The sequence below is a fragment of the Vipera ursinii genome, assembly GCF_947247035.1.
Source record: "Vipera ursinii genome assembly, chromosome: 5".
In the NCBI taxonomy this organism is placed as follows: Eukaryota; Metazoa; Chordata; class Lepidosauria; order Squamata; family Viperidae; genus Vipera; species Vipera ursinii.
The window spans coordinates 18351084-18495262 of NC_139518.1; the positions used below are offsets into that span (position 1 = coordinate 18351084).

At 39.0% G+C, this 144179-nt stretch overlaps 1 protein-coding gene across 1 annotated transcript; it reads left to right on the forward strand.

The window, feature by feature from the left end:
* Nucleotides 1–5370: 5370 nt before the first annotated feature.
* On the forward strand, nucleotides 5371–49777 carry ZBBX (zinc finger B-box domain containing; the record flags this gene model as incomplete). Its single annotated transcript, XM_083364933.1, has 19 exons — nucleotides 5371–5397; nucleotides 6827–6948; nucleotides 7380–7493; nucleotides 16210–16297; nucleotides 18048–18096; nucleotides 20027–20142; nucleotides 21613–21708; nucleotides 29764–29943; nucleotides 30696–30876; nucleotides 32256–32376; nucleotides 34135–34234; nucleotides 37206–37285; nucleotides 38826–38962; nucleotides 40066–40316; nucleotides 42787–42949; nucleotides 45052–45204; nucleotides 46923–47171; nucleotides 48870–48990; nucleotides 49705–49777. The coding sequence occupies exons 2-19, from the start codon at nucleotides 6881–6883 to the stop codon at nucleotides 49775–49777; spliced, it is 2340 nt and encodes a 779-aa protein (XP_083221059.1). The 5' UTR covers nucleotides 5371–5397; nucleotides 6827–6880.
* Nucleotides 49778–144179: the final 94402 nt, after the last annotated feature.

Here is a 144179-nt window from a genome sequence, read left to right on the forward strand (position 1 = left end):
GTCCCAGCTTCTGCCAACCTAGCAGTTCGAAAGCACGTAAAAATGCAAGTAGAAAAATAGGGACCACTATGGTGGGAAGGTAACAGCGTTCCGTGCGCCTTTGGCATCTAGTCATGCCGGCCACATGACCACGGACACGTCCTCGGACAAGCGCTGGCTCTTCGGCTTTGAAACGGAGATGAGCACCGGCCCCTAGAGTTGGAAACGACTAGCACGCATGTGTGGGGGAACCTTTACCTTTACCTTTTACTCATGTCAACTAAGATATGTTTCATTTAATATGATTGGACATCTCAGCAACTGGGCAGTGAACTGCAGTGTAAATCTCTCTGGGTTTCTTTCAACTGCAGAAATGCTCTGGGAAAGCTATCTGCTTGTATTGTTCGGTATGAAAGAATGTAGCTATTGCTGCTACAGTTCATAGGGTTTTTATTCATGCTTTCATTCTCAAGCTCAAGGTGTTTAGCAAAGATATAAACAGAGAGCTTTAAACAAAACCTTTTCTTTTGTACAGTGTATATCATATCAGATACATTGCTATTTTTTGCATGACATGTCCACAAGCTGGAGCTAAAGAAGAAGATTGCCAAGCTTTTCTGTTTCAGAAGGAAGAAGAAGAAGAAGAAGAAGAAGAAGAAGAAGAAGAAGAAGAAGAAGAAGAAGAAGAAGAAGAAGAAGAAGAAGAAGAAGAAGAAGAAGAAGATGATGATGATGATGATTATTATTATTATTATTATTATTATTATTATTATTATTATTATTATTATTATTATTATTATTATTATTATTATTCTAACAAGTACTACCATGTTGTCCCAAATAGCTTATAGTCTAAAATGTGATACATAGCATGGGAAGGAAGCTGAAACCAGAAAAAAAAATCATTAGCCCAGGGTAATGTTCATTATATAATATAATGTGAACTACAGATTTCAGCCAAAGAAAATATATTTATTTGTAAATTTTATATGTTAACAGATTTGATGTGAAACCTACTGTAAAGCTTTGCTTTGGCCTACTGTCTAAATATTCTCCAGATGTCTTCTATTGTGGCTTGTTCCAGATTACCCAAGAATGCAATTCCCATGCTTCAGCCTATATTGATTATTTTTGCATATAGTGGACATATTACTTGCTGAATAAAAAAGTATCCAGCTGCTTCCATGCATCCAGCCAAGTAATTACCAGACACAAAATAAATGAGTCAAGTAGACCTTTGTTCAGACTAGAATCTGTTCATGAAAACAAATATATACAGCTAGCACTGTCAAGTTTTAGTCTTCTTAAAAGATGTTCCTTCATGCAGAATATTGCAGAAAGCAGAGGAAACAAGATCCTACAATATGAATTTCAGTGAACAGCCTTATCTAAGAATGAACAATTTGTTTTTCTGATATGAAGTCTATTTCTTATTTTAAAATAAAATGAAAGATACCTTGAATGTTATTTAGCTTGACTTAGACAGAAGGAGTGCTGCAGGGATAATCCTTCTCGGAAATAGTCTTCCTTATAGCCAACAACTTAAAGACACTCTGAGATTATATTAAAAAGCAAATAAAAGTTTTTAAAATGATAGATAACTTTTCCTGGGGGGGGAGAAGAGAAGGCAGCTGATAGGTAAGTGAATATATTGGTGCATTCACATGCTACAGTCATTTATTAAACTGTGATTTTCTGAACAAGCGTAGGGGGCTGATCCACACAAACTCCTCAGCTATAGTGGATGGGTTCACTGTTAAGTCAAAAATAAATCACATTTTATTTTAGTGCAATATGCAGAGATGAATTACAAACATTATGAAATAAATAAATGGGCATGTATAACAAAGGTGAGGATGGGGAGGATTTGCCTTCCACATTTTTTTCCTTTGGCAAGGCAATTTCTGCTTCATTACAAAAGAGTTTGGATAGTATGAAAACTGACAATTGGTTAGGATCAGAAATAGGAGCAAATTTATTCTACTTTAATTGATTTGTATTCTTCTACCCAAGCATGCATTGGCAGGCCTTCTGTTTGTGAAATATAAACACCGAATTTCCCAGTTGAACAACAACAAGATATTTACACCAACTTCCAGAATTTTCAGCAATAACTACGGTATGTGGTTGGAAATTTTGGGAGTTGAGTGGCTGCATCTGGAACTTGCTCAATTTGAGAAATATTGCCTTAAAAGGGACAGACCTCTTAGAAGAATATATAGTGATTAATAGGTACTCAAGTGGCATTTTGAACCTAGTTCTACGAAGAACTAGGTCTTCCAATTGCAGGATATATTTCTTGCAAAGATTGTCACTCATGTGTAGTGTATATGGATATTATAATGAAACTGAAAAGTACATGTTGTTCCTTTTCTGGGTGATTTTTACAAGCCCCTAGCTTCTGCACAATATAACAAAATAAAAATTAGTTGGGTTGTGTAGCGGGTTTTTTGGCGCAGGAATGAAGACGAGGCAAGTGAGTTCAGAAAAACTCATGGTTTATTGCTTGCAAGATCTGAACTGAGAATTGGGCTGTAACTAGCCGCAATATATAGTCTAGCCCCTAGGCGGCAGCCAATAGGTTTGAAGCAACCATTGCCACCTACGGACAGCCAATAGCAGCACTGGAGACTTGTAGTCTGTGTTGCTGGAGAGCCGTTAGCTGCTCCAGCAACCCATGTGGTATTACCATTGAGCCCAATACATAACAAGTTGCATTGTGTTTTTGTTTGGATTCTTATTTGAACACAGTGCAGCAATCACATTTATTGATAAGAAAATAAAACTCTACCTCAGAAATGCTTTGAACTAAAACAATAAACAGGTTTTGACAATCAAAACCTTATTCTCTTACAAAGAACCCCTGCACTGGAGCAATAAACTGCTACTGGAATAACACCACTACCTTTTATATTGACAACTTATATAGCAGAGCAATCATAAGCTTCAGAAAATGAAATAATATTGATCAAAAGCCCTTAACTTTACAGTTTCCTCTCTCCAACCACCAGCAAACTCCACAGCCCATCCTCTATGTGACCAGCATTCCTATAAAACACACCCTTTCACAAAGGCTGTTTTTGGGTCTCACCCCACCCTTAATACCCCTTTGAAAATCTCCCTAGATTACTCAAGGGTAATTATTCCTGAGAATGGTCTCAAGAAAATGGTTCTAAGACTCAACTAGCCAACCCAAATATTTTTTTCTGAGGTATGACTATCCCAGCCAAAACAGTTGGTGGCTATGCATTCTGCATGTTGCCCTTTATAACCATGCCTACATTGAGAGAAAAGTAGCCAGTACACACTCCATTCTCTGTCTCGGGTTTCCTAGCATTTGGTAATATTAAAGGTGATCTATATCTATATATCTGTGTCTTTAAGTCAGTGTTGACTCTTGGTGACTATCTAGACACCTTCCAGCAGTTTTCTGGCAAAGTTCTTCAGCCATGGTCAGCCACTGCTTTCTTCCTAGGGTTGAGTGCGTTTACTGGCTCAAGTAACCTAGCTAACTTTGTGTCTAATGTGGGAACAGCTAGCTTCTTTTGGTGGGAGCAGCTTCCAAAATACCAGTTTCTAGCCTGGTGCTTTAACCACTGCACAAAACTGGTTCTCAATTAGAGGGATTTTGCTGGTTTTAAATTGGTAGGAAAATGCACTGTTTGTATCATCATATCAATAGTAATGTTTATTAATAGTACTAACATTCTAATTCAGGTTCAGAGATCTTAGTTTGTGGCTGGTATTTGTGAAAGACAGTCAGACAATTTGTTTAGTCCTTTGGCTATATTCCTTTCAGCAACCAGGACTGCAATTAGGGATACCAGATTTATAGCTGTACTCAAGCCTCTCCCATCCTGGTACCCTACTGATTTTGTTAGAATTGCTTTGCTCAGAATTTCCATATAGTGTGGTTTATGGGAACTGCTTCCTTGGAATCTAGGAACTGAAGCCTCAGCACATCTGGAGGGCATCTGGTTGGAGAAAGTTACAATATTATACGTACAGGTATTTACAAACTATGTGTATTGAAAATAACATTTATCTCTCTGTCTTGACCCTCTTCTTTTAAGAAAGAAATACACATGACTCTATTCCTTTATTTTGTGCTGTAGGGCAATGAAGCCAAAGTCTCCCAACTGAAGGCTGAGTAGAAACATAAGACTCTGCCAGCATCCTGTGTTTTGAACTCTTTAATTATTATTCTTGATTTGCTATATAAAAGAAGCCTTTATCCTTCATCCCTCTTTATTGCTTTCTTTGTTAAGTTGCTATTAGGGGAAAAAATGAGCTGTAATTTGCTTCACTTTAATGGAGCTTCTGAAAAACATTGCTATTTAATCAGATGCAGAAACATCTATAAAGGTAAAGGTAAAGGTTCCCCCGCACATGCGTGCTAGTCGTTTCCGACTCTAGGGGCCGGTGCTCATCTCCGTTTCATAGCCGAAGAGCCAGCGTTTGTCCGAGGACGTCTCCGTGGTCATGTGGCCGGCATGACTAGACGCCAAAGGCGCACGGAACGCTGTTACCTTCCCACCGTAGTGGTCCCTATTTTTCTACTTGCATTTTTTACGTGCTTTCGAACTGCTAGGTGGGCAGAAGCTGGGACGAGTAACAGGCGCTCACTCTGTTACACGGCACTCGGGATTCGACCCGCCAAACTGCCGACCTTCTGATCGACAAGCTCAGTGTCCTAACCCACTGAGCCACCACATCCCTCTTAGAAACATCTATACATTTCCCCAATTTCTTCAGTCTGATTCCTTCCAGCTCAGCTGGCCCGCAATCTCAAGCATTCTAATACACTAGTCCAGGGGTAGGCAACCTCGGCTCTTTTATGACTCATGGACTTCAACTCCCAAAATTCCTCGGAGTTGAAGTCCATGAGTCATAGGTTGCCTACCCCTGCACTAGTTTAAAGTAAAGGTATCCAACCTTGGCAACTTTAAGACTGGTGGACTTCAACTCCCAGAATTTCCCAGCCTGCCAGTTCCCAACTTTATGAAATTCTGTATTCTGAGCTGCCATCTAGTGATCATGTGGACATGGTACATATTGTTGCGACCAGGTCTTGAAACAGTTCCGTGTCTGCTGGGCTCGAAAAAGGAGCAGTTGCTCCATTTTAAATAAGCAAGCCCTGAGAATTTAAAACAAACAAACAAACAAACAAAACAAAAAACCCCGCGGTCAGACCCAGCCTGCATGCCGCCACCCCCACCCTTCGGTCTCGTAGAATGGAATCTTCCGAAATGGAACGCTCCTGGCGCCGCCCACCTCCTCGCTTTTGAAGATGGAAGAGGCCCAAGCGACCGGTTGCCGTGGGAACGGCTAGCTTGTTTCGGCCGGAGCGGCTTCGGAAGGCAGAAGGAAGCCGGCCCGGGAAGCCTGGAGTGGGCTGCGCCCTTCTCTGGCCGCCAGGTTCTCGCAGTCCTCGGAATAATTAAGCCCGGGGTGGGGGTGGGGGGAGAGGATGAGTAGCAGTAGCTGCTCGGGGATTGGCGAGGAAGGTGTTAATTTAAAGGGCTCTTAGGTAGAGGAGTAAGACCCCCCCCTATTTACCGACAGTCGCCCATCTACACAGACTGGCCCCTGGATCTGTAATAAAACAGATAATAATAAAACTCCAGCGTGAGGTTTGATGCCTAGGTCCTTGAGGACTAGGAGCAGGTCCTGGATTATTTCCAGTACACTTCCAAGGGGCATAATACTTTTTTGTTTTGCGGGGAAGGGATCTGTGTCCCAATATCCTCGGTCCTTTTGTATGCAGGGGCTGCTAACGAAGCACATATCCAGGGGGTTGAAAATTGCCATCTCACTTCTTTGTATCTCTTATTTATTTTAATTTAAAAAAAAAAAACAGGTTTCCCTGTTGAATGCATGCCTGTCAGAAAGTCCCCAGCTGCTAGTTTTAGTGGTAAAAGTTTGCTTGGGTTGAATTAAAGAGCAGGGAGTTGTAGGTTTTAGACTGATTCAGGACTGGGTTGGCATTGCATTTATCAAAGAGCTTTAATGAAAACTTACCACAATGCTTGTTATCAGAGTAAGTTTTACAGGAAACTTCAAATATTGATGGTAATATTTAGTGTGTGGATTAGAATCAAGGTCAGATTTTAGGCATGGTGCGGGTTAAAATATCCATCCCACGGCTGGCCAATTTGATATTCACTCACTGCACTGCAGAGTTTCAACCTTAATCTGCATCCATGATTACTACCACCAAATATTTTATATTCTTCCTGAATCCAACCCATAGAGGAAAGTTTTACCATAACCATCACAAAACTATAACCTTAGCCTAAGTTTCCCAAAAGTCCAATACAAATGCTAACAGAGTCATCTCAAACTTGAATTCCAGGTGTAATCTAAGTCAAGATTGCTGTTAAACATAAGAACTAATATTGATTCTAGCCCATAAGCATAGTATTTCCATTGAATACTTTTAACTTCCAAGTTGCTAATACAATTACAGTGACCATCATGATCCATTCCATCTGAACATAAATAGTTGATTAAATTGTTTTCTAAACATCAGCAGTCTGCTCTTTTCTAACACATTGCTTGCATCTAGACTTTGCTATGCTTAAAGTAAGCTACTTGAAATTAAAAGAACTTAGCCAAGATCTAATTAAGCCTCACTGATTTAGCTTAGGTAAGCTAAGCTCAAGCCTTTATTTCCAAGCCTTTTACACATAACTTGTGTAAAGGAGATTATTCAGTATTGTTAGATCCACTGTCTAATTAATTGGTGAAACTTAACAGTACCTTTAGCTTTCCTTCTTCAGTACTTATTTTCTCCCATTTATACATATAAATGGAATTGTTAAACTTTTTTTTCTCTTGTAAACAGATTTCAAAACTCTATGATTTGAATACGTCTTTAAGCTTTTCTGAATTTGCAATCATGAACATCAATGATTTTGTGATACTCCCTGGTTCAAAAACTGGAGTTTCTGTAAAACTGAAGGAAAAGTAAGTTTCTTTCCCTAATTGATTTGAAGTGCTTGGATAATCTTTTGCCTTTTTATACGCATCATTAAATACAGACTATTTCTAACCATTAAAGCTACAATCCTAAAATCACTTATTTGAAGTTAATTTTATTGAAACAAATGAGAGCTGCCACCATGTAAATGTGTTTAGAATTGGCGTGCTTTCTGGTGTCCTTTTTCTGTTTTTTGTTCCAAATTGGTGGCCTGTTCTTAAATAATTCCTTTATCTGCAATGGCACAAAAAGAACATTCTTTTTTTAATTAAAAAGCCAAGCCGCAAATGTATAGTCTGGTTTCAAAAAACCCCTTCAAAACACCAATCTGCCATTTTCTGCTGCACTGCATATAATTTAAATAGAGAAAGAAAGTGCAATTTGATGCCAGTTTTAGAGCTGAATTTAATCTCTCTAGAAGTGTACAGGAGCTGCAATTGGAAAAGGTTCAACTGGAACTTGAAAATAAGGAAATGGAGAAGAAACTGAAGCAACTACAATCAAACATGAGCCGAGAGAAACAAGAAAGAGGGTAGGTAGAACTTCAGTGGTTATTATTATTTGGAGAGTAAAAGAGGAAACTTTTACCCAACCATGGAAAAGTAATATTCATTCAGAGTTCTGTTGAACTTTGTATTATTTTTGTATATAGTTACGTGTTACATACATATATAAAACACACACACACAACTTATACAGGCACCGAGTATATCTCATCATCATATCTCAAGCATGCTTTCTCAATATTCAATCATCCTTTCCCATATTCTCTAGCATACTTTCTCAGTATACATATATACTTAACATACTTGAAGTAATGTACGTTTATTGTCCCCTCCTTGTCTGCAGCCATAATAGCTAAGAGCAATATGCAGTAAATATGGATAGAAAAATACCATCACTATCATACTGAAACTTGCATAATTTATTTTTTTAAAATACATGAAAGGTGTGGCGGTACATATGAGGATTTATGACTGTACTCGGAGTTCTACCTTTCCCTGTGATCATGTGATTGTAATCTGGGTATCTGGCAGTTGGCCTGTGATTATGATGTTTCAGTGAACTGCACAATCGTAGGACTGTGATTTCTGACATTCTGTTCTGGCTTTGGGACTAGAGACTTGAAGGGAATCATATCATGGCTTCTATCATCAGCGATAAGAGTTCCTATCTGTTAGCCGGAGGGACAGAAGTAATGTATGATAAAATGCCATCTACAGAAAGGGAATATCAACCTTTCATTAGTCACAAATTCTCTGAAGTGGGTGTAAAGATACAGGGAATTAATAAATGATATGCATGGACAGGAATGTCTATAAATGGATAGAAAATTCATAAAAGCATATTTGCCTTAAAAGCAGGAAGGGTTTGAATATTTTAAGAATGGCAGAATAAGAAAATCTCATGTTACTGGACTTGATATAATGGACTTTAAATGCAAAGGACTACATTTCTTCAGTAATTTATATAATTTGTAGTAATATTACAGAAATGAGACAAATTATGCTGTTTCACATCAAGTGACAGGAATGACACAATTTGTGCCACTTTCATGTTGATGGCTTACAAATAATGACAGAAATTGTTGCAGAATTATGTGATTTTCATTTGCATAATGTCTTGCTTAATGAAATGTCATCAGTGATGTCAATTAATACAAATAATGTGAATCACTGCAATTTTGTAACGATTTCTTGTGAATTTGTAACGATTTTATTTGCTGTGAATTTATTGAATATTTGCAAATAACAGACAATTTCTTACATTAGTCTGTTAAAATGAATTTTTGCTATCTTGTAGCAAATTTTGCATTAGACAAAAAACTGAATTTAATGATATCTGAAGTACCTGCCAGCTTTTTAATTAACCATAAAATAGTACAAAGAATAATGAAACTGTTTAAAATGACTAGTTGTGAGAAAGTGACATTTTCCTCCAGTCAGAATAATAAAAGTTTCTAGCGTTATATTTATGAACAACCTCTTTCAGAGTAATCTTCACTTTCTATAAATGAGTTCATAGCAATAGCTCTGTCTAACCACAGTTGGAAAATAATTGTATATTTTCATTCTGTGTCAAAAAAAAACCTTTTCTGTACTCCAACAGATATTTTTTATTGTTTTTCCATCCCTTGTTGTTGTTAGTTGTGAAGTCGTGTCCGACCCATCACGACCCCATGGACAACGTTCCTCCAGGCCTTCCTGTCCTCTACCATCTTCTGGAGTCCATTTAGGCTCACGCCTACTACTTCAGTGACTCCATCTGGCCACCTCGTTCTCTGTCATCCCCTTCTTCTATTGCCCTCGATCTTTCCCACCATTAGGCTCTTCTCCAGTGAGCCTTCTCATTAGGTGGCCAAAGTATTTGAGTTTTAGCTTCAGGATCTGGCCTTCTAAAGAGCAGTCAGGGTTGATCTCCTCTAGGACTGATCGATTTGATTGCCTTGCAGTCCAAGGGACTCGCAGGAGTCTTCCACCATAGTTCAAAGGCCTCAATTCTTTCTTTGGCTCTCAGCCTTTCTTATGGTCCAACTTTCACACCCATACATTGCAACTGGGAAGACCATCCCTACTCCTATTTAAATTAGCGGAAAGCAGCAATGTATGAGCCACCTGTCCCTACCCTTCCTTATCCTACTATACCATACCAGCCCAATTCAACCCAATCTACTGTATCTGGAGTATTATGCCAGCAACTGCAGGAGAAGGTTCAATACATTTCTGGCTTAGTATATACTGTAGCTTTGCACTAGACCAAAATATCTAAAAAGGTTAAATCATAAGAACTGGACCAACGTTTAAGAAATGTCTTCATTTACATTTAGACATACACTCTAGGCCAGGGGTGTCAAACTCGCAATGTCACGTGACATGTGACGTATTGCAACTTTTTTGCCATTGCCGACAATGGGGTGGGTGCGGTTTCGCTATGATGCATTTGGCATGCAGGCTGGCAGTTTGACACTGGCAGTCTAGGCCAAAACTTTCTGTAGTATTGGAGACTTCTTTGTTTGTTTTGTTTTTCTTCCATTGGGCTTTTTTTTTACCAGAAGTGCTGTCAGCTCCTCAAATTCACTTTTCATTCTTCGAGAGTGCTTCATTATTTATAAAGTTCTTATATTGTAATAGAAATCCAGTCCTTATGAGCTTTAAGTGCTCATAGCTGCATTATAAAAAAACCCAATTGTAATCAAGTTCCCTTCGTCCAGTGCGCTCCCACAGGGAGGGTCTCCTCAGGGTGCCACCGGTTAAAGACTGCCGTTGGGTAACACCCAGGGGTAGGGCCTTCTCAGTGGGTGCGCCTGCCCTGTGGAACCAGCTGCCTGAGGAGCTTAGGACTGCTCCCACCCTCCGTTCTTTCCACCGGGACCTGAAGACCTGGCTCTTCGAGCTCTCTGGCCCAGGCTGAGAATATTTTTAATTTTAATTTTAACTGGGTTTTAATTTTCTCAGGGTTCTATTTAATCTCTTTTAATTTGTTTTAATGTTTGTATTGACTGTTTTTTAAATGCCCTGTAAACCGCCCTGAGTCCTTCGGGAAAGGGCGGTATATAAATCTAAATTAAATAAATAAATAAATAAATAAATAAATAAATAAATAAATAAATAAATAATCATTCTTTATTTGAGAGAATCCATTTCAAACATTGAAATATTCTGTAGACAAAGCACAACCCTTATATCTGTAACTTTTTCCTGTATAAATTTGAGAACTACTTTATTAGCCTCTTTGTATTTGTTTCCCTTTTTCAGCGATGAGAGTAATAATGTTAACTTTCTTTCCCAGGATCAGCTTTTTAAGGATATGTGGTCATTAGTGTTCCAGTGTACTTAACAAGATATATAGTTCTGTTTAAGTTTTAAGTGTTACTAATGATCTTGGACCATAGTCATGTATTTTTGTTTTTTCTCACAGCCTTTAATACCACATTCTAGTTTCGAACAAGTTTCTCCCTCCCTTTCTTTTACAGTAAATGATGGCTCTTCGGTTTGTTTGTTTGTTTTGCTGTTTGCTTGCAAAAGAGTGAAGTTGCACTAGAACTGGAAGCAATTATTATTTCTTATGGTGCACTTTGCCTGTACTTGTCTGAAAGTCAAGATGATGTTGTGGGTTTGGTCTATCTAACCTTTGCTTGGTAACATTTAATCTGTGTTTTTTTAAACAAACTGCAAGTAAGAAATATCAAATATTTGTTCCAGAAAAGAAGCTTAATCTAAGCCTTTAAATTGGGATCAAAGTGCTGTTGCTGTTTTTTTTAATCCTGGGTTACAAAACAAGCAAGAACTAAGTGGCCTATTGGCAATTATTTTTGCATGTACTAAACACAACAGGAGCAAAGGGCAGGCCCTATTCCTTCTGATTCCCAAACAGTGAGAAGATGATAAGTAACAAAATAGACAGTTAGAGGTATTTTGTTCTAGGACATAGAATACAAAATCATAGGGCTGGAAGGTACCCCAAAGGTCTTCTAGTCCAACCTTCTGCTCAAGGGAAGAGAATTTATACTATCCGGTCAAATGGTTGTCCAGTCTATTTTTGAAAACCTCCAGTGATGGAGCACCCACAGCTCCAGGAGCAAACTATTCCATTGATCAATTATTTCACTGTCAGAAAGTTTATCCTTACTTCTAAGTTGGATCTCCCTTCAAGCTTCCATCCATTATTGCTTGTCCTGACCCTGGTGCTTTGGAGAATAAGTTCCCTCTTCTCTATGACAGCCCCTCAAGTACTGGAAGACAGTTATCATGTCCTCCCTAATCCTTCTCTTCAATAAGCTAGGCGTGAGCTTAAATGGACTCCAGAAGATGGTAGAGGACAGGAAGGCCTGGAGGAACGTTGTCCATAGGGTCGCGATGGGTCGGACACGACTTCGCAACTAACAACAATATATTCTACTCTTCTGCCTGAATATATAATTTTGTCTGCCTCCCCCTCTCCCCTTTGGATTTGGTCGGTCCTGGGTATCAGCCATGGTGGGAGAGTGGCTGACTTTTACATCTGCAGCCCCATAGAGGTGGGAGCTCTATGGGGCATGCCTACCCAGAGTATATCTTTGACCATCCCCAGGTACAGAGTTGCAACTTGCCGTGAGAGGGCGGGGGTGACCTGTTTACTGGGGCACCCAGCTAAGTGGCAGTGCAGCTGGGTGTGGATCCAGATATTTTCTTTTCCGGCCTTCGACCCTCCTATGGACTTGATCATCTCCAGGACTACCTATTCTGGACTTGCTGGACTAACATGCGACAATATACTAGCACGGACTTGCTCGCCCTCAGGGGTGCCCCCCTCGCCTGGGTGCGACCCGCCTCTTTAAATTCTAACCTCGATGAAGGGCCCGAGTTCTGGGTCTCTGAGAGATGGCTGGGTAGGGGTAGGGGCCGTCAACATAAATGTAACAAGAGGCCCCTGATTTTGTTTTTATCAAAATTTTTTACGGGGTTGGGGAGGGGGGTGGGTGATAGGGGTTGTTTGGTTTTGGGGGGCGGCCAATCAACCATAGTTCAGGCCAGACTTGGGTCTGACCGCGCGGGGGGAGAACGAGGGGTCGTTGTCTCCGGGGCTTATGAGCGGGTCGTGGGATTACCAATTCCCACGACGGGGAATGGCAGCAGGCGGATAGACAGGGGGCCATATCGTTACCGGGAGCGCCGTCTCCGCTATTTGCAAGCGGTGGGGCGCTCCGACCCTCTGCTTCTTTCCCGAGGTTCCGGGAGCGAGGATGTGCAGCCTCCTGAGCTCCGGCTGGTGTACCTGAATGCCAGGTCCGTGGTCAACAAAGCTCCCCTTATTAGGGATTTAGTTGAGGGTGAGCATGCGGACCTGGCTTGCATCACGGAGACTTGGTTGGGGCCAGAGGGTGGGGTCCCTTTGGTTGATCTTTGCCCACCAGGCTTCCGGGTGCTACACCAGCCTCGAGCTCAGGGTAGGGGTGGGGGAGTGGCGGTGATCGTTAGGGAGACCTTATGTCCGCGGGAGACCACCGTTCCTCAGATAGTCGGGTGTGAGTCTCTCTTTATGAGATTTGGCTCTGGGGCGCAGTTGGGCTTGCTGCTCGTGTACATTTCGCCTAGTCGCGTAGCGGCAGCCCTGCCCGAGCTGCTCGATGTCCTCTCAGGATTGGTGGTTGAGTTCCCCAAACTTATAGTTTTGGGAGACGTCAACCTACCATCCCTGGGAGGTTCATCTGAGCTTGCTCGGGAGTTCATGGCTTCCATGACGGCCATGGACCTGACGCAGGTAATTTCTGAGCCAACTCATGAGGGAGGCCACACCCTTGACCTGATTTTCTTATCTGGACGGTGGTTGGATGATCTTGGTGGGGGCTTTCCACTTACTATGCCCCTGTCATGGACCGATCATCACCTCCTGCGGCTGGTCTTCCATTTTGCCACCCCTCGCCGTGGAGGTACGGAGCCAACTAGATGGTACCGCCCCAGACGCCTAATGGATCCTGAGAGATTCCAAGCGGCGCTGGGGTCTCCACCTGCCTCCATTGCTCACAGCTCGGCGGATGCCTTAGTGGAAGCCTGGGAAAGGGCAGCCACTGAGGCACTCGACCGGGTTGTACCCTTGCGGCCCCTGACCCGGCGCAGATCCCAGCGAGCTCCATGGTTCTCCGCGGAGCTCCGGGAGATGAAGCGGCGGAAACGGGGCCTAGAGAGCTGCTGGAGGTCCAGCCGATCTGAACCCGACCGATTGCGGTTAAGAACCTATATTAGGTCTTATCTCGCTGCGATGAGGGAGGCGAGGTGTAATTACTTCTCTACCCTCATCGCGTCCGCAGACAATCGCCCGGCCGCCTTGTTTAGGGTGACTCGCTCCCTTCTTAATCAGGAGGTGAGGGAGGATCCCTTGCAGGGTCGTGCCGAGGAGTTTGGTCAACATCTGTTGGATAAAATCGCTCGGATTCGGACCGGTTTGGACTCCAGCTGGGCAGAGTCTGACGATCAGGACACGGGCGGTCTTGTCAATGTTATCTGGGATGAGTTCGATTCTGTGACCCCTGATGAAGTGGACAGGATTATGGGGAAGCTGAGTTCCACCACATGCTTATTGGACCCGTGCCCTTCTTGGCTGGTTTACGCAGCTAGGGAGAGGACACGAGGCTGGCTCCAGGCGGTTATATCTGCTTCTTTGAGTGAGGGTTATTTCCCCACCGTCTTGAAGGAGGCGGTGGTGAGACCTCTCCTCAAGAAGCCTGCCTTGGACCCAGCTGTATTGAACAACTTCCGTCCAGTCTCCAACCTTCGCTTTCTTGCGAAGGTTGTTGAGAGTGTGGTGGCGCATCAGCTCCCTCTGGTCCTGGATGAAGCGGATTATCTGGACCCTTACCAATCGGGTTTCAGGCCCGGGCACAGCACGGAGACGGCATTGGTCGCTCTGGTGAATGATCTCTGGAGGGCTCGGGATAGGGGGTATTCCTCTGTCCTAGTCCTATTAGACCTCTCGGCGGCTTTTGATACCATCGACCATGGTATCCTGCTGCAGCGTCTCAGGGGATTGGGAGTGGGAGGCACGGTTTTTCAGTGGTTCTCCTCCTATCTCCTGGGACGCTCGCAGTCGGTGTTGGCAGGGGGGCAGAGGTCGACCCCTAGGACTCTCGCTTGTGGAGTTCCTCAGGGGTCGGTCCTCTCGCCTCTCCTGTTCAACATCTATATGAAGCCACTGGGTGAGATCATTCGTGGTTTTGGAGTTGGGTATCATCAATATGCTGATGATACCCAACTTTTTATTTCGACCCCAAACCACCCCAGTGATGCCCTCGCTGTGATGTCCCGTTGCCTGGAGGCGGTTCGGGTCTGGATGGGGAGGAACAGACTTCAACTCAACCCTGACAAGACTGAGTGGCTGTACATTCCGGCTTCCCGAGACACCTGGGATGTTCCACCTCTTTCTATGGGGGGTGAGTTTTTACCCCCTGTGGATAGGGCTCGCAACTTGGGAGTCCTCCTAGATTCACGACTCACTTTGGAGGATCACATAGTGGCCGTGACTAGGGGGGCTTTTGCCCAGGTTCGCCTGGTGCGCCAGTTGCGGCCCTATCTGGATCGGGAGGCCTTGTGTACGGTCACTCATGCGCTCGTGACCTCTCGCCTAGACTACTGTAACGCTCTCTACATGGGACTTCCCTTGAAGACTACTCGGAGGCTCCAACTGGTACAGAATGCGGCCGCGAGAGTTGTCTTGGGAGTTTCCCGGTACTCCCATGTTACACCTTTGCTCCGTGAGCTGCATTGGTTACCAGTTGTCTTCCGGGTAAGGTTCAAGGTTTTGGTTATGATCTTTAAGTCCCTACATGGCATGGGTCCGCGATACCTCGAGGACCACCTGCTGCCGGCGTCGACTCCCCTCCGCCCTGTGCGCGCCCACAGAGAGGGCCTCCTCAGGGTGCCTCCTGTCAAGGAATGTCGACTGGTGGCCCCCAGGGGGAGGGCCTTCTCTGTGGGTGCTCCGGCGTTATGGAATCAACTGCCGGTCGAGCTCCGGATGGCATCAGACCTCCGATCCTTCCGTCGCGGGTTGAAGACCCATTTATTTGAACTAGCGGGTCTGGCCTGATGGGGGTACTTGGGTTTTTTATTGGTTTGTTTTAGTATTCTGGTTTTAACTTGGGCATTAATTTAATTATTTTTTAATGTTTGTATTGGTGTTTATATTTATGCCCTGTGAACCGCCCTGAGTCCCTTTGGGAGAAGGGCGGTATAAAAATCTCAATAAATTAAATTAAAATTAAATTAAATTAAATTAAATTAAATTAACAACCTAGCTTCCTCAACCATTCATCATACGTTAACCTCCAGACCCTTTATCATCTTTGTGGCTCTATTTTCCCCAAAGCACCTGAAAATAGAACAAGAAGCAATGGATGGAAACTAATCAAAGAGAGAAGCAACCTAGAAATAAGGAGAAATTTCTTGACAGATAGAACAATTAATCAGTGGAATGGCTTGCCTTAGAAGTTTTAGATGCTCCATCATTGGAGGCTTTTAAAAAGAGATTATTTGAAATAGCGTGCAGTCTCCTGCTTCAGCAGGTGATTGGATTAGTTCATCATACTGCCCCTTCATACTGTGTTAGTCTGTTATATTTCTGGGTTTGCAGAGATGCCCTGACAATTCTGGGGAAAGGCATTGTACTTAAAGCGTTGCAAACAGATGTTATATTCATGATCTTGTATGCTCTGAAGCACCTTCTAAGTGAGGGAATCAGAATGCTCAAAAAACAATTTTTGGATCTTTCTTTAGGGGAGCAAATGGGTATCGATGGAAATCAGGTCAAGCTAATCTATACACACAACCTTCAATCTTACAAAACAAAGAAAATGCTGTAAAGGTAAGACAGCTAGGATGTTTAAATAAGTTTTATTCAAACGTCTGCAGTAAAGAAGGTTTTTTGTAGGACAGCACTGTGGTCAGATTCTTGAAAGTGATTAATTGAAACTTTTTTTCTGACATTTTATTTATTTATTTATTTATTTATTTATTTATTTATTTATTTATTTATTTATTTATTTATTTATTTATTTATTTATTTGATTTATATACCGCCCTTCTCCCGAAGGACTCAGGGCGGTGTACAGGGCAACAATTTTTTTTGCTAGTACTGGACCTGAATGGCAGATCTTTTGCCCGTATAGAAAGGCTTGTTTTGGATGAATGTGGCATACCAACTGTCTTTCAGCTATCTAGAGGGAAATTGTCACAAAATCTAAATCATAGCAGATTCCCATTTGAGATTTTTTTAGAAATTCCACCCATTAATTCTGCCCATTGATTCCATTAACGTGTTTATTTTCTTCAGAAACATAGAAACAGAAAAGTGATGGCAGAAAAAGAAAAAGTGATCCATTGAGTTCGCCCTTTGAGGATTTCTTTCTTTATTTTTTTGTTAGATGATAGACATGTGTTTATCTCAAGCATGTTTAAACTCAGTTACTGATAATTGACCCACTACCTCTGCTGGAAATTGGTTCCAAGGTTCCTATCCTCTTTCTGTGAAGGAATACTTTATATGAACTTCCCTCCTGTCAGTTGGAAGTTATATCCTTGTGTCCTTGATTTTTGCTTAATAGTGAAAACACTGCCTTCTAGAACCTTATTCATAGCCTTAAATGTATTTAAAGGTTTTAATCATGTTCCTTCTTCCCCTTCTGTCCCCCAGGCTGTACAGATTCTTTTCTTCCTATTTCTCTTGATATGTTTTGTCCCAAAGAGCTTTCATCATTTTTGTTGCCCACCTCTGGACATTTACTCAGTAAAAGTGTATTTGCCACAATTCTCCAGGTTTGTGAAAAGACAAATTCTGGCATAGATATATGATTTTAACTAGGCAAAGTGACAGACAAAAGAATTTTAATTTTCCCTTTAGCAACTCATGCCTCCAGACCCCTGACATGTTTACAGATTTTTGAAATGTTATTTTAAGTGTTAGTAGAGATGTGTTTCACAATCCCGGAGAATCTTTCATTTCTGTGTGTGAATTTGATCGTTTCATTGTCATTGATCATTTCCTAAAAGAACCCTTTATCTTGAAAAAGCTTCCTTCACATTGCTTCTTATTATTCTTGATGATTTGCAGCTTTTTCTCATCTGTGGTGATTCTCATGTTTTAGCACAGCAGTTTTAAAGACCACAGAGTATCAAATACCGGGTTTTTTTTAATGAGGAACCCTTATGATTTTCATTTTAAAAAGAAGAAAAATAAGATAAATATGAAATAAAAAGTTTAATTAATTAACTGTGTTAATTTAATACTGTTGTCTGCAACGCCTTAAACTGATTTTTCTGGGTAGCACATTGTACCTTAGCATGGCAGCCACAAAATCCTGGGAGAAAGTGCAGTTGATTTAAGAAGTTGCTAAAAAAAGACTAGGTCTTTGCATTCCCACATGATCTAAAACACTTGCCTTCAAAATAGAAGTATGGCACAGCCCCATGAAGGCTAGTGTTGGGAAACAAAGGGAAGTTATAGAACAATTGGAGAAATCACAGTTTAATTTACTTTTTCCTTCCTTCCTTCCTTCCTTCCTTCCTTCCTTCCTTCCTTCCTTCCTTCCTTCCTTCCTTCCTTCCTTCCTTATCAGGTTCCTTCAGGCAGAGTAAAACTGAGGCTACTTAAAGAACATATTCCAGGTAACAAGGTATTAGCAATGTTGAGATTTGAAAAATAATGCAATAATCCAAATGTGGTTACAAGTATGGCTATTTCTTCATTGAGGAAATCTTACAGAAGATTTAAGTAGGTTAAAAGAATTAACTGGTGACATTGCCTTACCAGATTGTTTTTTCAAAATGAGAAAAATAAATCACCCAATTAACCAGTCTACCAAAATTCTTTCCAGTCTGTATTCCATGAATAACTGATAATCCATGAGAACAGTGCAGATTGTACTCCTGCAAATGGAAGTGCAATGACTGTGGCAAAAGAAAGCAAAGATAATACCAATAGTAATAGGCACCTTGGGTGCAATCCCAAAACAATTTGAGCACACTTGAACACCTTTGGCATTAATAAAATCTCCAACAGTCAATTGGCAAAGACAGCTTTTCTTGGAATAGCTTATATCCTTTTGACAATACACTTAACACCATCAAACAACATCTGCCAATCCCGGTTCCTTGGAAAATATGTGATAGGTGGAGAAAAATACCAAATACAGTCTAACCCTTTGGCTGACTACATGATCAGTCATAATAACAGCTTTATTTTTTTAAAAAAAATGTTTGGTGCCTTTTTCAAGATCTAATGAGATTTCAGATGATAACATAAACATCTTGTGAAAATTGGTAACTTAACAAGATTCTATCAATTTAATTACATAATAAATTTTGGGTGTGCATAACATTGCAGATGGTCCTCCTCTTAGGACCACAACTGAGCCTGGAATTGGTCATTGAGCAAAGCAATCATTAAGCAAGATGCCATGCTTTACTCAACAAGTGCAATTCCCACTCTCCCCATTGAAGTCTTTTAGCAACCTTGCAAGTTGTTAAGCAGAGAGCTGGAAAGCCAAGGGAAATGATTGTAAGAATAATTGACTTGCTAGAAGTTTTGCCAGATTTAAGGTCTGTTCCATCAATTCCCCTTCGGAGCAGAAATCTCTTGGTATACTGGAGGAACAGACCTCAATCTGGCAAAAATGCTCGCAACACCATCATTCTGGAATGCTTAGAATGCTGGCATTTGCTAGTATTTTCTGTTCTGAAGGAAAGGCTCAGGATGATGGTGTTCCGTAGTATTTTCCCCTGTGGGAAGGGCACAAACAATGACATCTGGTTAAACTTTAGCAAATGGCAGCATTCTGAAAACCTCAAAATGGTGGAATCCACTAGGCTTTTCACATCAGGTCTGTTCCTTGAGTATGTGGGAGGATTTCCCCTTCCTTCAAGAGGAGGGAAAGTCCTTCAGCATGATGGGGGAAAGGACCTCAAATCCAGCATCCCTCTGTTTGCATCCTTCCCTTCCAGCTTCCCCCTTTTCTGGGGGGGAAGATTGCAAATGACAATCACATGATTGCAAGGCACTTGGCAACTGGTCGTAAATGCAAACAGATTGTCATGCACCTGAAATGCAAGCATATGCATTGTGCTGGTGTAACATTTTACAATAGCTGGCAGTAGTTTACGGTCCTCCAAGACCATTGCAACTGTGAACATTCATTAAACAACTGATTATAAGTCAAGGGCCACCTGTAACTAATGTTGTAAAGATCTGCATAAAGGAGAACTTGAGATCCATTGATCAAACAAGTAACGTATGCCTTGAGAAACAATCTGAAAATATTTATTATACTATAAGGTTGCCAAGATTACTTTTAGAATTTCAATTACTTTGATTTAATAGTTTATTTATTGCTGTGACATGTAGGCTACTTAATTCTAAATAATTTTGAGTAGCTTATATCAAAGAACAAATGCACGAAGGACAAATTCATGATACTGAAAACAGCTACAGCACCACCAGGGGGAATACGTTAGTCCTGTTTACTGCCAAATTACTTATTAGTGCAGTGCATTTATCTATGTTTCTTTCTTGCTCTAAAAACAAATCTACATTTTGCAGCTCCGGATCCAGCCAAGCACCCTTTTGTACTTAAAACAGCAAATGAAGCAGCCACTGAAAGACCTAAAGTGAAGGGCAAGGCCTGTGGTCAATGTGAGATGAAGACTGCATTGCTAGTAAGTAGGTGGGATCACTATTTGGCTGACTTTGGACAGAAAAATGTATTAAAAAAATAAGATGTATCAAGTTTATTTTGTATTTGATAAAATCCTGCTCTTACTGCTCTTATTTTTGTCTCATAATGGCTTATGTTAAAAAAAAATAAATTTAGAAGCTAAAAATTCTCTTTGCTAAAATGCTTTTGAAATTAATATAATTAATTTATATTAATATAAATTGATATATCATATATTATAAATATTAATATAATTTATATAATGACATCATAATTAATATACTGTAAGCTTTGCTGACCTTAAAATTGTTTGACTTCTTTTTAAAAAAAACAAGTGCTCAGATCTAGTATAATAAATTTTCTTAAATTATTGGCCTATTCTTTAGCTAAATGTCAAAAGTCCCAGCACGGCCAGTTTGCATGGCTTTAGAATGCCTAAAATTGATTAACCTAGTTGATAACTATAAGGACCTGGTCAGTGGTGGGATTCAAATATGTGAACAACTGGTTCTCTGTGTGGATGCCGCTTCTGGAAGTCCATTCTGGGCCTGTGCAACAAAAAATTAGCTACCGGTTCTGGTAAAGTGGTGAGAACTGGCTGAATTCCACTACTGGACCTAGTACTTTAGGACAAAATATTATGAATGAAACTACTGCTGAAATTATTGTGCATTGCATCCTCTTGTTTGTGAAAATGGCCTATGAAATGTATTTTAAAAAAATCAAACCTGATTCATGCTGTATTTGTGAGAATTTTTCTTCAGAAAAATTGTATTATTTTTTTCAAACCAAAAAAGGTTATAATTTCAAATAGTGACATGGAATAATTACTTCATTTTGAGAAGTTCATACATAATAAACTAGAATGCAGTAAGTTTTTTAGAATCTTAGATAGAATAATGTCTTTATAATTCTCTTCTCTGGCAATTATATTACATTAAATCAAGTCCACCTTAGGCATGAAAGCAGGGCTGGATATCTTTGGGCCATTCAGCTGCTCAGCCCAAACTCACCTCAAAGGGTTGTTGTTGTGAGGAAAATAGGAGGAGGAAGGAGTATTATGTATTTTTATTGCCTTGAGTTACTTAAATAAAAAATATTCTGTGAATTACTTAAATAAAAATTACTCTGTTAGCATCTGTATAGTACATGAATTTCATAAGCTACTGGAGGGCTTCATTGTCTTGGTGCAAATTTTGTTTATTTATTATTCAGGTGATTGCAAAAGGATATAGTTCTCTTGTACAAAAAGAGAAAGATTAGTGCCTCACAATGTAACTCCTCCCTACTTCAACTAGCTCAGTGGCTTCATAAATACCCTAGTACCAGGCTTTTACTTATATTTCTTTGGATCTATTTTCTTATTTAGTGTAGGGAGCTATAAGTACAATCAGGTAAACTGCAAAGTATTTTAGGATCACAAAGGTATGGAAGATATTTATATCTTAATTTCCTTTTTTTCCCCCACAAGGTGTGTTTAGAATGTGGCGAAAATTATTGTCCTAGTTGCTTTGCCAGAATACACCAGAAGGGAGCACTGAAACTCCACAGAACAACTTCTTTGCAGGTATATTTCTTTGCAAACTCTTCTTAGAAGGCATATTACCACTAAATACATGCACAAACAACCACCAAGGCAAATTTAGGAGCACTTTTATCTGTGATATGTAGAAATCCTTTTGGCAGCTTGACAGTCTTACTCTCTATTTACTCTTGCCAATGTTATTATATAGAAACAGCCCTAAATGAATACGAAACCCAGAATACATACTTGAAACTCTGTGTAGAGAATTATGTTTAAAGTCCATAACTCTGTTCAGCTAATGCAAATAATTATCATTATCTACTGATAGCTTGTAATGGGTATGACATTTTTGCAGGATAAGTGCATTTATGCAGTAATCTGGTCACATGAGCACTTTGGCCCAGCAAGCAGCTTTCCAGACTGAAAGCAATTAAAATATACTCTCATTAGGAATATATCACTTTATATATAAAAGAGGTAGAGATCACACCCATCTTTTCTAACGAAACCATTCATTTTGTGTAACTGAACATCTCTTGCTATTCAGTTTGTTCCAGCTGGACTTGCCTTTCAGAGAAAATATCCTTGATCTGTTTTTGAACTGTACAGAGTTTTCCCTCCACCATCTCTTATGCCTCTATTTTCTGTTGTCATGATGACATGGGAAATGCGTTTCCCCCACAATGTGTAGTAACATTTGGAACACAGAGCTACGGGAAGAAAGTCAAGTCATTTGAGTCCTTCTCACTTAATTGTCTCCACCATTCATCTTAGTGGAATGGTTATCTGCTTGTTACATGTTAGCCATTTGCATATGGTTCCAAATATTATCACCTCCGAGTAGCCTTTTTGTATGACTGATGCAATATAGGTAATGTAAAGTGAGTGGAGACACATTTTGTGTATTAATCAAAACTAGCCACGTTAAAGTGCCTCTCAAGTCCTGCTGTGCTAACTCATCATGACTGGAGTGGGCAGGGCTGTTCTTGGGCGGGGGAGTGAAGAACATTGGAAGAAAATGCCAGGAATATAGTTTCCCAGCAGGGTCACCTAGGGGGCAAAGATTTCCTAACTGTCCAGCTAAAGCAAAGATATATTGGGCAGCAGCGATATAGGAAGATGTCAGAGACAGATGATCACTTTAGTGATAAAGGCATCAACTTTATCACTTGGTGGAGCAGTGGGCTAATGCCTCCTTAAGTAACACCAGCTGCCTGCAATTAGTGCAGGTTCGCATCCCACCAGGCTCAAGGTTGACTCAGCCTTCCATCCTTCCGAGGTAGGTAAAATGAGGACCCAGATTGTTGGGGGCAATAAGCTGACTTTGTAATAATGCCGCTTGAGATGGGGCTGAAAGCCCTAATAAGCAGGCATATACATAGAATGAAGGCTATTGCTAAGCACATTGATTTGTGCTTTAAATTGTAAGCCGCCCTGAGTCTTCGGAGAAGGGTGGGATATAAATTGGATTAAAATAAATAAATAAATAAAACTTATGCTTCATGGGAGAAGGCAATAACAAACCATTCCTATATTTTTACAAAGAAAATCACATAAATAGAAAATATGAAAGGATTGACAATAATGATGCCTTCAGGTTGTTTAGTACTCAGCATGCTTCTGAGGAATTGCTGACGATAATGGTGTTTAGGATGTGGCTAGATTAAAGCTTTTGGAATGTCTATTTGCTGATGAAGCCATACAGGAAAAGAAAAATTCTAAGTTTCAAAGATAAAATTGCAGCAGGGACATGGAATGTAAGAAGAATAAACAAAGGAAAGCTTAGCCCAATGAAAGATGAAATGAACTGGCTACAAATTGACATCTTAGGCATCATCAAATTGAGAGGGACTGGGACTGAACACTTTTAGTCAGAAGATCACTTGGCTTATTAACTCAGGACATGAAAAACAAGGAATAATATTGCTTTTATAGCTAGACTCGATATAGCTACAACAGTTCTTGGATACAATGCAACCAATAACTCAGTAATATTAGACTTCACAGACAACTTTTTAATATGACAATCCTTCAAGTTTATGCTGCCTCTACCAGTGTAGAAGAAGAGAAGGTTGATGAATTTTATGATTATCTTCAATTGGAAAGCAAGCAAGAAGTTCTATTTGTGATTCAAGATTGAAATGCTGAAGTTGGAAACATTAAAGAGGAAAATGTAGTTGGATAGCTTAGGAAACCAAAATGAAGCAGGAGATCAACTTTTCAATTGTCCCATTCCAATGGTTTCTTCATAGCTAACACTGTCTTCAAAGAACCAAATGGTTGCCCTATACGTGCTGTTGTCAGATGGAATATATAGAAATCAAGTTGAGTATATTATTACTTAAAAAAGATGAAAGATCTCAATTATAGCATCAAAGACATGGCCAAGTGCCAGCTGGAACAGATCATGAACTTTTCATATGCAAGTTCTGAGTTAAACTAAAGAAGAAGATATCCAACCAGCCTCCACAGTATTATCTTGAGCATATACCCATCATTTTCAAGGAGAACATCAGAAATTGCTTTGAAGTCCTGAACAAGAACTGTGGGATCAACTAAAAAGAAATTGTTTGGGAAGAATGTAAAAAGAGTCTCCCAGAAATAAGGAAGAGAAGATGAGGACAGCCAGCAGCAAGGTTGATGGACTCAGTGGTTGCACTATTGGAAGATCTGAAAGATTAGGGACAGATCATTATAGAAAAAAATCTACACATGTGGTCACTGAGACTTGACACAGTTGATGACATGATAAATTAATCAAAATGGCTGGTGATAGTTTCTGGACAAATGGAAAAAAGGGTACCTCTTCATATAACTCATGGTTGACTTTCTCATCTTATAGTATTTTGTAAAATTGAATTATTAAAGAAGACATTTGAAATAATAAAATAAACTGGGCTTGTCTTAATTTGCCTATAACTGGTCAGATATGGAGGGTTATTTTGGAGTTATAATAGGGCCAATACTACAAAATTCAATAAAATTTAAATAGATTGAATTTCTAATGAAGACATTTTGGAAGCTAGAACAGTATGAATTGGGGGTTAGTTTCTTCTAAGAAAGAATTAACATTTATAGATAAACAAGAAAAAGATGAAAAAGGTAAGGCTATAATTGTGAGCTCAGAGCAAGCAATTAATGTGGCTTCATTCATATATATTGCTAAAGCAATTTAAAAAAAAACACATGAAAAGGACTTACTAGCTTGCTTTACCCATTATACAAAGCCATATTAGATTTATAAAAGGCACTGACTAAAAGCAAGAGACATTATGGCTTAATGTTATATCTTAGACTAGCTGTGTTTTTTGTAACGAAAAAAAAGTACCGGTATATGTCAGAATAAATAATATTTTTGGAACCAGAATTATTGTTTTTGTTATAATAATTTATTTATTTTCATTTTGCCCGAACTCAAATCCTTTTTTTTCCACAGACTTCTTTCTTTTGCTATCTGCCAACTGGCAGCTTTAAAAATGCTTTGTTCCCAAATGAAATACGTTTTGTAACTGATCCTTTCTCTTTGACAGACTTCACAATAAAGTTGGCCATTCTTTGATGAAAAGTGATGTTCCTGATATTTTTCTTTTTATTGTAATAACAGTGACTTGGAACAAGTTTATCCAGGAGCCACACTTTCATGACTTCAGACTGACATTCAGTCACCTGCTCTTTATTGCCAAAACCATACTCAAAAGAGCAGTTAACGGGGCTGTTATGTATTGGGCTCAATGGTAATACCACATGGGTTGCTGGAGCAGCTAACGGCTCTCCAGCAACCCAGACTGCAAGTCTCCAGTGCTGCTATTGGCTCTCTAGGTGGCAATGGTTGCTTCAAACCTATTGGCTGCACCTAGGGGCTAGACTATATATTGCGGCTAGTTACAGCCCAATTCTCAGTTCAGATCTTGCAAGCAATAAACCATGAGCTTTCCTGAACTCACTTGCCTCGTCTTCATTCCTGCGCCAAAGAACCTGCTAGACAACACTGGCCACGAAGGTGGGATCCTGCTTCCCTGAAAAAGAGCTGAAGACTTAGAGGGGAAGGCAGAGCATGCCAGAGGGAAAAGGCATTCCCCCCCCCCAAGGTCATCTAGCAAGTTACGCTAGCGACCTCGAGCTCAACAGACTCATTCCCTGAGCCTGGGAAGCAGGATTGGAAGAAATCACAGGAACCAGCAAGAAACAGAATGCCGAAGGTCGGAAGACTTCGAGAATTTGATGTGAAGCATCAAGAAGAATGGCCATCGTATTTGTTCCAGGTAGAAAACTATCTCTGGGCAAACCAAATCGCGGAAGAAGGCCTCAAGGCCGTAACGCTACTCGAGCAGCTTCAGCAGATACAGTCTAGTGAAGATGACTCATGGCTAGACCCCCAAGAAAGACGCAGGGCCAAGCGTTTACAGCAGCGTAGGAAGAGTAGGAGGGCCAGGGATTAGCTGAGTCATTGAGCCACACCCCACTAGGTACAAAAGGGGGTGTGGCTGCTCTCAGAACTTTGTGACGAACAATAGTTTAAACAACTTCTGGTCACATCTTCGGAACTCTGCTTCTTGTTTGAAACCCTGGTCTGAATTTTTGGCAACGCTTCTGTACATCTGCTTCTGAACTGTTTGTTTGGTCGTTATCTCATTCCAGCGGACTCTTGAGGACGAGCCTATTTTGCTGCCAAGGCCTTATCTGAAGGCAATTAACTACAGCCTGTAGAATTAACTCTTGCTAGTCGTGCCTGCTTGTCTGTTTGTTTATACTCCAGAGGGGGGAACAGAACAGAGTCAGTGTTGCCCCAGGCATTTTCCAGGGAATAATGGAACGCACACTTAAGGGCATTCAGGGTGTCTGCCCTTATTTTGATGATGTTCTTATTGCTGGATCCCCAGAAGTGTTAGCCAGCAGGCTCAGAGCTGTTTTACAGAGGCTTCATGAAGCAGGCCTCAAATTAAAAAAGAGCAAGTGTAGTATTGGGGTTCCTTCAACAGAATTCTTGGGATTCAGAATTGATGCTAACGGCATTCACCCTGCTGAATCTAAAGTGAAGGCCATTAAAATAGCTCCTAGGCCCAAATCCAAAGGTGAGCTACAAGCATTCTTGGGTCTCCTTAACTTCTATCACACCTTTCTACCTCATAAGGCAGCATTAGCAGAGCCTTTGCACAGGCTTTTAGATAAGAAAGCTCCATGGAAATGGACTAATTTACATGAAAAAAGTTTCCAGGACTTAAAAGCACTATTGTCAGAAAAGTCCACTGTAACTCATTACAAAGAGTCTAAGCCAGTATGTCTTGCATGTGATGCATCTCCCTATGGAGTGGGGGCAGTTTTAAGTCACTTAGAAAAGAATGCAACACAGGTTCCTATAGCATTCTACTCAAACCCATTAGACCAGGCCGGCTTGTTCAAATAGGTAAGTTTTCAGATCACGGTGGAAAGAGCGAAGGTCAGGAGCCATCCGGAGCTCAACCGGTAATTGATTCCAAAGGGCTGGTGCGCCCACAGAGAATGCTCTCCCCCTGGGGGCCGCCAGCCGGCACTCTCTGACTGGTGGCACCCTGAGGAGGCCCTCTCTGTGGGAGCGCACAGGACGAAGGGAAGTTGACGCCGGCAGCAGGTGCTCCCGTAAGTAATCCGGACCCATGCCATTTAGGGCTTTATAGGTAATCACCAGCACCTTGAATCTCACCCGGAGGGCAACTGGAAGCCAATGCAGCTCGCGGAGTAGAGGTGTTACATGGGAGTATCAGGAGACCCCCATCACAACTTGTGCAGCTGCATTCTGCACCAGTTGAAGCCTCCGAGTGGTCCTCAAGGGCAGCCCCATGTACAGAGCATTGCAGTAGTCTATACGAGAGGACACGAGCGCATGAGTGACTGTACGCAGGGCATCCCGGTCCAGATAGGGTCGCAACTGGCGCACCAGGCGAACCTGGGCAAAAGCCCCCCAGGTCACAGCTCCTATGTGATCTTCCAGATTGAGCTGTGAATCCAGGAGGACACCCAAGTGTCACCTATTCACCTATTCATTCAGTTGCTATGATGTTAACTGTCTAGTGTGCTGTCAATGAAGCCTATTCATTCAGATGCTATAAGTTAACCTTGTAACCTATATGGGTTTATTTTCTATTACTATTATTCAGGATTGTTTTGATAATGAATCTTGGTAACTGTATTAAGACTAAATTGTGTTACAATATTGTCTGATCTAAGAGGGGAGGGGTGTTATGTATTGGGCTCAATGGAAATACTATGTGGGTTGCTGGAGCAGCTAATGGCTCTCCAGCAACCCAGACTACAAGTCTCCAGTGCTGCTACTGGCTGTCCCTAGGCGGCAATGGTTGCTTCAAACCTATTGGCTGCCACCTAGGGGCTAGACTATATATTGCGGCTAGTTACAGCCCAATTATCAGTTCAGATCTTGCAAGCAATAAACCATGAGCTTTCCTGAATTCACTTGCCTCGTCTTCATTCCTGTGCCAAAGAACCCGCTACACAACAGGGGCCTCCTTGTATCTAGCAAAAAATGAGAATAAATATACAGAGAGAGACAGACTCCAAACACCACAGAGTTGAGAAAGTCTAATGTTGAATGTAAAAAGCAATGCAATTAGACTGTTGTTTATAATATTAAAATATCTTCATTAACCCTTACAGATATCTTAGTGAATTTATATATTGTGTTATTTAGTCTCTTGATTCTGTTGGAGTAATTGTTTGAAGAACTTGTTCAAAACATGGAAGAAAAAATTCTAATGGTTCAGATATGTAATTTGCAAGGGGTATGCTGTAAAATCTTGTTTGTAAAAATGTAGTGTCACTAGCAGTGCCTTAAATATTCTCCAATTTTACAGTAAAACATTAGCAATTTTTATAATTAGATTTTCCCCCTAAAATGTTTAATGCTTTAAGATAATCGTGCTTGTGTTGCTGGCTGCTTTCTGTGTATTCATGTTTCTGACCTTTGGTTTTATAGAGTAAAGGCCATTTATGCTCTCACTTTCCCTTGCATATTAAATTCAATTAGTTACTTCTTGATTAAGCAGAGCAAATTGTATTATTTTCTTGGAATAAAAAGCCCAAAACCACAGATTGCCAGAGCTGATACATAACATATGTAGTTCTTTAATACAGGAATGTTTATTTATAATGATGTATTTTGGGATAAACACTAACTTGAATCTTTATTTGTTTTGTACAACAATTTTAATTATACTATCTATTTCTATTATATAGAATAATCTGTGTAATATTAAAATGAGTAGTACCTTTTAATTCTTAATATTTAAATTACCTGCTTTTTATTGATAGATTTGTGTTTTTCTTTGCTTAATCTTAATTAAGAATTTGCTATACTGTTGTGAATTTAGGCAGCCTAGGCTAACCGATATCTTATTATTTTTTTTCTTTTAACAACCCTATAATCTCTTGCACTGGGGTGGAGTCAGTGACTGAATGGAGCTGAGCATTTATGGGCTGGATGCTCTTCCTGATGCCCACATGGAGTTCATAGAAGATATTTTCTCTTTGCTCCAAGACAGAAAAATATCTGCCACTACCTAGGATTGAACTCACAACCTCCTCAATGTAAGGCAAGAGCTCCACCTCTAGGCCACCACACCACTTAGCTTCATGGTGGAATCGGGGAGGCTAAATGGAGCTGAACATTTACTGGCCGGATGCCATTCCTGACACCTACGCAGAGTTCACAGCAGATATTTTCTGTCTGAGCCCAGAGACAGAAATACTGCCTCCTGAATGTGAGGCGAGAGCTAACAATCTTACATATACCCTAGTTAATTGTGTCAATGAGCATAGACAGCCATCTTAATGTGTTAAGAAAGGAAAGAATGGAATTTTTTGGAAATGGCTGAAATCCTGGAAAATAACTGAATAACAAAGCTGGTTATCTAGAAAGGAGCCAGAGAGAGAAAGGAATGAATGCAGGAAAATTAAATGAGAACTGCCAAATATTAATCTCTAAACTGTTTGCTTCTTTGCCTGATGTCATCAGAATAGGATGTCTACAGTCATCTGTTGATTATATAGGGATGCAAAGTTTTTTTGTATTTGTTTTGAGTTTCATATATGACTTTTTTTCCTTAGGGAAAAGCACGTATCTCAGTTGGAAAACTGGAAGCTGCACAGCAGTTCCTGAAAACTGTCAATCCAACAGAGAATAATAACTTCATAAATAATGGACAGGGGAAAAATGTGACCACTAGAGTAGAGGATATAGTTGCTGTTCCTCCATTTTCACCAAAAACACCAACAAATAATACTGAGGTAGTGTATGATGTTTTCAACCAGAAGGTTGGGATCTTAAAAACAGAGACACTTCTATAACATAATCATAACCAAAATTCACTTGCTTAGGATGTAGTCTAATCAAAGCAGCTCGGGGAAAATTCTTGAAAGAAAATAATTTGCTTTTCTATTTGTTGTTGGACAGTTGAATAATATTAGGTATTTGAGTTAATACCTAATATTTTATTAATTTTAATCCATACTTCACGACTATCCTGAGGCTAATAATGCATTTTTAAAAAAAATTAAAAAAATATATTTGTATTGCATTATAACAAAATCATAAAATGGAGCATGACTCACTTAACAACGGCCTGGCTTAGCAACAAAAATTCTAGTAATAAGGACTACCTGTAGTACCTTACATATTATTTGTATGTATGTTGTTAAGGATGAGAGTAATGGCACAATATTATAGCTATGCCAAGCATTAATGAAATACATTGGCTTTAGTGACCCATCCCTCTTTGAACACAGTAGGTTTGCCCTTTGAAAGATATCTCTGGTTATCTGTGCATTCAAAAACAATAGTTTTCCTGGAAAAGCAGCTGTGTTTATGTATGTAGTTAGAGATAATTTGGAAAACTCCTTGAAGCAGCTGGGAATTTTATTTGTGCCAGTGTGCTCTGCAAAAGCATACTTTTAAAAGCTGCCCACAACCTATTTTATATCTGGGTGATGTACTCAAAAACAACAACTTCATTTAACTCAGGTTAATTCTTTTAATTCAGAAACATTCTATAGTACCTTCTACCGAGGACTGGGCTGAGATTCAAAATGGTGGATTTTTTCTGCATGGTACCTTTGATGAAAAAGAATCTGCAAAGTCTTTTCAAGAAGCTCTAAATCAGTGGAGAAGTGGAAATTGTTCCCAGAAAAGTAAAGAAGAACGTTCCTGCCAGGTTGAGTCAGGTACTGGATATGTTTGTTTTTTTAATGCAAAAAATTTGAAAAACCAGCATAAAAGTTTAACTTTATTTTCACTCTAAAAGTAGGAGATGGTTGCTTCTTTTCCTGGACATCAAAACAGTAACAAGTTGCCCCATGTTCTTCAAGTGGTATGCTTGTCTTTCTGTCTCTGTCTCTTTTTGTTTGCAATGCAAAATTACCATTCACATATTTAATCAGACATTATACTCTTTCACCATGTTTGTTTTAATCTGTACTTCTGTGCTGATTTTGTTCCCGGGGTAAGGGGGAGCTTATTTATCACGACTTAATGGAATTTCAGTGCAAAGAGCTTATGATTGTGGCAGTATTGATTTTATGAATTGCATGTTATTCTAGTGAATATTAATACTGTATTCTGGATTATGTTTAAGGATTTTTTTAAAAAAAATATTCCACAGATTCTGTTAGCATTCTACAGTGAATATTAACAATCAGATAAACATGAATGAACATTCTATCATGTTTAGAAGGTGTGTAATAAAACCAGAAAAAATGGATAGAACTGCATATACTAATTCAGAAGACTTTTAAAGACTAAAGTATAATTGAAACCAGAGCCTTTTCTTTTGGATCTCATGGACAGAAAAGCTAGGGAAAAAGTCATTTGTTGCTAAGTGAGTTAGATGTTCACTGAATCACTGCAGTTGTTCAGTTAGGAATACGGCTGTTAAGTGAATTTGGCTTCTGCATTGACTTTGCTTGTCAGGTTACAAAAAGTGATCACATGACCTTGGGATACGGCAACTGTCGTAAATATGAACCAGTTGCCAAGCAACTGAATTTTGATCACATGACCATGGGGATGCTGCAATGGTTGTAAGTGTGAAAAGTGGTCATAAATCAACTTTTTCTGTAACTTCAGTCATTAAATGAAATGTTGTAAGTTGAGGATGACACTAACAATGGAGGAATGGTTAGTGAAGATGATAGAACTTGCAGAGATGATTAGAGAAAAGACACTAACTTTATTTATGGATGATTGGAAACCCCTTACATACTTTTTTGCGTGTACTAGGAAATCATCTAATTTGATGATTAGAAAAAAAACCTAGATAATAGAAGAAATGAGCTTTTGTTTTTGTCAACATAGAGTAAGAAATAACCTTGTACTCATATTTGCTTCAGAGAAATTGGAGGCCTCTTCTATTTCTTTTTATCCTTTTTCCCAGGATCTTGTGTCTTTGTCTTTTTGTCTTTTTTTCTTTCTTTACATTAGTTTTTGCTAGTTTTTATCTTCTCTTTAAAACTTTTAATACTTTTTTTTATAAAATTACAATCAGGCAAAATTTGTACCTTCATGTGCTAAAATAATAGCTAACAATTTTCTCTTATTGTTATAGAAAATTCAGGTACATGTCAGGTGCAGACGAGCCCTCCAATTATGAAAAAGTCTATTGAAATTGAATTCAAAGAAGATAGCTTGAACTATATGGAAAGATTATTAATTAAGAAGCATAGAAGGTATTGACTGGATTGCTGCAATATGTGAGGGAAACTGCATTTTAAAATGAATGAAACTATATAATAATATTAGAAAACATTGCTTTGCAGAAGGATAGCTTATTCTAAATGCTGATTAGGAATGAAGTACAGTAATAAATACCCAAGGTGGTTTTTTTGTTACCAGTTATATACCAGCAAGCAATTGCAATAGGTTTCAGATTCTTCATCAATAAAAGAAAATAATTGGAATGAATGTTAGCATTGTAAACTGTTATTGTTTGCTGTTGAACTTGAATTATTGAGTTGCTTGTGAGCAAATGCTGATGAGAGTACAGAGAAGATGGATTAGATGACCTCCAAGGTCCCTTCCAACATTATTATTATTATTATTATTATTATTATTATTATTATTATTATTATTATTATTATTATTATTATTATTATTATTGTTATTGTTGAAAAACAGTGGACCATTCTTCAGTATAGCTCAGTTGTAGATGGTTTGAACCAAATGTTTACTACAATTTATTTATTATTACAGTTTTTAATACAGATATTTGTATCCTTCTCAAAACATTCTAGGGGCTTACGACAGTATATTAAAAATACCCAACCTTTAAAAAAATGCTGCTGTCTTCACTTTCCCCAAAAAAATTAATGGAAGAGAATCATAGGACTGGAAAGGACCTTGAAGGTCTTCTAGTCCAAACCCCTGGCCAAAGCAGAAGACCTTATTCTCTCCTGACAAATGAATATCCAGTCTTTTCTTGAAAATCACTAGCGATGGAGCTCCCTCAACTCTGGGAGGCAAGATGTTCCATTGACTAATTGTTCTCACTGTCAGGAAGTTTCTCCTTAATTCCAGGTTGGATGATTCTCAAACTAGTTTTCACCCATTGCTTCCTGTCCTGTCCTCAGGTGCTTGGACAACAAATCAACCCCTTTTCTCTGTTAAAGCCCTTCAGGTATTTGAAGACGGCTATCATGTCACCCTAAGCCTTCTCTTTGTTAGGCTAAATATACCTTGTTCCCTTAACCATTCATTGTACCATTTAGCCTCCAGATCCCTTATTATCTCTATTCTTCTCTGCACTCTTTTTAAGGCTTCATAATCTTTTTTGGTATCATGATGCAGTAGGCCAGGCGTGGCCTTACTTGTGCAGTATAGAGTGATACTATCATTTCTTGTGTTCTTGATGCTATCCCTGTGTTGATGCATCCTAGAATTGCATTGGATCTCCTTCCTAAAGGATAAAAGCAGGAGACTTAACTAGCTCCACAAGAAAAGTTGTTCCAAAGTAAAGGAACTACTGCTGTGAATGCCATTTCCACTTCTCTATACCTTCGATTTCACTAAAATGAGTATCATAGCATCCTCTCCTGACTGTATCATATCAGGTGGGCAGATTCTACCTGGAGAAGACAATAGGCTTTTATAAGCAACAAACTAGCATCTTGAATTGGGCTTGGAAACTTCTTGGCAACTGGTAGAATGCTTTCAGATTAGGTGTGATTCTGCTGAGACTGGTCAGCAAGTAAGCAACTGCATTTTGTGCAACCTGCGACTTCAAAGTCATATTCATGGGCAACTCCACATGCACCTTGATCAGCTGCTGAAATTAGTTATAGTTTCCTGGCCACAACATCTACCAGTATTCCAGCAGGTATTATTGAGTCCACCAACAGATTATGCACTTGATTTTTCTTGCAGTGTATAATCCTATTAAGATTATTTTAAAATTTTTAAAGCACTTTCTTCCTTATGTTTGTTTCTAGAACTCCAGTTGATCAATTGTCATATGATGTTATAATGGATGAATTAAAACTCGAATCATTATCAAGTGACATTCCTGATACTTGCAGCAGAGAAGTGGAAGTACAAGAGGCAGAAGAGGAGAAGGAGGAGGAGGAGGAGGAGGAGGAGGAGGAGGAGGAGGAAGACATAACAAATGCTCGTGATATAGGTTAGTTGGCTTTTCATACATCATAGTATGTCTAAGACAAAACCACTACAAGAATTCAGTTAGTAAATTAGCTTTGGGGGAAGTGAAATGAGATATTAGTTAACACCAACATGTGCCAGGGGAATGTTTAAATACAACCAGATATTGCTGCACTAAACCCAAAACAAAGATTTGCAGTAGTGTAGAAAACAGAAAGATTTTTGAGAAAAAGGAAACTATAATCATTGAACCCATTCTCATTATTTAAAAATCTGATCTGAGTGAAACCCACATGGTACAATTATAGGGAAAACTATAGTTAGGATTCCTAGGTATTGGTTTGGCTTATTATACAGGGTCTTTGTTTTTCTTTGCCCCTTAGCAAGTGTAGAGACAAAGGCAGAATCTTTCTTCATTTGGGAGCCTAGATAAAGAAGGAATCAGCAGAAAATATAGCTGATATATTTTTTCATCCCAACTCCTTTCAATTAAGAGAAAGCTGTAATACTTTACTGCACTTTACTGCCCTGTGCTGAATGGAGAACTAGGAATCTAGTCAAGTTACATATATGCTTAGATAAGGACAGAAAATGTGGGAAAATACCTTTCTCCTCCTTTAGCATAATCAAAAACCTGCTAGACTCTTGGGAATCCATCTCACCAGAAGGTAAAGTATCTTTAGAAAGCAGAGAGACAGAATTTTGGATGTCTAGCAAAATATTGTTCTTTAGACACTGGCACAATTTAGTATGATTCCTACTCTTTTGACAAAGAACCCCCCCCCCCGTTATTAATTTACTATTAACAGTTGGCATTTGACCTAGAAAATGTTTTATTTATTAAAATTATGTCCTTCCTTTTTTCTGTACCAGAACTCAAAAGCTCCATGCACTGGAATATTGGTTTGTCTCCTAGTTAGTGTGTTTTCATAGCAAGATGCACATTTAATCCATATAATTTCTTTAGTTCTATTATTTATATCCCACCTTTGTTATTTTTACAGATAAGGTGATGAATATGTCCAACCCACTTCCTTGTGACTCATGTCAATTTTCATTATAAATGGATCTGCCTTCTTTAGAAATAAGCAGGAATGATTAAAGTTCTTATTCAGCTAAATAATTTTTACATAATTGTATATATATTTAAAATTGCTAATAAGATTACTTTCATTAAAATCAGCAGAATATATTCTAAACATAGAAAAAATCATAGAAGAATTGTCATTTTACTTATGTGGTTTTCCATATTCTTTTATTATTCATATGTCCATGGGATTCATATAGTGCAAACTATCATTTTCAATAAAGATACATCTTCTAATTTTAAGTACTATGCTAAATGTCTAAAACATTCATTCCTAGAATATAAGGCAAGAAAACCATATTCTTTCAACAAGCATGTATTGTTATTCTAGTCATGCAGAAATATTTATTACCAATCTTAAAAACTGGTTGATGACATTTTTTTTATTTCCAGCAATAGAAATGAAAAAGTATTGGGCAGATGTTTTGGAACAAGAAGAGCTTGAGATTGTTCCTACAAGTTCTGAGCCTTCTTTTAAAATCAAGATCCTTGATGATGTAAGTAATATAATGCCTAGTTAGTTCTCTTTTAATTGGGTCACTTATATATTACAAAAGTATATAATGTTTTATCTTCATATGTGTAGCTTTATGTTAATTATTTGACAACCTATTTAACTAAGTCACATCTGTGTGCTATGGCCAGAGCAATATTGAATGGGACATGTATAGTAAGTTTTGGTTTTCTTGTTGTTCAGTTGTGTCTGGCTTTTCATGACCCCAAGGACCATGGCATGCCAGGCCATCCTGTCTCCATGGTCTCCTGGAGTTTTTCCAAATTCAAGTTCATTGCATCCATGACACTATCTAACCACCTCATCCTTTGCTGTCCCCCTCTCCTTTTGCCCTCAATCTTTCAAACTATTTTTTTTTGTTAGTGAAGGAAAAAGATTATTTAGGCAGAACAAAATCAATCTAGCATTATTTAAACTTAAGCAAAACACAGAATCAACAGTTTAATAAAGTTAATTGTACTACAGGTAGTCCTTGCTTAGTGATAGCAATTATGACCCAAATTTCCATTGCTAAGTAGTGTGATTGTAAAGCTCATTGCATCACCATGCTACTTAGCGATGGCCATTCCAGCAGTTCTCACATCATTAGGTGAATCAGTGTGTGTCATTAAGCAACAACCTCATGTGACCACAACTTTTGACTTTCTGTCAGCTTCCCTGTTGACTTTGCTTGTGGGAAGCCATCAGGGAAGGTTGCAAATTGCAATCATGTGACTGTGGAAAGCTGAGATTGTTGGAAATTCAGACCCGTTGACCAGCAACAAGATCACAATCATATGACCACTGGGGTGCTGTTCTAGCTGGAACTTTGAGGATTGATTTAAGGATAAAAATGTGCAGCATAACTAAGACATCATTTGGATACATCATCAAATTTTACACCAAATTGTTACCTCCATGGTGGATAATAGAAGACAGAATCACCTGGTATTCTATTTTCCAGTTTAGTCCACACTCTAAAGGGTTATCTGAAAAGTTTTGTGCTTTTTGGTATATAAAGGTAAATAATATAGAACATTTTATTAAATTCTCCACACTCTTCATCCTTTATATATTGTTGGTGGGGTTTTTTGCTTTACTTTTGTTTGCTTTTTTCCTCATTTTTGCCAGCTGTTTTAAATGTTCGCTAATGTTTGATAAGTAAACCTCAAACTATATTTTTTTAACTTTAGTGAATAGAATCTGTGCTTCGTGCAATCTAATAATTTACCTATCACAATTTTCCTACAAATACAAAGTCCATTATGTTGTAAAGATAAAATGTAATATAAAATATAAAACCCATGTATTTATTTTTTTATAAGGCTTGTAAAGAGGAGACAGAAGAAGAGTCCACTAGTTTTATAGTAATGGAAGCTGGGTCTGATGAGCTGATATATTATGGGTAATTATTTCAACCTAATTATGAGTTGTGCATTGTGAAAGAGCCAGATTGCACCTTAAACTTGATAAATATTTCGAGAATACCAACAGATCTTGAATGAGTCTCCAGAACAAGATGGGTTGCATTCTATGATATTGAAGAAACTGCTGAAGATGTGGCCAAAAGTCTTTGAGAAATCCTGAAGACTAGATGAGCTACTGGATTACTGGAGAAAGGCAAATGTCTCAGTTTTTGAAAAAGGAAGGAAGGAGGATCTAGGGAACCACAGACCGATCAACCTAGCAACGATACCTTGGAAGATCGTAGGGTAGCTCATAAAGCAATCAGTCTGTAAGCATCTTGGAAACAGTGCAGTGATTACTAGAACATGGGTTAGTCAAAAAAACAAGTGTGGTCTGAGTTACAGCCCCCCCCTTTTTAAAAAGGTAATTTATTGGATTATAGGAATGCAATGAATAGTGTATTTCTTGACTTGAGAACACATTTGACATAGTATTGACAAGATTCTGCTAAGAAGGCAATAGAAATGAATGGCATATTAAATGGATTCACAGCTGTTGTAAAGAGAACAAGTATACTTTTTTTTATTAATGAGTTAAATAAAGGTCGGAAAGACTACTACCAGATTTGCAGATTTCACAAATTAAATGGGCTAGCTAATACTCTAGGTCAGTGGCCCCCAACCTTTTGAGCACAAGGGACTGGTTTCATGGAGAAAGGTTTTTCCATGGACTGGAGGGGGTGTGGTTTTGCGTGCTGCCTGCATACCGCAGATGGGGCTTCCCTTGTTTCCACAGCCCAGTTGCTGGCACATCCTGGACTGGTGCCAGTCCACAGACTGAGGGTTGGGGACCCTTGTTCTAGGTAATCTTTATATGTACTAGGCTTTCATTCTGAAAACGTATAGGTTAAATGTATGGATGTAAGTATATTCCAATTTGAATGAATTAACCTTTATTGTCAAAGTACAACCATGTATACATTGAGATTGGCTGAGCCTCCCTTCGTGCCCCCCCACCACAACTCACAGTGACAACAAAACCACCATCTTGTTACACCATGTGAGCTAATTGCACAACACACTGGCCTCGCAAGTCAATCATACATAAAATTATAAAATTGTTTCCCATTCAAGAGCCTAACAGCCCATGGATAGAAGCTGTTCTTCAGCCTGTTGATATGGCTGGCTATAGTCCTGTATCTCCTACCCGATGGTAGGAGAGTAAAGTGATACTGACCAGGGTGTGAGTCTTCCCTGAGAATTTTCCTCACTCTTCCAAGGCTGCGAGCCCTGGCAATGTCATCCAGTGGTGTCAGGGGACAGCCCACTAATTAAGCAATTAATGTTCAAATACCTTCACTATGAAATCATCAAGAAATTGCAATGTACAGGTTGCAGTTTCAACATTTGTTAAAAAAAGTATTCCTGCGTATATATTTAACCCATAGAAATCTGATGATGCCCTAACATGATAGTTTGATCATTTTTAATTCTATTTTTTCCTTTTTTTAAATTCTATTTTTTCCCTTTTATCTCAAGTGGTACTCAGAAGACTGAACCAGATATTTTTCTGCCACCCTCCATCAATATGACTACAAGGTCACCTCTTTCTTCTGTAGTTGACAGAAAAAAGGGCTTAACTTTTCTTTGTGACAGACATGAAGAAACTCCTAAAAGTAAGCTTATAACATTTTCCTCTGCTGTGAAAGTAGACTTGTGTCAACATTTTTCTAGCCTGGTTCACAAACTTCATAGGGAGCCTTGCTAATAGCTTCTATATTTTTCTTAAGGGTATAACTTCAGAAAAACTGCTAATATACTCACTAGTCCACTGGGATGTAGATACATTTTTAATATAAGTGTCTTTTACTTCTTGTTTTAGCCCAGTAAAACAAGTTGACAGAACTAAAAAAAACACAATGCCATATAGGTCTAAAACTATCTTCATTAGAGCAGCTGAAGTGACAGAATCTTTCAAATCTGTATGTGCTTCCTTCCTCCCTCACTTTGTGTGAATAAGGGATATATCAAGTGCAAAAGGCCAGTCCACATGTCAAGGTTCAGTTAAGCTGATTTATTGCTAAACAGCCTATGCACATGAATCTTCTCAGTTAATGGTCAGCACCCGTTTGGAGTTAAATAAGGATCAACGGCACACAAGGAGGGTTGGACTTATTTCACTTGTGGCTACGTAGGGATTCTAGGCTGATTCCTTTTTTCACTCCCCACCCCCCAGGTTCTGCCACACCCTCTCCTACAGGAGGGACCTGAGATATTTGTTCAAATTAGTTTGTTGGAATGGACTCATTCAATGGGCTTGTCTGACTGTTGCCATCGGAGCAGATGACTCCACTGTCCTTCAAGGCCATTCTTTATGCCTTCTACATTTCCAGTCATATATAAAATTATTTCTAATGGGTACATGGCTAGACGAGAGACCTGTATGGATTTAATAATTTAGCATTCAGAATAGCTAGAGGACAAGGTGAAATGTGGGAAGGGGTAAATGAAACTTGGAAAATTGTACAGGGATATTTTTCCCCTGATTAACCTTAATAAGCTTTTGAACTGTAAATGCTAAAATAATTTCAGCAGGAAGCTAGCAATATAGTAGTTTCAGCCCGCATTTTGGTATATCAGTCTGGGAAGCAGTTCTGAATAAAGCTTCTTGGTGTTCCGTGTGAGCTGATAAAACTCAAAGGCTAATTATTCGAGAGGCTACGTGCAGCGATTTAAACTTGACAAGATCTTTTTGCTTTTTTTTGTCTCAAATCTTTAGCAAGAGCATCTTCACAGTTTGAAAGAGCTGACATGGCTGATAGTTTTTCCTGTAGAGAAGACATGGCTCCCAACTCCTTATCTGAAAGAGTAATAACAAAAGGCAAGAATGGTAAAGCCAAAAAGAAAAGCTTTTGCATGTCAAATGAGCAGACACCAAGTCGTCCTCAACTGGCTGCCAGCAAATCTTTCCCAGCAATGGAGTTAGTTAAAGAAAAGAAGGTGTCTCAAGTTACTCCAAAAGATTCTTTGGTACTGTTACTGTTCATATTCTTACTACTTAACTGCTGTTTTAGCTTGGGGGGGGGGATTTTTCTTCATTATTCATTGGACTAATTTTTTAGAGTGCCAGTCAGAATCATTTCTGGTTGTATGGCAGAGTGTACTTTCAGGCTGTCACTCAAATTGAAATCCCTTATGTTTTGGTGGAATTCTTGAATCCATGAGATCTATGAAGCAAAGGGAGGAAGGAGAGGAAACAGAGAACAAAATATAATCCCGAATTTCAGAAGAGAGCTTATATGTAAGGGGAAGCAAAGCTACTAGGATTTATGTTGACCCTATCTTCATGATTATTGATACCATTTCCTGCCTTTTATCCCCTTGCTTTAGCTTCTTTCATGGGAAATAGTTTCTAATCACACACTGACATTCTGAGAGGTCTCAAAAGAATCTATAATAAATAAATCTGTTTACCTGGCATGCACAGAAACCAAATTCCAGGGAGGTTCTGTGAAGATTTTTACAGTAGGAAATCCTCAAGCAGTCAGGAATGGGAATGGAGCTGCCATTCATGTTTCCAATTTCCTCTTTTTAAATTATTCCGAGAAGAAAAGATTCCACATTACTATTGGTTGGTGATGGGGAGAAAGGGAGACTGATGTATTTCCTCCTGTGTCCCACTTGTTTGCTCAATGACACGTTGAAAAGATCTTTGGTGTTCCTGCAGATGGTTTTCTGTCAGTGATTTATTCAGCAAGTACATAGCCGTGCCTAGGATGATTCTTTGCACATTAAGATGCAGCTGACGCAGATGTGTGAATCTTTACTGGGTTGACAATTGTGTTCTTCTTGTAAAAAAAATCTTCCTTAAGGTCATACAGACCAATCCAGAGTCGTTACTACACACTCCCATAGGCACACTTTAGATGTCTGTCTTAAGGGACATCTGACCTTTAAGGGACTTTTCTGACCTTTTTTTTCCACTTCTAAAAAACTTACCATAGGTTCATTTCATTATACCTTTACTTTAAGTTAAAAAAAAAAACCATACCATCACACAGTTATTTTTTGTCACACGTTAAGTCACACAACCCTTTATCAAGTATGTAACATATACATACTGTCTCTTATATACAGTTTATTTAGTTCACTGTCTTGCTTTATTTTTTTCTTGTCTTTTGATCTCTGCTTCCCACACTACCTTCCTTCATTGGGCAACCACTTTTCTATAGCAATTTCTGCTTTTTTTCCCCCTTTAATAATATTTCAGTGGAAGCGTAAATGACAGGAGTGGAGGACGTGGTCTTAGACAATAGTTCAGTGATCCTTGACCCTAAATAGTTAGTTGCATTCATTTAAATATATTTATGCATTAATGATTCCCATTTGAAACTCTCTGTATTGTGAAAATATATTAGATTTCACCGGGCTGTTTTTAATATTACAAACTTAATTTTCTTATGCTGTATCCTTTAATTATTTTATAATAGCCTCAAAGAAGATTTGTATTGCTTGGCTGTTTCAAATATCTAATATAACACTAGCCTTAAGCACTTACTTAATGTTCCTCCTTTAAATGTATTTTTTTTTAAAAAAAGAAATAATGTTGGTACAACTGGCCACTGATCTTGTGCATGTGTGTAAAATTTGCTTCCAGCATTTACACTGACAAATGAGACCATTTGGTTAGTTGGACAGCAGCATCTACATTTGTTTTTTTTAGCTGTACTATATCTATGACATCCCATTTCTGTATGCCTTTAAAAATTGTATTTTATTTTATACATCATTTTATTTCTGTGGAACCGAGCATATTTCAGTATATGCAAATCCACTTACATTTCCTATACTGGGTGAAGAAGCCTGAAAGAAAACAGGTGGATAACTTCAGAATTTTAATTATAGTATTAAATAAATACTATAAATGTAGTTGCTCATATTTAAATATAATCATGCCTGCATACCTTACTGGTTCTATGTAGAGATGGAGCTTAATGAAAGTTTACTAAAACAAGAATTGACTGCAAAATTATTTGATTAATATTTGGCAATCTAGGAACAAGTTCCGCCAAATGTAAGAAACCTAATTCTGAGTAGGCAAGACAGGGCAGCAGTATATTCCTACTGAATGCATTATACTTAATGTTGGTTTCCTAATATTCTACATTCTCTGTTGGGCAAGGTGATCAGCAGGTTGTCCTGGTACTTTTGGGGAAATCTCTGGGTATAGGACGTAGCTTGACTAAAACAAAATCCCCCCCCCAAAATCCTCAATAATAATAAATAATAATACCATCAGCAAAACCCAAGCTATAATTTCATTGCTTACTTGGAGCCTTAAGGAGAGACAGTAAATGATGATGGCCCTAACTATTCTGCTTACGTCAAGTTACTCTGGATTTTAGATCCTTTAAACGGGTCGTTCTATGCATGAGTTCATGTGGAGGAATTTAAGACAGCACGTAGTGTTGTTTTTCTAGTCTTTTTTTTGTCTTTCTAGTTGTCACGGGTAGCCCTAAGAGAGAAACCTGTTTGTAACCCATATCAAGGACTTGAAGAATTTTTTACAATGGGTACAAATCGTCTGCAACTTAAGATGGAATTCATTCCTTCACCATGCAAGGCCCGAGAGACTCCAAAGAACTACATTTCATTTCCAGGTAGTCATGCATAGGAACATTTCTTTTCTGCTTATTCAGAACATCTTAAGGCAATGATGATTTCACTTTCATTTTTAAATTAAACATTTTTGTCTGTGACCGTAGCATTATGCACAAGCAATTTTGGCTTCAATTTGTACAAATGTTACATCTAAAAGACACACAAAAATATTGCACCATTTTAAAAAGCTGGCATTCTCTTATGCCATACGTAACCTCTAAGCAATATCACATTACACTTATTAGTGGGAAATATAATTAAGTATTTGATTTCTTTTTTTATTCAAGTGATGGTTGATGGAACCATTTCATCTTTATCAAGAGAGCTCTTTGGGTAATCATTAATTAATCATGTAGAGATAGCTCAATTGCTTAATAAACAACCTAGTCATTAATGAAAAAGCTACATATTGTCTTAAAACACTTTCCCATTTTACTTTTGTCGGCTGGTAAAGTAAATGTTTTGAGTTCATTTTCTGGGGTCATTCGGGCTTTAACCTTGGAATGTTTATCATCTTGAGGTTGCAGCTGGGGTCAAGTTTACTTTCCACCAAATCTGTCCAGAGGAAAGGCTATGAATTAAAAGGTCTTTCAAAGGTTCCGGTTGGTAACACAGTATGACAGCAAGACAGTGTCAGCTCAAGTCTCAAGAGCTTTCACTGAAATTCCTTTTCAACTCAAGGTGAAACACAATAAAAGACAGGCATACAATAAAATAACTGTAAAAAATATTTTTTAAAAAAAAAACAAGGAAATCATAAAGGAATTAGCAGTTAAGATTTAATAGCACGATGGAGGATCCAGGTATTTTCTAACATCCATAGCTATCTAAGAATTTTGTAATGTTAGAGGTTTCTGAAAAATTATTACCAAAGAGAAGACAGCCTCCTGGTTGCAATGGCAATTAGAATTATTAGCAATTGGAGGAATTGAACATGATTGCCATTGGGTGTACAATGGACATTTTAATGGTACATGTGAAACCATGTTTCCCTTTCATATGGAAGGCTTATCTATCTATGTTACTTATTGCCCTAATAGATAGTTCCCAACTTCAGGCCAAAGTAAATAGAGTCTTATGTGGACACTGTTACCCACACTAGTTTCATACAGGCAGAGGTACAGAACTAACATAGGATAGCGTAGCATATGAATTGCTAACCATAAAGACTTTTCCCTAACTCTTGTCTTTGCTGCTTGTTGTAATTCCATGTACTAATGCCCTATTGTTGTAGAAAGCTACCTAACTTCAGAATGAATTGTTCAATGGCTGGAAAAAATAAAACAAATAGGCAGAGAGAAATTCAATTCATGGGTCTGAATTCAGAATAAGTCTGTTTGGACTTTTCTCTTACTAACTCTGCTAAATAGAAAGTAATTAAATATTTGCATTCACTTTATTTTGTGTCTATGAGTTGATGAGAACTTTTATTTGACCTACCTATTTTTACCATGTAATGTATCTATACATTGATTATTTTTAATTAGATCTCCATATTAGCAACAGCTCATTATGGTTTTTAGACAAAATGATGGACGTAAGTCTGTGTTTAATTTAATAAGCCTATGACGTCTTTCACTTTTCCTTTTTTCAGTGTTTAATACAGAAAGAAAATGATGCTGAATCAAGACATTGCCTTTAATAGTTTGTTTTATTAAAATTTGCCCTTGTCAATTTAAACTGGCTGCTACCAATTAATCAACTTGAATATCTAGATGAATGATTTAATTAATGCAGTCTTCTAAACAATTTTTTTTCCAGTTGTTTGGTACACAAGTTTCCCATCTTTGCTTTCTCACAGTATACACTACAGATTTACTGCTTGCATGCTTTTAACAGCAGTTGGGTAGGAAGTAAGCAACTGAAAAATCTTCACCTGCTTAATTTCTATGGGTCAGGTTGCTATTGAAAATTCAAGATGAAGAGAGAGAGAGAGAAAATTCTATCATTACGGTATATTGTTCAAATTCTGGGAAAGGATAGATGAGGATTTAAGTAGTTACTTAATGGTGCATGCATATAAAACAATGGCTGTTGACCAGTATAAAAATACTTAATATAAAACATCTGATTTTCTTAATTGGATCTATATTTTCATCTTCAGGACCTGAACAGTGGACAAGGCACTTGAGTCTAGGGGAATGTGCTGATGAATCTGTAGTACAAAAAATAATGAACAGTGAGCTTGGTAGACCATTAAGTAGACTGGGAAGGCAAACTCCACGTACTCGACTTTCTCAGCCAAACTTATCCATTGGTGAGTGCTTTCCAAAACTAATTGGGTTCTGACAGCAGTAATTTAACCTCCCTGCATAACTCCTTCCCAACACTATAACCAGCAAATGAAAGCCAGTATTTCAATATTTCAGTTCATTGAACATTATTTTACTTATTGACTGATGTTAGATGTAGTGTGAAGAATTAAATCCAGCAGTTGAGATTTTTTATGTACTGACATATGATGGACAGTCATATATCATGCACGTATTTCCAAAAAACTATTTTGGTGGTAATAGAACTGCTGCTGCATTGTCTTTTTTAAAAAAAATTCTGAAATAGTAATCTCCATAATTGCATTTCTGCAAACTCATTCCCCTTTCTGGCCTTCTGCTTGAAGTAGCATATGTAGAGCTGGGGTTTAATAAATGTTTTATTTGTCTGGCTTACTGTATAATGAAGTAGCTCATTCGGGAATCAGGAAAGAAGCAGCAATATTTTTCATTCTTTGTTATTCAGGACTTACGAAATGATAAAATAGAGTATACTAATAGCAAACCCATCCTCAAGGTTTTGGTCTTCATGCAGACTGAATGTCTTATTCAGAAAAAAGAGGAATAGTACTAGCAGGCTCATAAAAGTTTGCAGAAATACTGTACAGTTACTCATGCGCTTGTGACCTCCCGTTTGGACTACTGTAACGCTCTCTACATGGGGCTGCCCTTGAAGACCACTCGGAGGCTTCAACTGGTGCAGAATGCGGCCGCGCGAGTTGTAATGGGGGTTTCCCGATACTCCCATGTAACACCTCTACTCCGCGAGCTGCATTGGCTTCCGGTTGCCCTCCGGGTGAAATTCAAGGTGCTGGTTATCACCTATAAAGCCCTACATGGCCTGGGTCCGGGATATCTGAGGGAACACCTGCTGCCGGCATCAAATGCCCTTCGCCCAGTGCGCTCCCACAGGGAGGGTCTGCTCAGGGTCCCGCCGGTAAGAGACTGCCGGCGGGCGACACCCAGGGATAGGGCCTTCTCGGTGGGAGCGCCTGCCCTCTGGAACCAGCTGCCGGTGGAGCTGAGAACTGCCCCCGACCTTCGATCATTCCGCCGGGGCCTGAAGACCTGGCTCTTTGAGCTCTCGGGCCCAGACTGAGGAGGAATTTTTAATTTGGGGTTCTTTTTAATTGACTACAGGGTTAATTTAATATTTTTTAATTTGGTTCTTAATTTTTGTATTTTGGATTTTTTAATTTCCTGTAAAGCGCCCTGAGTCCTCAGGGAATAGGGCGGTATATAAATATAACTAAATAAATAAATAAATAAATAAATAAATAAATAGATTAATAACTACAGAATTCAGATTAATTACTGTGGAGGAGAGACTGGAAAATTCAAAAAGGAATGAAACACTGTACCCTGGAAAAAAAGCATACAATCCACATTACAACAATTGTGTCCCATGTACATTTTCTAATATCAGTTATAGTTGAAATGTTATAACTGTTTATCATGGAAGGAAAAATATACAATACGAAATCGTAATTTTTCACTGTGTTTATTGTTACTTTAAACCAGTATTTCTCAGCCTTGTCTCCTTGAAGATGTGTGGACTCCAACTTCCACACATCTTCAAGCTGCCAAGATTGAGAAACACTTGCCTTAGACGATCAGGATCCAGAATATGATGCTTTACTCCCAAACATACTAGTTCTCCCAATGCAATGCTCAAAACAGATATATTTCTCTTCTTTTGTTTCAGGTAATGCTTCCTCAAGACCCTTCTCTGCAAATATTCCCCTTTGCAGAATTGCTAAACACCATCCTCGCCCATCTTCAGTCATTGAAACAGCATCCAAACATTTGAATACAGAATTATTATCAAAAGCTGCTTTTGAAATTTCAGAAATTTCAGACATTGATGTCACTGAGAATGATGATCCTTCTTTAGAGTTTTACACTAGTCAACAAACCCTAATAGATTTAGACCATGAATTAAAGAGTATTTCAGGTAATTATGCCCATTCATTAAATTTTCTTAGTAAAACAATGTAATTTTGACAGTAACATTATAGGGTCTTGTGTTTTTTGCACATTTGTGCGTGTACATTTTCGTAATTACACTCGTAAACTGAAATGTAAACAATTTTATTTATTCTGCCCTTAGCTAAAGAATGGAAGTCATAAATAGGTAGTCAAGGTGTAGCATCCCTCTGCAGTGTCTATTTCTAAATATTCCTTTGGATATAAACACAAAGCCTTATTGATCAAATTATAATTCAGTTCAAATGAATTTGTCCTAGGTATCATGTTCCCTTTTTTATTTTTTTAAAAAAAGAACAGTGATGTTGAAGGAAAAAGGTTGGTTTGGAAAGCTATCGATTGATATTTGGGTATAAAAAAATTGGCTATTATAGTAATTTTTTAATGGGCTAGGTCTTATGGCGAGCCCCATTTCCTTTCGCTGACACAGGAGGACTGGGAACAGAGAACCAAAGTTGCCTAACTAGTATAAGGATATTGAAGAGCAGAAGAAATCATCTTTGGGAAGGCTACTTGTCAAAGGTTTAGAGGAGGATGGAGCAGAAAGAAAAGTTTGTGATTAATGAAATGGGTCAGAGTGGAAAGAAGTGAGGAAGCATGGATTAGCAAGCAAAGAAATAAATTCATATAATATGTATTCATTGTTCGGAATTCTAGCTTTCAGTATGAATTACTTTCAACAAACAAATTGTATTTATTTATTAGGAAGTCAAACCGCAGTAGATGTTAAAAAAGTAAAAGGGAAATGTTTCCCCCGTCTGACTCTAGAGGGTGGTGCTCATCTTTGTTTACTAGTTGAGGAAGCCAGCGTTGTCTAAAGACACTTCTGTGGTCATGTTGCTGGCATGACTATAAATTGAGGCTCATGGAGCGCTGTTGCCTTCCCACCAAATTGATACCTTTTATGTACTTGCATTGGCATGCTTTTGAACTGCTAGGTTGGCAGGAGCTGGTGCAAGAATGTGAGCTCATCCCATCATGTGGTAGTTGGGTATTGAACTGACAACCTTCCGGTCAGCAAGCCCAGCATCTTAACCGCTATAACCACCAAGCCCTATAACAGTAAATGTTACAAGCATATAATTTAGATTTTAAATTTTCAGTAGAATTGAAAACCCTAAGACATAATGTTTTGAACAATTCATTTGTGCACGACATTGTCAATGTCTAAATCAAAAAGAAGTATAGACTACTTTGCATTAAGTTGGGTGTATCTCCAACAGCCCTCAGAATATGAAATCCTTACCAATAGCCCAGCAACATTTCCTATTTAATTTAGCTTCCCTGTTAATATGGCAGATTGGGAGAATGTAAGAAGTGTTGAATCCTTTGGTAGAAATCATTTGTGGTATGGTATGTTTCCTTTTCATTAATTAATGCTATTGCTTTCCGTAGAGCATTGTAGGTCTGACCTGGCATTGTGTGATAGTTCAATAAGTTTACTGTATAGCAAAGTCAATTAAATAAGTAGAGCTCTATATTACATTGAAAAGTTTTCAGCACTATTTGGACAAGAGTATTTTCTTCTTTTTCAGTAGTATGTAAGATACTTTGTATGTAAGATACACATTGTCAGGGCTAGTTGTACTTCCTTATGCTTTGTATTTCAAACGTCTAAGAATTTCCATTGCCTGTAATTTTTAAAAAAATACATTGAATATTTCAGATTCGTGGGAAAATCTCAAAGGTTTAAACTGTGGAGACTTCAGCGGACATTCAAAAATCACATATCGGGATTTGCATAACAACCATGAAATAAAAGACTATAGTCAAGGTGATGCTGTAAGGTTAGTTAATCTTGACTTTTATTAAGCTTTGAGAACACTTCTCTGGATATCTCAATAAACCTTTGTGAATAAAGGCAATTTTCTTATATAAAATATTCCTTACATTTCTTCGAATAATTTTCTGTAAACAGTGCAGTTCGTTCTGATTGTTAGAAGCATGCTGCCCTCATGTAGGTTAATATATTTTTCCTAATTATTTGCTAATATAATTTGCTTCCCAATTATTAGCTCATTTGAAAAATGTTCAATTATACATGGCTTGAAAGCATTAGACTTTCTCTGTTTCTAATAATATTGAGATCTTCCCTCAAGTAAGAAGTCTGCAAGGATACTTCTTCATTTTTCTCCTACTCCCTACTTATGTTATCCAGTTTAGCCTTTTCCACTAGCTTCCGCAACTACTGTGGTATCAGTGGAACCTTTCAGATGGTTATTTACAATGATTTCTGGGTACTCTTTTTAAAATCCAAATTCATGGAATTGTAATTAATGTTCTAAACTACCATTCAAAAGAGGGAGCAAAGAAAGAGCATTTGCTAGAACTGCTGTCTACTGATCTTTATACGTAGTGTAGACCACATGTTTTTTCCAGTGGTAAGATGAAATATTTCAAGTTCTCTTGGTAAGATCTAAGTGTTCCTACATGACTGCCCAACAGAAGATATTCACCTTTTTAGAAAAATGAAATTTATAATTTCTTTTTTTATTTTTTAGTCTCTATGACGAACATTATACAGATGATGAAGAAGACCAGATGGACAGACAACATGTGATAGAATTGCAATGAAAAAAGAATCCAACCTCATATAACCATCTATTTCAGCTTTCTAACCAATCCAAAATGCTTGTCTCATATATGGTGGATCAACTAAACTCATGAGAAAGTAAATAAATAAATTAATTACACATTGATACTAAAAGGTAAACGAAGAAAAATATATCTGGGCTTTTCTTATATCAAAATTCCTGTCCTTTTCTGTAAGAGAATTTAATTCATATTTGTCGTATGTGTACCAATGAAGCAAGGAGTCAGATTCATCCAGAAATGCTGTTTATATAATTTTCTAGTTCCTCAAAACTCAGTGTAAGGGTGAGTGACCCAAGTCCTCCAAACAGAACTGGTAACTGGTGCACCTCTTTACTAATGATTGTAGTTTGCCTGAATATCCACAATGGAATGGTACATTATGAGTACTTCTTTTAGGGAAGTTCAGGATTTGCCATAGTTCTGCCTATTTTGAAGACACTGGCAAAATTTAGGACAGTAATGGTGAACCTATGACACATGTGTCAAAGGTGTCACATCATGACATTTTGGGTGACATGCCGGTGTCCACTGATACCCAACACTATTCTTGAAATCACAGCGTCTTCTCACATGATTTTTGAAGAATGCAAAGGCCACGCAAAAATGGGGCATGCTCCCATACGGTCTCTGGAGCTATCAAAAATTATATAAGAAAGGAACTTTCTTTGTGGTTGTAAGCCGAGGACTACCCGTAATAACTATATATCTAAGATATCTATATGTCTTCTGACATAGCCTGACTTTTTTATTATTGCTGATTAAGCATTTATTCGTGACAGCTACACTTTACTATATAGGAAGTAATACAATAGGGTTTTTAAGTCATAAACTACAAAGAGATAGTAGTCTGCACACAAGTGGATTCTTATTTTCAGATGGGTTTAGTCTTTACACACTACGTGTAGGCTACTGGTATTCAAGCAGCTAATTGGTCAACCATTGTGTGGTTTCAGTTGCTGCATCTTTATAGTTACTGAAGCTAGAGTTTGCTGAGCATTGCCACTAGTGAAATGAGAGAATAACAAACTTCCACAGTTCTATGTATACATATGTATTTAAAAGCTGTATGTTCTACATTTTTATTTTTTTTAATGGAACAGTGGCTAATTCATGGATTAAAATCCCTACAAAAATGTGGCCTGTCATGAAGCCTCCTTCATCCACTCTAAGAGTCCCCCATATTTTAACTTCCAAATCTTTTTTTAAAAGTGTATTGCTCTTTGTCTCATCTCTAATTTGTAAGACCTTCACTCAATAAGTTAAGACCTCCACTGTGTCTTAAATTGCACTTTTTTTGTTTAAGCAGGTTTTTGTTGACAATGCCATTAGGATGAAAAGTAAAAAATTAATTGCTGATCTGGTTTTATATATACCTACTACAGAATTAGGAACTGCTTTTTTTAACTAACACAATGCTTTTTGTGCTTTCCTGTACTGTTTACATCACTACTAACTTCAATTCTCTTATTGTTGTCAGTTTTCTTGTATTCCTATCATTAGAGCCTGACTTCATTTAGATGGATCATTAAACAAATTAATCATTGGTGTCACACACAGTCTGACATGTAGTTTCTATTGACAAATGTTTATCTCTTGCAATAAAAAGCAACTTTTATTATCACAATTAGAATGTTTACAGAACTTAAATGAAAACAAATAACCCTCTCAAGTACTTTGTGAAATGGTTGCAGGAAATAGCTTTTCTCCTTTTTTATAGTATTAACCTTTCTCAGATTAGTTTCCTTGCCTTCACTGTATTTTTCCACTTTCATTGGAAATTCATTATTGCTCCAACATCCCTCAGACCTATGCACACTTTGAGAATGAAATTTAAGCAACAGAAGAAATTTCCTTGTGGATCAGGCCAAAGACCTATGTAATGCAGTACTTAGTATTATAGAGTCAGCCAGATGCAAACTAGAAGCTTTAAGTGGGATGTAAGGGTGATAATCCTTTTCAGCTATGTACACTGTAAGAATTAGTAGATAATCCATACTGCCATTGATTCTAGTTGTTATATGCAGCCATCAAAATATCCACTTAGTAAACACTAATAATCAAGTTTTCCTTAAATTTGTCTAATTCCACTTTTGTTGACAGGGTGATGTCTCTGCTTTTTAGTGTGCTGTCTAGATTTGCCATGGCTTTCCTCCCAAGGAGCAAACGTCTTTTAATTTCTTGGCTGCAGTCCCCATATGTGGTGATCTTGGAGCCCAGGAAAATAAAGTCTGTCACTACCTCCATTTCTTCCCCATCTATTTGCCAGGAATTGAGAGGGCCAGAGGCCATGATCTTGGTTTTCTTAATGTTTAGTTTCAACCCAACTTTTGCACTCTCCTTCTTCACTTGCAACAAGAGGCTCTTTAGTTCCTCTTCACTTTCTGCCATTAGAGTGGTATCATTTGCATATCTTAGGTTGTTGATATTTCTCCCGGCAATCTTAATTCCAACTTTTGATTCATCTAGCCCTGCCTTTCTCATGATGTGCTCTGCATATAAGTTAAACAGGCAGGGTGACAGTATACAGCCTTGCCGGACTCCTTTCCCAATTTTGAACCAATCAGTGATTCCATGTCAAGTTCTCACTGTTGCTTCTTGACCTGCATATACGTTTCTCAAGAGACAAATAAGTACTCACATCTGGTACTCACATCTCTCTAAGAACTTGCCACAGTTTGTTGTGATCCACACAATCAAATGCTTTAGCATAGTCAATGAAGCAGAAGTAGATGTTTTTCTGGAACTCCCTAGCTTCTCCATGATCCAGCATATGTTGGCAATTTGATCTCTAGTTCCTCTGCCTCTTCAAAATCCTGCCTGTACTTCTGGTAATTCTCGATCCACATACTGCTGCAGTCTAGCTTATAGGATTTTAAGTATAACTTTACTAGCATGTGAAATCAGTGCAATGGTGCAATAGTTTGAACATTCTTTGGCACTGCCTTTCTTTGGAATTGGAATGTAAACTGACCTTTTCCAATCCTGTGGCCACTGTTGAGTTTTCCAAATTTGCTGGCAAATTAAGCGTAGCACTTTTACTGCATCGTCTTTTAAGATTTTGAATAGCTCAGCTGGAATACTGTCACTTCCACTAGTTTTGTTGTTGCTCAGCTTTCCTAAGGCCCATTTCACTTCACATTCTAGGATGTCCGGCTCAAGGTCAATGACCACCTCATCGTGGTTATCAGGGACGTTAAGCTCGTTCTTGTATAGTTCTTCTGTGTAATTTTTCCACCTCTTCTTAATCTCTTCTGCCTTTGTTAGGTCCCTGCCATATTGGTCCTTTATCATGCCCATTTTTGCATGAAACGTTCCCTTCATCTCTCCAATTTTCTTGAAGAGATCTCTAGTCCTCCCTATTCTATTATTTTCATCTATTTCTTTGCACTGTTCATTTAAGAAGGCATTCTTATCTCTACTAGCTATTCTCCGGAATTCTGCATTCAATTGGGCGTATCTTTCTTTTTCTCCCTTGCCTTTCGCTTCCCTCCTTTCCTCAGCTATTTGCAAAGCTTCCTCAGCCATTTTGCTTTCTTGCATTTCTGTTTCTTTGGGATGGTTTTAGTTGCTACTTCTTGTACAATGTTGTGAACCTCTGTCCATAGTTTTTTCAGGCACTCTGTCTATCAGGTCTAATTCCTTAAATCTATTTGTCACCTCTACTATATGTTCATCAGGGATATGATTTAGTTCATACCTAAGTGGCCTAGTGCTTTTCCCTACTTTCTTCAGTTTAAGCCTAAATTTTGGAACGAGAAGCTCATGGTCTGAGCCACAGTCAGCTCCTGGTCTTGTTTTTACTGACTGTATAGAGCTTGTCCATCTTTGGCTGCAGAGCACATAGTCAATCTGATTTCTGTGTTGACCATCTGGTGATGTCCATGTGGAGAGCTGTCTCTTGGGTTGTTGGAAAAGAGTGTTTGCTATGACCATCATATTCTCTTGACAAAATTCTATCAGCCTGTGTCCTGCTTCATTTTGTACTCCAAGGCCAAACTTGCCTGTTATTCCAGTAATATTTTGGTTTCCTACTTTAGCATTCCAATCCCCCATGATGATAAGGACATCATTTTTGGTGTTAGTTCTATAAGGCAGGGCTTTTCAACCAGTGGTACGAGTACCACCTGTGGTACATTGGCACCTGGCAGGTGGTACGCAACCATCCTGGAAAAGTAGTGGGGGAGGGGAATGAGTTGAACTGGTGGCAGTGCCGTACAAGCCTGAGCGAGAGATGGCTGGAGCTGCAGGGCTGTCAGGGCTCAGCGGAAGCGCCAGGATCAGCACCAGGATCCAGCTGGAGCTCGGCACTGATCCTGGTGCTTCTGAGCCCAGAAGAAGCGTCAATCAGCTGGAATGTTGCAGCATCTCCAGGGTTTTGCGATTTACATTCAGATGCTTGGCAACTGATTCATATTTATGATGGTCACAGTGTCCCAGGGTCATGTGAAGTGACCAAAACCTGCTGCAACCACCCAGCAAATGGGGGGAATAAAAACTAAACACCCCCCACCCCACCCCCACTGCCAATCCTCAACAGAAATGCTCACAACAATGAAAACCTCGGACAGGAGGAAGAGCACCGCCAGGCAGGCAAGGAAGGTGTCTTGCTCAGCTGTGGCTTGGGAGGCACTTTTTTCAGTGCCATTGTAATTTTGAACAGTCACTAAGTGAACTGTTGTAAGTCGAGGACTACCTGTACTTCACTTTTTTTCCTTTTTTTGGTCATCAAGATTTTGACACCTTCCTAGGCGACTGGTGGTACTCGGATGTTGCCATATCCTAAAAGTGGTACAATGGATGAAAAGGTTGAAAAGCCCTGCTATAAGGTGCTGTAGGGCTTCATAGAACCGGTCCATTTCATCCTCTTCAGCACTGGTGGTTGGGGCATAGACTTGGACTACTGTGATATTGAATGGTTTGCCTTGGATTCGAACTGAGATCATTCTATCATTTTGGAGATTGTATCCTAGTATTGCTTTTCCTACTCTTTTATTTACTATGAAGGCTACTCCATTTCTTCTGTGGGATTCTTTCCCACAGTAGTATACCTGATGGTCATCTGAATTAAATTCACCCATTCCTATCCATTTTATTTCACTGATTCCTAAGATGTCAATGTTCAGTCTTGTCATCTCTTGTTTGACCACGTCCAGCTTTCCTTGATTCATGGATCTTACAGGTGAAACTCGAAAAATTAGAATATCGTGCAAAAGTTCATTTATTTCAATAATGCAACTTAAAAGGGGAAACTAATGTATGAGATAGACTCATTACATGCAAAGCAAGATAGTTCAAACCATGATTTGTCATAATTGTGATGATTATGGCTTACAGCTCATGAAAACCCCAAATCCACAATCTCAGAAAATTAGAATATTACATGCAATCAATAAAACGAGTGTACATAGAACAATATCGGACCTCTGAAAAGTATAAGCATGCATATGTACTCAGTACTTGGTTTGGGCCCCTTTTGCAGCAATTACTGCCTCAATGCGGTGTGGCATGGAAGCTATCAGCCTGTGGCACTGCTGAGGTATTGTGGAAGACCAGGGTGCTTCAATAGCGGCCTTCAGCACTTTTGCATTGTTCGGTCTCATGTCTCTCATCTTTCTCTTGGCAATGCCCCATAGATTCTCTATGGGATTCAGGTCAGGTCAGCAGTCTTCCCCATGATTGTGATTCCCACTGAACCAGACTGAGAGACCATTTAAAGGCTCAGGAACCCTTTGCAGGTGTTATGGCTTAATTAGCTGATTAGCGTGGGACACTTTGAGCCTAGAATATTGCACCTTTTCACAATATTCTAATTTTCTGAGATTGTAGATTTGGGGTTTTCATGAGCTGTACGCCATAATCATCACAATTATGACAAATCACGGCTTGAACTATCTTGCTTTGCATGTAATGAGTCTATCTCATATATTAGTTTCCCCTTTTAAGTTGCATTACTGAAATAAATGAACTTTTGCACAATATTCTAATTTTTTTCAGTTTCACCTGTACATTCCAGGTTCCTATGGAGAAAAAATCTTTACAGCATTGGACTTTCCTTTCACCACCAGATACATCCACAGCTGAGCGTCCTTTCGGCTTTGGCCCAGTCGCTTCATTCTTTCTGGCGCTACTAGTACTAGCCCTCTGCTCTTCCCCAGTAGCATATTGGACACCTTCCGACCTGAGGGGCTCATCTTCCAGCGTCATATCTTTTTTTTCCTTTTGGTACTGTCCATGGGGTTTTCATGGCAAAGATACTGAAGTGGGTTGCCATTTCCTTCTCCAGTGGATCACATTTTGTCAGAACTCTCTGCTATGACCTGTCCGTCTTGGGTGGCCCTGCACAGCATAGCTTCATTGAATTACGCAAGCCCCTTCTCCACGACAAGGCAGTAACCCATGAAGGGGAGATAATTATTACAGCCCTCTAATTATGTTTAGTCCTTTTGCAGCATGTTTTTCAGCTTTACACTAGCCTTTGTGAAATAATTCCCCATCTGATGTTAAACCACATATTTATATAACTGCATTAATATATTGGCAGTTTGTTTTTATTCCTTCTTGCATGAAATCCACTTTTTTTTTACAGCTGTAACACACTGAGTTATTTTTATTGAGATATCCAACATGTCTCTTAACTTCCTTGTTTGGCTTCAGTTTCAATATATTTAAAATATACTTTTTATTGTTAGTCTTAATGCTTGTTGCAATCAGTTCCTCTGTGCCTACTAAATTGTTTGCTTTGAAAGGTTACCTAGTATTTCTCCAGTTACTTCAGCCTTATTTTATACCATATTTCCCACTCTTGCTTAGCACTGATCATCTGTTATATAAACAGGCCATACATTGTTAGCTTCCTACACAAAATTATAGAACAGTATTAGCACTTGAACAATATTTATGTCAAGGATTAATAGATCCTGATGAGAACTATCATATCACACAAGGTGTGAAGGTGAAAATTGTATGTTTAGAATATCTTTCTCCAAGCCCTCCCTTTATATTGAATTTGTAGTTCTAGTCCAACATATCTGGAATATACCTAATTCCAAATGTTTCCTTGATTTCAACACTGCATTCGAAGAGGGCAACGAAAGCAGCAACCTTAATAGCAATAGACGCTTCATAGCACTTTACAGCCCTCTATAAGCAGTTTACAGAGTCCGCATCTTGCCTCCAACAGTGAGTCATTTTACTGACCTTGGAAGAATAGGAGGCTGATTCAACCTTCAGCTTTTCAGGATTGAATTCCTGGAAGTGGGCGGAGTCAGCCTGCAATACAGTATTCTAACCATTGAGCCACCGTGGCACATCTAATTTAAGGGATTTTGCTATAAAACAAAATTAACTAGGGTAGCAATTGTATGAGTCTCAGCTCATAGATAAGAAACTGAGTTTTGTAATAATTCTGGCATAGGATATCAGCCTTAGATATGTTAAAGCGTACATGTTCAATCATTTAAAAAATAATAATGCAGGAGGAATCTCTCTAGGGATACCCTTAAGCCTACTTGGTGACTGCATGAGACAGGAGACTTGAATTGGGCATCCTATTCCTCAGGTTGACTTTGGCTATCATTGAAAAAGTGAGTACTTGACTGGATCTAATGAGTACTTGGGTAGGAAAACAATGGGTAGCTCAAAAGCCGTAAACTGGGAATTAGAACAAACATCTTTGAAGATGACATTAGGATAGTATTTTTCAACCTTGACAACTTTAAAATGTGTAGACTTCAACTCCCAGAATTCCCCAGCCAGCATGTTGGCAGAAGAATTCTGGGGATCGAAGTCCAAAAGCCTTAAAAGTGCCAAGGTTGAAAAACATTGCATTAGTAACGCCTGTTTCTCCACTCCCCCAATATCAGCTTAGTTCTCTTTGCTATGCTATATTAATGTGAAATAATAAGGAATGAAGTGGTTGTATATATTAACTGTTTTCTTGTTAATCACTGACCACCTTCCCCTCTCCTGAAGTTAGGAGAGAAGAGGATTTACAGCGTTTTGAAATTTACCTGAAACAGCCATTTTTTGAAATAGCATGCATTATTATTATTATTGCCAAGAACAGAAATGAGACAATTCTAGATCATGCTTGGATAGTTTGTTTTTGTTTAGTGTTTGAAAACACACAGAATGATATTTACTCCTTTGTAATCATAAAACCCACTTTCTGTTCTGATTAGACATGGCAGAAAACTATTAACTATGTGTGGAAATTAAGTATGCTAATTAGTAAAGTGCTTCTTGCCTTGCCTTCCAGAAAAAATGCAGCTGAATTCACTCAGACATGTGAGAAAAGGCTTCCTATAGAAAAAATGGCTTTCATATAATGAGGCATTTACTTGTTAAAATAAACACAATATGATCACAAGTAACAATATGAGATGTAAATGTATGGATGCAAATAATGTAATAATGACACTAGCAGTGTACAGGAATATTTCCTCCTTAAATTAATGTTCCCCCAGCTCTTCTCCTTAATAACATAAAGGTTTCTAATCAAGTTGATAATGGAAGACTGTAAAATCTGGATAGTCCTACGGGAATAGGGCGGTATATAAATTTAATAAAATAAATAAATAAATAAAATAGTTTTCCAGTAAAAGTTTTATGTCACATCACATATTTATTTTCATTTACTATTTAAGGTGCTTTATTTGTTTTTTTTGACATTTTATAAATGGCCATTCCACTCTATGCTTGCAGGGATATGCAACAAAAGTAAAAGAAAACGTAACACAAGGCAGAGATTAAAGCTTCAATTACAATGAAACTCACAAATGAAGGCAATACACATGTCTCAGGATAATGTTTGCAGGATCCAATCTGGGTTGGTCACCGGCACCAGAGGTTTGATTCTTCTGAGCTTTTGGACTAATGCTGGAGCCCATCTTCTAGGACTCTGCTACAGAAAAGATCCCTGAGGATGGGCTTCAGCATGAATCTGAAAGTTCGGAAGACTAAATCTCTGGACCCTAGGATCAACCCAGATTGGGTCTTGCTACAGTCAAACTGGGTACAGCATTATGTACCAGAAGCTCCATGAAATAAGATTGCCTTAACAGTGTTAAAAAACCAAGTGAAAGAATTCTATAATCAGGCTCCACTGCCAATGGAGCTGCAAGTTGGCCCATAGATGGACTACTAGACAGAATTTGCCAAGGAATGCAAAATTTGGACATTCTCACAAGAGAAGAAACAATTCTTGGGACATATCATCAAGCTCGTCCAGTGTTTGATAATTATAAGCAGTACTCTGAGTTGAGCTTTGAAGCAAACTAGAACCAAATCAACTACAACAAGATTGGTGCAAAATGGTTTGCAAGATGCATGTCAGATAATAATCTGGGCATCATGTTATATGTTAGCTATAATTCTTGAACATTTTTCAGAAGGAAATATCACACTAGAACTGTTAAAGTAATCTAGCTCTACTAAACTACATAACATGTCCCAAGATAGATAGCAATGTAACAAATTGCAATAAAATGAAATCCATCTATAATATACACAAATACGAATTAACATGGAAACTTCTAATATTAAAATGCTGAAGATAAAAATGAATGAATTCTGCCCATTCTTTCAATCAATTAATCATTTCAATGTGATATTTAGTACAGTACTGCCTGGTCGATGCTAAAAAAAATGATTAGAATGATTCAGCTCTGGAGAGCTATCTATAAGGGGCTATCCATAGGAAAATGGAGCACAGTCTGATTAGCCTCATTCCCTGCAAAAATGAAAGTAATGAAGAAGTTTGTGTGTTGTATTAACTGATGAAGATAGTGCTAGAGGTTAAGAGGATATACTAACAGAGCCCAGTTGGCTACATCATCTTCCTTGGAAAACGAGCAAACAGAAATCAGAGTTCAGAACCGAAGAAGCTTCCTGAATGGGAAGCGAAATGTCTTCAAGGCAAAAAAAACCAAAAACAAAATCCAGTTGCCTTTTGGAAAAGCACTTTTGGGACAATCATTACCTGGATGCCTGAGAATCTCCATAGACAGCAGTGAGTCTGAACACAAGAAAATACATAAACAGCTCTACTATTCTCAGTCCTAATGTAGAGAATTGTGAATCCATGAGACAGTGTGAGTAACTTAAAATGAACAAAGTAAAAAACAACAACAACAACAAACACTGCAAATTGAAGGTTTGTAAAGTCTGACCCACATAAGTCAGGCATATCAATTTTCAGCTGCGACTGGGTGTTATATAATGCAGCCGTGGATATCCTTGGATATTTAAAGCCATTTCAGGGAAGATACTCTTCAACAGAGCAGTCCTTGAAACAGTCTGGCATATAGACCTCTTATCTGTATCTCTGTAGCCCTATAATCAGGGGCATCTACAGGAGACAAACAAATGGTATCAAAATGGCAGGTGTAAATGTTTCAATGAAATCCTGCATGTTAAAAAGATAGGATTTGATTACTTAAATTTTGCCTGCCATTTTGATATGGAAGCATGTTTGTACTATCATCAGCCCTACAAGCTTGTTTGAAATAGGTCATGCCACACAAATCTTATTGCTGCTTTTCACAGTGACTACATTAGCTGATTAAGTGGGTGTCTGAGTAGCCCACAGACTGAATATGAGCCAACAGCATGCTGCAGCTGCCAAAACAAAACAAAACAGGGCAACTCTGGCTTGCATCAACATGGGAACAGTGCTGAAGATCGTAACAAGTGATAATTCCACTAAAGGCTGCATAGGTCAGATCGTATCTGGAATTCTGTGTCTGGTTTTGGTCGCTACACTAGAAAAAGGATGTTGAATGACTGGAAAGATTGCAGATGGCAAATGGTTGGAGGCCAAATACAAAGAAGGTTTTAAAAACATAATGTTTAGCCTAAAAAAAAGAAGAATAAGGGAAAACATGATAGCAGGCTTCCGACACAGGAAGGAAGCTATGGAATAAATTATTTCACCTAAGAAGAAGACTAGAGCCAATAGATAGGAGTTTTATAGAGTCAGAGAGATCCAAATTCAAAGTAAAAATGCTGTCATCCCCTGGTAAAGTGAACTGCTGGTTGGTTTGATTGGCTTTGCACAGTTTTATTTCCTCAAGAAATATTAAATTGACCCTTGTCTCATTTTTTTTCACTTGCATCTGAAATACCTTTATTTTGCATGTAGAAGAATATTACAGCAGAGAAGGTGTGGCCAGGTGAAGTCTGGATGGTACTTTAAGGTCAAAAGACAGTAACAGGATTACTGTCTGCATGGCTTGTGTTCAGATGTTACAATGGAGGATGGAACACAAGAGAACAAGGAGAAGGAGGAAGTCCAACCCAGAAGGGGTGGATCCTAGTACAGCATCATGAGCAGGATAGGAAATACATCACAAAGGGGAAGGTACTGGCAGACCCAATTAGCATATTATAATTTCCCAAAACAGCCACGTGGTGGCAGCTCACTCCCCATCTGGTATTTCATAATACCACCATATAAAATCCCATAATGGAAGTTATGCAAATGCAAATACACGTTTGTGGTTTGTTGTTGTCATAAAACACCTAAGAAATATAAGTAATAGATCTGAGAGGGATAAATCAGGTACATCATAGCAACAGAAAAAGCCAAAGGTTCTGCTTAAGGTCACCCTACCCAGAGCGATGGGAATTGCCCCAATTCATCCTATAACAACTGTATCTTACATAGTAAAGTAATACATCTTTTTTCCCCTTGCATCATGCTAGAAGCCAATGGAGTAGGATAAATAGGGACTTCTATCTGTTACAATAGATGGAGTTGAATAGAATGGGAAAGTCAGGTTTTTCCCCCCACTTTTGGCCACAGATACCAGAATGAATATCTCAGGACAGGAATGCTTAATGCTGTTTTTAGAATACAGAAGTGATAAAATGGTTTTGTTCAGGCTAGTACATTTAAAAAATAAATAAATACTCCTTTCATCTCCAAATACTAAGATAGAGTCATCTATGCCAATTCCCATTATTTTTAAAGAAAACAATACAAGGTCATTGTCAAAAGAAAAAAAATGTAATAAAAATTTTATTCACTTCATTAAAGCAAAATATACAAGCCATGATTATATATTATTTTTGCATTGATGTGCAATACCTTTGACAATTCAGCAGTGCGGAGATTTCAAAAGCCCACTTTCTTTATGCAATTTATTCTGCAGTGCAAATTAAGATTCTCTTAACTGTCTTAAGATAAAGCATCACCAACTTACATTTCATGTACTGGAAGAGATGGAGTCTGCTTTGCAAGTCAAAATAACTTTCCCATAGCATATTTTGCATGCTAAAATTTGTTCTTGTTGAATATGTTCAGAATATTATTTTTGGATAGCTTATGCTGATTTTATACTACAGTATACAGTATACCAATGTTTCTCAACTCAACATTTTTAAGATATATGGACTTTAGCTTTCAGAATTCCCCAGCCAGTTAAATCTTCTTAAACTTGCTAAGGTTTAGAAATACTTCTATATAACATACGTTTGAAACAGACACATTTCATTATATCAAAATGACTTCATTAGTACTTTTTTCTACCTAAAACCTCTCCATCTATATGTTTTTAACAAATTTAGATTTCCTGGTGGAAGCATTGACTCTGTTAGTATATTTACCTTATTTATGGTGACCATCTGGAGTTATCCCCATTTAAATTTCTCCATAATTGAAAGTTTTTGGCCTTCAATTTAATACAATGATGAGAAAACTAATATGTGGGTTCACCTAATAGGGCATCATTCACTGAAGTAGCATAATTTTACTTAAATGATGGGATGGATGGAGCTTCCATAATGGAGCCTTCACTTCTATCTTACTATCCTCTCAAATATTAAAGTATCTAAGCAAATCTCCAACATATTTTAAGAAACTCAGAGGCAATCACTGTTATGTCTTAATATAAGTGGTAATGACACAGGTTTCAGTAACAGGACTTGGTATGAAATGTAACATAATATAACACAATATAACACAGCACAATGCAATGCAACAGAACTTTCCCATACACATACTATATATACATCCACACACATATACAGTATGGACATGGATAAAGGTAGTCCTAGATTTACAACCACAATAAGGATCAGAATTTCTGCCAATAAGTAAGATGGGTGTTAAGTGAACCTTGCCTGATTTTAATGACCTTTTTGCCACATGCCTTTGTTAAGCATATCACTGCAGTTATTAAATAAATCACATAATCATTAAGTGAATCAGACTCCCCCCCAATTGACTTTGCTTATTGGAAACGGCCTGGGAAGATTAAAATCACATAAATTCAGGATGCTCTGACCATCATAAATACATGAACATGGAGATTCTGTAACAGTTGTGTGATGTCCAGTCATAAATCACTTTTTGCAATGCAGTTCTGACTTTGAATGGTTGCTAAACAAATGGTTGTAGTCAAGGAGTACATGTATATATATTTGTTTTCTGATGTTTTCGCGGGTGTTTGTATGTAGATCTTTGGTCATTCGGGTTTTTCCCCACATAGAATTGGAGGTATCAGGGCAACATTTTGACGAAATCTCATCTGTCATCCTCAGGCTGGTGACTTCAGCTTCGTTCTTCTGGACACACACACTTCTCCCATTTATTTATTTATATTTATTTATTTATTTAATTGATTTTATATACCACCCTATTCCCGAAGGACTCAGGGCGGTTTACAGGGTGAATTAAAACAATACAAATAAATACAATTAAAATAGAATTAAATTAAGACTAGCCCACAATTAAAACAAATTAAAATTTAAAATTTAAAATTAAATTAAAACCCCCTCAGTCCAGCCCAGAAAGATCAAATAACCAAGTTTTCAGGTCCCGGCAAAACGAGCGAAGGTCTGGGGCAGTCCGAAGTTCTATCGGCAGTTCATTCCATAGGGCAGGCGCGCCCACAGAGAATGCCCTCCCCCTTGGAATCACCCGCCAGCATTCCCTAACCAGCGGAACCCTAAGGAGGCCCTCCCTGTGGGAGCGCACAGGACGATGGGAGGCTGATGCTGGCAGCAGGTGCTCCCTGAGATAATCTGGACCCATGCCATGCCATATATGTATTTATGTGTGTCTGTGTGTCTCTCTGTGTGTATACACACACACATATATACATACACATATACATACATACATACATACATACATACATAAACACAATCATAGAATTTTGGCTCACAAGTGGATCTGTAAGTAATAGTTTCATGGGATTTCTTTTAATTCACTCTCCTGGTCATTTGTTTGATTACCATAATACCTTATTATTAATGGAGATGTGAAAGCATGCTCTCCTAGCTAGGCGTAGGGTTTTCAGAGCAAGCTTTACAAGTAAAAAATGTATAATCTCACACTAGTGGTTCCAGTGGGATTTTGCTCATTTCAAGAGAAAAGAATAGAAGGCTGCCAAGAAAGCATGTATGGATTACATATTGAAAAAAGACCTTGTAAATAAGCTTCAAGCTATGGAGGCATTTCAGAATTAAAACACCACATCAGAAGCCATGTGTCCCAGTAAACACATAATATCCTTACACTGTGATATATCTTGAACTTCAGGTCCCTGCAGACCCCTTGAAAGTCAGGTTCAGGCAGAACAAATCAGTAATCTCTGACAACAAAAAGCAATAGAGTCTCTTGTCATGTTAAAAACTAACAAGTTTATTATGAAATGTATTTATTGTTTAGATGTTAGATTTATAGCCTGATTTTTCTTCCAGGAACCTTAGGCAGCTTAGATCAGCCTCTCCTTTCTGTTCTCATAACAGTAACTTTCTGAGGTAAATTGGATTGCAAGATTGACTAACCCAAAGTGACTCAGTGACCTTTCCAGTGCCGAGGGTAGATTTGGACCCAGGATTTCCCAGGCTTAGACCAACAGTTCAACTACTAGACTGCAGAGTCTCAATAAACCTTGACAAGAATTAAGTTTACTCTTTAAGTTTTGTTAGAAGAAAATTTGGTTTGTTCCAAGCCATAATAAGGGAAAAAAACCCCACACACAACAAAACCAGAGAACGCAGGTAGTTGCTGCAAGCAGAGATGAATTTTATTCCAAGAGCACAACACAAGCTCATCACAGTTGGCCAACCTAGCCCTCCACTACAAGCCCGTTATCTAAGAAAACCTTATGTCTGTGGAGATTCTCGGTCATTCATGATTGTCCCAAAGATGCTTTTTCAAGAGACAACTGGACTTTCAGAACCTTCTTGGATGAGAAGTGAACCAAAGGAAAAACAAAGAAAATCCAGTTGCCCCTTGAAAAATCATCCTTAGGAAAACCTTATGTTTGTAGAAGGAGCCGGCCCTTTAAGAAGTGTAATTGACCAAGTTAAGTTCTTGGTTGGGTGAGATATTGATGAGGCAGAACGGTGAAACAGGAATAGGTTTATTCAGTAACAACAGAAGCAGCTCCAACTGCTACTTAGCTGCTATTTATCTGGTCTGCCGCTAGTTGGCAGCCAATGAGATTGAATGGTAATTTCCCACCTTAAAATGCAAAGTAACTACTCTGGAGACAAGCTGTCTGGAGTTTAACCATAACGGCTGTTAACTGTTGCACACAGTTTACAAGCAACTTATCTCAATACATTACAGACCAGATCTCCAAAAGGGACAATCTAAGGTCAAGTACCCTGTTGAGTTGTAGCCCCCCCCTTCATTTCCTGCTCAGTTAGCATTGTAGATAGAATGGCAGTCTCATGGAGGAAAGGATCTTTATTTGAATGAGCTGCCATGTTTGGTCAAGTTTAACCTCTTTGTTAAGTTTTTTTTTTAATTTCAAATGTAAATTCCTAATCTTTTGCCCTGGAAATAGCAAGAAGAATTGAATGGGAGAATCAGAGGGAAGACTGAATGGCAGGGAAGATTTGATTTCCTTTCAATGGAAGGACTTTTTGTTATTCTTCTGTAGCAAACTAGCACAAGAGTTTTCTGGAATTTGACAATTCTTTGTATATTTAGCTACTCAATAGTGGGTTTGCTACATTAACAACATTCCAAAATTAAACACAGAAATAAGGTAAAGGTAATGGTTTCCCCGCACATGCATGCTAGTCGTTTCCAACTCTAGGGGCCGGTGCTCATCTCCATTTCAAAGCCGAAGAGCCAGCGCTTGTCCGAGGATGTCTCCGTGGTCATGTGGCCGGCATGACTAGACGCCAAAGGCGCACAGAACACTGTTACCTTCCCACCCGAGTGGTCCCTATTTTTCTACTTGCATTTTTACGTGCTTTCGAACTGCTAGGTTGGCAGAAGCTGGGACGAGTAACAGGCGCTCACTCTGTTACGCGGCACTCGGGATTCGACCCGCCAAACTGCCGACCTTCTGATCGACAAGCTCAGCGTCCTAACCCACTGAGCCACCGTGTCCTAAACACAGAAATGCTCGTCTCTAATTTTTCCATGGTGTATAGTAGGATTGAATACAGCTCAGCAGAGATTGATTGTAACTTTTTGCTTATTATGTGGCAAAGACAGGATTTTGCCAAATGACAAAGTCCAGGTGAGTTTAATTTGTAAAGAAGAGCTAGTATCCTTACCAGGAAACTGGAAACAGTTTCTTCTTTTATATACTGATCAAGTGATATTACTTAAAGAATATAAAAATGACTTCTGCTGAATATCACAGATGATCAGGAAACTGAAAAACTTCACAACATGCCAACCAAGGTAAGCCCTGAGAGTTTGAGAATAACTTAAAAAGTAGTGCCAAGGTTGTGAGAAGGGACATGTACCAATATGCCCAGGAGGATGGAAAATATTTCAAAAGATTCAAGTCTAAAAGGGGACTGTGATTTTGCTGAGATTTAAAATCCTTGAAAAGCACATGCAAGAAAAGAGTTGCATTGTTAATGCTGAGTTGCAGGAGAATGCATAAGATGCAAGTGTGTATTTTTTTTTGTAAATAATTTCTTCTGATTTGAATGAACTTGGATTTTGGAAAATTTGGATTTCCTTATCCTACTGTATGTAAGTCCACAGATCTGTGAGAAACTTCAAAGCCCAAAGTCCAGAGCAATCTTATCCAACCACCTCTGGTCTCTATGGACTCAGTAAACAATGTTTGTCTACTCTCAGCATATTCTTTTTCACATAAAAGCCAGAAATAATTTTCAGCTCAAAAGCTACTGCACTCCCCCCCCCAATATTGCCCATATTGGCCAACTAGAAAAGATAAATTTATTTATTCAATGTATATGGCTACCTATCTAGCAAAATACAACTCTAGGTTTCTCGCAATACTAATGGAGTAAATAGAAAAAAATAAGTTAAAAATAGGAGGAAAATACAAGTGGCATAATAGAAATAGATTTTTTTAAAAAAAATGCAGATGAAAAATAGATAGAGAACAGAATAGAAATATAAAAAAATACTACACTGTTTGTATCAATATCAGAAATGAACACCAGATATAACCTTCCTTTTTCCCAATAATATATCTGAAAAGTCAGAGATCAAAGAGTCCGAATTAGGCCAAATTATGTTTATTATCCAATAGTTTGAGGGACCTCAACTTTAAAGGGGCCAAAGTCCCAGAATTCTTAGCCAACATCAACTTTGACTATTATGAGATAAACTAGCCTTTCTTTTTATGTAAATACAAAGAGATCCTTTTGACAAAGGAAAATCTAGATTGTTTAGCATTCCTAATTCCTTACATTTCTGTAAAAATATAATTTCTTAATTTATCTACCATGTTTTCCTCCCAATTTCTTTCTGCCCTTCTATATGTTTCTATTAATCTTCCTGTGTATAAATCAGTCTGCCATTTTATTTATCTGGACAAAATGTGTCTTGTTTTCATCTGTCTTTTTTGTCCATTTCAAATCTTTGGAAGACAAATTCTTTCCTACAGATGTGAAATCTTTGATGTCATGCTATTTAATTTGCCCCATTAACATATGAGTAGGTAAAAGTATCCCAGCAGGGATGGAAAAGGTTGCGAATGGAATAGGATGAAAGTGGAAGTTCTGAAAAGAGGCTTTCACACCTGCAATTCGCATTTGTCATAAAACTAAATGCTTATGTCAGACACTGTATAATTTCTGCTCTCTAGCCTTCAGTCACGAACTTCTCCTTTGCGCTAACTACTAAAAGAAACTGTCCTTTCATAAACCATAGGCCTTAAAGCCACCAAATGCCTTATTATGAGATAAAAGGATTGTGGGCAGGTGACAGGTGCTGCTTGTTCATCCAGCTATATAAAGTTTCTTTTACTCCTAAGTAACTTACGTTCTTCATCTATGCAGAAGGAGCCTTCTTGTTAGTATTGCAGTAATGTTCAACTGGTTTCTCTACATCAGGGGTTCCCAGCCCATGGTCTGTGGCCTGGAACTGGGCTGCAGAAGTGACAAGTAAGCACACATGCGTGCAAAGCTGCATTTGTGAAAGTGGCACATACACATGCATGAAACCATCCCCCAGCTGCTGCCACCATCTCTGCCGGTCCACTGAGCTAGAACGCTTGGGGAACCTGGTCTTTCAGTGTTGTCAGGTAATATCCTTCCTAAATAACTTTTAATAACCTTTAATAACTTTGTAACCTAGTCCTAGTCATATGTAACTGAGAGATGCTTGATGCTGCTAGTCTAGGAAAGTATTTTGTACCCTAAATCTTCAGAAATATAAGAAGCAATTATCTACCAGTTGACCCATTGATCGAAATAGTTCAGTTTAGTTAACTCTGACTGACCATGATGACTTTTTCAGGTTTCAAGCTGATCATGGTTTTAGTCTTATTTTTCTACTCTAAGGGTTGAATTTGAGACCTTCTGTAGGCTAAACCCCTGCTTTGAATGAGCTTCGATATTTCAGGCATCTAATTAAAATCTTTTGAATGGATGTTCACTGGATCAGAACCTCAGTGATCAGTCTTGGAATTTTTGGATATCCAAACAAGTTCCAGAGATGCCAAACTTTGAAAACAAATTCCCCTCTGGGACTTTGCAGATGAAAAAAAAAGATATAACTTTATTGCAAATTTCTAGGTTACTACTGGCTTCATGCAGATTGCTGATATAGGAATTCAGACTGATCTTTCAGTTACACCAGGCAATTGCAGGCAACGTCAAAAAGGGCAAAATACTTTATATATGCAATGCATATATAATCTCACTTTTGAAATGACACTGAACTCTTATCCAAAATATTGTTTAATTGTTTCTAATCTATTCAATAACTGAAGTTATCTAATAAATTTGGATTTAAGTGAAAATTTAGATACGGTGTAGAAAGTGGCAGAATTAATAACTTTTTTATGCCTATGAAAGAGGACTGAAGTTGAAGGCTCTTTAAGTGTTTTCCTCCCTTCCTTCCCACTTATAGCACATAAGCATAGGCGTAATCACAATGAATATATTTATGGATGATTGCCTCTTTTGTGGTTTTGATTGTAACATTGGAACCAAAGTGCTGATCTCAAATTTGTAGCATTAGTGCCTCTGAAGAACTGTTAATAAGGTAGATTCAACAATTAGAGTAAATAACGTCTTGTAATGTGCTATTAGCGGGATTATTAGATGAAGTGAAAGAAGAACAAATATAGATTGTAAATTAGATCCTAGAAGACAAGTGGGTTATTCAAAAGTTTTGGGTTTTTTTTGCTGCATTTGTTAAACATTTCCTAGCTTGCCTGGCAAGTAGAGTTACTTGAAGTGCCCTTGCCACTGCAGGAATCAATCAGATACATCCTTTAATGTGTCTGGAAAAGTCCCCATCTCTCTCTTTTGCAATATTTTTGTCCCTCCTCAGAGAATTTTTCAAAATTGTAATAGATCTGTTTTGTACATCCAGTAAGAAAAACTTATCCAATTCGTTATTCTAGTTTGATACTTCTATGCCCACTTTAAGAATCATCCTCCTCAAGTGTCAAGACACTTGAATGTCTACTATCCTGTTCTTATATTATTCTTATAACTTATCATATTTAAATCAACAGTCATATTATTTTCAATATTATCCAGTACACAGTTCTTATTCTGTGAAGTTATTAGCACACCATCTATTTATGGTATCAGACTTTCTTAAAATTAATTTCTAAGTCCATTGTTCAAAAATAGCCTCCCAGATATCTACTGTAATGTATTTTGTTCCAACAAGTGGTATTTAAGTATTCTCCTTTAGTTGTAATCTTTATCTTCTTCTAATTGCCTATGGTACCCAATCAAAGGTCCATCCTATCATGTATTTTTCCCCAAAGAATCCAAGCAACTACAATTTCCCATGGGAAGGATTTTTTTATAATTTCAAATTTTTATTTCAAACCCATCTGGACATTTAGTCCATCTTTAATTCCAAACCCCCTTTTGCTGTTTATTCAAAAAATACTTTTCCAAGTCATTAACATTATATTTAAAACATATTAAACACTTAGCTACTCAATTCATAAGCCTAGTGCAAAACATAGGTTCACAAGGAGCGGCTGTCCAGTGTGCTCATGGGCAATCTCAGAGGTTTGACTAGCCAGGATCCAGCATCCAGTCATTGTTTTTCACTGTAATTGCCATCCTGCTTTAGCAGGGATATCTAGCTCACTGTAGCACTCACCAAAGGTTGCCCAAAAATCTTCATATCTTAAGTATGTTTTATAGGCAGAAGATCCCTGTTTGGATCATTCAAATCTGCAGTTGAAGGATCTCAAATAGAGCTGGGGAAAGTGAAATCAGTTTGTGATTTTGACTCTTGTCAGATAGTAAATCAATGGTAAGGTAGATGGCCCAGTGATCTAACATCTTATGAGATATTTCATATGATACTATGTTATAGAATTCAGTATACACATTGAGGGGTACATGATTCAGAGAGAAGTTCACATTCAGGGAGAAGTTCGCAGCTAGAGGTTTGCCTGATGTATGTCATAAAAGAGCAGCATCCATAGGGGAATTGCAAAAAGTAGCATTATGGCATGGTCCTACAAACTGTATCTCTTTTAAAGAGCCATGGTGGCACAGTGGTTAGAATGCAGAACTGTGGGCTACTTCTGCTGACTGCCAGCAATTCAGCAGTTTGATTCTCATTGGCTCAAGGTTGACTCAGCCTTCTATCCTTCTGAGGTCAGTAAAACCCAGACTGTTGGGGGCAATATGCTAACTCTGTAAAACACTTAGAATGGGCTGTAAAGCACTGTGAAGCAGTATATAAGTCTACGTGCTATTGCTATATATGTGTACAATATTACAATACATTCTCAAAATGAGCAAGGCTTTCATTGCAATACTATAAAGCTACTTTCATTATTTTTCCTCCCAGATGCCACTATGAAGGGCTTATCATTGTTAACAGACCTTTTCCTATGATGAACAACTCTATTGGAAGGGGTCAATGGGCCATCAAGCTCAATCTCCTGCTCAGAAACACAAATAGAACATCTGCAACAGATTGGCTATTTAATTCTTTAAAAAGTGGTAGATTCCACTGACCATTGCCTAAATCAAAATAACGGCTGGAGGAAATTAAACAAACTGAAATCACATCCCCAAAGATGAAGGTTCCACATACTCTGAATATTTACTGAGGTAGGTGGAGGAATAAATATCAGAAATCCTGCACTGTGCTGTGAACATACTCTGATAGCTGAAAGTGTGTATTAACTGCAGACTCTAGGAATGAAAGTCAAGGAGCACAGTTAAAAACTGGACTGTAATGAACTATTAAAGCAGTCAAGAAATGTACTGCTAATTAGCATTTGGTAGGTAACAAAGAAGGCCTTGGAAGAAATCGTCAGATGCTATGATATGATTATACCAAAAAGATCAGAAATGTGCAGGCAATGGTTTTCCTTATGAAAGGAGGCAAACAGTCTTACTAGAAAAAGCAGGATAAAGAGTACATGTTTTTGATGCTTTTGAATTTTGGTACGGGAGAAGCCTATACCATACCATAAACAGCCAAGAAAACAAACAGCCCGTAGAACAAAATCAATCCAGAATTTTTGCTTAAGGCCCAGGTGACCAGGCTCAAATATTTCATACACATTAAGGAAATATCTAGTTCTCTTGAAAAGTCGCTCATGACAGAATACCTGAGTTGGAAGGGACCTTGGAGGTCTTCTAGTCGAATCCTCTGATCAAGCAGGAAACTTTGTATCATTAAAAATCTCCAATATTGGAGCACCCACAACTTCTGGAGGGAAGGTTGTTCCACTAATTTAATTGTTAGATATTGGAACACTGCTATATTGTCACCCTTAGTCTGCCTTTTCATTAAACTAGACATATCCAATTATGTCTAGGTAGAAAAGAGGATGATCAGCAGTAGCATGGATATACTTGTTACAAAAGTGATGGGTGCCATGTTGGGACATCTGAAGGGCCCAGAAGGGGACAGGTCATCCTGAATAGTGTCTACCTATACTGTCACTAAAATTTGACACAGGCTTGCATCAAGGTTATGTAGGCATAACATTAGCTCTTATGTGATTTTCTTTATATAGCTTTTTCTTCTTTACATCTTCTTGCTAGCTTTCTTTTCTCTAGATGTCACTCTTATACAGCTGATAGAAAATTGTTCCCTGTGTGAAAATGTGGAATTTATGTGAACAGAAAGCAAGCAGCAAACTGATTTAGCTGGCCATGGTTGTCATATCAACAATAAGGTTTCCCCAGCAACTGTTGGAAGGAATTATTTTAAAGTTTTTTTTTTACATATCATTTGTAAAAATGGACATTACAAATGGAAAAAATCAATATTCTTTTCTCCATACGGTTAAGAGAGTCTAACTGCTATTTCTATGTTAATACTAATGATTTGAAATTAGTTTTGTTGGTGTAATTGACGGCAATGGAATTGATTAAGATTTCCTACTTACTCCAAAGTGTTGCCATTTTATATCCCAATGATTTGCATATTCCTAAAGTGTTAACTTGATTGCTGAGAGAGGGAGAGGCAGAGCACATAAATTATTACTGTATGTTTATTTGACAGGATAAACCTTCAGCACTGCATTGAGTGGATTATATATGCAAATTTTGCCATGACTAAATTTAATCTGTTTCACACTCAGAGCTGGAACAGGATTTTCTGAACAGGGGATACTAAATGTATCAAAGCCCATTTGGAAATTATTCCTATCTTAAATCTGAAACTGTTGACTGAGTTTCCACAATGTTCTCATTTGCATCCTTGAAGTGGTGGCAGTTTCATGGCCACTGGTGAAACTGGATCATTGGATTATCACCTCAAAAAGACCTGCAGACGAGACCAATATTTAGTTGGGTTTAGTTAATCTGGATTAGCATGTGTCATCTTTGCAAATCATTTTAGATCCCATGAATATCTATCTTGATTCCCACCAACTGATGCTAACATCTCAAAATACTGCTTCATCTTTCTTGCTTTTTCTAAAATAAGTTTTTATTAAAAAGAAAAAAAAATGAAAGCAATTTTGTTGCAGGGCAAAGCATCCCAGCATCTTATTATTTCCATAGCTACAGTATGTGCAGCTCAAGGTCCCATGGCTATTCTTAGAAAATAAAAATAGTGATTGGCTGTTACCCAACACATTGTTTGGAAGTATGCCCATCGGTCCAGAAATAAACAAGAGTAATTGGATGATGGAGAACATTCTGCAATTTCAGGGAACAAGCTCATTATTTATTTATTTTTATTTATTTAGATTTCTATACCGCCCTTTCCCGAACGACTCAGGGCGGTTTACAGGGTATTTAAAAGAAAATCCATACAAAAGTTAAAACAATTAAAAAAGATTAAATGAAACCCTGAGAGAAAATAAAAACCCCAGTTAAAATTAAAAATTAAAAATTCTCAGCCTGGGCCAGAGAGCTCGAAGAGTCAGGTCTTCAGGTCCTGGTGGAATGAACGGAGGTCGGGGCAGTCCTAAGCTCCACGGGCAGCTGGTTCCAAAGGGCAGGCGCACCCACTGAGAAGGCCCTACACCTGGGTGTTACCCGCCGGCAATCTTTAACCGGCGGCACCCTGTGAAGACCCTCCCTGTGGGAGCACACTGGATGAAGGGAGCTTGATGCTGGCAGCAGGTGTTCCCTCAGATATCCCAGACCCTCGCCATTTAGGGCTTTATAGGTCATCACCAGCACCTTGAATCTCACCCGAAGGGCAACCAGAAGCCAATGCAGCTCACGGAGTAGAGGTGTTACATAGGAGTATCGGGGGACCCCCATCACGACTCGCGTGGCTGCATTCTGCACCAGCTGAAGCCTCCGGGTGGTCCTCAAGGGCAGCCCCATGTAGAAAGTGTTGCAGTAGTCTAAATGGGAGGTCATGAGCGCATGAGTGACTGTGCATAGGGCATCTCGGTCCAGGTAGGATCGCAACTGGTGCACCAGGCGAACCTGGGCAAAAGCCCCCCTGGTCACGGCTCCTATATGATCTTCAAAATTGAGCCGTGAATCCAGGAGGACACCCAAGTTAACACCTCACCCTCCATCGTTAGAGATGGAATAGTCTGGTTGACCTGAGATGCCGGTATGCACAGCCACTCAGTCTTGGCAGGATTGAGATGAAGCCTGTTTCTCCCCATCCAGAACCGGACCGCTTCCAGGCAACGGGCCATCACGGCGAGGGCATTGCTGGGTTGGTTCGGGGTGGAGAAAATAAGTTGGGTATCATCAGCGTACTGATGATACCCCACCCCAAAACCACGAATGATCTCACCCAGTGGCTTCATATAGATGTTGAACAGGAGGGGCGAGAGAACTGACCCCTGAGGAACTCCACAAATGAGAGGCCTCAGGGAGGACCTCTGACCTCCTGTCAACACCGACTGCGAGCGGCCCAGGAGATAGGAGGAGAACCACCGCAAAACAGTGCCTCTCACTCCCAACCCCCTGAGACGCCGCAGTAGGATACCATGGTCGATGGTATCGAAAGCCGCTGAGAGATCTAATAGGACTAGGACAGAGGAACAACCCCTGTCCCGAGCCCGCCAGAGATCATTCACCAGCGCGACCAATGCCGTCTCCGTGCTGTGCCCAGGCCTGAAACCCGATTGGTACAGGTCCAGATAATCAGCTTCATCCAGGAACAGAGGAAGCTGATACGCCACCACACTCTCAACAACCTTCGCCAGAAAGCGAAGGTTGGAGATTGGACGATAGTTATTTAAAACAGCCGGGTCTAAGGCAGGCTTCTTGAGGAGGGGTCTCACCACTGCCTCCTTCAGGGAGGCGGGGAAGACACCCTCCTTCAAGGAAGCAGTTATTACTGCCTGGAACCAGCCTCATGTCTCCTCCCGAGCTGCATAAACCAGCCAGGAGGGGCACGGGTCCAACAAACAGGTGGTGGAGCTCAGCCTCCTCATTAGCCTTTCTTCTAAGAAGCTTGCCATGGTTCTGATAGATAAGACTAGTAAAAGGAACTCCAAGGCTAAAAAGCTTCCTTAAAGAACATATTTATTTGGTTACATAATATTGGCATGGTCAAAAGTGAAACCAAAACTGAAACACCCCCCACAAGTTTACAAGGTCAAAAGTGAAACCAAAACTGAAACACACACACACCAGTTTACAAAGTTACAAGTGAAACTTCCCACCCCTGTTGCATGTCATAAATCACAATTCCCAATTAACTACTTGTGCGGGCTTTCTAATGAAAGATGCAACCCGCCAAAATGCAGCTAGCAATGACCTTGGTTCCCACAGAACAACGTATTGTTATGGCTAAGATAAAACTCTCATCTCTCTCCTCCTCAGTCTGTGGAAACCAAAAATGAAGGGAAAATGGCTTCATCTAATTTTGTTGTAGAGTTGACAAAGCTATTTTGTAATTGGCCAGACAAACGAAAATATTTATGGTCATGGTGGTGACCCTGGTTACCATATTGTCTATCCTTCAAATAAAGGCTTACATCAAGTCAGGTTACAGCCTATCTTCTGGAAACCTGGATGTTTGCCTCCATCCAATGAATTCCATTTGTGTGTGTATTTGATGTGGAAGGTGGCTACAAACAAATGTGGTTGCCCATCATGTTATTTCCTAATGTTTGTGCCCACATGGGATTTACAATTCTGGATTTACACAATACATTTTTTTCCTCATTCCAAAAGACCACTCTTACTAGCCTGATCTTAAATATATAATTTAATCTATTTTTCATCTGGATTCATCTTGCTAGATAGGCAAATTAGAAATTGATAAAATAATGCCTTCAAAATGCCCAACAATATTTTGTTAAGCAAAGAATTTGAATGCAAAACAGGACTGTTCATTTTCTCATCATTTTACTGTTACATATACTACATTTCATCATCATCATCATCATCAAATAGTTGATTGTCTTTTCTTCAAGGGTTTGAGAAATTTGGTGCTATTTGGAATCTTGTTAAAAAGTATACATTGACTCTTGTTATGTGAATCAGTTCAGCATGCTCTACAAAACTGAAGGATGTTGCATTTCAGAACATTTTTATCAGAGGGGGAAAAAAAGCTTATAGACCATTCCATTGCTTAGCCTGCTTTCAGCAATGAGTGTGTCAGTTGGGTTGCACTTTATGTTCTAAAGCAGGCATATGATCTTAGCATGGACTGACTTGCCCTTAGATTGGCTCACTTTATATATTCACCATAACAGTTTTGTCACATCAAATTGTAAGCAGGAAGTGTGTCATGTTCATTTGCAACATAAGGCAATAGCTTATGTCAATCTTAGCAAATCTAAAATGCCTGGTCAGTATTCTGCCTTCAGCCTACCAATCAAAATGCAAAGAGATAATATAAAAGTATTGGCTTGCTCCCATTAGTTAGTACCTAAAAATTCACAAGTGTACATCTAGATCTCATTGAAGAATAAAGCACTTAAAACTGGTAGAGCTAGAGTCATTGTAATATTCTAAGCTAATAATGGTTGGAAAAGTCCCAGCCAGGCAAGGAGGACTGGTCAAGCAGGGAAGTAGCCTTGTGTTTTAGTGCAGCTGCAAGAGGCATAAATCTGACATCTCCTAAGTTCCATGTGACATTAGCAAGCTTTCTCTTTCCACTATATTTTCAAGATGGACAATGATTAATATTTATGTGTATTTATAAGTAAGGGTGTAGGTATGCACCTATGTTGTATATAACATGTTTATGTGTGTTGTGTATGTGTACACTTTTGAGAACAGGATTTTATTTTTAATGAGTGCCACTGTGCCCACATTTTAAAAAAATGACAATAAATATCCCATTTGTTCTCAAGGGAAGGCAATCAGACTGGGGAGATTCTTGTAATATTGTAAGCTGCAATAAAGTAACTGACTTGAATCCTTCATAAGTGGATCTGATTGCTTGCACCTGATCCTATTCACTGTGATTGATAGAACTGAGTTTCATGAGTTAAACTCTTTCCAGATAAAATATGTTTCTCCAATTAATTATAACCTTTGGTAATTAATATAGCATTCTGCCTTGCTTGCAAGAAGTAGCTAGATTGCTTTGAATTATTTTTTTCATATAAAAAGATCCATTCCACCATCTCTGGAATCCTGGACCAAAATTTTAAATGTCCCCCAAAACACAATTGGACTAGTTTTAGTGCCACAAATTCCTTGATAAACCATTATCTAGCTACTGTGTTTTACTTACATTCTTTTTTTTTAGAAAAGTAAGTATGTCTGAAAGTGTGTAGTACACTTCTTTCTCCTCCCACCTCTAGCATCTTCTCTGCATCAAATTAAAATGTAATAATACTCTTAGGAGAGCCCTATTAATGAATTATAACTGCAAAAATGATGATAGTATGTTTTGAACCCAAATTGTTTCTTAATAAGCTCAGACCCATTTTGAATTGTGCCTTGCCTTTCCAATAAACTTTGAGTTAGTACAGAAAAAATCTCAATGATTAAGTTTGAACTGTCACTCTAGAAAACTTTAATTGTAAATCAATAACAGAAAAAGATAAAAGACATTTAATATATTGTTAGTAAATTGCTTTTCAGTTTAAGTTTAATACTAAACTTAAGAGACAATCCTATTGTGTTGGAGCGTGTAGACATTTGTCTAAGATAAGAGAAAAGCTGGATAACGTAGTGTAGTGTGGAAGGACTGTTCCTTCCTTTTCTAAGAGGCAGGATGTTCTTCACATGCTTTTGTGAAGAATCTTCCTAAATGAGTACATAATATTAATGTTATACACATGTAAGTGCTCTTACCAAGGTCTTGTGCACCCCAAGACCTCCTTTTTCCCTCAAGTCCTCAGTTTCAATCCAATTTTAGAAATTAGCATAGGTCAAGTTAATCAGTGTTCTGACTTAGTCTGGGTTCTGTCTCATTAATTGTTTGCCTATATTATCCATGATATATATCTACCATATGGAAGAAGCTGTTTAATTTCTGTAACCCTTCACAAGATTTTTCTAAACCTGCACATTCATATTTCACTTCACTAGTTCAAGGCTCTTCAGCCAATTTTTAAAATCCACTTGAACACCTTTGTCCTGGAGCTAGTTACTGAAACTAGTGAATGAAATGGATTAAAGGTCATGATACAGCAAATCAAATATGCTTGCTGAATCAGCTCTAAATGTCATCTGGGACATTTTGTGATTCCTTTTTTTTATGATAAGTCCTAATTCTGCCAAATACTGAAGATGTATTTTAGTGCCAAAATGTGACTCCTCCAGTAAACTGTTAAATATGAATGTGATAGTGGGTGTCCAACATTGGTAAATCTTAGCATTCAGCTGCACATACCAAATATTCTAGATAAATCTCATACATAGATATCCAATTTCTTGTCTTTCAAATATAGGAAAGGAAAACATTGAATTGGAAAGGGCCTTGCAGAACATTATTGCTCTCAGTTCTTTATGAAGACAGGTCATTAGTTGATAAACTCAAGATCTCTAACAAAGGACACCCTTCCATTGCTCTAGTTACTACTTCTGAAAGAAGAATCCAAGAATCAGACATGATGGATCCAGGTGAATATTTGTAGACTAGAGGCTGCAGCTGCTGCCTGTTTGCTGCATTTAAGCATAATATATGGACTTCTCACACAATGCTTCAGCATTAGTGAAGCATTGAGGTCTGGTATATACTTTGGAGCTATTCCTTGGCTCTTTTATGACTTATGGACTTCAACTCCCAGAATTCCTGATTCAGCATGGCTGATTCAGGAATTCTGGGTATTGAAGCCTACAAGTCATAAAAGAGCCAAGGTTGCCTATCCCTGTCCTACAGTTCAGCCAGAATATACCATTTTATAACCTAGATCCATTTTTTATACCTCTGCCTTTGCTTCTACCTCTATCTCCATTTTCTTTTCTCTATCTCCATCTCTATTTATTTGTCTTTGTCTTTAAGAAATATTGCATTCATGACAAATAGCAAAAGGAAGAAACTTGAAAATATATGGGCTAAAGGATGAATAATTTATAAGAAAACACTTTTCTTTAACTCATTAAAATGGCCTGTCATAGAAATTTTACAATTTTCTTGCTCAAGATGAAACTAGAACACATGCAAATGATCATTAAAAAAATCAAATATAGCCCAATTTTTATTTTCTTAAAAGCTTTAGAAAGAGGAAAATAAAGTTCTACTGTGAAATAGCACAGATTTCTTAATCACAAATAGCTCAGTCATCAACTTCCTGATATTTCAATTCTTAAGAAGTTTGACTAAAAAAAGAGCCCTCTCTTTAATAAATGTAAATCTTTTTAGACCTGACATAGTAGCTGAAGATACTTATATTTGATGCCACTTGAAATGCACACTTCTATGCATTTCATAGATCCCCTGTACTGTATAGCTTATGGATATTTCATTGACTAAGTAGACATGGGAAAAGTGAAGTATATGTATGCTTTTGAGAATTTTGTCATAATCATCAAAAGCTGCACTTTTACATGACCCACAATGATACTTCTGCAAATACATTTAGAGGTAGTGAGTGGACAATGTCACCTTCAGCTTGCCTTCAGAAGTTGTGGGTGTTTTAATACTGGAGCTTTTTAAGAAGAGATTGGACAGCCATTTGTCTAGAATGATATAGCTTGGGCAGGGGGTGGACTAGAACAGGGCTATTCAACCTTTTCACCCATTGTACCACTTTTAGGATATGGCAACATCCGAGTACCACCAGTCGCCTAGCAAGGTGTCAAAAACTTGATGACCCAAATTAAAAAAAAAGGGAAAAAGTGATGAAGTACAGGTAGTCCTCGACTTACAACAGTTCGCTTAGTGACTATTCAAAGTTACAATGGCACTGAAAAAAGTGCCTCCCAAGCCACAGCCGAGCAAGACACCTGCCTGCCCGCCCGGCGGCCCTCTTCCTCCTGTCCAAGGTTTTCATTGTTGTGAGCATTTCTTTTGAGGATTGGCAGCGGGGGTGGGGTGGGGGGTGTTTGGTTTTTATTCCCCCCCCTCTGCTGGGTGGTTGCAGCAGGTTTTGGTCACTTCACATGACCTTGGGACACTGTGACCGTCCTAAATATGAATCAGTTGCCAAGCATCTGAATGTAAATCACAAGACCCTGGAGATGCTGCAACATTCCAGCTGATTGACGCTTCTTCTGGGTTCAACAGAAGCACCAGGATCAGCTCTGAGCTCCAGCTGGAGCCTGGCACTGATCCTGGTGCTTCCGCTGAGCCCTGAGAGACCTGCAGCTCCATCACTCAGGCTTCTGTGGTGTTGCCACCAGTTCAGCTCATTCCCCTCACCCACTACCACTTTTCTAGGATGGTCGCATACCACCTGCCAGGTGCCAATGTACCACAGGTGATGCCCGTACCACTGGTTGAAAAGCCCTGGACTAGAACAACTCTTGTTATTCTGTATTTTTATTCCTACCCATCATCAAAGTGACTGAATGTATGTGTTCCTGCTTACATTTACATTTCTTAGCTTCTTCCAAATCATGAAATTATCTTTGACACCTTAAATCCAGGTAAGACAAGGGATGGGAGCTTGCCCTGTTCCTCTTGACCACCTGAGTTTAAAGCAGGCACAACCTTTGACTATTTACAGTGGCCAAAGGTGTTTGGGCAGGGGAACAATCTGGGTCTTTCCCACTTCTCTTGCTAACCCTTCCAGATTTGGCAGCAGTTCCCAAGGATGCCACGGGTCTGGAAGGGATAACATGGATGTATGGGTTAGGTGAAATAGCTCTTGAAATAGCTATTTACTATCCTTGTCAGTGTAAAATGCCTATGAACTGCTGGCAGAACAGCACAGCAGAGTCAAATTATCAATGCTCTGTAGCTTAAGAATGTTTAACATGTGCCCATCAGTCTTCTGGAAGATTAATGCCTAGTCCATGGGTATAAGCAGGGCTTTTTTTCTCATAGAATGCTCAGAACGGAGTTCCAGCACCTTTCTTGGATGGAATCCTGTAGGGTAGGCAAGGCAGGTTGTATGACATGTGTGAGTTCTGGCACCTTTTTCTTTTACAAAAAAAGCACTGGGTATTATAACTTATTTTATTTTTTTTTATTTTATTATTTTATTATTTTATTTTATTTTATTTTATTTTATTTTATTTTATTTTATTTTATTTTATTTTATTTTATTTTATTTTATTTTATTTTATTTTATTTTATTTTATTTTATTTTATTTTATTTTATTTTTTATTATTTTATTTTATTTTATTATTTTATTTTATTTTATTTTATTTTATTTTATTTTATTTTATTTATTTTATTTTATTATTTTATTTTATTTTATTTTATTTTATTTTATTATTTTAATCCCATTTATATCCCACCCTTCTCCGAAGACTCAGGGCGGTTACAATTTAAGCACAAACCAATGTGCTTAGCAATTTTGTGATAGGAAGAAAGGAAAGCTGACCTTTTGCTGTCAATTCTTTCATGTAGAAGAATCCTCACTCTGGGATGTTGGACAACAGGCATCCATGAGTATTAGGACAAGGTGGGAAAGTGAAAGGAAAGAGTTTGGTGCCAATTCTTCCAAAGCTGCTGCCCCCAAATACTTTACACTCCCTTCCCATAACTGGTGCATGCTAAAACTGCCTTCCTATGGAGTGATACAGAGATAACTGACATCAAAGGAGCCAATTCCCTCTGTTTCATATCCCCACTCGATAGATTGTCAGTGAAGTGGAGGATGGGGATAAGATCTTTTTTGTGCCTATTTTTCCAATACCAAAGAGATGTGTATCTCCCCCTCCCTTTGGAGTGCTGCTAAAGGACCACTTATCTGCACTTCTCCTTCTTACATAGGTTTGAAGAACTAGCAGAAGACTTTCCTTTTGTCCTTCTCCATTTTACTCACCAGTGCATCAGGAGAAGCAATAAATAGAGAAAGGAAGGCTGGGTCTCTTATGACTTGCAACCTGGCAGTAGAAACAGGGAGAAAGATCACTCTGTGCGACAGGAGAACTGTTTCCTGTCTCTCTCATCACCTTCTCTTACAGAGAAACAGAGCCCCTATTCTGCTTTATATAAAAGACAAAATAGAGATTAGAAGTATGGTTGGTGTATTCCCCCCCCTGCTTTCTTTCAGTTACTGCACTGTCTTTAAATTTTAGCATGCAGGAAAAAAAATATGTTTATTAGCTACTAAACCTTGGTTTCCATTTCTATCATCCTGAGCTATCTAAAAATCTTCAAGGACTCGCTGTGAGGTTTTTGCTACCCCAAATATGCTTGCAGTGCATTTATCACCTTTGTGGCTTCAAGATGACCTTTTAACTGGAGATACCCAAAGTTTGATTTGGATATTTTGCATGCAATACAACTAATAGTAAATGTCCTTATTCTCGGTTGAATGGAAATTTGTCTGTTTATAACTGCAATTGTTTTTTAGATATCTCACTGAACTTTGGAAGAGCAGGCTTAAACCTGCTCTTAAACCCTTGTTTAACTGCAAGGTAACAAATCTTTTAATTTCTTACCTTACTGTGTTTTAAAAGATCATTGTAAATATTAAGAGCATTGTCTTTGTGTCAATGCATATCATTGGGATTCTAGGAGAAGGGACAAAATAAAGACATTCTGACCATGTTTAGATGAAAGTCACTATCCTTTTCAATGCTATTTAATTTAAAAAAAACATACAACATCACCGCCACATCAGAAACATTAAGTTTTTATACAATGAGACTTTCTCTTCCTTTCTCCTCACTCAGTTGGTCCCAAATTCTCTGAACACTCTCAATTCCACTAATTTACACAAATATTTACATAATATTATATAGCATGTTTTAGCAATACACCACAGAATCTTTAACAGAAGATCGTCATATTAAAGGCCTTCAAATTATGCATAGCTGTACCAGGTGACTTTTTAAAAAATAAATTGTTGCCTGTGTAAAAATTCTCCATTTTCGTGCACTATCAATGACACTGTAAGGACCTACCTCAGCTAAGCCACCCAAGAAAGCAGAACTCTTGAAATAAAACTTGTCTCAAAAGAAAACTTTTATTAGGGGCTAGTGACAGCAGAGAATCAAGGTGAGATCTGAGAGAAAAACACGCGAAGCAATATATTAAAATTAACACTAGCATTCAATACTCCTCCCTCCAGTGTCCCAGTGTTCATTTGAATCCCAGCCAATCCACGGGTGGCATCGTCTTTTGGTAGCCAGTCTTTTTGGCGGGCTTTTCAAGGTCTCTCTCACTTTCAATTTCTTCTGGCTCCAAGCACAAACGGTCTCTCAGAGAAGGGTGAGACACTCCATCACCTGGGGGAAGGGCAACAAGGCAACAAAGCAGACAGTGCAAAGCATCCCCAAAGGCTCCCCCCTCCCAACAGAGTGGCAGGCAACAAAGAAAGCTACAAAGCTAAAATAAATGAGGATGCATTTCTTTGGGGCCTGACAGACAGAATTATATTGTATGCAGATGCTCATGCTCGACAAAGGTTATTTCTGCACAAGTGATTTATGGCATCTTCTAGAGTCATCCAAACATTATTGTGCCATCATAACTATAATGCAGGCAAGCTTTAAATTACATCAGCAGTGGATGGGTGATGTTATGAAGATACTAAAAGTCACTAGGGTGGAAATCACCAAAATAGAAGATATCTACCTACCTGGTGTTTAAGATGACAACAGAAATAGATTCTGTCTCATTATCATAAATGATATAATATATACAGGGATGGACCTAAATATATCATGCTCAGAACACATCCATTAAAATCAGTGGGATGTAAATAAGTTATTAATGTAGCATTAATTGTAATGGGTTTCTGAAAGCATGCATGTGAGGTTATGCATTTTATTCTATCATCCTAATAACATACGTTGGATTCATTTTTATTTCCATTTGTAAACTGTGGGCATACAAGAACTTTTTTTAATAGAGGGACTTTTTCAGGCTGTTATCCTACAATCATATGAGTCTGTTAATCCTTTGGGCTGCTGGGAAATTCTTTTCAAGGAGAAGGCACCCTAGCTACATTGCCCAATTCTGTCCCAATTTAAAAGACTGGATGAGAAATTATTTTACTTTCATTTCTGAAAAGGGCATTCGTGTTGTACTTCATTAACTTTTGTCTTTGCAATTCCACATTACACTCTTTTTAGAGAAAATAAATCTGGCTATCGATTTAATAACTACCTGTCATTTCTAAATTAGCTCAAGAATTTTTTCAAGAGCTTGGACAGCATCTTCCCAGCTGGCTGCCAAGGTAAATGCATTGATGAAAGCTGTCAGTGATACCTGAAATAAAATTGTAGTTTCTGTATATTTCTAACATGTCTTGGAAGAGAAGACTAGACACAATTTTAATGTAACGTTAATCTGAGATTTCTGAAGGTGGCTTGGGTTAGGTCAAGCAAGAAATGCTGGCGGCATAAATACATTCTTAAAGTAATGTTAACCTGTGATTTCTGAAGGATTAGATCAGATAATGAAATGTCTTTGGTGGTTCTACATGATGGACACTATAGATAAAAGTATTAAAAGTCAGGATTTAAACATCCATGATCAAGAATTGTCTAAGGAGAGGTACACCTCTGTCTTTCTAAATTTCTACATTGATTAGAAATACAGTTGGGTAGAAGCCAACACTTTTAAGTTATAAAATATGGGAAAAGAGGAGCACCGTAAAAGTAAGGATGCATGTAGTAGTAAGAGTTTCTCCACTCTAGCTTACTCTTTTGTTTCTGTTTTCATCTGCTATTTCCCTGGCTATTTGCTTTACTTCAGGAAATATTTGTTTTTAAAATTTTTTGAGGGCAAAAATTTAGGTTTTAAAAAATCTCAAGTTTTTTTTAACATTCTCCAAAAAAGTGAAAGCAAAAGTTCCTTTTTCTTTAATAAACTGTCTAGAACAGTGGTGGCGAACCTATGGCACGCATGCCAAAGCGGCACTCGGAGCCCTCTCTATGGGCACGCACACCATTGCCCCAGCCCTGCCTCCCCCTGCGGCCCCCTCATCACCAGAAGCCCCCCCCGGAGAGTCAACCCTGGGCGTGGCCTGTGTGGAGCAGCACAGCCAAGAACATGGCAGCCAGGCAGCAAGGACAAGACTCCACCTTCATGCCCTGAAGCATGCAGATGCTGCTGCTGGGTGCAGGTAGAGGGCATAGCCGCCTGGGTGATCAGTGGGCCATGGAGGTGGTGGGTGATCCTGCTAGTGGGCGGAGTGGAGCAGGGGGAGGAGCGGGGGTGGAGCAGGGGCAGGCGGCAGAGCAGGTGGGTAGGCCAGGGGGCGGTGTGGGTTTTGGGTACTCGGTTTCTAAAAGGTTCGCCACCACTGGTCTAGAGTTTGCCCATTATTAGAATTTGTGCGGAATGATCCTTCCTTTTGTAGATTCTTTAGGGATATCCTAAAGCTGGAAACTTCAGCTGCATATCAATTGAAGATTTAAAAGAAGAAACTGGTTAAAAACAGTTATGTTATGGCCTTGTGTTAAACTAATTTACTGAAGTAATGTAATTCTTCTAAAATGTGCAAGAGCAAAAAGTAATCAGATTTGTGCTTTTGTCACTGCTCTAATACTTGACTCAGTGGAAAACAAAAGCATGTTTATATTTATTATATATCTGTTCATGTGTGTATGTATATATTTGTATGTATATGTGCACATGTATGTATATGTATGTCTATATTTGTGTCTCTGTGTTGTGTGTATGTACACACAGATTGTATATGTACACACACATACATACATACATGTATACTTGATGACAAAACATGTAAGTCAGCTAATTAATTTGTCTATTCCCCTGGTTAACTTTGCAAAGAGCTGGGAGCATTAGGTTTTCCATGTTAAAAATGAAGGTAGAATTATTTGCTTTGTAGAACAACGATGTTACTTCAGCTTTCATAAAAAAGATGAATAGCCTAATAATACAAGCTTTATTCTTTTAAGAAAATGACTAAAATTTTTAGTCCATTACAGAAAGACAACTACTGGCATTATTTTTTTTCTACAAATTTGAATTCAATTTGATGAAAGCATTTGGTTTAAAAGTAAACGTGACTGAAATTTTTACATAAAGAATGGAGAGTGTTCTTGCATATATTTAATTTTGGGTGGTACAATTATTAAAATTCTATATCTTTTCACTGGTTTGTCATGTCCCTGGCACTCTTTGCTTCTGATGGATCCCATGTGAATACATAATACAGGAAAAACTCCCATTGGGCTTTTTGAGTGTCGGAAAGTAGACAGCCAGGATCCTTCAGAATGATAAAAATAGGTGTTACAGAAGAAACCCCAACTACACACAAAAATATCTACCATCAAAATAAGAGGACAAAAAAGCCACCAAGTATAATTACAGAAGTTCATAAGCAGCTTGAGAACAAGCAAAGAAATGGATACCATTTTCATAGCAGAAAAAAACTCTTAAGAGAAGAAAAAGCAGTTTTTGGCTTGGCATCAAAAAAATAGAATTTATACATTGAAATATGAATAAATGTATAAAGATTTGAGCCATAAGAATGGGGACATTGACTTAGATGAGGTAAGACACTATTTTTTTTTGTTTCTGTTTAAAATTTCTTAAATCCAAAGGTAAAACTTACCAAGTATCAAATTAAGCTCACCATTTTGAAGGTTTCTAATATCCAGTGCTTTTTTTGTAAAAGAAAAAGGTTGCTGGAACTCATACAACCCACCTTGCCTACCATACAAGGTTCCATCCAAAAAAGGTGCCGGAACTCCGTTCTGAGGGTTCTTGACAAAAAAGTCCTGCTAATATCAATAAGGTGGTTCAGTTGAACCACTTTATGGATATTAAATTCAACTGAACTTTTCCTAATTTGATTAAAAAGTGAGTTCCACTGGCTTAGTGTCCTTTACCACTGTTGAGAGCAAAGCTGAGAATTTGGGGAGTCTTCTAGGATTTTAAAAATGTGTTTCATATTTCCATTTATTTATTTAGAAATCCTTTATGTATTTGAATTAGACTTCTTACTTCATACACTTGAGGAGTTTTAGTTGAGAATTAGTAATTTCATAAATTAAAAAGTACTTAATACATATTGAAAGCTAGGTTAGAAAACAAGAAAATTCCTTACAAGATCTTTAGCATAATGGACAGGCTCTTAAATATTTTAAGTCATAAATAATAAATTAATGGCATCATACAAAATCTAACAAAGTAATTGTGCCAACATGAAAATAATCAGAATACCAGCCAACATTAAACTGTTGAGCTTGAATGAAAAGATCTTAGAAAGTAAAAGTTGAAAAAAAAACCACATGCAATTTCTCAGAGGATCATCCCAGAGCAGGTATTAAAGATAATGGGGAAAACAACGCCATTTCTCAATCACACAAAAACACTCAATTTGATTATTTACTGAAGTGTGAAAGTGTGACTAATAGACAATTGATATTGCATTGCATGTTTTAACTAACTTGTCAATCAGCATGTATTAGTATAATCCAGCATTTTGTTGAACAGAAATAAAAGCCCAAAAAATCCTTTGGTCTGTAGCACACCACTTGTGTGCTTCATCCATGTATTTCTTGACTGTCAATTTATGTTCCCCTTCAATGGAGGAAAAAATATATACAGGTTATTGGTTTGAATTAAATTGGCATAAGCTATAGACAGAGATATCTAAGGATTCACATAGAAATGTTATTATGTCATAATAAGGAAGACTAAGTGTAATGTATTGGGATTTGTACTTGAACTGATTCACGTGTCTGTTTGAATGCTGCTTAAGGTTGCTCCATGGTGTGTCTGTGTAACGGTCACTGAGTAAGCCAGACTTGTTGTCTCCAAGAAGATCATTGGATGATTTGGGGCAGGAATGGGTTCCTTTAAACCTATTGGCCGCTGCCTAGTGGCCAACTGTGTAAGTAGCTGCACAGCAGCCTCTGTTTCTCTTCTGTTCTGTTCCTGTTTATCTAAATAAAGTATGTTCTTGTTTGCAACCTTCCATCTCGCTTATTGCCTGCTATGAACCGGCTACACAACACTAAGCACATTCCCTGTGTGCCTGCTCAAACTTCTTTCTAGGTCCTAATTTCAAGAAAATTGATTTCCCTATTTGTGGTCTTCTCATTAATTCAGAAATGGCTGCACTATTCTTTCAAAAAAAATACTGTCAAGTAGCCATTCTATACATTTCAAAGTATTCTGGGAGGACACATCACCATTTCAGCAGATCGTCTGAAATCTCCCTGCATTATATGAAAGATTTTCTTTGTCTGCTAGCATTCCCACACTTCACACTAATGAGACAGAATTGGGCTTTTCAGTCAGAGAGACCCATGCATGAAAGTTTGAAACAGGAAGAAGATAAAGCAGAAGCTTGACCTTATCTATAATTATTTGCCTGATGTGCTGTCTTATAAGGGAGCAACTGTTGAAGTGGGCTTTCTTCTACTAAAAGAACTAAGAGGTTCCACCAAAATGAAGCAGCTACCGTCTTTCTTTCAGTAGCAACTACCTTTTTTCTTTTTTAAAAAACAAAACAAAACTGAAACCGGTAGTTTCTGATCTTCCAAATACTGAATTGAATCTTTAACTGTTTCTCAATTCTAGGTGCATTCGATAAATCTGATGGGAATTGAATGATATATTATGAAGAACTTATTTCTGGTTTTTTGGTATAATATCTGAAAATTTGAAGGTGCGTATACAGGTAGACCTCGATGTACGAGCACAAGTAAGCCCAAAATTCCCGTTGTTAAGTGAGATGTTGGTTAAGTGAGTTTTGCTCCATTTTATTACCTTTCTTGCCTTAGTTGTTAAGTAAATCACTGCAGTTGATTAGTTAATAACCTGCTTGTTAAAAGAATCTGGCTTCCCCATTTACTTTACTTGTCAGAGGGTCGCAAAAGGTGATCACATGACCCCGGGACACTGCAATCGTCATAAATATGAACCAGTTGCCAAGCGTCTGAATTTTGATTACATGATCATAGGGATATTGCAAAGATCCTAACTGTGAAAAATGGTCATAAATCACTTCTTTCAGTGCCTTTGTAACTTTGAGCAGTCACTAAATGAACTGTTGTAAGTCTAGGACTACCTGTATTTCTCTCTGTGTGTATGTCTGAGCCCCCCCCCTTTCTCCCCCTCCCTGAAAAAAGTCTGAGAGATTTTTCTACTGGTTCTGCATATTTTAACTAAAACATATTGGTAAGAGTTAAGGTATTTCCTTCAAAAGACAAAAAAAACCCTGAGAAATGCCAAGGAAACTCAAACAAAATTCAGTGAGGCCAATGGTATCTCTTGGGAAATTTTTCACACATCTGCACTTCAATTTCATGAAGATAAACATAAAGTATTTTTAAACCTTACTGCTATACATCAACTCCTAATTATATGAGGAGTTCATAAAAGCAACAAGCTATCACGAAACGTTGTAGGTTGTAGTTCCTTAGGGATTTTCAAAAATGGATGTATCTTAGCAAAACACAAAGAAGAAAAATTACCAATGTACCATAAATGAAGTAAAGCGTTAAATAGATTTGACAAACTTCACAAGCACTGCAAATATGAATTACTGTAGGCAGAGAAAAATCATGAATAAACTACAACTGATTAGAGAATGCCAGGTACCCACTTTACTGGAAGTTTAATTGTAACCCCACAGAGAAGAGTATTACTAAATCTAAACAGGATGCATCATGCATTTAAAGTGCATAGAAGCTGCTACATATACCACCTGTTTCATTAAATGAATCAGAAAAAAACACAAGATGAGCTTTGTGCTAGCTTTTTCTTTTTTCCTTCTGGTTTAAAACAGCTTCTTTGGGTTAGGAGTGCCAGATTCCTATTCATTGTCCTGGATTCTAATAGAGCAGGGGAAAAGGGAAGAAGTTCTGCAAATTTTTCAATATAATTTTGCAACAAAAATGTAGTAAGTCATTTAGTATTCCATTATAGAATATTGGTAGAAATAACAACCAACATTGTTTATATGAAGGGAGGGAGAACTAGAATATAATCCTATTTAATATATTTCTGTATTCCTTTTCCATGCTTTAAATAGTCTTCCCCAACTTATACCTTACCAGTATGTCAAAATCGCCATTCTTGGCATTCCAAATACTTTTAAAGAAAATTTAATTACTATCATGCTTTTACCTAAATGATACTATAATTGTCAAATATCAGCCATGATTCTCAAGTAATAAACTACAGCAATTTAAAAACTACTGTTATTTATACTGACAAATTATATTGACAAATAGGTCAAGTTAAGAGTGGTGTTATGACTGTCAGGACCCACCTCAATCCACATCTTAGGAAATAAGAACTCTTGGATGCAAGTTTAGTCCAAAAGGAAAATGTTTACTAGGATGGAATCGATTGTGGGAATACAAGATGGAATCTGAGAAAAGTTACATTTCAATCCTATATAAACCATTCCCATTTCAGCCCCTCCCCTCATCCATTTGGTCAGGCTGTCGTCAGTTGCTAGGTGTCAGGTCCTTCCATGGGAAAGGGAACTCTCCTTGGTTTTATGGTTATTGCTTTCCTTTTCAGTTGTAAATGAAGATACAAACCAGACCTGTCTGTCCCCCTCCCTTCCCCCGTTAAAACATCCCCTGTTGTTTGAAAATCGCTTTAGTAACCATCCTCTCCCCCCCCCTCGGAGAGATGGCAGAATCCTCAGTAATAGCACGTTGTTCTACCTATACAATTATGAAATGAGATATAAATGGATTCTGACATTCGGCTCTCCTTTCAGAAAAAAGATGAGTCCATCTGTGGGGAAAGAAAACATATAAATGTTAGCCTGGTTTGTTTGGATATTCTGTATGAAACCTCTTAAGCAACTTAGGTGCTTTAACATGGAGTTTGTTAACCCACTCGTTTTCTGAGGAGGGGAGGTGTTTCCATGCCACTAAATATTGTATCGTTCCATGGTGTTTTCTGGAATCTAAGATTTCTTTCACTTCAAAATGTTGTTCTCCTTCCACCATGATGGGGGGTGGTGGTGGTGGGATTTTTTCTCGTAGTGGTGATTGTTGTTCTCTCTTTAATAGACTGCAGTGGAAGGTTGGGTGTATTCGTCTAAGATTTTTGGGTAGTTCTAATTCAACTGTTACTGGGTGTATGATTCTTTTAATTGGAAAGGGTCCAATATATTTTGGTCCTAGTTTTTTACAGGGTTGGAGTGATTTCAGGTATTTTGTGGATAAATATACCATCTCTCCTACCCTAAATGGTGTGGGATAGGTTCTTTTTTTGTCTGCCTGTGTCTTGTATGCTTTTCTGGCATCTTCCAACGCTTTCCTAACGATTGGCCATGTATTTTGTAATTGAGCAATCCATTCCTTCAGATCAGGGATAACCGGTTCTTTTGGGGTTAGTTCTGGTATTGGGTTGAAACTCTGGCCTGTAGCTACTTGAAAAGGAGTGTAACCTGTGCTTGAGTGGACTGCATTATTATATACTACTTCTGCAAAAGGCAGTAGGTCCGTCCAGTCGGACTGCTGAAAATTAATATAGCATCTCAGATATTGTTCAAGTATATTATTAAGTCTTTCAGAAGCTCCGTCTGTCTGAGGATGGTGACTAGATGACAGTCCTTGGGTGGTTCCTAAGAGGGATAAAAATTCTTTCCAAAATGCCGACGTAAATTGCACCCCTCTGTCAGATATGATGCGTTGTGGTACCCCGCGCAATCTGTAAATATGCTGTACAAAAAGTTTTGCTAATGCTTTTGCAGTCGGGATTTTTTGGCAAGGTATGAAGTGTACTTGCTTAGAGAACAGATCTGTGACAGTCCAGACTACGGTGTTTCCATTACTTTCTGGCAGTTCTACGATAAAATCCATGGCTATTTCTTTCCATGGGGCTGAGGGGTTTGCCACCGGTTGTAACAGACCTGGCGGTTTCCCTTGCAGTCTTTTGGCCATTGCGCAAATTTGACAGCTACCCACATAGCTTTCTATGTCCTTTTTCATAGATGGCCACCAAAATTGCCTTTTAGTTAAGTGTAAGGTTTTTACAAAGCCAAAGTGTCCTGCTGATTTTGTATCATGGCACAGTTGCATGAAATTGATTCTCTGTGTGGCAGGTATATATAGCTTCTCCCCCACCCACGGCAGTCCATCTTTAATTGTGCACATATGGTTATTTTTCTGGAACCATTCATCACTTTCCAAAGATTTCCTGAATTCTATTCCAGTTTGGCTATCTACCTTCGGCTTCATTTTTTCTTGTGCCCTGGTGGTGACTGGTGCTGCCAGTTGTTGTTCCGGTACAAGTGGTTTAAAGTCAGTAACTCTTGTGCTGTTATATTGGGGCATGCGGGATAATGCATCTGCCAGGAAGTTCTTTCCCCCCGGTAAGTGTTTGAGAGTGAAATTGAATCGGTGAAAATGTTGGGACCAGCGGGCTTGCTTAGGAGTGAGCTTCCTGGGCATTTTTAGTGCTTCCAAATTTTTGTGGTCTGTCCAGACCTGGAAAGGTATTTTATTTCCTTCTAAAAATTGGCGCCATGTTAGTAATGCCCACCTCAACGAGAATGCCTCTTTTTCCCATATTGGCCAGCGTTGTTCTGTTTCTGTGAGTTTTCTGGAAGTGTATGCGCATGGTTGCAATGTCCCCCCATCATTTTCTTGTAATAGTACGGCTCCTACTGCTACATCACTCGCATCTGCCTGTATTACAAAAGGTTTGTCGGGATCTGGGTGTTTTAGGACAGGTTCAGCAGAAAAAAGTCTCTTTAGCCTCTCAAATGCTGCTTGACATTCCATTGACCATTTCAGAGGCTGGCTGGGTTTCACGGGTGACCCCCCCTTCGTTTTCAACAAATTTGTGAGGGGCATGGCTATTTGGCCAAATGCGGGGATGAATTGGCGGTAGAAGTTTGCAAACCCCAGGAAACTTTGCAATTGCTTCCGTGTGCGGGGGGGGGGTGCCCACTCTAGTACTGCCCTGACCTTCTCAGGGTCCATTTCGATGCCCTCTGGAGATATGCGATATCCCAGGTAGTCGATTTTTTCATGATGGAATTCACACTTCGATAATTTAGCATATAAGTGGGCAGCTCGCAACTTCTTCAGGACTGCTCTGACTAGTTTGATATGTTCCTCTTTGGTTTCTGTGAAGATAAGGATGTCATCGAGGTAAACCAGGACCCCCTTATATAGGTGCTCTCTCAGCACGTCATTAATTAATTGCATAAAGACTGCGGGGGCCCCTTGCAGTCCGAATGGCAATACTTTGAATTGATAGCACCCCATTGGGCAGTTGAATGCAGTCTTCCATTCGTCTCCTTCCTTAATCCTAATACGGTAGTATGCTTCCCTCAGGTCTAGTTTGGTAAAAATCTTTCCTTTCGATAGGTGGGATAACATATCCTTCATTAGGGGAAGGGGGTACAGATTACATTCACTAATTGTGTTCAAATTTCTATAGTCCACAACCAAACGAAAGGACCCATTCTTCTTCTCCCTGAACAGAACCAGGGCGGCCACTTTGGGTTTGGCAGGCTCAATAAATCCTCTTTCTAAGTTTTTCTTTATGAATCTCTCCATTTCTGCCATTTCCCTTGGGCTCATGGCATACATCCTGGGTTTTGGGAGTTTTGCCCCAGGTTTGAATTCTATGGTGCAGTCTGTGGGGCGGTGGGGGGGAAGCTCATCTGCTCTTTCCTCACTGAAAACCTCAGCCAGGTCCCTGTATTCCTCCGGTATTTCTGGTAATCCCTTCTCTTTCCCCACTGCTGCTGTCTCCTCCCTCTGGGTTGAGGGGGTGCTTTTGGAGTCTAAGTTCTTCTGCTCCCCCTTTGGGAAATTGAGTTCTGCTGTCCTCCAGTTTATCCTGGGGTTCCATTTCTTCAGCCATTCCAGTCCTTGGATCATTGGGCATTCCATGCCTGGGGCCACTATAAACGTTATGTCCTCCTCATGGGGCCCCAGTGATAGGTGGATTGGTAAAGTGGCTAGGGTGGCTGGTCCTCCCCCTGCTATTGTCCCATCTAATTGACTAAAAGAGATTGGTTGTTTTAGCCTCCTCACTGGGATGCTCAATCTCTCCACCAGCGTTGGGCTGATAAGGCAGCGGATGCACCCAGAGTCTATCAGAGCTTTTATTTTGGCTGCTTCACGCATAGGGGAAGCTAATATAGTCACTGTCTTAAGTATGGGTGGAAGGGGTCCACTTACCAATGGTTCTCCCTCTGAGCTGTCTTCCGAGTTGTCCACCATCCCTGCGGTGCAGGCCAGAGTCCAGTCCCAGTTCCTGGCAGGAATTGTGGACTCTACAGCCTCTGTCCCCTTCATGGAAGATTCTTTTGTGTTGCCTTGGGGCTTCCCCGGCTTCTTGGAGGATGATGCCTCTGGTTTTCGTGGGGGGGCTTTTGAATGGCATTCTGCAGCACGGTGGCCCTCTCTCCCGCAGTTGAAGCAACTTGTTGATTTTTTGGCTGTGGCTGGTGGTTTTTCCCCCTCGCGTGTTTGCTCGGGTGGCAGGCGGCCCCATGGTTTTCCTCTGCGGTGTCTCTTCAGTAGGTCTATTTCCACTTCCTCCGCCAGGATGTACCAGTCGTCGAGGTAGGGTGGGTCTCCTCGAGGCAGGCAAGCATCATACAGGTCGTAGTTCAGACCGTCTTTGAAGTGGCTAAGGAGGATGTCTTCTGGCCAGTTCAGCTTGCTGGCAATGGCTCGGAATTCTTGGGTATAATCAGCCACTGCTCGCCTGCCCTGCCTCACCGTTTTGATTCTCTCCCAGGCCTTACGGTCAGCCAAAGGATCCTCAAACTGTCGCCTCAAAGATGACATGAATCGGTTGAAGTCGTTGAGTTCTGGGGCGTTGGAGTCATGCAAGTTCACCACCCAGTCTGCAGCCGTCCCGTCCAGGGCAGATTGCACAATTCGGATGCATGTTTTGTCACTGGGGATGTCCCATCTTCCATGTAGCTGAGGACTTGGGTTAGGAAAAATCCCAGTCGTGATGGCTCCCCCTTGAATTTGACTTCCAGGGGCGGGAGTCTTTGGCTGGAGCGTTGTCTGTGCCGTGGCCGGTATTGCTCCTCATCCTGGTCCCCATCTGTGGTTCTGGGGGGGGGGTGGGTACTGCTGAGGCAGCAATTCCTGTTCCATTGGATGGCCCCGGGGTTTCAGGTGTTGGATCCCCTCCGTTACCTTTCCAGTTGCGTCCCCAGGCGCTGCCTCGGTTGCGATTTCCAGCTCTCTCCCCCCTCAGTGAACTCAGGGTTGCTTTCATCAGATCAATGGCCTTTTCCAGGATCCGCTCCTCCTCGCTGGCGTGCAGGGAACTCTCCATCTCTTCCCTCCATTCCGGTTGGTGGTTACTACGCCTCAGGGTCATTTCTCCCGAAGCCTTTTCCCACTCACTTTTCCTTCCAACGCCCATCGACCACCGGGGTTTTCGGTCGTACTGCTCCACAACTTCTTTCCCGGGGGAATATGCTGCTTCAGCTTCCCATTGTCTCTGGGATTCCATTTGGGGGGAAGACTCCCCCTCCATGGGGCTTCCCTCCTCTCTTGCTTTGTCGCCAGACATTTTATTTGTTGCAAAGTCCCCCGGTAAGGTTTTCCCTTCCAGGTTGACTCTTAAAGCAGATTCCGTCTACTGTCAGGACCCACCTCAATCCACATCTTAGGAAATAAGAACTCTTGGATGCAAGTTTAGTCCAAAAGGAAAATGTTTACTAGGATGGAATTGATTGTGGGAATACAAGACGGAATCTGAGAAAAGTTACATTTCAATCCTATATAAACCATTCCCATTTCAGCCCCTCCCCTCATCCATTTGGTCAGGCTGTCGTCAGTTGCTAGGTGTCAGGTCCTTCCATGGGAAAGGGAACTCTCCTTGGTTTTATGGTTATTGCTTTCCTTTTCAGTTGTAAATGAAGATACAAACCAGACCTGTCTGTCCCCCTCCCTTCCCCCATTAAAACATCCCCTGTTGTTTGAAAATCGCTTTAGTAACCATCCTCTCCCCCCCCCCCTCGGAGAGATGGCAGAATCCTCAGTAATAGCACGTTGTTCTACCTATACAATTATGAAATGAGATATAAATGGATTCTGACATCTTCAGTTTTACTTTGTTTGATCTGAAGTGTAATGTCCCTTAGTCTCTGCATCCAGTCTGAATGCAGTTTTTAATTCTTTTATTCTCCCCGCTCCTTCCAGCCTTTTTTTTTTAAAGGTCATCTTTCTGCTCCTTATCACTTCCTTGTCTTGAGTGACTCTTCTTATATTACCAACATGCTATTGAACTATTGAATTTACTACAGATTCTTTTTGCATATTACAAAGTAGTATATATGCAATGCAGATCAAATACACACAGTCCTAAGAATATGTTTATAAACTGCTATTCAAGCAGCAGGTGACATGTCATTCCAAAAAGACGGCCTGAAGATCATACAACTAAGCTGTGGCCTGCTATTCAATCTTTTTTTCAGAGGTGGTTGGTTATGAAAAAATATATACTGTAGTAGAAAAGAGTAGGACCAGATCATCCATGTGCTGATTGTGTCTCTGGTCTTAACTACTAACCCCAAAAAGATGTTTTGAAGTCCTCATGATTCAGGATTTTTAAGCAGACTTGGATGGTTTAATCTTCAAACAAGATTATTCTCTACATGTAGAGAATAGGCACAGCCACACTTCTCTGTGCATTAACGATTCACCTGTGGAGATGGTTAGCAGCATCAAATTCCTGGGTGTGCAGCTAATGAGTAGACTGGCTTCGTTGCTCAACAGCGAGACACTGGTGAAGCGGGCACAGCAGCGCCTGCATTTTCTGACTCGCATGAGAAAAGCACATCTTCCTTCTATTCTTACCACTTTCTACAGGGTGATGATTGAGAGCATCCTGTCATACAGTATCACAGTCTGGTTTGGAAGCATCACTGTTTCAGACAGGAAGATGGTTCAGAGAATGGTGAGGATGGCCGAAAAGATCATTGGCAGTTTCTTCCCTCCCATCTAGGACATAGCACAGAAGCCTTGCTTGAGCAGGATCCCTAAGATTATCTGGGACACTACACATCCTCTTCACAACTTGTTTTCCCTGTTACCTTCTGGGCGGAGGCTTCGTGGTAATCATAGCAGAACTTCCAGATTCAGCCATAGTTTCATTCCATACAGTAATAACCTTGTGAACTCTAAGCTTCCTCCTTCCATTATATATTCAAGATGGATAGTATTTAATATTTATTTGTTATGTATATGTAGGAGTGTGGATCTGTACATACGTTGTATATAGTATGTTTAGGTGTGCGAGTCATGTATGTGTTTCACTTTGAGAGCGGGCAACTAAATTTAATTTTTTATGTGTGCCGTTGTGCCCACAGTAAAAAAAAATGACAATAAAGGTTATCTTATCTTATCTTATCTTATCTTATCTTATCTTATCTTATCTTATCTTATCTTATCTTATCTTATCTTATCTTATCTTATCTTATGTAGGAGACATGATTATTTTCTTTAAACTGCATATGGACTTAATATCCCTACAACTAACTGAACATTTAATTAAAACAATTGATATCTAACAGACAAAAACTAAATAGGAAGTAACTTAGTGTGTCTCCTAGCTTCAAACATATTTGAAGGGAGCCTGTCAGCAGAGCAGATTAAGAAATAAATGACGAGTACAGTTAGGTCTGGACTGTTTTCATTGTAATAGCTATAGTAGAAGAATCTTGTAAATCTGAATGTGCTTTTTTTGCCCTCCACTTTATCTTCATTTGAAGAAGTGAGAAGCTTTTATGAGATAGTTTTTTAAATTATTTTCTTGGCTCAGACTCAAGAATCTCTTATCTCCTATGCCCTTTTCAGCCTGCTGCTTAAGGATCTTGACCCAGTACAGAAAGCAAGCCAGGCCTACAGTCCAGTTTCCCATTCTTCAGAATTTAATAAAGCCAGTGTTTCTATCTGTGATTCAGAAGGATGGCATATAGAGTATATCAAAAATCAAAGGTTTTATTTCTAAATGTACCCAAAATAATATATGAAAGCATATTCAATGGGAAAAATGAAATACAGATTGCAAAGGGAGATAACACGGCTCCAGTCTCCCTGGATCTCTAATTTATGCTATCATTTTCTGTATGTTTACTTGCATGTTTTTAGTAGCAAAAAAATTTAATAATCTCAAAATAATTAACAGGCTTGGTTCCTGATTGCTCATCTTATTTGAATGCCAACATGGAAGAAAATTAAACGTTGACAAATTTACCAATTTGTTTTTAGATACCTACAGTATATTTGCTGTTGGATAACTGTATTTATTTTAGATTCAGGAGGCAAAGAGATACACGGTGCCTTTGAAAATGATTTGGATTAAGCACTTTGGGTACTACCAGAGTAAGTAAAGCACTTGTCTAGTATTCATTTCATTCGTGAAATCTTTTTTTCAGCCATTTGTGAACTTGAATTGAAGCTATAACTGCTTTCAGAGTTGTATTAAAGATACTTTAGTGATTTGATTCATGTTTTCTTCAGTCCATTTCTAATGCCTGAAAAAAAAAAGACTATTTTCGTGAAAAGCAGAATGACGGTGCAAACTATTTCTTTTGAATTATCTGCAAAGCCTTCATACACCAGCACAATTTATCCGATTTCCTTCAATTATCATTTACATCAAACATATTTATATAAAATATATTTTCCTCTTTTTGTTGTTGTTCAGTGAACTATAATTGTTTGGATTTATATTGTCAGGATTGTGCAGCTAATATCCCTCGTCATCATTTTAGCCATTGCCTATCCACTGCAGGGGGAAAGGTCTCTTCCGCGTGTTTCCAACCAATACAGTGCTGAGCTATCTTTTGCCAATTGGGCTGGCTATACTTGCTGATGTCGTTGTTCTGTCTTGTTTTAGATCTCTTTTGTGGACAATTAACAAGTTATGCAGAATGGAGGGCAAATTATTAATATGTTCTGGTGATTGTTGTTCTGTTCCTTGGTATGTTCCAGTGTGCAATTGCTCAGTGATAAGGAAATGATACTAGACAGGTGGTTATTAATTCACACATTCTGAGAGAGTCAGAGGCTACATTTAAATGTGTTCCAGCAGTGCTAGTTAGCTCAGTTAAGCATCTATAGCAGGGGTGTCAAACTCAATTTCATTGAGGGCTGCATCAGCATTGCGTTTGCCCTCAGGGGGCCGGGTGGGTATGGCCAGGGTGGGCATGGCCTACTGAGTGGGCGTGGCTAGAGTGCGTATGGCCTACTGGGTGGGCGTGGCCAGCTCTACATCGTTCGCATCAAGGGTTCCTATGGGGGCCTGGGCAGGAGTGGGACAGATCTGAGGGTCTCTGGCAGGAGGAGGGTCTCTGGGCCAGGGCCAAGGCAGTGGGGGCTGTTCCCTCACTGTTTCCAGTATGGCTTCATGGGCCACATGAAACCACTTGGCAGGCCGGATCCGGCCCCCGGGCCTTGTGTTTGACATGTCTGATCTATAGCAATTTGGTGTATCCCAGGCACACTCGAGAGATGCTACATGCTGAGATACAGTATGGTATCTGCAGTGCTTTTTTTGTAAAGGAAAAAGGTGCCGGAACTCACACATGTCATACAACCCGCCTTGCCTACCCTACAAGGTTCCATCCAAAAAAGGTTCTGAGCATTCTATGAGAAAAAAAGCCCTGGGTATCTGTATCATTTTGGTTTTCAAGGCTTTTTTCTAGATTAAGCATGTTCCTCCCCCCCCTTTTTTTTCTTCTTGTTCTACAAGAGTGCTATGTTGATAGTTCTGTGTTTAAGGCTGTTACATGTGTTGAAGAACTCAATCAGAACTGGAAAATATAATGATTGTATTGTTGGAGCATGTAATTGTGCAAATATTTATTTGTTTAGTATTTAATGGTCATCTCATTTTGGCAAATAGGGTGAGGATATTCATTTTATCTCCAATGCAATTCTGGGATATATAATGACTAACCCTACATCTCCTGTAGAATTTCCTGGTTGGGTGTAAATTTCAGCCTAGATCTCCAGTTTAAACATGACTTGCAATTTTTTTTCTGCCTTATCTAAAACATATTCAGGATCCTTTAAATAGATTAGAAATAAATGAAATATCTAAAACAGCAATATCTAAATTAACTAACCCCAATCCAATTGCCCTTCAGGTGTGCCCAAGTCCATCAAGGCCCAGGAACTCCCACAATTGAAGTTACCATAGAATTTGGTGTCTAGAAATTGTAGTCTTCACAGATCTAGACATTATTAGCTCATAAAAGATAATTTAGGAACTGAGGAAAGACATGTCAACATCTACACCCCCTACAGCATTTTATTGATGAAATTAAGACTCGTAATGACTAGAATAGAAAATCTAGATAGTCTAATATTTGCCAACTGTTTCTGGATTCAGAATTATTTCACTTGGCTTCTCAATATCAGAAAAACAATGTGAATGTCTCAACACTCCATACTCTCCTGTGTTCCATGCGTGTCTTACATGGACTTGATGTTTCTCCGCCAGAACAAAGGAAGTCATATTACAAAAGATTTTGATTGTTGTTTTGTATTTTAAATACATTGATTTGAATTCAGACTTACTTGCACCAACACATCCATTTTGAATATCCACTATGTATTTGTTTGTTTATAATTGAGATGTTTAGGCTGCCCATCTCACTATTGAATTTTGGAAGCCTAAAACTGCATCCAACTGCATTTAGATCCCATGGAAATTTATTGGATAAGTGAGTCATAGCTTAAATCTCTTTGATTTCTTGGGGAACTGCAGGGAACTAAATTAATCTGCCATTCTATAGCCCTGCGTATTGGCACCTGAGATGGTGGTCTTTAACCTGCCTAAAATAGGAATTTGGTAGCTTTAGATGACATGTGCAAGCAGCAAGTTCAATTTCATGAGCTATAGCATCCCTGTGCTGAAAATAAGTGTTCATTTTTCAAGGGATCCACCTCCCTGGACATGAGTGTTACATAGCTGAACACTGAATGCTGTTAATTTGAGGAGGGAGGGAACGAGGGAAGGAAAGGAGGAGAGAGGAAGGGAGGGAGGGAAGGAAGGAAGGAAGAAGGGAGAGAGGGAGGAAGGGAGACACAGAGAGAGCGAGCCTTTGGGGCTCTCATAAAATCTTCCCCCAATGAAATCAACTTCCTCCTAGCCCCTCCCTCCCCTGATACGAAGGATTTCACTGTTCTATGGGATAAGGGAAACTTTACATAATTACATAGATTGAGAGTCCTCCACTTTCTATAACACAGAGTAAACAATTTTCAGAATGCAGAGAAATTGTGGCACACCAGTTTCAATAGATAGATATTTCTCCCTACCAAATATGAAAAATACGGAGCCATGGTGGTGCAGTGGTTAAAATGCAGTATTGCAATCTAACTTTGCCCACAGCCTGGATTTCAATCCTGCCTTTCATCCTTCTGAGTTCAGTAAAATGAGGACCCAGGTTTTGGGGGGCAATATGCTGACTCTATAAACCACTCAGAAAGCACTGTAAAGAACTGTGGAGTGGTTTATAAATCTAAGTGGTATTGCTATTGCTAAGTATTTTACACCAATATTTGGATATGAGGAATAAGGCCTGAAGATGGGCTTGTTACTTCTACATGCTTCAGCCTGTTCCATTTGTTTTCCCCACCACCACCAAAACAGCTATATCATTCAGAAGTTTGGTTTCACTTTCTAGCAATGTATGATATGGCGATATTATTGATCTCTTTGCTCAGCACACTGCAAACTTTGAAGAAGTTGAACTTTAAAATATTGGAATAGCAGACAGGGTTATATATGAAATGCTTGAACTCAGTCATAAATATGGGAGACATGTAAGCTATTCAGTGAAGGGAAGTTTATGACTTAGCTCACAACCATCCATCTCATCAAAAGCCAGATTTAGTGCATGGTTTCATATTTCAGTTTGACAGTATGATTGTTTGATGCCAATTATGGAGCACAGCAGAACAGAATTGTGTCTTTGACTCATATTATTTAGAATACCTATAATGTTCCATTTCAATTAAAAGTTGACTTACTTGAATGAAATTTGCTCTGAAGCAAGATATGTTAATATAGTTCACCATATGGGGATCAGCAATCCCTATTTTATTAATCACTGATGGGAGTCAATGGCAATATCCAACTTCTTTGTTGGAGCCTTTGCATCTAGTTATTTTTCTTTGTGAGCTCATGATCTGATCTCCAAGAGAGAAGAAGAAGGAGAAGAAGAAGAAGGAGTAAGAGGAGGAGGAGAAAGAGATGGAGAAGGAGGAGGAGGAGTCTCAGAATCTTTGATGCTAGACCCCAAATGGAATTCAGAATGAGCAAGTGGCCTCACTGTTCCTGTTCTAGATCCAGAACAATTTGACCCAAGCCAGGAACCTCCTCAGTCTTCAAAAAGAATGGCAGCTGGATGAAGAACATCAAAGGCAGGAAGGAGTAGAAGATAAATTGACCTGGCAAAGGACAGTAGTAACCTGATGAAAGATAATGCTCCTGGGTGCAAACATTCCTCAGATGTTGATTTTGATTTTTCTGCTCTCTGTTATTCACTAATACTATCTTTTGAGTGAGTCAGCTTGTGTGTCAAACTTAAATTGATTGGGTATTAAACTTTAACTGATTGTGTGATTTTGACATAAGCCCCTCAGATTTACAATAATCTTGATCCTGATAAAAGCTGAGTTTTATCAAGTCCAGCTGGAGTAGCAGCTGGATTGGGAAGCCATACGTTTGCCAATATAACATCAGGATGATTTGAAAAGTGAAGTGGGTTCTTAATTCAGTTCAGCCCCAACCACGAGAAAACATGCAAATGTAAAGTTCTTGCATCTGGCATATTGCAACTAGAAAAGATACCTGCAAATTGGCACATCTTGGTGATGTTTCCATTCTGAACAATTGGAAGGTGGCATCTGTACTGTTTCAAATAAATTATTTGAAATCTAGAACCTTACGATACAATATTTCTGACTAATGTAGTAATTCTAAACCATGGCTGGAAAGTGGAAAAGATACCAGAGAAAATATTAATTTGCAAAGTAGTTATTGAGTGCAGAATTTTTTTAAAAAAATGTTTGTTTGTTTGTTTATCAATCATCCCATCTTGAAATTATATGTTAACATATCTTTGGAAGAAAAGCATAATAGTGATTTAAATCTGAGTTAGTCACCCTTAGGAAAGAAGCTCAGCAGAATCTAAAGTAATTGTATCTAAATGCACTCTCATAGATGCTTTTTTTTTGTAACTTGGGAATTCATTTTAGAGGTATCCATTTTTTTTTAGAAAGAAGCAATTCATACTCTTGAATGGATAAAACATTTATAGCCGTGGATTCAAATTATAATAAGAATCATCTAGACAGTCTGTCATGGCTAGAAACAAGGGTCTTTTAAAAAAGCATAATCTGGAGGATTCCTGTAGAATAAATATTTTATTGATCTCTGCAGTCATTTTATGAAATTTAAACCAAAAGACATTGTATTCCTAAGAACATATTGCCGCAGCTCAATAAATATTTCCATACATCCCTGAACAGATTGTATTGTGGCAGTTACCCTGTTTTGATTTCTAGAATTCCGGGAAGGTTCACAGGCAAATGTATAATATTTGTGAAATGTTCATTGGATGATGGAATGGCTAATTGAATGAGTCTAACATTTTAAACCCCAGAACAGTGTATTCCATCCCTTCCTTCTCCCTTGTATTAAAGTTATTTTTCTTTGTTTGTAAATGTAAATGTAGATCATTGTGAAAAACCAAAAGGAGAGAGAGTTAACTTTTAAAGATATAAGAAGCCTTATAATTTAAATTGGTCACTAGAGAGGACTAAATTCCTGACAAAAAGGGTGGAAAAACCCTTGCCTTTAGGATTGGTATTTATAAAATGACACAAATTATTATAGCATTTGAAATACTAAGGAAGAACTTCAAAGAACAGGGCCAGAAATTAATAGCCATTATATCAACAATATCTGTAACCATCTCTGCTTATAAGGATACACTATGTCTAAAATATGTTAATGAAAAAGTAATAGATGTGAAACAAATGTTCCTGAAAATAATGTAGTTTATAGCTACATTGATCATGTTCCAACTTTACAATCCAAGAATCAATATGTGCTCTTGCTATCTCCTAATATACTGAGTGGCTACTTTTGGGCAGGGAAAATACATAATTGTTATTAGAAGTGTTGATATACGGATATGCTAGAATATCACCAACACATGTTGAGAGTGTCTTAATTTTTGTCATTTCCCCCCTTAAACATCCATGAAAAGTAGAGAAATTATCAAATATTTCACAGGGGCTAAAAAACAAATAAACATTGATTTTGAGCAAATGACCAAGACACACTAATTGGCAAACTAAGTATAGAGTTTCCAAATATATCTGTGCAATTCTTTTTTTTTAAAGAGCTCCCACAACAAAGAGCTAAAAATAACATCAATTGAAGACAATAAAAATTATGCGTGCTGTTACATTTATAATTCAGAAAGATTTCCTGTAGAACTTAATATTTTAGTCTTTCTTTTATATGGAGTGAGAATGGTGAAGCTGATAGTGGAATCTATTAAACAAGTGTGTCATGATAATGAATATTCCTTTAGAGAAAGATCCAAATGCAAGTTAGGTGAAAACAAACATACTAATAACCTTTAGCAGAGAATTAATAAAGGCTGATAGAACAGAAAAGTAGCTTATGCAAATTATTTGTCATGCAGAATTGTGGAACGTGAAAGCTTTAATTGCATGAAGTGGGGGCTGAGAAGGCATAGGAACTCCAAGTATGCATGGAAATATTCTACACTATTAATCATAGCAAAAGTCTTAAATTAATACGGTTATGCAGTGTATTTCTTTTACTTATGCAGCATCTGGGCTAAGAGTTTGGCAAAGGAGCAAAATCTTTGGAATCTAATCTGTAATACCTAAAACCTTCACTTGAAATTTCAGGAGACACCATGAAAATTCATTATTAAGTGATTGAGAGTGTTATTATAGAATTAAAGTTTGGAACACAAGCGTGAATGACAGGATATACAGCTCTGCATATGAATTGGGTTTAATAATATGGCTTTCTTAGCTGCCAGAGGCTTATAATGATTCCACACAATCTTTAAAAGCCTTGTTGCTCCCGTTTTTTTTTCTGAGGTAAGGATGTAAAAATTAAAGGAAAGAAGGGTCTGTTGTGTAATCCGTTGAAATTAAGAGCGCAGAAAGAGAACAGAGTTTGCACACTGGCCTGTAAATTTGAGAGAATTGGAGAGTGTGAAAATCAGCAGGGTGCCAGTACATTTTCACATGTTTCTATGACTAGGAAAAAGCAATAACAATGTTTTTAATGCCACAGTTGAGTCCTCCCCATATTCTGTTCTAATTAGTAGTAGCAGTGTGTCTCCAGTCCTATAAGACATTTTTTTCACATATTGCTCTCTAAGTTGGGATTTATTTATTTATTTAGCGTATGGCATAGAGTACATGGTTAACAGTGGTAAAAATATATAAAAGAAACACATATTACTATGGTGCACACACATGATGGAAGCATGTAGTCAATTTAGTAAGGTATGAGGAATTCAAGAAGTTATATATAAATTATAGGTTGCATTTTGAAATATGTTGGCTCATGAGGATAGAATAAGTGTTCTATATGTTAAAGCTAGGCCACTTATCCAATTAAAGGCAGAATAACAGAGTTGGAAGGGACCTTAGAGGTCTTCTAGTCCAACTCCCTGCTCAGGCAGGCAGCCCTGTACCATTTCAGTCAAATGTTTGTTCAACTGCTTCTTAAAAACTTGAGTGTTGGAGTACCCACAACTTCTGAACAACCTTCCTTCCTTCCTTCCTTCCTTCCTTCCTTCCTTCCTTCCTTCCTTCCTTCCTTCCTTCCTTCCTCCCTTCCCTTCCCTTCCCTTCCTCCCTTCCCTTCCCTTCCCCTGACCCCCAACAAATTCTTAATAACTGTTTGGCCATCCTAGTTTGGCCCTTCCTATTATGCAAATAAACTCTAAAGGAGCCTTTTTAAAAAAAACATCCTTGTTGGTGCATTGCACTACAAATTCCTGTAGTCTGAACTTTCAGCCTTTGTATCAAAGTAAGATGTCCTTGGAAGATTCTGAACTGAAGGCAGAATGAATTGAAGATTGCTACAAATTCTGACTTTGAGTGCCAAATTGGAATGTATTCTAGTACAGGGGTAGGCAACCTCGGCTCTTTTATGACTCATGGACTTCAACTCCCAGAATTCCTGAGTCAGCAATGCTGACTCAGGAATTCTGGGAGTTGAAGTCCATGAGTCATAAAAGAGCCGAGGTTGCCTACCCCTGGTCTAGTAATACTAAAGTTTTATGAGATGGTCCTAATGACTTACTCTAGGAAAAATAGTCTGCTTTCTACATTCCCTTCATTTTGTTTTCAGGTTTCTAAATCAACCAGTAAAATTGGAATTTTAAAACTGGAATTTCACAAGACCTTGGATGTTATTCTTCCTAAAAATCTTCTCTCTGCTGTGTTATTAATGTGAATAGAAATAGCATGGAAACCTGACTCTTGTGGTATTTTCAAGGGAAATACCAAGCAAGAGAAGTATTCAAATATTACTTCTCTTGTAAATATCATAAGGATGTTTGTTGCTAAGAGAATAAAAAAGGAATAAAAGGAAAGCTAAGAAGACTGAGTCAAAAATAGAACCCAAAATATTGTCTAAATTAAAGTTGACTGTAGGGATCAACCCCCAAACACAAAGCATGTTCTATATTTATTAAACAATGTCGAATGAGGCAGATTGAAAATGACAATTTCATATCAGAAGCAAACCAAGAGTCTCAATAATAAAGGAGGTTAGAGATGGATTAGTATTCCAGAAGGCAATTTCATAGAAAGGACAGCAGGATGGGTGAGTACCATAACAGCAGAAAATTCATAGGAGCAGTACATTAACACCTACATGTAAGTGACCTTTATGGTAAATTTAAAGCAAATTGGATATATATTTTAAGTGATGAATTTGCATATAAAATCGATCTTAGTGAAGCTTATTAATGCATTCCTTTGCAATATCCAACAAGTCTGTGAGATATTAATTCTGCCATCCTGATGCAGAGTTTCTCTGCCAATAAATGCTTCTACTTTAGTTGTGGCACGGACATATTTAGAACATGCATGCCAAGTATCTCCATTCTGCAGAAATTAATGAGAAAATCTGCACTTTGTAATAGATTGATGCTCTAGACTGGGGGGAATGAGGGTGGGGGTGTGTGCAACCTTGGCAACTTTAAGACTCGTGGATTTCAACTCCCAGAAATCCCCAGCTTGCCAAAGCTACTCTACACTACAATATATACAATTCATGTATTGCTGTGTAGTCCCTGTGTACTTCTATCAAAACATTGGATCTGGCTAGTACTTAAAAGAGATGTCTTTATGGAACTGCTGGCTGTGAGGTTGAAAAAGATTCTGAAAAAAATCGGTACAACTTACAACCATTTGTTTAGTGACCATTTGAAGTTACAATGGCACTGAAAAAAAGTGGCTTGTGACAATTTTTCACACTTGTGACTGTTGCAGCATCCCGATCACACAATCAAAATTTGGACGGTGGGAAACTGGCACATATTATAATGGTTGCAGTGACCCAGACTCACTTTTTTTGACCCTCTCTACAAAGTCAATGGGGAGGCCAGATTCACTTAACAACCGTGTTACTAACTTAACAACTGCAGTAATTTATTCAACAACTGTGGCATGAAAGATCACAAAATGGGGCATAGTTCACTTAACAACTGTCTTGCTTAGCAAGGGAAATTTTGGGCTCAATTATGGTTGCAAGTTAAGGATTATCTGTAGTCGGATATCACTTTTACATTGTTAAGGGTGACTGTATTTCCCATAATTTTGATTTGAATGGCAAACAATTACTAAAGAAAAGAAAAGATTATAACATTTGTAAAAATTTCTGTGTAGTGAAGCAGCTTTCAGTCATTTTATATCCTTTCTGTTCCCTATTGTTCTCTCAAGCTGTATACAAAACGATTTCCAGGTCAAAGCACATTAATGGATGATTAACAAGCACTAGAGCCCCCTGTCAGTCAAAAATGGAAAAGATCTTCTCATTTATCTCCATGTCCATTTCCACTGGGAGATAACCACAAACTTGAATGAAAAGAACAATCAAACAAACTGGCTGCTTATCAAGAGACAATGATTGCATGATCTCTTTTCAGGATTGCTAACTCCTGCACTCATCATGCACATTCCACAAAATGTGTACAGGGCAATGAATCATCATCATCATTAGTACTGTGTAGAGCACTTTGTATAGGAAGTGTTTTTCAATGGTTTCATTCATTTGCAGTACCATCAGCATTGTCCCAAGGGACATTAATAATCTTAAGATCTTCCTTAAGAGTTTGGGACAAGTTTTCAAGGACATCCTCTTTCCTTCAGGAGATATCCAATGTAGTGCAACTTTTGGATGCTGGTCTTTAGGCATATGTAAAATATTGCCAACAAGTTTCATTCAACGTTCATTCACAGTTCTTGATTGGTGGCCTAAATCTGATCTTCGTAGTACCTCCCCATTATATTCCTCAGGTTATACTGAGGATTTTTCCCAAGCAGGTTATTGGAAAACATTTAACCCATTTAATCATCTTGGTTGTACTCTTCCATGTTTCACAAGCATATATTGCAGCTGGCATGGCAATGCTCTTGAAGAGTTTTATCTTTGTGGTAATACTTATGGCTGCCATAAACCAAATTAGGTGCATGTGTTGAAACATGGCCACTGCCATTCCAATTTGATAGTTAATGTCCTTATCTGTACCTCCATTGCTGGACATAATGCTGCCAAAATTAGTAAATTGTTGGACTTGTTCTATAATCTGGCCATGACTGTTATAGGCATATCATCCTGTTGATTCATGAACTGTGACTATTTTAAGCCTTACTCTGCTCATGGAAGAAGATCTTCTTGCTAGGTGTATGTTGCTGCTGGACAACTGGGAAGAGTTCCTGGAAACCAAGTCATTGGTCTAGTTTTAGCGACTGGTCCAACAAAATCATATATTTAATCAGTTCAGGGTTTCTGCCTAGAAAACTCTACAATAACCTGAGGATACCCACAGTTGAGCTGGATTTGAAAGAAAACTCAATGTTTTATGTTCAGCTGCCATTACAATTGCAATTCCAATTTGGTAGGTTCCAGCTTCAACCCTTCAATTTATAAAAGACTCAGAATCCTTTGCCTACTGATGTATGGTTGGTATGATTGCTTGTTCTACGGTTAAATAAAATCTTTCAAATAAAAGCAAGCAAGTTTTGTTTCTGTTTTCTTGTATTGTAAGAGTATTATGAGACTCCCGTAAGCATTATAGGAAACATGGTTCTGGTGGGAAATCCATTTATAAATTGATTTATTCATTATCTATTATAAATAAATGAATCCAGGCCTCTACTGTGCTGATCTGAATGTGTGGGAGTTGTTACCCCATGGATAGCTGGAAGATACCAATTTATACAGGAATTTCAGCAGTGTTATCTATAATTTAGTACTGCATTCTCTGTGAACGGAAACAAACCATAAAGGAATATTTTCTTCCATGACTGAATTAGAGTAATACATCTTAGTCATTTCCTCTTGTAAAGAATATTTGCAATCTTCATGAAGGTTCCTGATAAAATGAATTATAACTCCTGCTTATTTGAAGTTAATTTGAAAAGGAGCTTTCCAAAGCCAAATGACAGGTTCAGCAGGTATGATATCAATAGCAGTAAACCACTTCAATAGTAAGTAAAATATTCCAAGTCCTTATAACAAATTATATTCATTTTCATTTCTCCTTTTCCTCATTTGAGACAGATAATGTTTAACTGTTTTATATTGACCTGAATCTGTTTCCAGAATTCTGCCCTTGCCCCTTTCTGCATTTCATGTTCTGCAAGAGGATAAAGGTGCAAGACCCAATTGTACCAGGATGTGTGGAAGAAATTGGATATCAATAAAGGACAATATTTGCAGCTCAGAGTTGAAATGAGGGGTCCTTGGTGTTCTCTGATCTTGGTTATTTTCTTGCAAATGTTTCATAACTCAAACTAGGTAACTCCTGGATATCTTCTCAGAGTGACTTCTGCTTTTTTTAAAGGAGCCAAATAATTAGGGCTTTACCAACAGAAAGTAAGGTTAACTTTAGAGCAGACATGGCAAACTCGCAACGTCATGTGACGTTGCGAGATGTATCGGGACTGTTTTGCCATTGCTGGCAATGGGGTGGGTCTGGCTACCAGATGACGCATCAGGCCTGCGGGCCGGCAATTTGACACCCTTACTTTAGAGGGACAAGATTTAAGTTCCAACCTATATATTGTTTCATATATCCTTTTATAATGTCTGGCTCCCATATCAACCTTTTCTTCCCCTAGTTATGAATGCACCAACATTGTGCATTGTCAAACATAGACATTTGGTTACTCTTATTAAAGAATCCAAGGATGCCTAAATTCTGTCTTTGACAATGTTTTATACTAGGGGTGTCAAACTGGCAGCCTAAGGGCTGGATGCATCATACACAGGCCACGCCCAGCCCAGCTCCACAAAGACAAAAAACATTACAAAACATCATGTGACAGATATATTTTCCAAAAGCCACCATGAATCAAATAAATTCATTATAATTGTGAATTGTGAAGTTGTCTTCCGGGTGAGATTCAAGGTACTAGTAATGGTGTTTAAAGCCCTACATGGCAGGGGTCCGGAGTACCTCGGGGAACACCTGCTGCCGGCATCAACTTCCCTGCACCCTGTGCGTTCCCACAGAGAGGGACTCCTCAGGGTGCCACCGATCAGAGAATGTTGATTGGTGGCCCCAAGGGGGAGATCCTTCTCTGTGGGCGCTCCGGAACTATGGAATCAGTTACCGGTGGAGCTCCGGATGGCGCCCGATCTTCGCTCCTTTCGCCGCGAGCTAAAAACATTTTTATTCGAACAAGCCGGCCTGGCCAGATGGGGGATTGCTGGGGTTTTTATTGCTGTATTTTCGGGGTTTTTATAAATGTATTGTATTAATTGTTTTTTAATGGGCAACTATTTAATCTTCTTTTAATATTTGTATCTTTGCATTTTATTCTTGCCCTGTTCACCGCCCTGAGTCCTTCGGGAGAAGGGCGGTATAGAAATATTAATAAACTAAACTAAACTAAACTAATGTCCTTCAGTCTGATCTTTCAGATGGATGAAAGCTGAGCAGAAATGTCCATTCTTTAAGGTACCAAGACTGTCTACTTGGAACTGCTAATCATCTTTTCTGCTGTTCTAGTGGATTTGTCCAACTTACTTCCTCTTCCTTTGTCTTATTTTGACAAATGCTTCTCAACATTTTCTCTTCTTTCTTTGTTCCAGAAAAAAAATATATCTAAGTGCAGATCTGCACATCTAAATAAATAAAATACTAAACTAAACTAAACTAAACTAAACTAAACAATTACCAGGTTTACCATCAAGCCTGGATGGTACTAACTCTTAACTTTTGAGACAAGACTTCATATATTCACATATTCATATTCTTTTGAACTATATTCCTACTAAATGGAAATTGACATCTGGACAAAGAAGTTGGATTCTCCGTGCCCTATTTTTAGCTAAAACATTTATTTTTCAATAAAAAAAGAACCAAGAACTCTTCTTATTTTTTAGCATTGGAAATATAAATATAAGACCCTGCTATTCAATGTCCAAGGAACCACTTACAAATAAATGTTTGACATAAATTAGATATGGGTGATTATAAGGAAATATGGCTATTATTTATTGAAATGCTAATGTAAAACTTTCATATACTATATGTTAATTGTGTCTATGAATGTATTCTCACATACTTTTATTTCTTTTTTTATTTTATTCATTTTTTTGTCTTTTTACTGAATCAAATAGACACAGACACACCCATACACCCCCCACCCCCCACACTTTTAGGCACCAACTGGAGCCTTAGTGCCAGATATTCTCTTTTAGCAATGGAAAAATATCTAGAGAATCAACCAAATTGCAGTGGACCAAAGTGGTAAATTACAGTTCAAAAGTTTTCGTCAAGTGGCATTTATTTATCCATTTATTATCTATCTATCTATCTATCTATCTATCTATCTATCTATCTATCTACCATCATCTATCTTTCTATCTAGGAGAAGAGCAGGCAAAGCTGGGGGCCAAGTTAAGTGAGTCATCAGCCTAGAATTATTACATTCCCACAAATGAGCATAGTCCAACCCCTCTTAATTCCATAGACCCTTATTTGGTGCCAATTTAATACTGTACATTCATTGACTAGTTCAGTGATGGCGAACCTTTTAGAGACTGAGTGCCCAAACTACAACCCAAAACCCACTTATTTATTGCAAAGTGCCAGGGCTGCATCAGCATTGTGGTGCCCTCGGTGGGGCAGGGAGGTCCCTCCCAGTGCCGCCTCTGGCATGCAAAACCTGGGGGCACAAAAATGGGCCACTGTGCTGCAAGGCACAAAAATGGCCACTGCAGCACTGCAGGGTGCAGATACAAGATGCTGCACTATGCAAGAATTGGGCAGGGCTAGTGAGTAACTCGCAGGCATTAACCCCACCCCATTTGCAGCATGTGTGTGCTCGCAGCCCTGTGCGCACATGCATGCATGTAAAATGCTTCCCCCTCCCTTTTCTTCCAGTCCATCAATCGACAATGGTTGGTGACCTCTGCTCTACTACCCCTGCTCAAGCTTGCTAGTTGGCTGCTTCGCCTCCTTTGTGCTAGGCGGGCCTCCTGCTCCGGGCAATGGTGGTGGCCTGATGGACCTGCTGCTGGCGGTGGTGGTGTGCGTGCCAACAGAGAGGGCTCTGAGTGCCAACTCTGGCACGCCTGCCATAGGTTCGCCACCACTGGACTAGATCCTTGTGCTTGGTCTTGAACAATAAATCTTCTGAATCGGAACAAATGTGTGACTTTGATCCCTTAACATCTTATTTAAATGTATGTTTCATCCACTGAAGATCCAAAGGCATAAAATGAAAGTTCATAAAATGAAAACAGCACAACTATCATGAAGATAATTAACTAGAAACAATAATCAAGATAACAATAATAAATTAATGTATATAAATCCAGCTTCATTCTGTAATAGGGAGGTCTCTAAATCTAATTAATATTTTTTTTAAAAAAAGCAAGATAGACAGTTTTGACTGTGACACAAACCCACCATTGTAGCTATCATATCACAATTATAAAAATCTAATTCACCACTAGATGGAAGCAAAATAATACAGAAAACTCTGCTTCCATCTGGTGTTGAAGCTGGCAAACTAGATCTGAAATCCTAGCTGATTTCAGCATCTAGGGCAGTCATATCAATGTAGAGTGTATCCTCCCATCCTAATTTAGTAATCCTCTGGCTGATCAAAGGAGGAATATATTTGTGGAAAACAGATAGCCATTGACTCAATTTGTCTGTATAAATTCCATTCAAGCTGCTTAAAAATGTTCAATCTTAATGTTGAAAACTTTTGGTGCAACCCAGAAAGATAAAACCTGCATTCACAAGCCTTGCAACTTGGCATTCTTTCCTGTGCGGAAACTCCCCAATGGATTTAAAGGAGAAAAAAAGTGATGCTTTTCCTTTATAGCTCAGTCGCTCTATTTTATCATCTGTCCTTGCTCTCTGCTTCATAAACTTTATTACATTTTTTTTGATTGATGAAAATTCTGGCTAAAAATATTAGTGCTCTGCTAAAGGAAAAAAAAAATCTGCAATTTGTTTCCCTGACCCAATCTTTACAATTGGAAAGTAAGAAATGGCCTCCCCCCATTTTTTTTTGCTCACAGAAAAAAATATTAAAAAATATGTATGTATGTATGTATGTATGTATGTATGTATGTATGTATGTATGTATTGAAAATCATAAGAAGGTTGTGGTTTCTGGAAACATCTGGCCTTGGTTTTATTTATTTTTTTTCCCTACACTTGCCTGAATTTTCTTGGCTTCCAGCACTCTAATTAAATCACAAAGAAAAACATTATGAGGAATCTTTTCCTCAGGGAACTTTTTCTTTCAAATTAGGAAGTGCAACAGAGTGATGGAAAGTTGCTTAAAAGAAAAAAAACACCGTCTCTGTCACAATTTATCTCATCCTTTCCCCTGTCAGGAAAACCAAAACAAAAGACTCCTGAGAATGAAATAGAACAACTGAAGTGTTTTCATTATGAAATACATTTTTAAAGTTTCTTCCGAAAAATTTTAAGATAGTTCAACACAATACTAGAAACCATTACAAGCCTGTGTGCTTGAATGTTGACTTTTCTCTGTCACGATGCCATATACTTTTCAGAATAATGTTTAGACCACATAATAAGATGATAGTAAGAAATATTGGGCAAAATTAATGAAATTCTGAGTTTGAAGAGTGGTGGAGGAATTTAGCCATCTTTGAAATAATAGAGATGTAGAAAGGAGATATGGAAAAAAGTGAAATGATACTAAAATAAAGGATGGTCTTATTGTTATCTGGGGTTAGGTAATACATAGATGCAGGATTTATAATCGCTCACAATGGTTCTTCAAGATTTTCAACTCAGTGGTCATTGTTAGGACAAAGATTGAAAATCTCAAAAATTGTCCCCTCTGTGTGGAACTATAATGGTTGTGTGGGAAAGCTTGATGCATTCTAAGCATTTGGACCAGTTAATGTTATGTAGTTAAACATGGATTTCCCCCCAAAATGAAATACACATACTTGGAAAAAGCAAAACTTGAGGCAAGTCTAAAAGTTATATGAGGTAAATAATAATAACAGTTCACACTTGTAACAGGATATTCTTATCATCTGCTTTGTAGATGCTGCAATTGTCATTTAAGACAGTGCCAATGACTGGTATTATGCTGACCTATTATGTGAAGTTGGTTCCACTTGCAATGCTTTCCATCTCCCAAATAACCTCAATATTAAATGACATACTAGAATTATCTAGCTAATCTTTTAAGACGCTTCTTGGTAGGTTATTAAGCTGTATTTGTCCCAATCTCATAATATATGGGAAAATGGATATAATGAAATATCACTGAGATAAAATGAATATAATCATGCCATGACATCTGATGTTATGCTTTTTAGATAAAGTACATTTAGGTTTTTTTTTTTAACGGAAACAGCCAGTGGAAGAGTTAAATGCATAAAAGGAATGTTTTCTCTTTTCTATACCAATTGCTATAAAAGTCATAGTACAGTGCTTTGTCTCAAAACAAACTTTTTAAAAAAATCTCTGGAACTTAATAGTGAATTGGAACATGTTCATCCCGCAAGAGAATACAAGTCCTCGACTTATGACCATAACTGAGCCCACAATTACCACTGTAAGTCCTGCTGGTTTTTAAGTGGGTCATGTGACCGTGCCCAATTTTATGACCTTTTTTGCAGTGATGGTTAAGCAAATGCAGCAATTGTAAAGCAAACACCATAGCTGTTAAAAATCCATTTTTTGCTATGGGGAATTTTGCCAGAAACCAGAAGGAGGAAAAAATGTGATTGTGTGACCACCTAACACTGTAAAATGCCATAAATGCAGGCCAGGTGCTGGCTGCCCAAAGTGTAATCATGTGACCATGGGGAAGCAGGCAGCCATTGGAATCTAGGTCGTAAGTACCTTTTGTGGGGCTTCCTCATAACTCTGAATGGTCACTAAGCAAGTGATCATAGGTTGGGTACTATCTATAAGTTGGGTTTGGCTAGTCTAAAGAAAAGAAGAAATAGGGGAGACATCATAACAGTGTTCTAGTATCTGAGGTGCTGCCACAAGGCAGATGGGGTCACGTTGTTCACCAAAGCACCAAGGGAAGGATGAGAAACAATGGTTGGAAACTGATCAAAGACAGAAGCAACTTGGAATTAAGGAAAAACTTCCTGACAATGAGGACAATCAACCAGTGGAACAGCTTACCCTGAGAAGAGGCTAGACAGTCACTTGTCTGAAATGATATAGGTTCTCCTGCTTGAGCAGGGAGCTGGACTAGAAGACCTCCATGGTCCCTTCCAGCTCTATTCTATTCTAAATAGAATATGTACCAAAGGAAGGTCTGTTTGTAGATCGCCAGCCTCAATATTCAAGGTTTGTAATAAAAGAGCAGCAAATATCTTAAAGGTAAAAAAGATGGATGGGACCAGGAATTTTTTGTCATAGATTGCCCAGAATGGAGTTCCTGCACCTTTTTGGGATGGAACCTTGTAGGGTAGGCAAGGTGGGTTGTATGACGTGTGTGAGTTCCGGCATTTTTTTTTTTACAAAAAAAGCACTTGATGGGACAGTAAAATAAACCTACTAAAAGAAGTATCCATGGGAGAGGATAAAAAAAGTAAAGGTTAGGGCAGGGGTAGGCAACCTCAGCTCTTTTATGACTCATGGACTTCAACTCCCAGAATTTCTGAATCAGCATAGCTGACTCAGGAGTTCTGGGAGTTGAAGTCCATGAGTCATAAAAGAGCCAAGGTCGCCTACCCCTGGGTTAGGGAGACCTGCCAATTGAAATTCTACCTCTTTGTATGTTGATAGGCATGTATTAAGGGATTGGCTTCTGACACATATTTGTACCCAGAGTCTTTACATTTTTGACTCCTTGTGGATGCTCCTGCTGTCATTCATAGAATGATTGAGGTGAGGTCACAATACTTGACTACAATATCCAGGTTGTAGCCTACCCTTAGTCATGCAGGTTCACAGGGAAACTTTGGGCCAATCATTCTTACCCACCCCAATTTATCTCACAGGGTTGTTGGAGAAAAATAAGAGCATGGAACAGTTTATACTACCTTGTACTCCTCCATAGGAAATGGTTACAAATTGGAGTTATCCTTTATATAATTAGAAAATTTAAGATTTTTAAAATAACAAGCTTATATTGAAAGTGGTTATTTCCAAAATAAGAATTAAATACATGATAGAGTTCTCCAAGCACAGAGTAGATAAGTTAAGATGGTAATCCAAGCACATACATAAACTTAATTGTGGAGACCTTGGTGCTTGGTTGTGGACCGAAGATGTTACCCAGTTGAATAATGAAATTTCTGCAAGAAAACAACCAAGCTGAGAGAACATCAAGGGCTCCACAGTTCAATCCTGAGCTACAAATATTCTCTTCTATTGCCATTAACTTAATTGCACATACCAAATAAATGGGAGGAGATTAGTTAATATATGCACACACATATCTGAAGGAGTTAAATGTAGGAAATACACTAAATCAGGGGTCCCCAACCCCTGGGCTTGGGACTGGAACCGGTGTGTGGTCTGTTAGGAACAGGGCCAGACAGCCAGAAGTGACTGGTGGTCAAGCAAGCAAAAGTGAAACCATCTTCCCCCACCCAGTCTGTGGCGGGTGAATGTGTGAAACTAAAACCATTCTCCTGATCTATGGAAAAAAATTATTTCACAAAACTGGCCCCTGGTGCCAAAAAAGTTGGGACTGCTGCATTAAATAGTACCAGGATACCGTCATCCTTATAACTGATCATGTATATAAAAAGAGTCCTGTTATGTTCCTGTAGATTTTCAAGGTTTGATTCATTAGTGCCCCACGACTGTAGCAATCTTCTTCATGTCTAGAAGGTAGAGTGCTTTATTGTTGTTGTTTGAATAGATGATTCAAAAAGCAGTGCATTTTGAAAAATACAAGTAGCAAAGGATGAAAAATGCCCCATTTAATTGCAATAATGTGTCTACATAAAATCCAATTACCTAATAAAAGTCTGAGTGAAAGAAAGCCACAGCCTGTACTAAAAGAAAACTTACTGATGAAGATAAAATAAACTGGTTTTTCTCCTGCTCATGCTTGATTGTGTGTTGTTATTTGCTGAAACAAGAGCACCTTCTCCCTCAACCCCTTCTGCGCAAACTTCACCTCCCTGAAAGAGTCCTGTCCACTTCTGCCCCATCAGTTGTCCTCAGTGATGGTTTACCTTCAGTCGATTGTCCACAGTGAATGTTGATTTTCTCAGAATTACCTAATATCAGACTATTGCAATGAACCGAATGGGTCATCATCCACTACTGGAAATATCTGTCTTTTCATCTTCTAGATGAATTATTCAGTAGAACTGACCAGTTTTGCACAATATTAAATGATGGGTAGACTGGAGCAGAATCATTCTTTAGCTTTTGCATATCTTGGTTTTATGTAATGGAATTTCCACCCTTCCAAATTTAGTAAGGTATTCTTTATGAGAAAATAAATATAGAAATGTATATTTTCTATGAACATACACTTAAAAGTACATACTTGAATTTTATTATTTTTACGGAGGAGGAGGAGATCTACCAATTAATAAAGCAGTGTGATAGCAAAAAAAAAAATCTATTCCATCCATTTCTACTTCCTGCATGTTTTCGATTGCCTTGAACATGTTTAGAAGTCAAGTTTACTTCTTTAGATCATAAGGCCTGGAGTCCTACTTTTGGATACCGTTTGGGATTAGGAGTCTCCTCCTCTCTGAGCTTGCTTGTTTTCTTGCAGACATTTCATTACCTAAACTAGGTAACATAATCAGTGTTTGGGATTGATATGAGAATTAAATTATTAACTATACTGAAAATTCAAAGGGAAAAGGTTCTTTAGGGAATATGTAGATAGACACATAACATCTATCACCAACTCCGTAAACTAGACTCAGATTTTCCTGAGCTGGGAAAACTTTTAGCTGCTTTAAGGAATCGCTGGTAAAATATATGGGAGTGCACCCTCAGGCACACGAACCTCCTTTTTTCCTCAAATAAGGCATTCCTCTATCAAAAAGGTGAAGACAAATTCTTGCTATATCCATGAAAGTCTCTTGGCACCAGTTTGGAAGTAGTTGCCGATGCATTTTCCCAGGATGTTTCTCATTAAACTTACTGTTTTTTAATTCCCTTCTGGCTTTCCATCCAAGTACTAACAGACCCATCCATGGTTGTTGTTTTTTTCCTGAGCTCAGACAAGGCAATTAAATGCTACTCTCTTGACAACTCTAATTGGACAATTTGATCTCCCAAGTATCAAAAATATTCTTTGATATTCTTTTTTCTGAATAATAGAGCAACAAGCCAGATCATAAACTGTTCAAAACAAATTCAGTTTTATAAGTATTTAGCCATATAGCTTGAGTATCACTGTTCAATAAATCATAAAGTCCAAATCAACAGGTTGGGTATCATACCATATATTTATTTGCACAAGAGCAGTTGTGGAAGAATATTATTCAGATGAGTACAAACACACTGCAGCAACCCAGAATACCAAAAAGGAAGCAGGCTACTTATACAGCCTTTTCCAACAAAATGGAAAACATAACTTTATCAAAAAGTTGACCGATTACAATACAAAGTAAGAAATACAAGCTATGAAAAGGATAACACTACCAAATATTAAAAACTTCTCAGAAACAGTCAAGAGACTATTATAATCACATAGCACAAACCAACTAAAGCCCTCCAAAATATCTTAAGTAAGCCAAACCCAGTAGTCATTAGCCCATGAATTAAAAACAGGAGTCATCTACAAAATACACTGTAAAAACTGCAACAGTCATTATATAGAACAGAGAGACAGAAGACTAGCAAAATGCACCCACGAGCTAGAAGACACAATGAAAATTCCTCAATCTCACAGCAAGACTCACAACACAGCCTCAACTTTTTGTTTTAAGTGGGAAACTGTGAGTATCCTAGACCAGGGGTCGGCAACCTTAAACACTCAAAGAGCCACTTGGACCCATTTCCCAGAGGGGGAAAAAACACTGGAAGATGCAAAATACATGTGCACACACACACGTGAGGGGGGAAAAACTTGATTGAAGAGTTTAATTAAAAAGAAATAGAGGCTGCTGTGCATGAGTTCTCTCTCTCCCTCTTCTCTCTCCCTCCCTCCCTCTCTCTCTCTCTCTCCCCCTCCCTCTCTCTGATCTTCTGCTCACCTGGCAAGCTGGCTTCACACTGTTCTCAGACAAACTGACACACATTCTTATTGGGCTGGTTTTCCTGCTGCTGCTGCTGCTGCTTTTTGCTGCTTCCTGCTTCTGTGGAGACGCAGCAAAGGCAGGAACTCTTGTCCAATAAGCTTGTCAGCTTCTCAGAGAACAGCATGAGTTACACACACAAACACACAAACACACACAGCCACTCGGAACTGGTTCCCTCACAAAAGGAAAAACTGGGAGCCGCAAAAAATGTGTGCACATGCACGTACATGCACGCATGCACAGAACAGGGTTTGACTGAAGAGTGGAGCCAAGGCGAGATATGCACCTACCCTGCATATTTGAATTGATTGGTTGAACTTTTTTAGTCCCATTTTTTTTTTTTGGACTGCACATGGCAGAGGACTAGGAGCCGCAGGAGACGGCTGAAAGAGCTGCATATGGCTCCAGAGCCACAGGTTGCCGACCCATGTCCTAGACCAAACTAAATACAAAATGCTAAGGAATTCCTCAAACCCTGGCATTCAGACAAGTCAGCCATTAACAGACATATAAAGATAAACCATATTTACAGGTCAAAAAAAAAAGAAAATAAAAAAGCTAGGGAAAAAATAAACTAGAACATGTTCCATCCAGCAGCCGACCCCCAGATAAGCAGGGATTAACACCAGACAAATAATCAAACAGAAAACAATAACTTAATCAAGAAACTACCAAGGAGAAAACGATATCCCCACCAAAACTGGCAAGGCAAATTACTGCACATAAATAAGGAGCAAATCAATACTCATTAGCACTGATGATGTTACCTAGTTGGATAATAAGCTATCTATAAGCAAACAACCAAGCTCAGAAAACACTTAGGACTCTACAATAGAACTCTGAGCTACATAGTCTCTTCCAGTGTTTTTTTTCCTCATAGAACTCACCTGAACAGAGTTCCAGCACCTTTTTTTTTTTGGACAGATTTTCCAAGTTTTAAAAGTAACTTTTGAAAAGTTGATGTTGGCCCACATGGACCTGAATCGCCCTGTCGAGCGTAGCAGGTTGGTGGCAAAATCATTAAAACGGTGCATGCGGGCTGCTTGTGTGTCAAGTTCAATGCATACATACTTCGTCCAGCTGCTTGGCTTGGGTCACTGTTCGGCTTGTGATTGGTCAGGTGGTCACACGCTGAGTGCTTACTGCAGGTGATGACTGTTATGTTTTGTTACACAACTGATCTCTCTCTGTGTGTACAGTGATTGATTATGTGCGAAAGGTAAATAAAAGATTAACAAGATGTGAATTCCAGCACCTTTCTTCTTACAAAAGCACTGGTCTCTTCTATTGAACTATATATTTATTTCACAATAAAGATGTTAAAAGGGATTAAGATTTCCTACTGTCCAAGACTTTGGCCCGACCATCATTTTTGTTCAATGTAAGGGCTCACTTTCAATGCTAGGTCTCATTAAAGAAAGAGCAATTATGCTACATCTACTGTACTATCTAGGTTTAGATTGACAAACTGAGCATCTCTAGAGAAGAGCATTCAATGGCCTATTTAAGTCTCTTTCAGGAAAATATGTATGATAAAGAGATCTGACAGAAAAATGTTTTACAATTTAGAAGAAAAAGATGCAGTTATCTAGTCATATGTCTATCTCACATCAGATATGAATAATTAAGTAACAATTAGACTAACATGAGTTGAAAAGGACAACTAATGCTGAAAGCATTTTGTGCTACTTGAAATTGATAGCACTGAGAGTTTGTTGAGATAGATTTATTAGGCAAATACTAGAAAAGGCTTTTATACAGACAATAGAGTATAGGAATGCTCCGGTTATATGAATGCTTTTTTATATGCAGTATTTTGATGCAACTTACATACAAACAATGGTTTTAATAAAATGAGACAAATATATTTTTGCTTAGATAATGATTTGAAGATAAATAATGTATGTCTCAAAAGAGAAACAGCATGTTAGAGCGGTGAAGGTACTGAACTAGGAGCAATGAGACTCAGGATTTAATCTTCCTTTAGGCATGGATACTCAAGCTGGGTGACCTTGAGTGAGAAGAAAAAAAGCAAAACACCATGCAATAATGAAACACCGAGGCAGTATGATACACTGCAAGGAGGCTTAGTAATAAAGTGCTTGAAAAACATTTGAAGAGTGCAGTAAAGTGCTTAACAATAAAGTGCAAAATGGTGGGCTCCAGCTATGGGTAAACAGAAGCTAGAAAGAGGTAATCATAAATCACAAAGTAACACCTAGAAATATCAGTTTCAAAAAAAATCTCTCCAACTTCCTAATGACTTCTTAGCCACTGGACTGTCTCAGTATATCCATCCCAAATATTCTGAACATAACATTTGTAAGGGGACAAAAGGTGGGTAGTTTGGGGACCAAAAGTTAACATTTCATTTCTTTTCCCAACTGTCTCATGGGAGCTGTTCTGAAAGGCTGCTTCCTTGGAGAAGAGACCCACAAACAGTGACCAGTCTCTGAACCTGGAGATAAAATTTAAAAAGTAAGGCATGTATTCATATCAAGCAGATGCATTTGCCCTGTTGTCCCTTGATGTCACAAAACAATGTTCCATCCCACCTCAGTAGCAGCTGATATTGGGGTGCTTAAGTGTTTTGGCAGCCATTGCTTTTCTTTGAAAGAATATTTATGTTACTGTATGAATTTTGCAGAGCCTCTGACATTTTTGGGTCTCCACGTGGATTTCAGTATCCTGGTACAGACCTCTGAAATGTGAACGTCATCTGCCCTACCTTCTGATATGCTCAGACGTCTGGTGGTACTTAGCATTATTGGCAGAGGAAGGAGCTGACCAGTAACCATTTTTTTCCTAGACCTCTTCAACCCTTGCTGTCATTGTGTGGTTCACCATGATAATCCAATCAAGAAGATGGAACTGGAATGCCAATGTATTCTCATTTAGCTTTCAACTTTCAGAACAATGGAGAAATGGGTGGTTTTTCGGGTGGTTGCATGCAGTGTAAAAAAAAAAGAGGAGTCATTTTAGCTTTCCAAATACTCAGGAATGTGTTATCCCCATCCACCAGATAATTTTCTTCTTGGTGCAGATTAAGAGGGATTCTGTATCCCACCTCTATTCTTCAGATTTTGTGGGAATAAAAGAGTTAAATCTGGAACAACTAAAAGCCATTCCTTTTGCCTATGTTAATTACCTGTATTAGTAACTTTGGAAAGTTCTGGGTCAATTCATGTAGATATGTAGATAGTATGAACTGATGTTGTTAAGTCCTTTAATCTCTTATTTCCTTAGCCTGAGCCCAAGGGTGGAATTAAATGTGTCACCAGTCTGAAATGGCTGTGCAGCCACAATAAAGTCAAGTCTAGACACGCACGCACACACGGACACACACACACAGAGGATTCCATTGACCCTTATCTAGTGCCAATTTGGCTTAACCATTAGTAGATCAGATTCTTGTGTATAGATAGTATGCAATAAACTCTTAATGCTTTGAACTCAATTCCTGCTCCTGGTTACTTGCTCCTGACAATTTTTTGCCTGTTGTTTATGTCTTTTCCTGCTGCTTTTCTTTCCCTTTGTGCTAAGCTTGTAAGCCGCCCTGAGTCTTCGGAGAAGGGCGGGATATAAATGGAATTAAAATAAAAAAATAAAAAAAAATAAAATTTTCCGCCCTATGGACATTACTGGTGTTTAATAAGTAAACATCAAGTTATAATTTTTCCTAGCTGAATTGCACAGTGTGTAAGTTTGCTCAGGATATACATAGGACTGAGAGAGTGCTGGGTGCAACTAAATTGGAATTTATCTATAATGATTTCCAGACAGAGATTAATTGATTGATTGGTTTAAAACTACTGTACTGTTTTTTTTAAATAAATGGCACACAACTTCCTTCCTCTTATTTTCCACACAACAACAACCCTGTGAAGTGGGTTGGGCTGAGACAGTAACTGGTCTAAAGCTGCCCAGATGGTTTTCATATCTAAAAACCAGTCTTCTGGTTTTTATATTGGTGCCTTAATCACTAGACCAGACTGACTCTCCTGGTATATATCTTGATGTATCCTGATGAAATATTTTTGCCCCTTGTTATCCTAGCAACAGACCTTGCATATCTCCATCATGGTTATCTTCATTACTCTCTGCATGAGGGCACCAAATAAATACTTTATCCAGTGTCTCCTCAGAAATGGAGCTATTAATTTTGTTGTTCACATGACCCACACCCAATAGCAAATCTATCTTGCTTCTAGTGCCCACATTATCAAAATAGTCACTTGGTGCCAGACATACCAATCTGAAGCCACATCAAATATCCCCAAGCTTTGGTCTCATTCTCCAGAGTTTGACTGAAGTGATTACTATTTTTTTTAATATGGCACAAGAGGAAAATTTCCTGACAAATTCCTGGAGCAAAATCAAATCAAACTTAATCACATGCAATGTTTATTTTTGTCCCCTCGCTGTTTTTGGAACGTGGCTCCTGATAAATCCCTCAAAGCCCAGGATTCAAAAAGTTTGCATAGTTCCCCCCCCTTTGGCAGCTATTTCTAGTTTTATTTCATTTATGTTGTCCTTAATTTTCCTGATAAGTAGTCAGAACTCCGACAGCTGTGTATTCATAAAACACATACTGAGAATATAATACTAACGGACTAAAAGTAAGTTTTTGATGGCATCTCCAAAGAGATTTTTTGCATTGGCTTATCCTCAATTAACATACCTGTCCAATGCAACAGGTGGTGTGACACAGTTTCAGATTTAGCCATCATATAGCACTGCTGTCATTTAATTGATGTTTGTCTGTACTGGGATGCAAAGGCACTTTAACAACTGAAAAATCCCTTTAGATTACCTGCCATATACAAAGAGCTGGGTGTGATAAAAAACATTCTTTCTGCACACAGAGGATGATTTTTTGTGTGTCTTTTTTTAGGTACGTGCATCTGCTTTTCTCTCTGCCATCTTCTTCTAAAGCTAATTAGTGGGTTGCCAATCATATAAACACCTTGCAAATAATTGGTATGTCCAAGGATAAATCTAGTTAACAACAGTGTTGTATAGAAATGTGTTCTCTGATTTCTTGAACGTTTTCTTCTTTTGTGAAAAAAGCTTGCTTGCTTTTCTGCTCCATTCTCATGGGGCTTCATAATTTGTTATTGAATTTATTTTGGTGGTGGGTTTGACTTCATCTGATTGCCATCAGTGGTTGAGGATATGTGTATATGGTTTCTTTTACATGACTCTGAATTATTCAATTATGTCTGAGGCTGTCTACTTTTCATAATTTGGGGTTAAACTGCTTTATAAAAACATATTTTGGGACTTTGAATGAGGCTGAACATCTGGAGAAATGATAGCATGATTAGAAGACTAACCATTCACAGATTCCTTCAACCATCTTCTGTGGCTTGTGACTTGTATCAGATATCCTTATTGCATCAGAAAGGGTATAATCATTATTAATTAAGTGATTATTATCACACATATGTCATCATTTTGGCAGCATCACAGTTTGATCCAGCTGCTGCTGCTCTCTTGTGTTCGAAAACACATTTTTCAAATTATTTCTTAAGTACTATATTACCAATTCCATAGATGCTCCTAAATTCTTATCCCCTTCAAAGTGAGTTCACTAATATAGGGAATATAAACCGATTGCAGAATAAACATCACCGTCTCTTAATCTATCAATCATAATAGAGTTGTTGGTATACATCAGACATGTCAAACACAAGGCCCAGGAGCCGGATCCGGCCCGCGAAGTGGTTTCATGCGGCCCGCGAACCCATCCTGGAAACAGTGAGGGAATGGCCCCCACTGCCTTGGCCCTGGCCCAGAGACCCTCCTTCTGCCAGAGACCCTCAGATCTGTCCCACTCCTGCCCAGGCCCCCATAGGCACCCTTGATGCGAACGATGTAGAGCTGGCCACGCCCACCCAGTAGGCCATACGCACTCTAGCCATGCCCACCCAGTAGGCCACACCCACCCAGGCCACACACCCCGGCCCCCTGAGGGCAACCGCAATGCTGATGCGGCCCTCAATGAAATTGAGTTTGACACCCCTGGTATACATAGAGATTATTTACTCTGTGTCCACTCTTCGTCCATCCTTCTAATTATTCTTTCTCTAATAGATTATTAATCTAAAATGCTTTCCTTTTGCTTAAGAAAGAACATGCTTTTTGACTCCTTCTGTAGGATATTGGTGCTAATGTGCACGCTTTGCCCATAATGTTTTTCCAGTAAATAAAGCTCTTTCCTGTTATAGTTATCAAGTCAACTTCACTAATCATTGCTCAGCAATAGATATGATTCCCACTGTCAGGAATCTTACAAGCAAACCCAAAACATTTCTATTCCCAATAACACCACAATTGTAAGAGACCCCAGCAGAGATCTTTTTGAGATGCTCCTGGGAACATGCTTGCTTTCTGTCACTTGTTTAAGATTATTTCTCTGAGTAACATGATCACTGTTGGACAGTCTGGACATTACAATCATAGGTTTAGGTTAAAGTTGAAATATTTCTTCTCTCTGATATGTAGGAGTGAAATGAGTGAAGAGGAAATTCATTCATTTTTTTCCCTTCCTATCTGCCTGTTGGTAGACTTCTGAGCATGGCATTATGGGAATTCGATCCAACATAACATAACTTTGTTTCCCATTAATTTTTATAAAAGATATCATTAGTTCAATTTAAGCTCTTCCTATATAAAATTAATCTTAATTGACTTAGGTAACCTAGATTCAATATTCTCCACAGAAATTAATAGAAATGCACTGGCCCAAGTCTTTCTAGATAAAACATGCTATTTGCAATTATTCATTATTAAATATGTATGTACAAATTTCAATCCCATCAAGAACGAAGTGTTGACTTTATTATGTTTCATTTATGAACAAACAGGCAACAATTCTAGGAGTAGGCTAATTATTTACTTAGATAATCCTTTTTCCAATTGCTGAAGAATAAATAGTGGTGAAATGTTTTATCTTAATCATGTAAATGTCCTAATAAACTTATGAAAGTGCCATGAACAATGTTGAGTCTCTGTATTGTAACACTAAATAAATGGATTTCTCTCATAGTTATTCAAAGGCGTACACATTTCAGCCAATGCATAAACCTACTTTATGTTAGCTACATGACAAGTCTGCTGCATTTGCATTCTTCCCTTAATATATGCATTGTGATAGCATTTTTCTTAATATAAGCTGGTCTATGACCATAATAAAGATTTGACTTGAATGTTTTTTTTTGCTGAATTACCAAAAAAAACACAAAAAAACACCATCCTTTGGAAAATTATATGCACATTCCACCATGTTTTATCTTATTTTCTTCTGTTGTTATATGATGCTTTGCTGATATATGCATGTCCTCCTTCAGATTTACTTATGTAAAATATTTATAGTCTATCCACTACCCGCAGTAGCTCATTAGGTAAGTGTCACTGAGTGAGTCCTAGCTCATGACAAGTTCATGGACAAATTAATGCCATCTTGACTTTTCTCCAGTAATGTGGCAATTTTCTTTTTTTAAAAAAAAAATCTATAATCCTTTGTCTGTCCATCTTATCCACTGTTTTTCCTTGATTATATTCCCTTCAATCTTGGAAGCATGATACTTTTTTCTACTTTATCATCCATTTGCATCAGAACTATGTTTTTCTTGGCCTTACTGAATGCCTGTGAAAAATATAAACAATATTGATAGTTAGAATTCTTAATAAAAACTGTTCTTGTTGTTTACTCATCTCTAAATCATGCCCAAGCTTTTCAGAAAAGGTGCAGAGGGCAGTAGCAATGCTCTGTCTCAAGTCAATAGTAGAAATTTCACTAAGTAATCCCAATAAAGTAATCAGATTCAAGACAAACAGATTATGGTCTTTCGTCTTCCTTTTATCTTGTTTGCCTATATTAATTTCTTCTGCAATTACTCTTAATTATTCCTACTTTAATTAGACAATTTCCTGTTATTACTATGATATTGTTAAAAATACCTTTAATTTCTCTCTCTCTCTCTCTCTCTCTCTCTCTCTCTCTCTCTCTCTCTCTCTCTCTCTCTCTCTCTCTCTCTCTCTCTCTCTGCAGCCACTTATTATCTTTCCTGATTAACTTAGTTTTACTTTAGGTTTCCTTACTTTTGATTGACTTAGCTTTACTTATTTTTACTGTTTTTAAAACTTAGTTTACTTTCTTTAATTTGAAATCCTTTTTGTTGTCCAGTGCTTTCATCCTCCCCACCCCCCTTTAGCTATCAGGATAGCTTGTTAATAGATTTATTTTTTTTTTGCATTTTGAGATTTTTCTCCTTCTTTTGGAGAAGGATGGGGTTCATTCTGGGAGTCCATTCTGTTTCTTATCTTGTCTCATAACTCTTCAAGTTCTTTTTAGCAGGTATTAAATGGAATTTGCTAAATCTTTTCTTATATGCATCTGATCTTATATTGATCCCAAGGGAAGAATGACAAAAAAGCAAGCAAAAGCAAAGATATCTAATGGAGCCACTTCTGATATTCTTTGCAGCAGTTACAGACATTTTTGTTACCATCTCCACCCTCCGCTATTGCATATCATAGTTCCTTTTTCCCCATAAACGAATCTTTTTAATCAAGAAATTCCCAAGCCATTAACTTCAATAGTCAGATGAGCAGCATACAAATTTAATAAGTAACTAAATTAATTCATCAGTTTATTTTGATCCTTTTTTAGCCAAAAAAGTCTATATATATGGTTTCCAGTTTTTTTTAAAAAAATAAAAGTAGTTTTAGTTCCCTTTTAAATCAAACTACTCAACTTAGCCCTTCTTAGCCCAATTTAGCAATCTTCACAATCCCATTATTGGTGATTCTGTAGGCTTTCATCTATGTGCTTATTTAATTTAATTTAATTTAATAATATTTATATACCGCCCTTCTCCCTGAGGACTCAGGGCGGTTCACAGGGCAGAATAAAATACTAAATACAAACGTTAAAACAAGATTAAATAATTGCCCATATTAAAACAGTTGGAATCAAGTTCTAATACACCAAATTAAAATTAAAACACAAGAATAAAAACCCCACCAATCCCCATCAGGCTAGGCCTGCTTGAGCAAACAGAAACGTCTTGAGATCACGACGAAAGGAGCGAAGATCGGGCGCCATCCGGAGCTCTACCGGTAGCTGATTCCACAGCTCCGGAGCGCCCACAGAGAAGGATCTCCCCCTGGGGACCACCAATCGACATTCTCTGATCGGTGGCACCCTGAGGAGGCCCTCTCTGTGGGAACGCACAGGGCGCAGGGAGCTTGATGCCGGCAGCAGATGTTCCCTAAGGTACTCCGGCCCCATGCCATGAAGGGCTTTAAACACTGTTACCAGTACCTTGAATCTCACCCGGAAGACAACTGGCAACCAATGCAGCTCACGGAGCAGCGGTGTAACGTGGGAGTATCGGGAGACTCCCAACACAACTCTCGCGGCTGCATTCTGTACCAGTTGGAGCTTCCGGGTGGTCCTCAAGGGCAGCCCCATGTAGAGAGCGTTGCAGTAGTCTAGACGAGAGGACACGAGCGCATGAGTGACCGTGCACAAATCATCCCGGCTAAGATAGGGCCGCAACTGGCGCACCAGGCGAACCTGGGCGAAGGCCCCCCTAGTCACAGCTCCTATATGGTCTTCCAGGGTGAGCCGTGAATCTAGGAGGACTCCCAAGTTGCGAGCCCTATCTACGGGGGGTAATAGTTCACCCCCCATAGCCAAAGGTGGAACATCCAAATAAACCCGGGATGAAGGTATGCAAAGCCACTCAGTCTTGTCGGGGTTGAGTTGGAGTCTGTTCCTCCCCATCCAGACCCGAACCGCCTCCAGGCACCGGGACATCACGTTGAGGGCATCACTGGGGTGGTTTGGGGTCGAAAGGAAAAGTTGGGTATCATCAGCGTACTGATGATACCCAACTCCAAAGCCACGAATGATCTCACCCAGCGGTTTCATGTAGATGTTGAACAGGAGAGGCGAGAGGACCGACCCCTGAGGAACTCCACAAATGAGAGACCTCGCGGTCGACCTCTGTCCTCCTGCCAACACCGACTGCGAACGTCCCCGGAGATAGGAGGAGAACCACTGTAAAACTGTGCCTCCCACTCCCAATCCCCTGAGACGCCGCAGCAAGATACCATGGTCGATGGTATCGAAAGCCGCCGAGAGGTCTAATAGGACTAGAACAGAGGAATATCCCCTGTCCCGAGCCCTCCAGAGATCATTCACCAGCGCGACCAATGCCGTCTCCGTGCTGTGCCCGGGCCTGAAACCCGATTGGTACGGGTCTAGATAATCCGCTTCATCCAGGACCAGAGGGAGCTGATGCGCCACCACACTCTCAACAACCTTCGCAAGAAAGCGAAGGTTGGAGACAGGACGAAAGTTGTTTAATACAGCTGGGTCCAAGGCAGGCTTCTTGAGGAGAGGCCTCACCACCGCCTCTTTCAAGACGGCGGGGAAGCAACCCTCACTCAGAGAAGCCGATATAACTGCCTGGAACCAGCTGCGTGTCCTCTCCCGGGCTGCATAGACCAGCCAGGAAGGGCACGGGTCCAATAAACACGTGGTGGTGCTCAGCCTCCCCATGATCCTGTCCACTTCCTCCGGAGTCACAGAATCAAACTCCTCCCAGATGATATCGACAAGACCGCCAGTGTCCTGATCGTCAGACTCTGCCCAGAGTCCAGACCGGTCCGAATCCGAGCGATTTTGTCCGACAGATGTTGGTTAAACTCCTCGGCACGACCCTGCAAGGGATCCTCCCTCACCTCCTGATTTAGGAGGGAGCGAGTCACCCTAAACAGGGCGGCCGGGCGATTATCTGCGGACGCGATAAGGGTGGCGAAGTGGTTAGACCTCGCCTCCCTTATCGCAGCGAGATAAGACCTAATATAGGCTCTTAGTCGCAATCGGTCGGATTCGGATCGGCTGGACCTCCAACCGCTCTCTAGGCCCCGTCTCCGACGCTTCATCTCCCGAAGCTCCGCAGAGAACCATGGAGCTCGACGGGATCTGCACCAGGTCAGGGGCCGCAGGGGTACAACTTGGTCAAGAGCCTCAGTGGCCGTCCTTTCCTAGGCTTCCACTAAGGCATCTGCCGAGCTGTGAGCAAGGGAGGCAGGTGGGGACCCCAGCGCTGCCTGGAACCTCTGGGGATCCATTAAGCGTCTGGGGCGGTACCATTTAATTGGTTCCAAACATCCACGGCGGGGGGTGGCAAAACGGAAGACCAGCCTCAGGAGATGATGATCGGTCCATGACAGGGGCATAATAATTGGAGAGCCCCCACCAAGATCATCTAACCACCGTCCAGATAAAAAAACTAGGTCAAGGGTGTGGCCTCCCTCATGAGTCGGTCCCGAAATTACTTGCGTCAGGTCCATGGCCGTCATGGAAGCCATGAACTCCCGAGCCAACTCAGATGATCCTCCCAGCGATGGTAGATTGAAGTCCCCCAAAACTATAAGTTTCGGGAACTCAACCACCAGCCCAGAGAGGACATCGAGCAGCTCAGGCAGGGCTGCTGCTGCGTGACTAGGCGAAAGGTACACCAGCAGCAAGCCCAACTGCGCACCAGGGCCGCATCTCAAAAAGAGAGACTCACACCCGACTATCTGAGGAACAGTGGCCTCCCGCGGACACAAGGTCTCCCTCATAACAACAGCCACACCCCCACCCCTACCCTGAGCCCGAGGCCGGTGCAGCACCCGGAAACCTGGTGGGCAAAGGTCAACCAGAGGAATCCCGCCCTCTGGGCCCAACCAAGTCTCCGTGATGCAAGCCAGGTCCGCCTGCTCACCCTCGACCAGATCACGAACGAGAGGAGCCTTATTAGAGACGGACCTGGCATTCAAATACACCAGCCGGAGCTCAGGGGGATGCACACCCTCACTCCCGGGACCTTGGGGTAGAGCCAGAGGGTCGGAGTGCCTCACCGCTTGTAAGCAGCGGAGAGGCCTTCCCTGAGATCGATACGGCCCTCTGCTCCTACATCTGCTGCCATTCCCTGATGTCGTGGGAATAGGTAGCCCCACGACCAGCCCTGGAGCCCCGGAGGTGACCGACCCCCGCTCCTCCCCCCTGCGATCTCCATCGGCCCTAGCCAGAACAGCGGTAGTTGGATAGCCCCCCTTATCCAAACAACCAAAAGAACCCTCCCGCCTCCCTAACCCCCTAAAAAATTTTGAAAGAAAAATAATCAGGGGCCTCTTATTAGGTCTACGTCGAAGGCCCCTACCCGTGCCCAGCCAACTCTCAGGGTCCCAATAAATGGGCCCTTCCTCGAGGTTATAATCGGCTGGTAAGGCGGGTCGCACCCAGGAGGGGGGAGCACCCCTGAGGGCGCACAAGTCCGTGGAAGAATATTTAAAGGAAGGCATAAATAGCAGTCCGGATCGCAGGCAGTCCATAGATAATAGTCCATAAGGAGGATCTATTCAGAGAGGGAGTCCCAGGCCTCCGTCCAGCCGCTGCCACTCAGCTGGATAAACCCCCCGGGCAGGCCTGCCACCGTCCTCTCACTACAGCCACAGAGCCAGTTCTCGGGGGGGATGGAAGTCTGGAGCAACCGCACTGGGTATAGCCTGCCCCATAGAGCTCTCACCTCTAGGGGCAGCAGATGTAAATTCGGCCATCCTCTCACAATGGCTAATACCCAGAGTTCTCTGTCCTTTGGGGTATAAGGGGCAATGCGCAATCGATTGTGAAAACAAAAACAAGCCATCATAGTCAATTCTGGTAAAAGCCAAGTCCCCCGTTGTCCCGTCATTCCTAGAGGTTGTAACTGACCACCAGTCCATAGGCCCTCAGTTCCATAATTATTGGGGCCTTCCAGACTGTGGTCAACAAAGATTGGCTCCCCCAGGTCCATTAAATTCCCCGCCGGTCTTCCAAAGTCCTTCAAAATGGCCCAAGTCCACAAGGCTCCACTGGGCTCCACCGGAATCCACCGGCTAGCCCAGGAACCTTCAGGGCCATCAGAAGCAGTGGGGGTGCCAACCCATCTGGGATATGCAGAACCAACCGGGGGGCCGGCAAACCGACCATAACGCCATCGCTGAATCATCGAAGCCGCTGCCGCTGGGCCGCTATGGACACCGCCGCCGCCATCACCGTAGCCACCGTAGCCACCGTAATAGCCTTGCTGGAGTTACCATATAAAATACCAATTGTCCATGAATCTCTTCTAGTTAATTAAGCCCTAATAAGACAAGTTCTAGTTTCATTTGAATGTTAATTTTAAAACTTTCTTCATCATCATATGGATTTGCTTTTTCACAGGTCCATCATGCAAGATAAAGCTCTTTGTAAGCTCGGGATGTCACAACACAGCCAACCACCCAGGATGTTGCAGCACAGAACTCAGGATATCACTACACAAGAGCTCAGGATGTCATCACACAGTCCATTATCCAGGTCATTACAACACAAAAGACTAATGGGCACACAGCCAACACCTCAGCCACACAGGATGTTACAAAACAGCCGACTAATCCACAAACAATAACCCCATCAACCAATCAACATGTAACAACACAGCCAACCAACCTGCTTACAGCAACAAAGCCAGCACCCCCACCCCCACCAATATTTATAGAGAGACGGCAGCTTCGATCACGCTTTGCTCACACAAGCATGAAGCCGAAGAAACCAGCCTGAAGATGACGACTGGGACCTCGTCGAAACGTCGCCAAGACACTATCAATCTTACACGGGAAAAGACCCGAATACGCCAAGACCTACATACCTGTACCTGTGAAAATCTACAAAAACAAACAAATACACACACACACACACACACACACACACACACACATATATATGTATATATATATATGTGTGTGTGTGTGTGTGTGTGTGTGTGTGTGCGTGTGTGTGTGTATTATTGGTATTTTTTAACATAACATAAATCATTCAGTAATTTGTAAACAGTATGTTGTCTGGGTAACATTTATAAGACAATCTTTAACAATTGATTTCTATGATCTATATTACATATGTTAATTTCATTTGATTTTCCCTTTCCCCAAAGTATCTTTCTTTGCAAAACATTAGATTAAGACAATTCTCATTATTTTGATTAACAAGAATTAAGTTAATTAAGTTAGTTTCAATAATCCTATTTGTCATTTTAGTTGCCTTATCGTGAATCCTGTTACCGTGCTTATTTCAGCTTATTTCTCCCCCCAAATTCTAAATATTCTTACTAGTGACAATTTTTTCAACAGTTAACTACATTTACATTGGTGGATTTAATTCTGTTTTTTCCATATCAGCCCTTTCATAATCTTATATTTCTTAATCAATAAGTTAAAAAGTAGAAAGAGAAAAGAAAAGAGGAGAGAGACAAAAAAAGAAAGAAAAGAAAAAAAAGAAAAAAAGACAAAAGCACTGAGATAAAAAAAATAACATACTACTTAAAATATGTATCTCTCCTAATTTAATATATACTTGTTCCCTCAATTTCTTATTCTTTTTGACCATAGCTAAGAATGTATTTAATCTATTTAAACTTTAAGCATTCCATTCAGTAGTTCTAATCATCTAATCCTTTAACTCTAATTGAAAACACATTTTTATGCTTTTCTTATTGTCACATTTAAATAACTAAAACGTTTGCTTTGTTTAAATCATTTCAACTTTTTTTTACAGAAAAAACATATCTTAATTAAGAAAAAAAAATCATCCCTCTAAGAATAATATATTTCAAAGTTTTTCCATTTCTTTAGCCATATTCAGACAAATGTTTCTTTTAAAGTATTCTGTCTGAAAAGTCCCATCATCTATTTTCTTGATTTCCATTTTAGTCTTTTTTCTCTGGCCATTGCCTTTCTTAATCAGTATGTTTTGCTGCATCCTTTGTTTCCTTGTAAAGAATTTTTTCTCATTCTTTTCCTTATCTTCAAGGTTGCTTGGACGTGTTGAAATATTTCTCATTTGAATTAAATCATGATTTTATACGATTCCATCTTTAAGTCTCTATCCTCAAAATTATGTTCAGTCATCTCTAGTTTATTTTCCTGGAGAATTCTTGGAGTGAAATTAAGTTGGAGATAAGTTGATTCATACTCTCAAGATGGTTCTGCCTTTCTTTGTAGTTTAAAATCATTGTCCTTTGAAATTGTTGCCGCTTATCATATGTTTCTTTCTGTAAAGTATTCATTGCTTCAGATTTGTTACTCTCACTTTGTTTACACAGCTGCATTTTCTAAGAACTTTGAGGGTCAGAGAAAAAAAATCCTCACCCACCAGTAGGTGTCAGCCTTTGCTCATTTTTCAGGTCTTTCTAGTCTTTTTTCTCTCTCTAAAGGGTAAGTTTCGCCACTTCCGGTAACCAAAAGGAGGGAGTAGGATCCCCCTCCTCTTTTTTTTTCAAAAGAGCTCTTATTTTTGGAACTTTCTTCTTCAGGAAAATAGATAGGATAGAGAAAATCAATATTCTTACCCAGATTCAAGCATGCTGTTTTAATTCCGCTTAATTTAAATGCTTATGACTTCTGTTGTCTCCAACTATGACTAGACATGAAGTTAGTCAGCCTTTACTTGTGTTGGTTTCTGGGAGGCTTCTCCTGGACTGTTCAGAGAGACTGCCATCTCTCCTAAGTCCCTGGGATTTCCTTCCTTCATTCCACCCCTTCAGGGTGGGTTCTGGCCCCTTAGGGTCCCCAACAGAAAGAAATTCCAGCTGAAGAGTTCGGCATTCCGAATCTTCAGACTGCTTGCTGGAAAACAGGAACAGGAAGTCAATACATCCATTTTTATCATAGAAATTCCTCCCAAAAATGAAAATTGTATTTTCCCCATCTTAAAATCCTTTTTAATTTCATTCCATACCTCAGCATAATTATTTTGAAGTAGAATACAGTTCATGTTAATTAGAGTGATACCCAACTATTTTACCTTTTCTTCAATATGAAAATCAGTTTTCACAAAAAAAAATATGATTTGGTCTTCTATCCTTATATTCTTTTATTTTGCTCATTTATTTATCAGACGTCTCCCCCACCAATCAGACTAAATGACTCTTACTCATCTTTGTTTTTTCTTTATTAATTTTAATTGCAGGCAATGCACCAAATTCTCTTTAGCTTTTCCATTAATAAATCTATCACTCCCAAGGAGTTCTCCAAAATTAAAAGCAAATCATTGGCAAATGCTCTTAGTTTATAAACTTCTTTTTACTTCATTCCTGCAGTTTTGTCATCTCATCTTATATCTGGATTGTAAACTTCAAGGCATGGAATGAATAAGAATGGAGAAAGTAGGCATCCTTGGCTCATTCATGGGACTTGGTCAATTTCCCATTCACAAACATCTGTGCTTTTGGGGAGTGCATATCATTTTTATCAATGTAATAAGTTCTCTCCAAAATCCATATCTTTTAAGTATCCTGGGTCACTTCCCAAAATCTTGATAAAGATGCTGCACAATGCAGAAATGTATCTTTGCCCTTTTTTGTGCAGTGAATACTCTTCACTCCATCCACTGCCTTGGGTTATCTTAAAAGGAGGTTGCTTACGTATATTTGATCTATTCCATTCTAAGATTTTTTTTTCTTTTATGATTGCTTCAGCTTTCTACCCATTACATTGCTTTCAGCTGCCTGATAAACCAAAGTGCCTATTTAGCTCTGCCAGAGGGACCAGCGTGTTTTGGGATGATACTGGGGTGAGAGCCAGTTTGGTTTAGTGGATAAAGGCACTAGGTAGAAAGCCCGAGACCAAGTCCTGCCTTAGGCATGAAAGTCAGTTGGGTGACTTTAGGCCAGGCACTCTCTCCCTCAGCCGAACCCAGCTCATAAGGTTGTTGTTATGGGGAAAATAGGAAGAGGAAGGTGTGTTAGATATGTTTTCTGCCTTGAGGGAGCTGTGAAAACAAAAGGAGGATGTAAATAATAAATAAATGTACAAATACGTCCAACTGATTTCACAAACAAACCAGAAAACATTGCATTCAGGAAACCATCAGGTACCAGATCAGAGTCAGGCCATTGTAACTGTCCTTAATTCTTCCCGAGGTTTGTAGCAGCCACTCATCTAGAACTGATAAAAAATAATTTGTACATGACAACAGAGTTACAGAAAATTCCTCTAATCCTCAAAGGGATGCCAAACTCAACATGTCCTCTGCTATACGATTTTGTTTTTGTTTTTGTGTTTATATTCATTTTTCTTTTTCCATTTCTTCCACAAACTAATCAACAAATATACCCCAATACATAGATACATACACGTAAGTTTGGGTGCTGCTCATCCATTTCCCCTTTCACTGTATCCACCCTCCTTCTCTCTCTTTCCTCTTCTCCACTTTCTTTCTCCCTTTCTCCTTTCTTTCCTACTTCCCTCTTCTTCCTCTCCTCTCCTCTTTCCCTCACCACTCCCCTCCCGTTTCTCCCCACTTCTCCTCCTCTTTCCCTCCAACCTTCCTACTTCCTTCCCCCTCCTCTACTCTCTTCCCTCTCTCCTCTCCTTTCTTCCCTCCCATTCCTCTTCCGATACAATTCAGGGGTGATGTCCGAGCAGCTCCTCTCCCTGGATTTTCAATGTCTATATTAGGTATGATAACATTAATTTTCTGTTGAACGATTTTGCACCACCCAGTAGAAAATTAGAAAGTTGCTTATTTTTAGGAAATAAATCTTTTTGGTAAATGCATGTTAGAATCTCCTTTCTTTGCTGTATTTTCAGTTTATATGCTTTTAAAGCATATAAAGTTTCCCCCTTTTGAAATGTTTTCTATGAAGGAAATGAAATATTGATACATATTTATACAATTAAGAGAGGGAATGAACATATTTTCTGCCTACAATGGTTCTCTTCATCTTATAATATTTGTCTCTGCCATACATCAACACAAACAACAGATTCTAAAATGTTTTCCACTTAATATTTCCTGTTGGTGATCCTTTTTTTAAACAAATGCTTCTGCTCAGTACACCCAGCTTCTCAAGATTGCATAACATAACTTTAAAAGCCCAAATTTGGGTTAATTTAAGCATGGCTATAGGGAGCTGTATCCCTTTTGCCCAGCCTTATAAACCTTTCAAGAAATATAACCATGGGCATGTGGACATGCCCTGCTCTTCCAATTTATCATGAAATGACCTCAAGATGCCCATCAGGAGTTTGAGTTTCAGCCCTCTCCTGTCAACATGGTCATACATGGCAGAACCTGGTGATGGGGTCAAAGGGATCAGCCTAGAATCTCTACATCAAGGCTTGTCAACTGGTGCATACCACCAGTTGTACATTAGCACCTGCAAGGTGGTACGTGACCATCTGCTTTCCATCTGATCAGCTGTTTGGCACTTCTTCGGGGCTGTCAGGGCTCAAGCACAGGATCAGCGCCGCTTTGCAGCTGATCAGAGCTTCTTTGGGGCTGTCAGGACTCAAACACCAGGATCAGCACCACTTTGCCATCTGGAGCTCGGCACTGATCCTGGTCCTTCTGCTGAGCCCTGAATAAGCACCAATCACCTGGGAAGCGGCATTGATCCTGGCATGTCTGCTGAGCCCCAAAGAAGCACTTATCACCTGGAAAGCAGCATTGATCCTTGCTCACACATACACAGACATGTGTGAGCAGTTACAGCTGAAGGCATTTCAGCCTTCAACTATGGCTCCCAGTCCTCCACCATTTGTAGAGAGAGAGAGAGACACAGAGAGGCACTTCCGCTTCCCTTCTCTCTCTCTGTCTCTCTCTCTCTCTCTTCATGCCAGCTTGCCCCCTAACAGGGCTCCTGATTGGCCCTGCGCCCAGGTGCCCCACCCCCTGGGAGAAGTGCAGCCCTGTCCAAGGCACACATGGTTGGGTAGGCGCATTGGAGTCCCAGGTACCAGTAAGGCGATCAGCCCACTCCTCTCCCATCGCCCACTCTGCCTGGTACTTCTAAAGGTGGCCACTTCAAGGTCACATGGGCAGCCCTCAGCTGCTCCCCTCCCCTCCGTGCCTCCAAACCAATCCCCAGGTCAGCATGTCTGACTGAGGAATTCTGGGAGTTGAAGTTAGGAAGTGATGATGAACTCATGTTGATTTCTTAACTGGATAGTTTCGGCTATACCAAGTATTAATTTTCCTTAATTTATGTCTGTAAAGTGATTTAAGGGGTGTGATAGCTTGGATTAAGATAGAAGTGTTATAGTTAAGTGGGCATCAGGTTTCTTGGTAAAAAATGGATAAGGAAGGAAGGAAGGAAGGAAGGAAGGAAGGAAGGCACAATGAGAGGGAGGGAGGGAAAGAAGAAAGGAAGGAAAGAAAGGGACAATGGGAGAGACAGAGGCAGAGAAAGAGAGAGAGGGAGAGAAAGAGAGGGAGAGAGTAGGAAAGAGAAAGAAAGAAAGAGGGAGGGAGGGAAAAAAGAGAAAGAGAGAGGGAGAGAAAGAGGGAGAGAGAAAGAGAAAGAGAGAGGGAGAGAAAGAGGGAGAGAGGAGGGAGATAGAGAAAGGGAGACAGAGAAAGAGAGAGAGAGAGAAGGAGAAAAAGAGGGAGGGAGAGAGAGAGAGAGAGAAATAGAGAGAGAGGGGGGGGAGAGAAAGGGAGAGAGAGAGATTAAATTAGTAACATGGTTGTTAAGTGAATCTGGTTTCTTCACTAACTTTGCTTGTCAGAAGGCTGCAAAAGGTGATCACATGATCCTGGAACAATGACCATCATAAATATGAATCATTTGCCAAGCATCCGAATGTAAATCACATGATCCTGGGGATGCTGCAATGGTCATAAGTGTGAAAAATGGTCATAAGTCACTTTTTCAGTGCCAGTGTAACTTTGAACAGTCACTAAACAAACTGTTGTAAGTCAAGGACTACCTGTACTTTATCACTTTTTCCCATTTTTATTTTTTCTTGGTCATCAAGTTTTTGACACCTTGCTAGATGACTGGTGGTACTCAAATGTTGCCATATTCTAAAAGTGGTACAATTGGTAAAAGGTTGAAAAGCCCTGCTCTACATGTCACAAGAGAGATAAATCAATCCCTCTTGAATTTTGTTGGCCCTTATATAACTCTTAGCAAGTGCTAACCTTAGTTGAGAAGATTCCTGTGCATAGGTACGAATAGCGATAAATCAGTTTTATTGGACCTTTATGTGTGGATTTGATGTTTCATGCATGGCATCATGTAGGGATTCAAATTAATTTTACAGCTCTTTCCTAATTTCTCTTATCATTGAAGAAGCAAAAAAGAAAAAAAAATGGAAAACTGGAATGATTGAAGTGTCACGTAACACTGCTGCAGCCTGTGCTTGGCAGGGAATTGTTGCATATGCAGGTTTTGGCTGTTGGTATTCATCTTCTTAATTTCACTCTAATTCTTTCATGTTGAAATGCAATCCAGGCACAAAGCACAGATGTATTGACAGCACATCCCAATGGGTAATCATGTAGCTTTGCTGAAGTTAAGCAGGTGTGAATGTAAATGGTATCAGGCTGGACAACTGGGAGCTTTTTATATCTTTCTGTCAGCTTCCCAAAGGAAGGACAGAATATCAGAAGAAATACATAAATTATGAAAATTCAAATTTCAGCATGCTGTCACTAGAGCATTTTCACTCTTTCATATTTAAAACCAATGCAATAAAGGGAGCACTTTGGGGTTAAAGTATACAACATTGTGTTTCAGTCAGTGGTAGAGAAAATTGTAATTTTTTGGAACACACAATATATCACCATCTGGATAGAAGTAAAAATCATGGAACCTAGATGTAATTTTTTTTTGGCATTGCCACCAGAGCATCAAAAGCATTGTCACATCACTAAAATGGACAGAATGGGAGCCAAGGAATAGTCTTCAATTCTGCTGTAATTCCCTATATACCTCATCAGCCAAACCCACAAACTAAAAATGGATAGTTTTCCAGCTGGCTTGCAATGCTCTAGCAGTTGTTGTACTCTTAATTGCAGTAGATAAGAAAGAATTCCACAAGGATTTTTAAGAAATGTTTATTTTACCCTCTACTGAAGCTTGGACAACCTGAATCTATGAAATAATTCCACCTAACATTGCTGGTCATGCAGTAGCAGTGTAATGAATTAACTTTTTCCTGTGTCTTTTGCTATTGTCTTCTGATGCCATCTGATAAAGCTATTGGTGTCTTTTCAGTAGAAGCCAATCCCTGTCCAAAATGCCAACTCATTCATTTCTATTTCAATTATAATGAATGTTTGTTAGCATTAAATGTTAAGATATGAGCCAAGACCAAATTCCACATCCATGACAATCCTAATAAAAACATTTTTTAAATGGACATCCTGTTCCTTCTTTCACCACTCTGACTAATGTTCAGGAGCATATCCTATAACAAAAATTCTTGCTGAATTTGAATTTCCAACAAAAAAAAAGAGAGAATTCTGCTTTGAAATGTAACTGATTTGTCTGTAGGTGGCATAAGAGCACTTTGAGCACTGTTAACAATGCTAGAAATAGTTTTATTATACAATTACTAAAGTGATTGGACTGGTTTCAGCAGTCTGGCAACCTTATTTAAGAACTGAGCATGACTTCATATTCAGATGAACAAATTATATCAAATAATGTTAAATAACCAATGATAGTGGGGAGTCACAAGATCATTTTCAAAATATTACTTTCCAGTATTTATATTTATTTTAAATATGAGACCTCTAAGCAGCAAAAGTTAAGCCAACTCAATGCAAGCCAACTAGAGCAATCTTTTGCAGTTAACAACCTTCTACATTTATTGCAATAAAATAACTCAATGCTACACTGATAGCTAGCGTGGTGTAGAGATTAAAGGGTGGATTAGTTCCAAGTCCAGCAAGTTTGCTGTCAGCTGTGGAAGCTCAGTGGATGACTTTGGACCAATCACTCTCTCAACCCAACCAGGAGGTATTTGCCACCTTGAACTTTTGAATGAAATCTATCAAACAAACATAGAACAAGAAAAGAAGCCAGTTTCTGCTTTACATTTAATTCAGCATTACACAGTCATGTCAAGCTTTCAGTCATCACCAAACCTGCCTCAGTTTAACCATGCTTGTGCCAAATAATGAAACAGTCATAGGACTGAATCAAGATAGACCTTCAGAAGGAGGACATTCAAAAGGGATAATGGTTCTACAAGAAGATTCACTAAGTGTAACTGATTAAATATCAGGCAGGAGAGCTGTTGATATCATATAGATCTCATGAGAAGGAAAAGATGGAAATAGCACCAGCTATTTCATATTTTAAGAGTAAGACTCCAATCCTTAATCCAGGTATGACAGAGAATTGGAAGTCAGTAAAAAGATACTTTAATATAGGAACATAAATCTACCATCCCTCTGATCTGTTTCACCAGCAGCCTTAGAGAAATGGCATTTCAATTTTTATGGATAGCCAAGAGCAAATTCTTTCAGGGCATATGCAGATAAAAGCACATCTAGAAATCATGGCACCTAAGATGAAATGAAGAAAGAATAAAACAGCATGGAAGCTTTCAAAGAATTTAGAAAAACTTACCTATCAAATGACTACCTATAACAGGGGTGTCAAACTCAATTTCATTGAGGGCCGCATCAGCATTGCGATTGCCCTCAGGGGGCCGGGTGGGTATGGCCTGGGTGGGTGTGGACTACTGGGTGGGTGTGGACTACTGGGTGGGCGTGGCTAAAGTGCGTATGGCTTACTGGGTGGGCGTGGCCAGCTCTACATCGTTCGCATCAAGGGTGCCTATGGGGGCCTGGGCAGGAGTGGGACAGATCTGAGGGTCTCTGGCAGAAGGAGGGTCTCTGGGCCAAGGCCAAGGCAGTGGGGGCCGTTCCCTCACTGTTTCCAGGATGGCTTTGCGGGCCGCATGAAACCACTTCACGGGCCGGATCTGGCCCCCGGGCCTTGTGTTTGACATGTCTGACCTATAATAACTTTGCTGGTTTAGTTGAAAGAGACAACAAAAAGAATAAAATGATGGCATTTTAACCAAATGTGTGTGTGTGTGTGTGCGCGCGCACACACACACACATACAGGTTTAGTCATATTTCTGGCCTCCACATTCTCATTCTTACATGTTTTTTTCTTTTTGCCTGCATCAAAACAAATCCTATTTCTGGTTACAGTACTTCATGGATAGACCTACCCATTTTTCTTGGCAACAGTACCAAACTTGCCACTCTATCCTTCTGTGAAGTGCTTTGACTTCCCATTCTAGTCTTACTGATTCATTTATTATTTTCCATCAATTTGGTAGAGAGATATCAGGGCTGAATACTTTTTCCAAAGCCTTCAAGTCTTAGTCTATAGAGTATTTCTTGACTGCTTGTCCTTCACTGTTGACAGTATGTTCTACAATGAACAAAATTATATACCACTTCTTCATTGTCAATTATATTTAACAATCCCTTCAGACCATAAACATGACTTACTCTGCTTAAGTCTTGAGCCCATGCAAAGTCAACCAGATACTGTCATCTAATCATGTTATGACATCATGATTTCTACTAAATATGAACAAAGTTGCCAAATGTAGTTTCCCTCCATTTTCTTTTTTGCCAATATTTCTTTTACTGCATTGATCTTTGTTTCTATATGGAAAAAAAATCTTCTACATAGTAATGATACTTCATTTTGCCTGATTTATGCAATTTTCCAAATGAGTTTTTCCTTAATGTGATACTGCGTGGGTACAATGCACAGAATATACATTTATTTCTTTTTAAAAAATAATTTAAATAGCTACAGTTTAAAACAAAATACAAACCATACAAACTACAAAAATATAGACTTCGGGCTTGTTGTCTTAAATAACTAATTTACGGGGTGGGGTGGGATAACATTACCAAATTAATAAATACATATGCAAAAAGTAGCAATAAATGTTTTATGCAAGTACATTTCAGAATTATTTTGGACACACTGTATCTTTAAATGACATCTTTTTATTACTTTGCCTGATGAGAAGAGTCAAATATGGTTATATATTTATAGGCATGTAGGTTTTTTGTACATTTATGTCTTAGACCAGACTTTGCAAATAGGTGTTGAATAAGGACCACAAGAATAAAAATATTCCTCAAATGATTGGAACTAATAAATAAGACATTGAGAAAGATAGTTGACATTTGTTGCAAAATTAGATTTTCATTAGTTATTGAAATAAATAAAAATGCTTTTTTCATCCTTCTGGGTCTTTCTAAATCTCA